General features: G+C 32.0%; 5 protein-coding genes across 12 annotated transcripts; 2 read left to right on the forward strand and 3 right to left on the reverse strand.

Annotated features, from left to right (window-relative positions):
* Positions 1-3327: 3327 nt before the first annotated feature.
* On the reverse strand, positions 3328-29790 carry LOC148619792 (xylosyltransferase 1-like). Its single transcript, XM_088580064.1, has 12 exons — positions 29629-29790; positions 28801-29038; positions 27880-28008; positions 26300-26467; positions 21951-22117; positions 20770-20972; positions 19848-19928; positions 18820-19033; positions 9633-9809; positions 7453-7558; positions 6247-6578; positions 3328-5058 (listed from the first exon to the last, which is right to left on the reverse strand). The coding sequence occupies exons 1-12, from the start codon at positions 29755-29757 to the stop codon at positions 4396-4398; spliced, it is 2607 nt and encodes an 868-aa protein (XP_088436190.1). The 5' UTR covers positions 29758-29790; the 3' UTR covers positions 3328-4395.
* Positions 12394-34746, forward strand: LOC148619793 (solute carrier family 68 member 1-like). Of its 4 annotated transcripts, none has more exons than XM_088580066.1 (5): positions 12394-12469; positions 31110-32059; positions 32590-32744; positions 33494-33577; positions 34477-34746. In XM_088580066.1, the coding sequence occupies exons 2-5, from the start codon at positions 31196-31198 to the stop codon at positions 34736-34738; spliced, it is 1365 nt and encodes a 454-aa protein (XP_088436192.1). In that variant the 5' UTR covers positions 12394-12469; positions 31110-31195; the 3' UTR covers positions 34739-34746. The 4 variants fall into 4 exon arrangements, with proteins under 4 accessions (XP_088436192.1, XP_088436194.1, XP_088436191.1 ...); XM_088580068.1 differs by lacking the exon at positions 12394-12469 and adding an exon at positions 29295-29496 and having other exon boundaries at positions 31963-32059; XM_088580065.1 differs by lacking the exon at positions 12394-12469 and adding an exon at positions 29356-29496.
* A 5235-nt stretch (positions 34747-39981) lies between these two features.
* Positions 39982-44287, forward strand: LOC148619794 (solute carrier family 68 member 1-like). Its single transcript, XM_088580070.1, has 4 exons — positions 39982-41125; positions 41645-41799; positions 42500-42583; positions 43180-44287. Exons 1-4 carry the CDS (start codon positions 40265-40267, stop codon positions 43445-43447), a joined length of 1368 nt encoding a protein of 455 aa, XP_088436196.1. The 5' UTR covers positions 39982-40264; the 3' UTR covers positions 43448-44287.
* Positions 44288-44932: 645 nt separating this feature from the next.
* LOC148619795 (F-box and WD repeat domain containing protein 10B-like) lies at positions 44933-69967 on the reverse strand. Of its 2 annotated transcripts, XM_088580071.1 has the most exons (11): positions 69708-69967; positions 65606-66247; positions 57216-57661; positions 56384-56398; positions 55042-55280; positions 54532-54735; positions 54012-54133; positions 50296-50444; positions 49524-49666; positions 48911-49069; positions 44933-48420 (listed from the first exon to the last, which is right to left on the reverse strand). In XM_088580071.1, exons 2-11 carry the CDS (start codon positions 66219-66221, stop codon positions 46791-46793), a joined length of 3723 nt encoding a protein of 1240 aa, XP_088436197.1. In that variant the 5' UTR covers positions 66222-66247; positions 69708-69967; the 3' UTR covers positions 44933-46790. The 2 variants fall into 2 exon arrangements, with proteins under 2 accessions (XP_088436197.1, XP_088436198.1); XM_088580072.1 differs by lacking the exon at positions 56384-56398.
* Positions 69968-73110: 3143 nt separating this feature from the next.
* LOC148619796 (Golgi-specific brefeldin A-resistance guanine nucleotide exchange factor 1-like) lies at positions 73111-120664 on the reverse strand. Of its 4 annotated transcripts, XM_088580073.1 has the most exons (40): positions 120486-120664; positions 117400-117514; positions 115810-115876; positions 115368-115499; positions 114065-114183; positions 113592-113700; positions 112697-112806; positions 111681-111980; positions 111101-111262; positions 110344-110524; positions 109882-110102; positions 108222-108320; positions 107196-107390; positions 104737-104866; positions 103800-103865; positions 103383-103504; positions 102316-102518; positions 101572-101695; positions 100677-100802; positions 99739-99821; positions 99443-99506; positions 97964-98136; positions 96821-96920; positions 95622-95798; positions 94698-94765; positions 94073-94262; positions 93481-93596; positions 92840-92884; positions 90372-90763; positions 89078-89241; positions 87593-87821; positions 86174-86512; positions 84836-84966; positions 83200-83301; positions 82265-82378; positions 81739-81907; positions 80978-81187; positions 80310-80515; positions 79355-79417; positions 76209-76400 (listed from the first exon to the last, which is right to left on the reverse strand). In XM_088580073.1, exons 2-40 carry the CDS (start codon positions 117511-117513, stop codon positions 76356-76358), a joined length of 5760 nt encoding a protein of 1919 aa, XP_088436199.1. In that variant the 5' UTR covers position 117514; positions 120486-120664; the 3' UTR covers positions 76209-76355. The 4 variants fall into 4 exon arrangements, with proteins under 4 accessions (XP_088436201.1, XP_088436202.1, XP_088436199.1 ...); XM_088580075.1 differs by lacking the exon at positions 79355-79417 and having other exon boundaries at positions 73111-76400; XM_088580074.1 differs by lacking the exon at positions 92840-92884 and having other exon boundaries at positions 120486-120627.
* Between the last annotated feature and the right edge of the window lie 23515 nt (positions 120665-144179).

Here is a 144179-nt window from a genome sequence, read left to right on the forward strand (position 1 = left end):
GGCCCAATTTCATTCAGAATCTCAGATTGAGATTTTCCTCGAGTCATTCCTCAACTTAAATTTCAACCAATCAAATCACTTGAAATTGAAGATTTGAGGAAAATCTCAATTTGAAATTCTTTTTGAAATCTTGCCCAGAACACTTATGGCCCCTTGCATAGTACATACATTGAAGTTCTATGGAAAATATTAACAAAAATAATACATGGACATTTATATTATAAATGGCACAGTAGTCAGTTTGAAGAAATGTAAAAGATTAAGGGCTGTTTCAGAGAAAAAGTTGTTTGGGAAGGCACCTAACAGATAAACATTTGAATAGATAAAGGAAAAAAATAATTATTAAAAAATAACTTTTGCTACAATACATACATTGTCTAGAAATCAATTGAATATTGAATTTTTGAAATTGGTACAGCGAGAGCAAATCATGCAACTGGAACATAATAATGTACATTAGTTTGTGCATATAGTTTTTAAATTTTTTTTTTAAGTTACAGATTGCACAATATTACCTCAAAAAGGATTTTTACAAGTTGGGCATTATTTCTACCATAAATGTTTGACCAAATACAAACCAGGAACCCCCTTATCTAAGTCAATGGCGAGTCATTTTTCTGCTAATGTGAACAATGATATTACCTGATAATTATTTTTTTTCAAGACTTCAAGTTCAATTGACATTCTAGGCTTAGGATAAGTTGCCAATAGGTACATGTCCTTTCTATCTCAGTCACAGTACATAAGATATGAAATTAATAAGTGTGACTTGTTTCCACTAAACCTACCAACCAATTTTTCGTGCTAATACAAACAATTCCAATTTTTTTTTTATAAATATACAAGAAGTTTTGCCTACCTACCAACCCTATTTTAAAGAGTATGTTAGCAGAAACACCGTCATATTTTTCTTTGTCTGAACAAAAGGATGAAATGATGGACAGACAGATAAACATTCTGATCATTATCTTAAGGAATACCTTATCAAACAACAATTACAATTTTTTTCTGGAACAGCCCATAACATATTTTCATTTAAAAGCTCCATTGCTTAAAACATCAAAACAAACCATGTAACTAGTGTACACCCTCCACATCATATATTAACCTTTATAATATCACATTATTGACAAAATGGCAATGCCCTGCTGAGCAATAATCAGAGTCTTATAAAACAATAAGTTCAAATTCTATGTATGGATGAGGCAGCAATTGGGAAATGAAATTTTATCACAAATTTAAGTTTTTTTTTTGTTTTAACTGCTTGTTTTTTTTAATAATCATAACCAAAAAAAGGACCAATGTTTCAATATTTAAAACCTGTTAAGACTCCTGATAAATTTCCTTACACATGTATTTTAACTTTTCTGTCATAAACAGTGTAATGTTTTAAGTCCTGATAACTACATTTTCAAAATTCAAGAATGACTAAATCTTTGGTTTTTCTCAGTTTAAATAATGAAATTCTTTGAATAAAATTTTTTAAAACCATGTGACACAACAGAAACTACATCTCCCTTATTCTCATACAAAACAGCACTTAAAATGTTATTCTGGTCATAATAAGATCAACATAAAGGTATGCCAAATTTTCTTGATATTTGACACTTATTACAGAAAAAAGACTGATCAAAAATCCCAACAGCAGTTCTATGCAGGATACCCCAAGGAACATTCATAACATGATTGGTTCCAATTGGTCAAGTAGTTTCAGAGGAGAAGAGTTTTGAAAAATTGATAATGATGACGACGGACAATGACAGAAGCCAAATGATGGCAATAACTCACATGACCTTCCGCCTGTTGACCTAAAAAATTCATCTTTCAAGAGCAATAACTCTTACAAGGAGTCGCTAGACAACTTTGATCCCTAAAAACCTTTGAAGGCCTTATACTAAGGATCATTTCAGCAATTGAAAGAGTTTGGCTAAACCTAACGGTTTTGAGATGTATGTGAAAAACTACTGTCTGACCCCTATGTTCTATTTTTAGTAATGGTGGCCATGTTTTTTGACGAATCAAAAATCCCCAAATCAGTTCTATGCAAGATATCCCTAGAAACATTCATACCAAATTTGGTTTCAATTGGTCCAGTAGTGTCAGAGGAGAAGATTTTTGAAAGAAATAACATTAAAAATAGCAAAAATCGTTGAAAAAGGGCAATAACTCCAACATGGCTTAACAGATTAAAACCAAAACTTGATCAGAGATAGATCTCATCATGCTGATCACTTATACCCCATGTCAGAATTTAGCTAAACCTAATGGTTTTGGAGATATATGTGAAAAACTAGTGTCTGACCCCTATGTTCTATTTTTAGTAATGGTGGCCATGTTTTTCAACGAATCAAAAATCCCCACACCAGTTCTATGCAGGATACCCCAAGAAACATCCACACCAAATTTGGTTTCAATTGGTCCAGTAGTGTCAGAGGAGAAGATTTTTGAAAGAAATAACATTAAAAATAGCAAAAATCGTTGAAAAAGGGCAATAACTCCAACATTGCTTAACGGTTTAACACCAAAACTTGATCAGAAATAGATCTCATCATGCTGAACAATTTTATCCAGTCAGAATTTAGCTAAACCTAATGGTTTTGGAGATATATGTGAAAAACTACTGTCTAACCCCTATATTCTTTTTTTAGTAACGGTGGCCATGTTTTTCGACAAATTAAAAATCCCCAAACCAGTTCTATGCAGGATACCCCAAGAAACATTCATACCAAGTTTGGTTCTAATCAGTCAAGTAGTTTCAGAGCAGAAGAGTTTTGTACAATTGTTAACGAGGATGATGACCACTACAGACGCCAAGTGATGGCAATAGCTCACATGGCCTTTGGCCAGGTGAGCTAAAAAATCAAATGGCAGGCCAAATGAAATTCATTTGTTGATTCTTATTCCCTCACGCCCCTAAAAGTTGACAAAATTACAAAAATTTGGGCAGGAATTTCAAAATCAGAATTTTTTTCACGTCAGATTCTAGTAATAAGATACTATAACACACACACACACAAGCATTTCATTTGTTTGTGACTAAAATGATGTTTCTTCTCTGAAACATATATGGCTATGGGTTTAGAGCACATCTGTACTTCAAACAGCTAAAATTAGGCTAGAAATATCAGGGAAGAAAAAAAAAATCCCCCCATCTACAGATATATTTTGTGAAGGTTGGATAGGAATCCACCATTCAAGTTTACTTGGTCTAAGTAAAGCAGTGGCATATCCAGAAATTCCAAAAGGAGAAAACTGATCCAGGGATTTCCAGTGTATTCTACATAATAGGCAAAAACTGAGCATAAAAAAGTGGTACTTTCTATGTAAACAAAAATAGTGTTTATTATGAAACAAAATAGCACTGTACATAAACAGAAAAGATTTGAGAAAGGATTTTTTTTTTTTTTTGTTTTATACTGTTGATTTTGCCATAAAATTTTGAAATGACGCCAGCAGTTAACAGCAATGACTATAGTCCAACAAAAAAAAAGGTTTTAGTAAGCCTTACATTAGATTGTACTTCTTTGGTTCATATTAAAAACTTCCTTAAGAGAATGAAGTCCAAATTAAAACTGTATCTGCAGGACAAATATTTATTTTAAATTTAAAATTCAAATTATTTTAAGAATCAAAAACTTGTTTTCAAAAATGTCTTCCCTACATTTCCTTCACTTACATTACATCAAGAGATGTAGAAGGCAATAAGTCATGAATTTACAGTTAATAGATAAAATTTGTCAATAAATACCATGAAAAAGAGTTGAATGAATAGATGTACACATACACGTAAAAATATAGCACCTAGAAATCTAATTGGCACAAATACTAAAATACACAGATTCTGTCTGAATAAATGTGCAGTTTCAAGAAATCATCACTAGTAATTGATATCAAGATGTTCCAGCCTGATTTTGTGGTAAATAATTAGCAGATTTCATTATGAGTTTTAACACATTTTGTTAATTAAATATTAATAATAATTTGTTTTAAAAAGTTAAAAAATATTAATCACTTAAAAATGTAATCATATTGCTTTGAAGAGAAAATGTTCAGTGGTACAAATATAACCAAAGTGATATAGAACTAGGAAACTGAAAAACAATAAATATATTTGCAGCAATTTTTCCAAGAAAAATATGCTAGAGACATCATGAGCAATGATACATACAACTTTTCCATGCTTTACTATATAATTTTAAGTATATATTTTCCATATATCTGATACCAGTATATCTTGATAACCAAATCTGAAAGATCTATGAGTCATTTAACAATCAATTTCAAGAACAAAATGTATACCACTATTTATACAAAAATCTAATCAAATTTCAATTGATTTAGTCAACTAAAATAGTTATTTTGTAATACAAGTTTGTTAATCAATTAAAGCCCTAATTAAACAAGAGTACCTGTTATTGGGTCAACACCATGTATCTCTGATTTAGGATCATTACATTTAGAACTCCATACAGTTTTCTCACAAATATCTAGATTTGAGCAACCTAAAGAGTTAGTAGATGATGTACAAATGTTTTTAAATTCCCAAAATTTATCAGTCAAGGTATCCACCCACCGATTAAGGCTTTGGCCAATCTTCTTGCTGTTCAGTTTGGATTCCTTCTGTATCAGAACTGATTGGTTGACTTGAAGAACCTTACTGAAATCTTTAAAGTCTTTATCAATGTAAAGTCCTTTTGGACCATTATTGGTTAATAAAGCTTGCTGTAGACTGATAGGCTTATTTTGGAATGTAGTCAATGGCACAACAAGAAATGAAGTTTCCGCCACCACTTTCCAATTTAACATCAACTTAACTTTCCACACTCCAGGTCTTAGTGGAACTTTAAGTTCGGGTTTGTGAGACCCAATATAGCTAGTTCCTGGTATTTCAATATCATATGAAGCTGCTATAACATTAACAGGGTCAATCCATGCTATAGCAATTGTAAAGCCAGCACCACTAGTCCAACTGTGTTGTAATGTTATATCACTATATGGACCAATCAGCTGACCAAAGTTTCTGAATATACTCTCCTTGAGATCATAATCTGTTCCAACCTGTAATGAGAGATAATACTGAGTTCCATTTACTGAGGGATATGTGTCTTCTGAGTTTTGCAAAAAATTTTCACTTGCCAGACTCAAGTGTTATTACTAGGCAGGTTTTATCTGTCAGAGGAAAAAGCTTTCAGCTAGAGTGGCCTTACAAATGACAACCCATGTTCAAGTAGATTTGGGACAACTTGTCTGTGGGCCAAATTATTCCATATGTTCAGATATGAAATTAGCTTATTCTACATTCAGTTTGTTTTTTCATATTCTGAAATATTAGGCAACTTTGCCTGCACTAAATCAATAATTCCAAGAAAGTTCTGTAGGATGTAACTTTGTCAAGACTGAAATTAGGCTTAAAATTGATACTGCTATGAGGACTTCTTCCTGTATAAACATGTATCTATCAATGTATGTAACAATAACATTTTTGTCATTGATAATTGTGTGCACTGCACAAGTCAGTCAAAAAACATAAAGATGTGGTATTCTTAAGTGTTACTTCAGTAGAATATTAAGATTCAACACTGCTGAAAGTCCAAGACAGAGAAATCACAGACACCCAAGGGTAAGATTTGAAGTTTTCTGAAAAGGTTCTGCCTTTTCAGAGAACACTGAAATCTTACCCCAGGATGTCTGATCTTTTTTTTCCTTGCATTTGTTTGGCAGTGCTTGATTATTTTTCTAACTTTTAAAACGAGTGTAAAGATAAGTACACTAATTCTGATTGCCCTGTATAATGCTTTTCCTTTGTAATTATAAGATGTCATAAACATGCTTTATTGTGATGTTACAAACGTTGTGCGATTAAACTTACCCATGATTGAGATAAGGAAATCTCACATGAGTAAAACATGAATATCATTGTCTCCACAGTGAGAAATAATAACCAGTACACTATCAACATTATGTACAAGTATACATGCAAACATTGCTCCTTGTAAATATTTCTTATTCTTCAGCATTAATGTTAATTTTATTTCAATGAAGTCTTGAATGATCTTCTTTGGCCCAAGCACCGCAATTTAAAAGACGGTATTATTTTCAATAAAATCATTTATGTTGCAAACTCTTGATTTTTGTGTCCACTTACTTCTTAAGGATGAGACAAAAAACACTCTTAAATGGTAATGTGTTTTATATCAAATAATGGACATACAGTATCTACAGTTCAGTATCAATCTTAGAGCTTACCTCTAAGCTGAGCAGTCTCCCAATTTGGTCCTGAGGATCAGTTACAATATATGGCAACTTTTTAGTGAAATGAGATTCTAAAATGACTGTCTTCCCCGAGTCCCTGTGTTGAGCCTCATACAACACAAGGACACCATTGAGATGATCCTCCAGGAAATAGGCACTAGATTCTAAAATCTGGAGCGGGATCAGGGAACAAAAAGAATTTTTCAGTTTTTCTAAACTTCTCCTTTGGAAGGAACCATAAAATGTAAGATATGTATCGGTTTTGTTCGATGTTTTGTCTAGGTAATGGTACTCATTCTCCCAGTATCTAGTGTAAGACTGCATATCTACAATTATAAGTTTGGGATCACATAATTATTAACGTCTATAAAATAGTAAAATTATTGTAGTTAAGAGTATAGGGTTACTGCATGAATACTGGGGAACATTATCCAAAGTAGAGTTTATGAGTGCAATATACATTCTACAAGGAATAATATACAGTTTTATTATATGGCAATAATAATTAAATCTTGTTTAAATGAACTTTTGTCATGGATAATGTCACAAATTTTAACTATGTCTGCACTAGTGCAATATAGAAATTTATTGCACATTGACGTTACATTGCTTTCTACAGTGAAATTATATTGCTGTACAATAAAAGTAATTAGAATTGGTTAAGTGAAAAAATAAGTGTTTTGAATTAAAAAGTAGTCTTTCAATATATTATACTGTACAAAAATATTATAACCATTAAAACAAAATATGTGAAGTACATATATAATACTGATATTGTAAAAAAATGTATGCATGTCACAATTGCTTAAGTAGATTATAGTCATCAATTATCAAATCCTGTCTAAACGAAACATTTTGGGGCCATCAAAATAGCTGGAATTTACAAAATCAGAAGCAAACATATAATCACAAAGGAACCAGAACAGTTAAATATGGATTTGAAAAAGTGGAACTCCACTGTAAAGCATCAAGTTTGCTTGCTTTTCTTCTGATTCTATTTATATGACTTCATACATATAGCCATGATTCAAGTCAGTTACTCCTGATATTAAGAGCAATTCACAGCTTTTTGGCCTTCAATAGACTATAACCTTTGGCCTTGCATTGGTAGTGTCTTTACACAGACCTTCAGCCTTTAATATAAAGAAAAATCTGGAGACAATCCTATGGCCTTACAAAGAAAAATTTAGTAAGACGAACCTTTGGCTCTATCTTTAAACAAGAACAAATCAAGACTGTTTATAATATCCTGATTAATAGCAGCTTCAAACTTTCTGGCAAAGAACCTTGGTCTCTTCTCAAACATCTGTAAAGAAAAAAGGGGGACATAGAAAAATGACATGTCAGCTTTAATGTAAAGATTATAAATGATTATTATATATGCCTTACTTAAATTTTGATAAATTACAGCTTTACATTAATATGGGATTGGTGTTTCAAATTTTGTATTGTTGTCCATTTTTAACCGTACCTTGAACTAACTGCAGTACCTATAGTAATTTTGTTTGCATGAACTTCCCCATTTTCTTAGTCTTACTATGCATACATTGTACAAGTGTATGTTAAAAGAACTTTACAATAACATATATTTTTTTACTGACATTATCTTGAAGACATTTTATAGGTGCTGAATTTATGTATAAAATAAAACTGCTTGAAAAGATAAAGAAGTATTGTACTATTTCATACAAACCATGTACACAGGGAAAAAATGATTGATTGATTAACTGTAGGGGTTTAATGCCAGAGCAGCAATATTTCAGCTATATTCAGGTGATGAACATGAAAGGGATGATAAAATTAACATGAAATGAAAAATGGGATGGGACACAAGGATAATAGTTTAGACAAATTTTGATTGCCACTGGAAATAGGGAGAGTTGGGTAGGGTTGGGCAATATAGCCTTCTGCGGTGGAGCCCTATGGTTCCTCCTCCAAGAGAATACTACAGAAGGGTTCTTTAACATGCAAAGAATGTGGTATCTTTCCGAACACGTTGCAACACTATGGTTTGCAGTCAGGTTTTCCATATTATGGCCTGATGACCCCAGCATGGAACATGCCAGGAGTATCCCATTCCACCACCTGGGGCACACAACCCAGTTGCTCTGTGGGCAGAGCGCCCTAGCTCAAAGCAAGGGTTTTGAGCACTATTTAATCACCTCTTACGACAAGCTTAGCGCTGCCACAGGCCTATTCTTTTGACACCTGAACCCGCATGGGCCGGGAAAAATTGCAACATACAGTATGTTAAACATGAGTTAAAATTTAGGGAACATGTTAAGGAAATGTATTAAAATATAATATTGTGTGCAGATAAAATGTAACATTTTGTGCATATAAAATGTAACATATGTTTAAATGTTTCTAATTTGGTCCTAAACATATGAAAAAACATGAAAACAATTCCTGCAATGTTTTCTGTTCCTGTACAAGCAAATATCAATTAAAACTAGAAAAAATGGTGATATCCCCTCTCCCCACCCTTAGAAAACATATAAAAACCCCATAAGTGATTAAAGTCATTCATACGGATAAACAAAATAGAAGATGCACAATGGCATCATGTGATAAAAATTTTTCCTCAAATTCCATTCAGCATTTGTAGAGGAGTTGCAGATTAGGAGATTAGTCCCTCTTTAGTCAACCATGAAAAAGACCATGTTTTTCAGAAGGAAACCCTAAGAGTATTCGGATGGAAAATCAAAATAGGAGGTTCAAAAAGACATCAAGTGATAAAGACATAGTGAAAGTTTCATCGAATTCAAGTCAGCGGTTTCAAAGTAGTTGCAGATTAGAAGATGGGGACAGATGAATGGACAGACACCATGATCACTATATACCTAAAGCTTTTCAAGTAGGGGGTATACTGATTCTGATTACAGGTTCTGTGAAAGAACTAAAATACATGTGGTACAAACTTCTGTGGTTCTCATGGTCAAACTGCCAATGTTAATATTCCATTGACTGCTCTGATTCCCTTGCCGTTATCAGGGATACTTTTACAAAACTATATAAACAGGAATTCAGCAAATTCGGAAGTAAATATAAGGTTACAAATAGAATATGAACAATAAAATCAGGTTTTTAAAAAGCAAATTTCTGCGAAAATATCATTCCCAGACCTGTTTACGCTACTTAAAGATCAACCATACTTTTCATTGTAATGTATGAAGATGAATCTTAAAATCTTAAAAACGTTTTGTGATTATGGAGAGTTGATAGAAACTATGAAGAAATGGTAATGATAAACACCTCTGCAACCCTGATGTATTCAAATCCACAAACTCAATAGTTCTAGACATACCAAGAAAATGGATATCTATGAATAAAAATTCCTCCATAGTAGGCAATTAATAACAATGTGTCTTTGACCTTACCATAAGTCTCTCCAGATCTATGGATTTGAAATCGTTGGGAGAACATCCACACCAATCTACAATATGTTTATTCTGACATTTACAACCTTTCTTTCTGTTCCAGTTAGTCAGATGGAGATTGTTGTCTATCCATTTATCACAGAATTTACTGTTATGGAGCACTGTATGAAAAAATGACTGAAAGAAAAAGGGAAGATCTTAATTCTCAATTATTTCTGAAAGTGCTTTGCATTACCGAAATTCATTTAAAAACAATTCATTTGTTTTACACAGCCTTACCAACAACTGGTATATTGATTTTTTCAGTATTATATTATATGCAATGTGTGCTTCATTTGTCAAGGCCATAATAATTAATGTCTGCAACTTTGTTGAAATGTGGTAAAACTAATCAAGGAAATTGTAAAAAATACTCATGTAAATGGTTGTGGTCATTGACTAGAATCACTTAAATTTACAACTATGATTTGTAGAATGTCAATTGGAACTTGCAATGTAAATATTTACCTTAGGAGCAGATCCAGAAATTCATAAAAGAGGGGAGGGGGTTTTCATGCTTATTTTTGCCAAAATTTCCAAAAACAAAAAAAGAAATAAAATAAAATAAACAGAATTTTACGACAAAAGGAAGGCTTCAACACTATCCAGTAGTACAACTTTGAGTTTTGTTTATACAAATTGCTGTATTTAAACAAATTAATTAAAATTTAAGAACTAGTTAAAAACATACTCATTTTGGGACTATAGAATCTAAGTTTTTATTAGTTACAGGTATACAATAGGCAGATTCTATAACAGGTTAATAGTGCATAATAACAAAGGTTAACATGGTAGTATACCAGAATTGGATCAGTTGTAAGTTACATGTAATTCTTACAAAAATTGTCAAAATCTAATAAAACATTTTAACTAAGCTAGACAGTCTGATCCAAGACCAGTGAGGCAATCAAGGAACCAATGTTTGAGATATGAACTGTTAAGGCTTTCTGTCCCTCAGAATCACTGTTAGAGGCTGGAATACCGTTTATTATATAGATAGCAGTGTTTTATTTTTGGTTCCCAGTGTAATAAATTTCGATTATTCACACTGTGAAATAAATTCGGTAATTTCACTCACGGACTTTCTCCCAGCAAAAAAGTCACAACTTAGATATCAATCTGCCAATCACAGAATTTAAAATTTATACTGAAAATATTGATAAATTATGAAATAAAAGGCTCCCAGGAGCCTGAATTGCTCACCTTGTGAAAGTTTGTCTTTCAAGGGCAATAAATTTAACAAGGAGTTGTCCAACAATTCTGACTCAAGAAGATTTTGGTAGGATTAACATAAAGATCATTTCAGCGATTGAAAGTTTCTTTCTATCTATTATACTTTTCAAGATATTGGCCGAAAACTGTAAAAAAAATGTCATTTTTCATCTTTCAACGCAATAACTCTTACAAGGAGTCACCTGCTAAATTCAATCCCTGAAGACTTTTGAAGGCCTTATAATAAGGGTCATTTGAGCTACAGAAATAATTTTGCTAAACCTAACGGTTTTGGAGATATATGTGAAAAACTACTGTCTGACTCCTTTGTTCTATTTTTAGTAACAGCAGCTATGTTTTTCAACGGATAAAAAATCCCCCCAACTGTTCTATGCAGGATAACCCAAGGAACATTCATACCAAGTTTAGTTCCAATTGGTCATGTAGTGTCAGAGGAGAAGAGTTTTGAAAAATTGTTAATGACAACGACAGATGCCAAGTGATGGCAATAGCTCACACGGCCTACAGCCAAGTAAGCTAAAAAATCTATATAATAAATAGGATAATATTGTGAACCAAAATATTATCACTTGTGCCAAGAATGCTTGAAGAATTAACTCGTGCGCGAAACAAGTTCCACAGCCTTGTTAAATCTAGGCGTTCTTCAGCACTTGAAGTAATATCCACTCTTTCCAATTAATTGTCCTATTATTATTCATATTCAAACATTAGAATACCACTCAGCAAGAAAAAAAACCAGTTTGGAAGTTAACCTCTAGCAGTGCTGGAGTACTTGTTAATGTCCTCTTCCCACATTTTTGTTCATCTTATGTTTGTTTCATACAAGCCTAAATACACTTGAATAACCTATAAAGCTGTAATTGTAAAATAAAGACAAAAAAATAATACTAGTATGCGTTTGTTGTACATTGTACTGACATGTACATGTACACAAAAATCTAGATAATTGGCTACTTCAGTACATGTAGACTTCATATATTTGTAACCTAACATACATCTATATGAACTTCAATCATATCAATACCTTCAGTGTAAACCCCCTCTCCCACTTTGTAGGAGATATATAGTGAACTTGATGTCTGTCTGTCTGTTCATCCTTCAATTTGTCAGTTCACAATTTTTTTGTTACAGTACTATCTTCAACTACCTGTTACAGCCACTAAATATTTTGACAGAGCTTTACATAGGTAAGCCATATTGTGGCACTCAGTTTCATACTGAGATCCTGTCCAATGTCTTTGTTGATATTTTGACTATATGGTCACTGGGTGGGTGTATCATTTAGTGAGCTTTGCTCACATTTTTTCTACTTTTCAGTCTGTGTTTTCCAACAATCTGGTATATATGACATAATACAGATTGAATTGAACAATGCAATTATATCTTTATATTAGACTTCCTGTTACACAAAGCAAATGTAGTGGAACAGATGTGTTACATGTCTTTGTGATCATTTATAAATGTTATTGATACTTTTCCTTTAAATCGCTGAACATAAGTGTAAACTGTTTTACATTATAAAATTGTCTTAAGTAAGGCAATACAGATATTAGTACATTTTACACGTAAGTACATTATGGGGGAAAACAGGGGGGGTGTGACTAAGTTAAAACTGTCTATCCTGCCTTTTTATTTTGAGAAATATAGGGTCTGCCTTTTATTCTTTGGCACAAAGCATCAATTTTTTTAAAAACATATATGAAAAAATATTACAACAATTATAGTTCCTGCCTTTTTATTTTTTTTCTAATGGACAGTCATGCCTGTTTATTTCTAATGGGCAGTCATGCCTGTTTATTTCTAATGGACAGTCATGCCTGTTTATCTCTAATGGGCAGTCATGCCTGTTTATTTCTAATGGACAGTCATGCCTGTTTATTTCTAATGGGCAGTCATGCCTGTTTATTTCTAATGGACAGTCATGCCTGTTTATCTCTAATGGGCAGTCATGCCTGTTTATTTCTAATGGGCAGTCATGCCTGTTTATCTCTAATGGGCAGTCATGCCTGTTTATTTCTAATGGGCAGTCATGCCTGTTTATTTCTAATGGGCAGTCATGCCTGTTTATTTCTAATAAATTACAACCCTGCCTCTTTATTTTAAATTTGATTGTAGCCCCCAATTCCCCCTAAAAAAAAATGGTAGTTCACTTGAAAGAGTTCATTTTGGTCCAATAGTGGAAAATATAAACATGTACTACTTCATATGTGGAGTAAACTAAACCTCCCTGGCAGGCTTTAAGGTCAAGTGTGGAGCAAACTAAACCTCCATGGCAGCCCTTAACTTCAAGTGTGGAGTAAACTAAACCTCCCTGGCAGCCTTTAACCTCAAGTGAGGAGTAAACTAAACCTCCCTGGTAGCCCTTAACTTCAAGTGTGGAGCAAACTAAACCTCCCTGGCAGCCCTTAACTTCAAGTGTGGAGTAAACTAAACCTCCCTGGCAGCCCTTAACTTCAAGTGTGGAGAAAACTAAACTTCAATTGCAGCCCTTAAAATCACTCTCCCAGTACAACAAAATGTATGTATCACTAAAGTGTCTTTACTTTATATACTAGGCCACAGCTCTAGATTTCCCATTTCCCATGGCACATAAAATTTAGCCCAGCAAATATTGCATATTATTAAACTCCAGTATTTATTTCCTGTAGTAAATTATTGTAACATTTTAACATATTACCCCAAAATGCATTGATACATGTAGTTCCATTAATCTAGTCATCAGTTGATTTTTTTTTACTATTAATGATTGAGACAATAGTGAATACAATGTAAAATTCTGAATGTACATTTTTGTACTCCCTTAACATTATTACAAACAATCCATTTACAGATAAATAGAAAAAGTTGTGAGTTGAGGATTAGATTTTGTACTTTTTGATGCCTAACAAAATAATTTACCAGTACCTGAGTAGTTGACTCATAGTTCTTTTCATCAAGGGCAAGTGAAAATTTGATAAGGGGAGTTTATTTGTTGTGTTCCACAACATCCCAAAGATCTGTTAATTTTGGAATGCAGACATTTATAAAGGGAAAAATCAATTTTCATTTGAAGCTGTCTGCTGACCTCCATTTTTCAAAAATCCTGGAGTATTTGGAAACAAGGCCACATTGATTGATAAACACCTAGATAAAGAGCTTTGCAGAGCATTGCATGATATGACTGCAGCATTACAAACTCTGTTCACTACGGGCAAGTGTGTACACAATATTAGTTTTTGACACAATTAAGCATAGGAATTTACAATTCATTATGGACACAACAACGGGTCTGGATACAATATTGCACAATATTTTGAAATTCAACTTAAGTACAAAGTTCTGATTCAAGGTGCATTCATGGATCACTTTGTATCTCATTATCTCAACAAGAGGTCCCAGGAGCCTGAATCGTTCACTTGGTTAAATTTTGTATTTCAGCCAGCACCCCACAGTTTAGTTTACTTTGGCACTTTTGACTAGGGATGAAAAATGACATTAATGGAAACTGGTGGTTGCTATAGTGATCAAAAAAGAAAAATCTTTTCAATAGATAATTGTTGATAAAACATTTTCTGAAAAAAGGGGACTTTAAAAAGTATTTTGCAATGTTTCGTATATTTTCAATGTTGCAGGGGCTCTTTTTCAATGACAATTTGACTTCATTGTGAAAGTGAAAGTAAGTCATTTTTTAACAACGCTAAATTTGATAAGTGCATTACAAAATGAAATGCCTAAAAATCTAACAGGTGATGCTCATATGCGGAACGGTTTTCCATGGAAAAAGTCTGGACAGTTTCAGGGCATGAAATAAAAATTTAAGATATTTTGCTATTTGATAATTTTATATTTCTAATCCAGATTTTATCAAAGTTTTTGCAAATTTTCACTTATTTTTGCATGGTTTCTATGGTAACCCTATTTGCTGTGGGTATTTTTTTCCAGAAATTTTTTACTGCATTCTGAAGGCCTTGGCTTATTAAACTAGTTCTAGATATATAGATTTACAGATACTAGCCAATTTTTAAAGTGATAAATGCTACAAAGCATCAGATTACAAAACCGAAATTATGCAGTTCAACAATACTGTGGAGTGCTGGCTCAAGGGTAATAAATTTAACAGTTGTCCAACAATTTTGACTCAAGAAGACATTTTTCACCTTTTAAGGGCAATAACTCTTACAAGGAGTTGTCTGACAACTTTGATCCATGGAGACTTTTGTAACGATCATTTATGCAACCTTACAGTTTTTGAGGTATAATTTGCGAAAAACTACTGTCTGACCCCTATGTTCTATTTCAGTAACAGCAGCCATGTTTTTTTTAAAGAAATAACATTAAAAATAGCAAAAAAACGTTGAAAAAGGGCAATAACTCCAACATGGCTTAACATAGTAAAATGAAAATTTGACCGCAGATAGATCTCATCATGCTGAACACTTACCCCAGTCAGAATTTGACTAAACCTAACGGTTTTGGAGAACAGAGATATATGTGAAAAACTACTGTCTGACCCCTATGTTCTATTTTTAGTAACAGTGGCCATGTTTTTCGACAGATCAAAAATCCTCACAAGAGTTCTATGCAGGATACCCCAAGAAACATTCATACCACGTTTGGTTCCAATTGGTCAAATAGTGTCAGAGGAGATGATATTTTTAAAATTGTAAGGACGACAATGACAGACGCCAAGTGATGGCAATAGCTCACATGGCCTACAGCCAGGTGAGCTAAAAAGAATTCGAAATAACACAAAAAAATAAATTACATAAAAAATAGTCAATTTATTTGGGCATGGTAAAAACACAAAAAAAATAAATTACATAAAAAATAGTCAATTTATTTGGGCATGGTCCCCTTTGGCTCTTGTAACTGCAAAAATGTAAGAGATATCAGAAATCTGATTAAAAAATGCAGGCAGGGATTGTCATGAGGAAGCTTAAAAAGAAAAATTTTCAAAATTAGACCAAAGATGAATAGAAGATAATTTTTGGGGTGTGGCCCCTTTAGCCCCTTGTAACTCCAAAATTGTAAGAGATATCTGAAATCTGAAAAATACAGGCAGGGACATTCATACATACTTTCACAAATATATGTATTTACATTTGCACTTTCACAATTAAATGCACATTCTTTCACAAATACATGCATATACTTTGACAAATGCATACATATATTTTCACAAATACATGCACATACTTTCACAAATATATACATACAGTTTCACAAATACATGTACATGTACATACTTTCACAAATACATGCACATACTTTCACAAATGCATGCATATACTTTCACAAATACATGTACATACTTTCACAAATACATGCACATACTTTCACAAATGCATATACTTTCACAAATACATGTACATACTTTCATTAATACATATACCTACAAGTATACTTTCACAAATGCATGTACATACTTTCATTAATACATATACCTACAAGTATACTTTCACAAATACATGTACATACTTTTAATAATACATATACCTACAAGTATACTTTCACAAATACATGCATATACTTTCATAAATACATGTATATGTTTTCACTAATACATGCACATACAAGTATACTTCACAAATACATGTACATACTTTCACTAATACATGCACATACAAGTATACTTTCACAAATACATACATACACTTTCACAAATACATGCATATACACATACTTTCAAAAATACACAGGGTACATATACCTTCACAATTAAATGCATGTACTTTTCACAAATACATGCATATTCTTTCACAAATACATGTACCGGTACATTCTTTCATAAATACATGTACACTCTTTCACAAATACATTCATTTTGATAAACAGGATAATTGGAGCGTGCATTAGACTTTTAAAGAACACTTGTCATGTTAAATGCTGTTTGGAATTATGTCTTCAAATTGTGATTAAAAATGAAGGTTGATAAATTGATTTAGAACATAGTAAACAGTATTGAAAATACTTTAAAAATGATTGATAGACCATAAATATGGGATATTTTGACAATTTTCTCTCAAAATATGACTGTTTTACTTTGGTGATTTCTCAATGATGAATGTTTTAATTAGTTTACTTTTTACAGAAATGAGCAATTGATACATGTTATTGTATAAAATACTGATTTTATTTTTGCGTCAATTACTTAACAATTAGGATGATAATCTCAATAACAATCTGTGTTTTTCTAATGCATAATGGAATTTGTGGTAAAATTTAAATGAGATCCATCAACTAATACTCAAGTTCATTTCCCAAAACCTAATTTCTAACCAACAAACACAGGTGACACCTGTGATTGGTGTATAAAGATATGAATAATAAGTGAAAATGGCTTCCTTTTCTTTATTTTATTATATTTAATTTGGATTTTATAATAACCCACTCAACAAGTAAGTGGTATATTGGAATCACCTTGTCCGTCTATTAGTCCATCCAAACGTCTATAATTCCGTCCATTCAAATTTATTCAAATATATTGATTTTTATTGATGATAGTTGTCTTACTTAATCTCTGTTAACTTTTAAGTAGCACTCCAGCTAAGAATCAAAAATGCTTTAGTAAACAGAAATTAGCATTTGGTTTTTCATATAACCTGTGCTCATAGGAGATAAAAATTATAGCGAGCGTCGTGAAGCGGTGTGAGTTCTACCATTCTTACGTGTACATTCTAAATTTCCCTTAAGGTTCCCCAATATACCAAAAAAAAAAGAAAAAAAGTCATGTCCCGGAAGTAACAAAAAGTGACTGTCATTCATCAAAATTCATCATTTCCTTCAGTCATACAAATAAAAAAATATAGGTTAAAATTACGTTTCAGAAAAAATAGATTCATCTTTTCTGATAGTTTTCAAGTCTTTTCTAATTTGTTTTACTCATTTAAAGAAGTGAATGTTATGTTTATAAAAACTTCGGGAAAAAAACATGTGGATGTAGGTATGTGTATCTCTGCTGTTCCACTGTTGCTGTTGTCGAGAACCTAACCCACCTCAGAAAAAAAAAATAACTCTGATTATTTTATCAAAATCGATCATTTTCTTGTTTGGAATTTGCAGCTGTCATCTGAAATTTGTTTACGTCACATGATATGTGTAAAATATTCCCACCATCCGTGGAGAACTGTAATATTTCCGATATCTGTACAGATTGATCTGACAGGCCAAAACTAAAATGGATGTTGCTAGAGATGCCCTTAAGGGATAAAAAATGTAAAGCATTGTGAAGTGCTATAAAGTTATTGACTGTTTTGAGAGCAAGGGGAAAGGGGTATGGGGTTGGAATTTTGGGGAAAAAAATTGTTCAAGTTAATAAAAAAAAACTCCCCCATTAATTAACAAGACATATTTTCAAATAGAAATATTGATTTTGCTTGCTGGTTAAATATAAATAAAAATATTGCAATTTTCATCTGGGTCGGCCACCCCTCCCCCTTCCTTCTTTGTAATGTCCATTCTTATTTTTACGAGACTCGCACAGATGGTACATATATAGTAACGCTCACAGTGCTCCCTGATTTAGGCAATGTCTATCCCATATTATAGAATGCACTGTAGATTTCAAAATTAAGGGAGATAATTCTGTAAATGACACTCGAATACAATAGAATCTATTGGATTTTCAATGTTGATTATCTCCTAAGAGCAGGCAGATTTGAATGAATAATTACACATTTCATAGTACAGACCCATAAAACAACTTAATTACAAAAATAAAAATTTGTAGCCTTTTTTGGGGTATATCACAATTTTCAGATTTTGCATGATTCTTACAAAGACAGCTACTTAATATGCTAATAAGAAGTCACTGTTAGATGAGAGTTTTACTTTTAAGCATTTAAAGGCAAGACAAAGCTTCCTGTCTATGTCAACTTGCATAGATGTATCATGGACATTTCCCCAATATCTCTCCTTCTAACTGAATTAAACTTACCTCTGAAGGTAACAATGAATATTTATAGAACTCCTTTAACCCATCTAGCAGGGGATCTGATGAAACAACATACTGACAGAAATCTCTGTGGAGGGCTAACCAGTCACTTCCCCCATCAAATCTTATATTCTTGGGAAGGTTTCGTGGGCCTAGCCTCCAAAGGTGGTTATCACATTCATAAAAGATCTGTTCCAAACCTTGTTTTTTAATAAACCTGAGAAAAAACGACAGATATTGAGAATGTATAAAGCACAGTTTATTCTGGCAATGTTAGTAAAGATACCCTAATATGTGATAAATATAATGTCTGAATAACATAATCTGCCTAAAAGTATATGAATATTCAATTTACAACTTTCCACTATAAAGTATAATGAAATAGAAGGTTTTTGTTGCAATTCTGAAAATTTTTGTTACCTCTCCTCTTAAATATGACACCAACCTAACAAACCATTATTTCACCAAATTAAATGCAGTCTTCAAAATTGGCTACTAGCCTCTAGTCCAACAGCCATGACTGGTAAAAAAAGTTAAGCGGGCTGGAAGAATTAAGTACTTCTCCGTCTAAGAATCAGGCAAAATGTGTATAAGGTGTGACACATGAAGAAAAAATACACAGATATTTCATTGCATAATCCAAGTATTTATACCTCACAACATCAATAAATTACTGTCAAAGTAACTGAAAAGTTTGCCTTTTTAAGATATTGATATGTCAAATTTAATTGAAATGAATTATGAAAAAATGGTGGGAAAATTCTCGCAAACTTTTTCCTTATATAAGCAGTCAAAAAATATCTACATTACCGATGTTTCAGGATAAATTCAAAAAGCTGTTGTTTTCTAGATGTATTGAATGTATTTGAGGCAAAAATGACCAAATTGAGAAATATGATGTGTCACCCATTACCTGATTCTTACAAAGAATGGTACTTAAGCTAACATGCCAATGATTACTTTATAAGTTCAATAAAATTAATATGGCAAAGACTGTAAAAAAATTACTTTTAACACTTTACAGAACTTACTTTGGTGTGTCTCTACCATGGGACTTTAGGAAGACATGCCCTTTATATTTTGTGAGAAAATTGACTAGACTGTCCACTTTCCTGAGAAAAAAAAATACATCAAAGTATATATTAATAACTGACACATTTTGTAAATTTTCTGGTCAATTTATAAAAGCACTTACAATGTTCAATATTAGCTTAACACCTAAAATATGTGAGGTCATACTCCATACTAAATGTGTCAATATGAAAAAGAATAAGGTGGTATGCATAAGATACTTGTTTTAGAGATATTCATGTTTCCCAGTAAAGATTTAAGAATATAAATTGTTAGTCTTTCAAGAAAATGTTTTATATATCCACTAGAAATAAATTTGATTTACAGTATCTGCTTACTGCTTGCAAGCACTAGGCCACACTTAAAATAATGTTCGTTACCCCTTACATGACCCTAGCTCCTGGCTAAGGATAGGTAGGTAGGGATAATATTTTTCCCAAAAGTTCAGCCCAAAATGTCATATGATTCTCTAAAAACCATTATCAAAGAAGTGAAAAATGTTGTTTGAAAATTATAAACAAAATCTTATCAGAGAATGGAAATAAATTTATTTGAATAGGGCTAATTTTTATGGGTAGGTACAGAAAGGGGAAACCAACTTTACTCAAATTTTGGCCGCATGCATACATTGTAAACTGAATCTGGTCCCCCCATTTTTTTAAAAATTGGTTCCATTTAAAACAGGTGTTTTGCTTATCAAAGTTTAAAAAGACATTTAAACTGACATAAATAGATTTTAAAATGTGACTGGTTTTGACAAGTTTTTGGGGTTTTCAGGGTCTTTGTTTAAACAGGTTTGGGGGGTTTTCGTGGTTTGGTTTGGATAAGTTTCACTGTAGTAAAATAAACAAGAAGATATGACTGATAGCTTAAAACACTTACTTCAAAGGATAATCACTTTCACTAAGGTTGATAAAATAATCCCACTTCCATTCAGTCATAGCTAATAACTCTTGTATAAAGGCAAGATGTGCCTGTAACAGACTGGCTCCACCCCATATTGTGGCAAGTCTGTTTCTCGTCAGTCTAACATTGGGCAGTAAGGATTCCAGAGGTAGAAGTTCATTGTACAGATACTGCTGCCTCTAAAAGGAAGTAAACAGATACACCTAATTACGTTTTAACATTTTGTTAATTGGTATTTGTGGTATATACAATGTAGATATAAGAAAGGGGCTACCTAAAATGCCAGAAAAGGATTTTTTTAAAAACCCCATGTCAGTAGTGTGGTTGTGTCAGGAGTAAACAAGTTTCTAAATTCATCTTCAAGAGTGGAAGTTACCATTCTCAGAGCCACAAAACTTGAAAATACTTAAGTCTGAGAATATTTTTAACTTCTATGGGAACTCCAATCGAAGTCTTTGAAATTAAAGGAATCACAAACCGTTAAGAATTGTTATGGTGCTGGGGCCTGGACTTACTCAAGTTTTAAATCAATGGTCCACTTGAGTAAAATCAAAAGTCCTCATAGAATTTCAATGAGTACACTATAGCTGAAGATCCTGCAAACTGATTAAATGAACTTCCAAAGGTCCTAGGCCAGAAATTAAGGATCCCAGACCTTGGACCACCCCTCATTTGAACCCCTAATGAGTCTTTAGACAGTCCTGTGGTTGTGTGGAGAGTAAAATGTGTCTAATTTACCAATACTGGTCAAGTGACAAATGACAATACCTGAGATTCTTTTCTTTTCAATTACAAGCAAAATTGTTTTCTACATCAAAGAGTATACACAACTTGATATCTCTACTATACCTACCAGCTTTGCTAGCAAATACATGCAATTGGCTACAGTGCTATAAACTGTAACAAAAAAGTTGTACAGTGATGAAAGGGGAACAGAAAAAAAAACAGATAGCACCATGATCATCATGTCATGATAAAGTGTAAGTTTAAATATGAACATTAGAATAGTTTATGTAAAGCTGTCATCAAATTCTTATACAGAAATTACATGCACTTTGAAAGGAACAAATGGGCAGATTTACCTATCACAATGTATGTATTATTCATTCTTATTAATAATAAGTTAATAACCTGATAACATATCCTTTGGTACTTACTTTATCTACATGAATATAATAGAAGTGATCTTGATGATAAATAGCTCTAAGCAACCTCCTGACCTGTCTAGTGGCACGGCCATTTAAAGTCAATACGAAAACAATTTTAATGGTAGGACTTCCATCAGGTAATGGCCCTGCTAGCTCTGCTGGATTTTTTATTTTTCCTGTAAAAGCAAGAAAGGAATATGTAGTAAAATACCACTGAATGTATAATTTTTCATGGGTTTCAACCATTATGGATGGTCAAAGGTTTGTTGTTTCTCTATATTTAAATACATGAGTAAGCAGTGCTTTCATTAGGAGCCGATACCCAGTACTTTTACCTGGCTATGGTAGCGTCTGGTACCAGCAGAATAAAATAAAAGCAAAAAAAATCATGAGGAAAAATCTAGTAAATAAATATCTAAGATCGTTCAGTCTGTACGCTACGGGTACAGTACCTGAACCGATCCGTGCAACAAAAATTGCGATCGGTCATCGATCTGTCAAACCGATCCATTATACCGGTGATCGTATCACGTGACCACAGAATGGTCACTGTATTTTACCTTTTTTATTGTTTTCTCTGTCAATTTTACACATATTTACACAATGTAATAGATTTAAACATCAATTTATACTTTTATTTTACATTTTTTTATTTCAAACAGATCTTACTTCGTTTTACATAACAAAAGTGCGATCAGATCGGTCACCGGTCAGTGGTCATTGATCAGTCAGCAATCAATCAGTCAACGGTCATTGATCCGTCAAATCGTTGCGCGGATCGGTTCAAGGACTGTATGTCTCCAAAATCATGATCTTTAGTGTTTATTATTGTTTATATTGGTGTCTTTGTCGAGGTCCACGTTGGAATTTAATCAGTAAAGCGCTTCAACCTACGACGATTTAACATAATGACCTAGAAAACATGTGGTGACTTAACAATGTCAAAGCAATCACCAAATATTTTGTGCTGAACTTAAAGCTAAACACAGGTGAAGATTCTGTGAAAACGTGTCAAAAAATGCCGCTTGTATTTGGAGTTGCCCCATACCTGTCATTTTTCCCGAGATTTGTTGTGATTTGTGCAGACAAGTGCAGGAATTTTTAGTGTTGACGACGACTCAACACGTGAAACAAACTTTTAAATATAGAATATGATTTAAAGGACGACCATTCAATTCGGTGGGGAAGGGGAGTTTTGGTAAAAATATTCTGGCAACCCTTAGTTTGAAAAGAACATGTCTGGTCTTTGTTCACTAGAATATAAAAAATATTGGATCCGAGATTCAACATGGCTATAGATAATAATAGAAAATAAATACATTGTAATGTTTAATTAATTATGTCCATCTAAAAGTCAACCAGACTAAAACTGCCAGCCTTTTTCTTTTTCAGAAGCAAAGAATTTCTTATCAGACTATGATTTTTAGACCAACATTTCACAATAAGACACATGATATTGCTCTACATATCACAGTAATAATTAGGCAATAAACAACAACAAAATTTTATTGAGAAAATAATCAGCACTAGGGACCACCACATATTATGGAATTTTATTTTATAAATGTTAAGTTTTGTTTCTATGCTTTTATTGGCATGTGTTAGTGTTCAAATTTTGTAACAAGTAAATAAAAGCCTAAGAACAAAATATGACATTTATCAAAATTTCATATAAAATGGCATAGTATTAAACAGTCAACAAAGTTTATCAGCATTAGTCTAGAAATGAATCATGGGGAGCTCCTGGATTTCAGGGCTTTGAGACTAAATCAGTTATGATTCATCATATATCTTGATTTCAAATTCATATATTTTATACAAAACTGAAGCAAATATTGCAGACTTAATCCCATATTTTCAAGTCAAAATTTAAATCTCAAAAGGCTAACATCTAGGAGCTTCCAGGGGGCTTTGCCCCCCTCACCCCCCCTCCAGACCCCCACCAAGGCATTGCCCTGGACCCACGTGGAGCCTTAAGCAGCCCCCCGACCCCTTGCCGAATTTATTTGGTACCTCCTACTTTCTGTAAAGTACCTCCTGCCTGAAAAATTAATGAAATCCCTGAGTAAGTTGATTTTTTTTTTAGCATCAAAGTTTTAAATTGAAATGAACATTTTGTGAAAATACAAGAGCACCCAGGTATCCTAAATCATTCACCTAGACAACTGATTAAACAAAACACATGTAAGACAAGCTAGAAAAGGATAAAGGCCCATTACAACAGAAACATATACATACTATGGTTTCATCATTATTGAGAGGCCAATTTTCTTTGTTTTGTGTTTAGTCCCACATCACAAAATTTTCAGAATCCAACAAACAATTAACATGGTCAAGTCAAAGGATGAGATAAAGTTCATTGGGAATATATATGGCATTGGATCACTGGAAATACAGATAAGTTTATACAGATGGAGCAATAAACTTTAATAGGTACTAGTCTATATAAATTTCAGACACTGCTAGGGGTGGATTTGATGCAAAATACAGAAAATCCATCAAAAAAGTTCTTTTTTTTTTTCCAGTCTACATATGCATAAATATATTCCTTTCTGTATACTGATGATTATTTTGGAGAAAACCATACATTCATCTCCCTCTTCAATCAACAGAATCAATCAAAGTGCTGATAGCACAGGTGTTTTTTTATTCTTGTGAAAATTGTTGCATGAACAAAATTTAAAAGATTATATGATGTTAAATAAAATTGTGATCATACATTGCATTTGAAATACTATTAAGAACTGTCTATTTTTAATATGTATAAATTGAAAGCCAATCCATACTACTGATCCAACTTCACACACACAAGGAATTAAATACAGATGCTATATATAAATCCTTGACACACATTCATAAATTTTTGTTCCATTTCACCCATTTGCCCAATTTTAAATCTATCCAAAAGTTCAAGTGCGTTTAAATTCAAAAGCTATATTAACAGAGTATTTATCCTACTTAACAATTACACTTAAATAAAACCAATATCAGCTTAAGAAAATAAATTCCTTAACACAAGATATTCAAAATCTAGACACTTTTATCAATTTGAACTGAATCACTGTTCTTCACTTCTTGCCTATAAATAGTAAAATGTTAATGATATGATGGATAATTTGACTTATAAGTGTGTTAAAATGAAAACATTTAAACACATTTTTTCCTTCCAGACACATTTCTGCAAGAAATAAATTCCCTAAATGTAAATTTATACACTCGAGACGTTCACGTTTCCCATTTTAGCGTTCGTGCATCATTTATCGTGCGTTTACACATCGTTTGAATGCACGATAAACCCACAATAGAAGCGTTTGTTTACATGCATGCTTGGAGCGTACGTTTAAATGCACAATGGAAGTGTTCGTTTAAACGCATGATGGGAGCATCTGTTTAAATGATATTGAGCAAATTGATAAACCCACAATAGAAGCGTTTGTTTACATGCATGCTTGGAGCCTACGTTTAAACGCACAATGGAAGTGTTCATTTAAACGCATGAGGGAGCATCTGTTTAAATGCACGATAGGAGCGTTCGTTTAAACGCACGATACGAGCGTTCGTTTATACGCACGAAAGAAGCGTTCGTTTAATTTTGTACTTAATTTTCTTGATTTAACTGTTATTTTTATATACTTTGCTATTTTTAATTTGTATAATTTCATTAATTTTATTTTCTATTTTTTCTGTCTTCATTATATGTCACTAATATCATGTTTCATTGTTCGTCTATCATTTGTTTAAATGCATGATATGAGCGTTCGTTAATCATGCGTTTAAACGCACGATAGGAGCATTTATTTAAACACATGATAGAAGCGTTCGTCTATCGTGCGTTTGATGAGCATTTAGCATGTGTTTGGGTATCGTGCATGCAAAAAACCTAAACATCTCAAGGAGTGTATTACTAAATATCTTTCAAGGCCAGAAAGGAGTCCCTCAAATCTTGAGTTGATATGATGACTAGATCTTAATTTTATTTGCATAAATAATGGAATATTATTGAGCAAATAAATTGCAAGAAACATATTTACTTGTTATAAAAGAGGTATCGAATGAAATAAAAGGAATTACATTTGGACTATATTGTTGTGTAGTGTTAAGAAATAGTAGGGAAGTTCCAGAGATAGACAGGTGACATAAGGTATTTTGACCCTGAAGGATCAAAAGCCCTCCCAAAAAAAGATTGTATTTAAAGTCCCAATTTCATATACAATCTATATAAAGGACAAACCAAGACTAGTTACATGGTCAAGAACTGTTACAGAATAAGAAATTAAAGCCACTTCCATGGGTTTTTGATGTACCCAAAACAACTCCTGTCTGATATTTATTTATAAAAACTGCTCATTAAATCCTACCTCCTAAACCTGTTGAAAATATACTATTAGTTAGGTAGCCTCCACATGGTTGTGAAGGGTCCCCTGGACACTGATGGTGACACTTAAAATCTGGTACTCTACCATGGGTACCAAATCTGTCCCCACACCAACATTCTTTCATATACTGCAAACCTGCATACAGGTAACCTGATAATGAAACAAAAGTATAGTTCAGATTGAAGCAGAACAGTAAGTGAAGTCCAAAAAGAATGCACATGTATATAAACTCAATTTAATTTCATGCACATGAAGATTAATAACAAAATTAAAGAACTGATAAAATCTAGGGAGTAGTCAAAAGCAATACATAGTCTAAAAGGAAATGTAACAGGAAAGCTCTTTTACAAATGCCTGGATCCGATACAATAAAAATATTTAAAATGTTAGTTATGTCTTTCTTTGTTTTTTTTTAAGTAAAATAAGACAAGATTTCAGATTTGCAGTTGAAATAAATTAGAATGTTCAAAAATAGAGAACTTTACCAGATGAAGGATTTTTTCTTCATAATACAAAATGTATATGTAGTAATTTATCTATCATAGTCCCACATAAATTTTGTATATACACGCATATACATGTACACGCATATACATGTACACAGCACCACAGTGATCTAACAGTGTATCATAAGCCTATTTGGAATATGTATACATGTAATAATGTTATGTTAATTTGGGTTGCACTTTATAGACAAATTCTTCTTCTTCTATAAAAGATCAAATACATGTATTCAGTTTTATTTTGACTTATGAGATACTTATATACGAACATTTCTAAAAATCTAAAATGGAAAAGAAATTAGTGATCAATTAATGTTAAGTCTATGTAAATGTATACAGAAATTCCATGAATAAAAAGAAATACATACATGTATGTACATATCTAAAAATTCACATAACTATATAGAGCATTAAAAAATGTTTTATGTGCCTTTAAAAGAAGTATTGTCTCATTTAAAAAAAAATCATAGGTTGTACCTTTATACATCAAGCATTGATGCTTAAAATGAACAAGTACAAACAAAGTAGGAATGGGTGAAGGGGTAATCGAGGGAACCAAAGTCATAGAAGTAATCAAAAGAATGTAATCAAGGGAACCAAGGTTATAGAGGTAATCAAAATAATGTAATCCAGGGACAAAGACATACACAATAAAGAAAATAAAGTAACTAAAATCATACACACAAAGTAACAAAAGCAAATGAGCAACTCGAACTCCACTCAAAAACTGGAAGCATGGACCAGGTGCACAGGTAGGGTAAGTGTCCTCTGCTTTTCTAGAAACACCCACAAAGTTGCTCATTAAAAGTCCAGTCTAGGGTAGTCGAAAGAGGAAAGGAAAACTATGACACGTTGAGCAAATCAGTTTTCATAGCGTAGATGGATACAAGAAACCAAAACATGTTTATTGGAGCTTCCTGCTTAAGTATGTGCCAATCATAATTATGATAACTGTCTTTGGTAACAATTAAGTCAACAGATGCAGGATTTATCACCACTCTTAAGAAAATAAGTATCAAATATTTAACTGAAACAATGGTAATTTTGTTGAAGTCTGACCTCCATTTGTGCAGTATTTAACACATTTTTCAGGTGAGTTCAAATCTGAAAAATCCTTGACATGGGTTAAATCTCTTTGGTCTCCCACGTCTTGGTAACATCCATAGTAAAATCCAGATGAATGGTTACCTGAAAATAAAAGAAGATCAAAATGTTTCTAATATCACAGCTTGAAACAACCCAGAGGTTGAACTCTGAAGAATTGGGACAAGTACACTTTTGCACAGACATTCAAACTTGATACAGCTCTAAATTTGGACTGTGTACAATTGTTAATGTTCGACATTTTATAATCTTCTAACAAAAACGAACTTGGTCAAAGAAATTCAAAAAATGAAATCAGACAAAAATGATATTTATACAAAATTCATGAAAATGTTAAATGCCGACTCCTTCTTTTTAAAAATTTATGGCCTAAACTATGATAATCCTTTAAATCTACAAAAACCTTCCTTTTGGGGTACAAGATCTTGAAATACAAGTTCATAGAAATCAGAACTCTTTACATATTATCTCAAGTTTTGCCCTGAAACCAGAAAAATGTTATTTTTTGTCCAATAATTGTGAAATTGATTTAAAAATCACAACTCCAAAAATTTCTTCCCTGCCTTCCCTTTCTGGTATTGCACCATATGGTACAATTTTATTGAGATTCAAACACTTACATGTACATGTTCATGACTGTATTTCTATAGTCTGAAAACCAAACTGCCAATGCACTGCACAATTAAGATGATACATGTAATAGCATCAGCCTGTTTTACCGTAACAATTTTTTGTGGTATAAAAATACATGTATATAGAAATTTTGGTCGCAAGAATGAACCACCAAAAATAATTGCAAGAAACAACTTGTTATGAATAATACAAATTAATTGAAAAATACATGAAGTTACATATTGATTAATGACTCTGTCATACCAACTAGTGGACAAAGGTATGGCAAGTCTGTAGAAAAAAGTTTCCCAGCACTGGACAGACAAGATACATCTGCAATTTCCTGTCTACAATGGACTGTTTGGGCACGACTGATCGCTGAAATTGCTTCCTTCACTTTAATTTGACACTTTGGTTCATACTTTTGTTTGATAATAGGAGGAACTGGCCCATTTGATTTGTTGCTGTTAGATGGTTTGTTGTTCTCAAGGGCCAACTGTCTCTGAAATTAGATAATTTATATTTAAATTTCTGTATATTTTTATCAATTGGGAAAAAAATAACTACATTTGGGGCATTTATTAAACTTGTAGAAATATAAAATCAGTAAATTTTAAAATAATTGTAGATCAATTCACTGATTTTTTTTTTAAATATACAATGTACATTGTACATGTATATATGTAGAAGGCTGAAACTTGCATCATTAAATTAGCCTTTCCTTTATAATGAAATTCAGTCAACACTCACTTGTTCTGACATAACTATCATGAAAGTCATCATTCAGTTACTGACACTTTACATAAAGCCATGATTTCATAAATGGTGTATTTTATCTGGTTGGGAAACCAGTTGATGAGTTACTACAACAGTACAAGCCAGCTGACGAAGATGAATTAACTTGAGGATGAAGGAAATTCGAATTTATTGTGAAAATGAGGGCACACACATAGAACAGTCGTAAGTGTCTTGACAAATTATGAATCATAAAAATATCAGGTCGGTTGGAAAAGAGAAATCTAGTTCTCTCTGCACGAATGTGTGATTTAATCATTTATCAACGAAGTTAGAAGGTAACGCATGAATACTCACGGTTGCCTCTGTTCGCGTTTGGTTGGTGAAGGAACTAAAAGACAACAAAGAAAACTGTAAACAAAGCATAATAAACACTCCAATTAAAATAAATTTGTATCTTTTGCATGTTTTTCTGGGTGAAAACATTTTTCTTCATTGTGGCAGTATTCGGAAGTGGTTGGGTTTATTCGTGAGTAATATGGGAAAACACCGAGACTTACTTGAAGTTGAACTAAATACCGAAACAGTTTTTTTAATTGGAAGTTTCCGCTTTGTGAATGGGGCTCTACGGGGAAATGAACAATTTTCGGTGTCTTAAAGGGAAATCAAGGTCGAGAAAGTCAAAATTTAAACATAAAAATACAAAGAACATCTGATTTTTTCCATTTGTCTGGAGTCTTATAAAGTTCATTAAATATCGTCTACTCCCCCATTAACACTGTCAGATATATGGGATATTTAAGAGTAAAAACACGTTTTGTTGTGTAAAAATCAATTTAATAGTATTTTTTACAGAAAATATAGTTAATCAAACCAAAAACCTGTCCCAAGTCTTATTTTTCTATGTGGGAAATTCTAAATTTTTCATTGATATTTTTGGACTCTCCCTCTAGTGTGGGCGAGTTGAATATATATATATATTGACATCCCCATTACAGTATAGGAGAGTTCGCCAATCTCATTAGTGATGTCATATTCACTAATTTGCATATCATTAAGTGTCAAATTGGTTGGCAAATAAACAATTAACAATTTCATGATTAGAATCCCAATTTTCAAAACTTTATAGCTTTGTTATTTTACATCCAACTTTGGTTCTGTAAAATGTTTCATTTACATAAAAGAATCCATATTTTATATGTGAATTTATAACTGTTTTACTTGAAGAATAAATTTGAAACGATATTTATATGTAAACCTATATTTTCATATAAAATTATCTTTAAAATTTTATGCTCATTTAGTCTAATTACTGAATATTTCTTTAAAAATTCCATGGATAAAAAGAGTTTTAATGACAGTTTAGGGAACCAAAAGAATTTTTCAATTATCTTAAAAAACGAAAAAGTTGTGATGATTTAAAGTTGATGCCCCATGCCACTCAATGGATTTTTTGCCAACCAAAACCAAATCACAGGTAAGTGATGACATCACGAAGAACTCTCCGATATCTGGATATGCCAAAATGACGAGAAAAAAATTGTTTTCGAATTATCTTCAAAGTGTAACATTCAGTTTAAGAACCAGTCAGAACGGTAAGTCAGAGTAACGAATCCTAGTTTTGGAAGCCCTTCCAATCTAACTGAGTTGAATAAGACTTAAGTGGAAAGTTTCATAACATAAAAGCTTATTTTGTTTTCTTCTGTTTGTATCCCAGTAGTATTGCATATACCATTTCTTATGCTCCAATTATCCGTCAATACGGCGATTAGCCCTACGAAATAACATGAATATACATGTATTAAGTCAACCCTTAGGAGACTCTGTTTGTTTTTCAGATGTATAACAGTCACAGGAAACTACATCGTATCGATAGATTGGTGCCTTATAAATGAATATTGTTTAGAATCAGTAAAGAGACGATATGACGCTTACTAAACAAGGCATTCTTTCTTATTGTGCAGCCGGCGCGGCTTTTCACATGATAGCATCTGCTTTTAACTTCTACTACGTGAAAGTATTTATGAATATTTACCATATTCAGGAGACATGGTTCCAAATGGCCCAGGTAGTACATATGGTGTGGACTGCCGCTAGCAATCCGCTGTTTGCATTTTTACAAGACAGTACCTCGTACAGATTTACGAGAAGTAGACGAGAGAGTATCTTGTATTGCGGACCATTGTTTTCGCTATCATTTCTGTTGCCATGGTTACCATGGGGTACCAGTCCCTTATTTGTTGGCTTACATCTGATCGTTTCTTTATTTATATGGGATACAATGTTCACTTTTGTTGGTTTAGCTCTGTCCTCGCTGTTCACTGAAATATCAGATGATACGCATGACAGATTGACTTTAACAAGATATGCTCAGATGGCTAGTATTCTTGGAGGTCCAAGTGTCATGCTTTTAGAATTTGTATCAGACAGTTTGCACGATTTTGCTTCCTTTCAAGTAACTACATCTGTGATTTCTGTATGTTCATGTGTGCTGTTTTTATACGCCGGACAAAACGCCTTTACGAAGTACGATGGATCCAACGTGATGAAAAAAGATGATTGTGATTCGTCGTCTAAACAAGAATACGAATCATATTATAATAAAGTTCACCAAATTGTGACTGACAAAAATTTTATGACTTTTGTCATTGTAAGTTTTTTACATGCTTTTCATAAATCTTTTCTGAATAGCTTCATCGCCATAGTATGCGACCACTTGATTGCTGAGGAGGCAGTTCCTAAAGCTGTTCTGAAAACCTTCTACGGAAGTATCTCTCTATTTTCCACAGTAAGTACGTCTAGAAATAATTAATATAATATATAATGTGGTTGCTACAATTTGTTTAAAATGCAATCATACTTCTTTGGTACACTATTTGAAATAAAGCATGAAACGACATAAAACAACGAGCATAATAGACTATTTATGAGTGTCATACTTTTTAATGTTGTTTTTAAAATCAGATATCGAATATACATTGAAGGTAATAAACAATAATACAAAGACATTAGACATAAATAATGCAACAATTATTTTTCATCTTTACTCTTTGACGATATGCGCGTTCGAAAGTGAGAGGTCAGAGACCAGGCAGAGAACGGAAACAGAAAATTTCAAGAGAATAAAAATTAGAAGAAAACAACAGGAACACCAAAACTTGGGAACATGGAACAGAGGCAGGGCTAAGGTTAGTGTCCTCTGCTTTCTAGAAAACTGTTTGCGGAGGAGAAAAATAAACCAAGATGAAAACCGAAATCAGTGACATTGGTTTCACTGTTCCAAGCTTTTACTTGATCATTGTTTTTTTTTATTTGTAGACAATGATAATTATTGGAACTCCATTTGTGTCCAGATACTCATACCACGGAGTCATCAAATCTATTTTCCTCTACATGTTATTTGCTGGCTTTGTGATGTTTCATATTGGTCCTAATCATCCATGGATTTTAATGGCATTTCTATTAATAGACAAGTAAGATTACATGTAATTGTGAAATTAGAATGCATATGATAATTTTGAAAATTGAAAATAGATTTGGTAGGTGATTAGATCATAAAAATTACATTTAATTGGCTAAATTTAAGTGCAATAAGAATTACTAATAGTTCCATCTTTTGTTACCAGTGACATGTCCAGAGATTAGTAAGTAAATTGGAACCAGAATTTTCTTCAAGAAATATATGAAAAAAATAAGCATCATATTCACTTGTGTTTATAACACGAGGCTAAATAGCGAATTACCTTGTTTAATTAAAATAGAACTACATTGCTTTCTGAGTATTTTTCAACTTTTCGATTTAACACATCGTTCTTGTTTTTCAACTGTAATTGACAGGTACTTTTTGCAACTCCTGACGCTGAGATTCATTAAGTAAAGTTCTAATGTGAACCTTTTCATTGCCTATTGAACTTCCAAAAATATATATAAATATCTCCAGCGTATTGTATGTGGTATGAATGGCAAGGGATGTGAGTGAGACTTATTTTAAATTTATATATTTTACGTACATGTACATTGGGTAAAAAAGAGCGGGGTTTTGTGCCGGTCCCAAGTCAGGAATGTCTGGCCTCTGTACATGTATTGCGACAGCCTGCCCTGTGGTTTGAGGGTTTTCAATTCATTCATTGAAGACCCATGGGTGGCCTTAAGCTGAAATTTATTATCCCGGTGTGGTTGTGTCTTTTTGAAATGTTCTCGTTATACTATCTTTTTCTTTCAGTTGCGCATCCGGTGCTACATTTTCTTTGTTCAACATGGCCTTAGCTGATATTTCAGATGATAATATGATAAAGTATAAAAGAAGGTACATTTATTACTTACATCTGATCTTTTATGTCTTAAAAATGATTAGCAGATTGTTTGCTACTTTTCATAGTTACTCAAATTGACAATTTAGCTGAGATCGATTCAGTAACGCCCGTTTCAGAAAAGTTGAAATATCATATTAATATCAAACTGCAACTCGTGTGCCTCACAGGTACTTGGGGTCGGGATTTTTTAAATTTTTTTTGTTAAAAATAAAATAAAATACGAAATTATGTGTTATAAACAGCAAATATTGCACTTACACTATCCATATGAAGTTTTCTGAAATATGGGGCTCGACTAGTATATAGGATCTAAAAAAAAAATCCCAACCCCAAGTACCTGTGGTGTGCCTCAGTCACAGTGCCCCGAGTTTCATGCCAAGTTCATGACTGTTACCCTCGACCAACTGTCCGAAAAGTACTGTCATCTGTACGAATCAGGAAAACTGAAAAATATTGGATCAGGCTCAGCACAAAAACAAAAACAGAAATACAAAAACCCCCAAAACACGAATTTGACAATGTGGGCACATGGTTTTTGGTCTAGTGAAGACGAATTGACAGAGTCAGAGGATGCAGAAAAGCGAGTTCAAAGTAACAATAGAATGATAGGTAAAAAATGAGTTATCTATGATCTCCCTTTGATGATAAAATTCCAATGTATTTTATTTAATTTAAACCTCGAATTACTTACTCGTAGATAGAAATGAATGCCATTTCTGCATTTCAGATAACATTTTGAGTAAGATTTCATAGCGAGACGTGTGTGTTTTCCTCTACCACTATCATCCACTGTCTGATTCTTACAGAGAAAAGCACTTTAACAAGCTCTGTATTTTGGGACATTCTGATTTTATTTTCTTTATTTTTCTTAACAATTTTCTTTTATATTCAGGTATCCCATATCGTCGACTGTTTTTGGATCCAGTGCTTTCCTTTCCAAGCCAGCTTTATCCCTGTCTCCAATGCTGACTGTTTCTATACTAAACAGTTTTGGTTATAACAAATTAACAGGGTCAAATTTGGAGGCGTCCCCGGAACTGAAGCACGTGATGTTTCTTTTAGTGTGTTCCTATCCATTTATTGTTGGATTTGTGCAATATATAGCATGGTCATTTTTTGATATAAAAACTAAAGTTCAAATAAATACTATTTAAAACTTTAACGTGTTTTTTTTCTCCTTTCGTTTTTTTTTATAATATTTCTAAATACAAAAATGTGTAGGTGTTCACCACCAGCTGCATTATAATTGGGCGTCTTTCTCTCTCTATATATATAGTTTATCCTGATAAACCGTTGTTGAAACAATGGTATACAGACATACATATCAGTCATTACATATGAAATTGTATTACAGACGTAAGCAGCATATAAACAAAAAAAAAAAAGCAGTCGAGAACAATAAAAGAAAACAGATAAAAATACAATTATACAATTAAGTAACTAGACAATACATTGAGAAGATATGTATGGCTATGTTAGTCCAGAGAATTCACCTTTTTGTGGATAATTCTGATGGAAGAGCAAAGTTTTTGAAGCTTTGATTTTTTTCTCACGTTCATTAATTCTTTAAACTTCAATGTATTACAGTTATTGAAAAATCTTCTGTCAATGTATTCCCTCCTTTTTGTTGCAAAATATTTACATTCCATTATATAATGATACTCATCCCCTATTGCATTTTCATTGCATAAAGTACAAATTCTGCTTTCTCTTGGTATATTTTTCCATCGACCGCATTCAATTGGGAGCTTATGATTTATCATTCTAAATTTACTAAAAACCAACAAGTCTTTTTCTTCCAGAGTATTAAAATAATTTTCAAAGGCGTGATCAGTTTTAAAGATGCGATAATTTATAGTTATCGGGCAATTATGAATGTTTGAATGCAAAGTCTGTTTATATTGATCTTGCAATATAGTTCTGACAGTCAGTTTTATCCGTTCTTCGGAAGGGAATACTTGATTTATCCAAATATACGTAAGGCCACATTCGTTGAGAATATTTTGCAATTGATTCATCCACTGGGATATTCCCCTATTTTCGAATTTCATATTAAGTAATAATTTATATACATTATAATATATTCTGTTTTCCCTTAAGTATTTTTGCCCAGTATGATATCATTCTAACTTTAATATCTATATTCAATGGATACAAACCTAGTTCGCCATATATAACTGAAGTAGGGGTTGTTTGTTTTAAACCTAGAAGTAATTTACAAAATTTTAACTGAACCCTTTCTAATAAATCATTATTTTCAAAACTCCAGACCTCACATTCGTACAGTAAAATTGGTTTTACTAATTTATTGAAAAGATCTAATTGACATTCAATTGACAAATTTTGTTTCCTTCCTTTTCTCAAGACGTTGTACTTGGCATTTGTTCTTCTTTGTACAATATAATTTTTGCCAGATTTAAAACTTCCTGTTCTCGACAGATATATTCCTAAGTAATTGAATTCTTTTACTATCTCAACCTCTGTATTGCCATATAAAAAAGAATGTACGTTACGTTGTAATCTTCCCTTAGAAAAAAATTACTATTTTCGTTTTCTGTACAATCACCTTAAGCTGCCATGTTTCACAATAGTCATAAAACTTGTTCAGCGCTAATTGCAAATCATGGGCTGATTCCGCCATAATGACTGTGTCATCTGCATATAGAATGATAAAAAAGGTTTAGATAAGTATTTAGCCTATTCTCAAACTCCGTATTTACACTACTAAGATCAGTAATATTTTCTTGACATAAAAAATCTTCTAAATCATTTAGAAACAATGAAAATAAAAAGGGTGACAAGTTCTCGCATTGTCTGAATCCATTTTCACAAGGAAAGAAGTCGGAAATAGCTCCATTATATGATATACATGATTTAATGTTTTGGTACATATTATATATTATATTATACATATAGTCGGTAACATTACTCAGTGTCACAAAGCATTTCGGCACACTGTGTCGAACGCTTTTTCTAAATCCTAAGTCAATGATCGTGGTGTGCTCTTTTCAAAAAGTTATTTTTAGCGTTTTTTTTTAAAGAAACAAAGTAACATCAAATGTTTTCATGAAGATGAAACGCATTTGAGAATCAGAAAATTGAAATAAGAGACATTTAAATAACTGAATGAGTAATCAAGGAAACCAAGGTTATAGCGGTAATCAAATTAATGTAATCCAGGGACAAAGACCAGACATGGAAAACAGACATACACAACAAAGAACATAAAGTAACTAAAATCATACATACAAAGTAACAAAAGCAAATGAGCAACTCGGAATCCACTAAAAACTGGGAGCATGGACCAGGTGCACCGGTAGGGTGAATAATAGTTTTCAGATCTACGTATATATTGAAAAAAAACCCAAAACTACCGGGGTTTAAAAAAAAGAAGTGTTAGATGCAACACAAAAGCTGCATATAGATCTTGTTTCTTTTTTGTTTCTTAAATTACCTAATGACAGCCTTTAAGTCTATTACTTGGGAAATGTACTACATTTGATTTGAACACAGAATTTCTCCTAACTTGATACAAACAGATATTGTATTTTGTCGTTTTACAATATTTTAACAAAGGAAGTGTACGCAGGAAGATGAGAGATTAACTAATATTGTAAAATTTTCATATGTCGGTAAATATAAGTAAAAAATAGGAAAAACAAAACAGAAGAAGAAGTAAAACTATTAAAAAACCAAACAAAAAAAAAAAAAAACAAAAAAAAAAACAAAAAAAAAACACTAATATACAGAAATGTGGAACAATGGCTCCAACAGAGACTGAATTGATATTTATCATCGTATACAAGTACATACACATGTACATAAGCCAGTCAGTGAGCCGATAAAGATGGGAAACTTATAACGTTGGTCATAATCCAACAACTGTACGCAACAGTATAAGTTACCTGGGTTTCACATGGTGGAACTATAGAAAACCACATAGATCACATTGCTATATCTCAAATGTGGAGATCTTCACTTCAAGATGTTCGAAACAAACGAGGTGCTAATATATCACCTGACCATCATCTACTAATTGCCAAGATAAAACGAAAACTTCTATCTACAAAATCAAATGGAAATACCAGAAGGAAATTTAATGTGCAACTTTTCAGACCCAAAAGTTTCTGCAATAATACCGCATAACTCTACAAATCAAGTTTAATGTCCTGGTAAACCTACAGGATGACGACACCAACATTGATTCAGCTTGGGAAATTACAAGAGACTCAATTCTACAATCATGTGAGGAAACAGTAGGCTATCTTCAACCAAAATCTAAAAAATGGATGTCTGAAGATACTTGGCAAAAAGTTGAAGACAGGCGAAAATTAAAAGAAAGAGTAGTTAGTGCAACAACAAGACAGCAAAAGAAACAAGTTGAAGACCAATGTAGAGCTAAAATGAAATTATGCAGAACAGCTAGTCCAGGAAGCTGAGTCAGCATGTGGTAAAGGGGATATTAAAACCCTTTATAACATCACGAGGCAATTAAGTGGAAAAACATCAACCACTAATATACCAGTTAGAGACATTCAGGGGAAAAAGCTAACAAAACTTGAAGATCAGCTAGACAGATGGAAAGAAGATTTTAACCAAGTTCTAAATCGTCCTCCACCTGTAGATCCACCAGAGCTAGAAGCTGGTCCTCCATTGAATATCAGAACCACCAACATCACAAAGACCGAGGTTCTAAAAGCCATAAAAAACATCTTAAGACTGGAAAGGCAGGCGGCATAGATAATATTCCACCAGAAGCTATAAAAGCACTCGATGGTGTGTCAGTGACTTACCTACACAAATTACTGAATAAAATTTGGAACAAAGAACAGATACCATATGAATGGCGTCAAGGACTACTAGTGAAGATTCCAAAGAAAGGGGACAAGTCTCAATGAAACAACTAGAGAGGCATAACACTACTATCGGTCCCAAGCAAACTACTCTGTAGTATCATTCTTCACAGAATGAAAACCAAATTAGATAAACAGCTAAGAGAAGAACAGTCAGGCTTCATACAGGAAAGATCTTATGTTGACCAAATAGCAACGTTACGCATAATCATCGAACAAAGTATTGAAAGGCAAACATCTTTATATTTAAACTTTGTCGACTTCCAAAATGCTTTTGATAGCATAGACTATCAAGTACTGTGGAACATCCTGAACACTATGGAATTTCCGACAAGATTATCAACATCATAAAACTGCTTTATGAAGATTTTACCTGCCAAGGTATTCATGGAGGAACAGTGACCGACTCATTCCCGGTAATAACTGGAGTAAGACAAGGCTTTCCCCTCTCACCCCCTCTTTTTCATCATAGTATTAGATTGGGTAGGTAAAACAGCTTATAACCACCTAAGGGGCATCCACTGGAGTTTATCATCTTTCATAGATCTTGAATTTGCAGATGACATTTGTACATTAGCACATCGATTCCAAGATTCGCAACAGCAAGTTAACAACATAGAAACTACAACTAAAAGGACAAGTCTCTATATTAATCCACAGAAGACCAACTCAATGAGAATAACTGCCAACCAGCCTGAACAGTTCACAATCAACAGTAAAACATTGAGGATGTAAACATCTTCACATACTTGGGCAATGTTGTAAGCACTACAGGTGGTACAGATGAGGACATTGTTGCCAGAAAACGTAAAGCACAGCAAGCCTTCCAAATGCTCTGGCCTGCTTGGAGAAGTCAAGCAATGAGAACCAGCACAAAAATTAAGATCTTCAACTCCAATGTTAAGTCGGTCCAACCTTATGGTTCAGAAACTTGGGGGAGACTGTAGCATCGATCAGAACAATCCAAACCTTTGTTAATCGTTGTCTCAGAAACATCCTTGGCATTCGGTTGTCAGAGAAAATATCCAATAAAGACCTTTGGAACAGGACAAACCAACAACCTATAGAACACCAAAGAAGTAGAAAATGGAAATGGATAGGTCACACTCTACGAATAAGTGACAAAAACGTTACCAAGGAGGCATTTGATTGGAACCCTCAAGGACATCGGAGAGGAAGACCCAAAAACACTTGGCGTAGGGGACTTACAGCAGATAAACAAGACACGGAAAGAGGCAAAAACAACAGTTATGGACAGAAGAAGGTGGAAAGACACTGTAGTCGCTCTATGTCCCCTAGTACTAGTAGTAGACGAAGTGGATTAAGTCATATAAGTCATATAGTACAAGAAATGATATGTTATCTAATATATAATTATGAGATATTTAATAAATGGAATAATTATGAAAACGGCTTGCCACAACATATAGATATCCGATATATTACATATATGATGGAATAAATCTGAAAATGAGTTGTTTCTAACAATGAATATTCATTAAGTTGCGAGAGTCAATATAAAGCATGTATTCTATTTTTAGCTTGTAAATGTTTATGTTTGATGTATTCCCTTGTCGCAGGTAAACAAGGATATGTAAAATGTTAATTGAATCAGAGACTGCACAATTTTCTATCTTTAAATGAAAAGGAACAGGATGTACTTGTATGTGGTGTGATCGTAAACAACGGACTAATATTATATATACTTGTGTCAGCGATGCAGTTGTAACGTGGCTTATGAAGCGTGCTTACACATTTTGAGATATGTAGTTTGAGCGGTCGATTTGAAACTTAGTACCTTCTGAATTATTGACGTAAATTTCTTCAATGGCGATTACACACCAAGGGATATTGGGATATTGCTCGGCGACCATAGCATTCCAGTTGCTTAGCTCAGCTTTTAATTTTTACTACGTGAAAGTATATCTAAACTTTTATTACATTGACGAAAAGTGGTTTCAACTAGCACAAGTTTTGTATCTCGTATGGAACGCCGTGAACGACCCACTGTTTGCATACGTACAAGATAATTGTACTCAATTCAGTTTCACCAAGAGCAGGCGCGAAAGCATATTATACAGTGGGCCCTTATTCGCCCTTTCTTTCCTCGTACCGTGGGTACAGTGGGGTGAAGGGTCCTGGATCGTAGGACTTCACCTTATTGTGGCGTTGTTCCTATGGGACACAATGTACACATTTGCCGGTCTGGCTCTCTGTGCTTTGTTCACCGAACTGTCTCACGAACAAGCAGATCGAATTGCTCTAGTCCGTTATGCACAAATTGCTAGCTTATTTGGGAGTCCAAGTGTCATGTTATTCGAGTTCTCGTCTGACAGTCTGCATAATTTTAGAGCGTTTCAATTCACAGCTGTTGCTGTGGCAATATGTGCGGCACTGTTGTTTAGATATACAGGACTCAATGCTCATACCAAGTACGATCTAGCCAAAAAGACGAATGGAGATAATGCCACTGAAACAAGCCCAGAGGAAGGTTACTGCAAACAAGCTTGCCAGTTATTGACTGATAGAAACTTTATATCATTTGTCTCAACTAACTTTTGCCAAATTTTCCACAAAGCATTCCTTGAGAGTTTTATGGTGATCATTTGCGATCAGCTTATTTCAGATGTTGTAATTTCAGTCACTACAAGAAAGATGTTCTATGGCAGCGTTGATATCGTGTCAAATGTGAGTAATGAAAGGCATCAGATTTAATTCAAACCAACTAAGCATTTGAAAAAAAAATATAAAAAAAACCGAGAGTTGTCAACTAACTTACTTTGATTCATTAATAATGTTTTGAATGCAAAAACTAGTAGTAAGGGTTCTTACCACCATCTTATATTACCATAAATCTAGAGAATAGAAATGGATGTCTTAACTTTAGTGCAGACTGTCTCACTGAAACTGTGTGAACCATACATTTTAATTCGCTTAAAACCTTATTAGGCTGATGCAGAATTTCTCTGAAGAATTGCTATACGCTTGTAATGAAATTTTCGTACTGCGTCTGCTCGATGCTGCAAACACATTTTTTTCTTTTAAAAAATGCAGGAAATTACACTAATTTTCAAACAGTGGGGGTAGCGGTTTCAACCGCCCGATTCCTTATTTATGGTAATCTTGTGCATTCTGCATTTTTTAATATCTTGTTTGTCATAGCTTTACATAGTTAATGAGACCATTAATATCTGGATTGTTTTGTAGATCGTAGTGATCCTGTTGACTCCATTTCTCCACAAATACTCCTACGCCATGGTGATACGTTGTAGCTATGTGTTTGTTGTGTTTACAGGACTGGCAATGCTCTACATAGGACCGGATCATCCTTGGTGTCTCATGCTGTTTCTGCTGACTGACAAGTATAAACCGATTGATGCAATAAACCTGTTAAAAGCATTTAATCAGTTTAAGTCACAGAAGCTACACGAGAATTTATAGACCCTTTATATGTCAAATAATTCTCGTCTGGTACCTATGGTTAAATGTGTGTAACAAACCGACCTATGATGCAATAAACTATGAGGCGATGAATCAAAGTTATAATTATTTAAGGAGGTCTCAATTATTGCAGGACCTCCGCAATTTAATTTTTGGAGGTCAAGTATTTTTTTTTGCATTAAGCCAATTTCAGGAGCTCATAAAATGTTTCTGGACCTCCGCAATTTGATTTTAGGAGCTCAGAAATGATTTGTTTCATTAATAAAACAGTAAGCAAAACAAAAATTAATGGAGGTCCTAAAATATAATTGTGACGGTAAAAAAAAAAAGGTTATTTTGCATACCCGTAATAGGCGCCTCACATAAAACGTATTTGGATTCGTAAGATGAATCATTATGGAGTTATTAATAAGTGTGATTATGTAAAATACAGAAGGAAATATTAACGACGTAAAACCCCAATTATTTGGGGGGGGGGGGATGTTATAAGACAAAATCAATACAACTTCAACTAAAAGTACAAATACAATACACAACTTGATGCAAAACAAATTATCCAGCACTAATCATACAGTCAAACAATTATTTTAAGAAACCTTGTAGTCATGTGTTTAATTTCAGATGTGCAACAAGCTCAATTTTTGGACTGTTCAACATGCCTTTAGCAGACATAGCTGACGATAACAAAACCAAATACAACAGAAAGTAAGACCGGTCTTATTACCAATTTTCTTGCATTACCTGTGTTGTTTTTTGTTGAAAAAAAAATGCAATAGGGGCTAACGTTTATTTACAAAGAGGCGTGGAAGTTGGAGTTTGATTTACTTGGGATGAAAAACTACTATTTGATTTAGGTACTGACAATTTTTATACGAAGGAGGGTTGGGGGGGGGAATTACTTTGAAAAAAAAGAAATTATTCTATTATTGAGCAAAAACATGTTTTTTTTTTACTCAGCCACAGACAGAAAAAAATAACGATTTGATATTTACCTGTTTGCCCTTAAAATATTTATAACTCAACATAACATTGTTTAATTGGTCTCTTGTAACATTCTATATGATAAATATGTTACAGATTTTAAATAGCATTTAGCCTTTTCAGTCTATAGGGGGCCAAAGTTGGGCTGCACCCTAAAAATCATCATTTTTAAAATTTTGGTCCAGTTTGAAAATATTGGATTCTTAATGAAAAATCCCTGTTTGTATTTTTCAATCATATTCAGATTTCTCTTATAGTTTTTGAATTATAAAGGCCAAAGGAGTCTTAAATTATCAACATAATTTTGGTTTGAATTTCAGGCAGCCAATTTCTTCGATGGTATTTGGAACAAATGCCCTTATCACCAAGCCTGCCTTATCATTGTCTCCAATGTTAGCCGTGGCCATCCTGAACAGCTATGGATACAGTCAACTCAAAGACAAATCAATGATAGCCTCGGCAGATCTCCGAGGGTCCATGTTTAATATGGCATGTTATTATCCTGTTATTATAGGCACTGTGCAGTTTATTGTGTGGTCATTCTTTAGAATAAACCACAGTGTTATAGAAGAAAAGAATGTAAAATAATATAACCAAGAAATTCTAGAACCAATTTTTATAGGTTTTGAATAATTTTGACCAGTTTCATCATCGTATTCATTGCTCAATTATTGTTTGTTGCTTAGATAAGTTAAACCTCTGAAAATGTGGGAAAAATGTTGTTATGCAAATTTTCTTTTGATGTAAACAAAAGTTGTTAAACTAATAATCTTGGTTCCATGTGTGAAGTTTTTTACTATTGTTGTTAGGCCTCCCATAGCATCGTATTAAAGGTTTATCCTCTCCAAAAATGGTTCATTTTCACCATCCTGTGTTAATTTTTTTACTATTGTTTTTTGGTCACTCGTAGGATCACATTAAAGGCTTACCCTCTCCAAAAATGGTTCATTTTTTACCATTTTGAGAACAACTCGTCCTTACAAATATTTCATTTCACTGTTTTAGATTTTTTTAACTGTCACAAATAGTTCAACATTTCATTTTTTGTGTGGTATTCCTGCAAATTGTATAGGTGGAGAATTGATGTATCTTGGTGATCATAACCATTATACATCATCATATTGGCAATATTTTAATCGTTTTTTTTATCGATTAAATAGCTATCCACCAAAGAATGATTCAATGAATTTTGAACGTAAGACACTGTTTCGGAACTTGCCAAAGAGGTCCAGTTTTAACAGGTTTCACTGAAGCTTAGTGTGTTTATTTATTTAATGAATGATTTCTCACATTCTTAGGTAGACAGCTATTTTTTAAAAAAAGATGTGATAAGTCGTGACAAGATGTGATAAGATGTGACAAAGTTGTTGTATGTTTGTTTTTGTTTGTTGTGTTAATGTCTTTATGAGGGAATAAAATTAAAAGGTTTGTTTTCATTTTTCAAAATGGGACAAAATAATGTCCTAGCATTAAATAAGCACATTACCTTCAAACTTGTGCAAAATTTGTTGCCTTACAAAAATACATCTGTACTTTAACACTCATCCCATATTTCTTATCATGCACCATGTACAAATTAAACAGTTAATCCAATATAGGCCAACAACAATGGAACATTGCACTGACTAAATGCTTACTTCATTGTATCTTTAAACACATCCACTGAAAGGTATTTTGTTCAACCAGGTAAGGTAGAACTGCAATATACCGTTCTGTTCTTCGGAAGGTAGAAGTATGAAAAATCTGACACAGCTGGTCTTTAAAAACTAATTTAACACACAGCAGATTTAAAGCGCCCGTCCAGAGTCATGAGATGATGGTTGTTAATGTGTTTTTGTGTCGTTTTATTACTTTTTAGGTTAATTTTGAAGAAGTGCCATTGTTCTGTTACCATGGATTTTATTACTTTTGTTGTCGGGCCTTTCAGAGCTTATTTAAGGGTGTGTTTACACTTGTTGAAGACCTTTCTCTGAAAATATTTTATATTTTCAATTTAGGATATATGCTATTATATTTTTTGTGTTTCACCACATCCATTTTTTTTTCAATTGCATCATTATCAACAAGAAAATATGAATGTTTCAAGAGTATAATTATTTGAAAAAAATACTGCCATAGAACAAATTTGAAAATCATAAACAATTCTCTCAAAGCAGCAAAAACTTATAACAAGTCATGAAGGCACAATATCCATATATCACAGCTAGGCAAAATTTGTAAACAAAGCACTCTCCTGTATATCATACAACTTGAGATAAAAAGTTGTTAAAAACCAATTGTGCATTGTATGATTTGTATCACATATTCTGACCCTAAAATTGATGAGAAAAAAAACCTCAAATAATTAAAAACTACAATAAAACAAAATACCTTATCACACTATCTAGTACAATTGCACAACTACTGTAGAATACAAGGCCATGATAAAATAATTATTGGTTCTCATAAACTCGTGATAAATTTTGACCTATGGTATGACCTTGAATACTCCCTTATTCTATATTTTTTTTAAATAGAAACAAAAATCAAAAATTTATGGCAAAGGGAGATAACTCTATTGTAGTAATAGGAAAAAAATCCAGGAAATCAACTCATATTTTTTTACGTAGTCTAAGGCCATAGGTCCTATTTTCAACAGTATGGAATTAATTGTAGGAATGTGAAAAGTTTTTTCTAAGTAATTATTTGTATTGTTAAAATGAAAAAAATGCAAACTATGTAGGTCATACTTGAAACCCTAAAGTAACACCATATGACAGTTTCTTAAATATAATAAATCCATAAATATTTCTTAAAAGTTGATAACTCTAAAATGTTAAACTTTCAACAGAGTTTATAAGCTTACATTTCAAAGCAGGAAAAGGGATTTGATAAAACTTCCATTCATCAGAGGCTTTAAATGAGCAAGTACATTAACAGCAGTAGTTCGACCACTGAAAGAGGCACATAATGATTTGACACAAACATAATACTTTCAAGAGAACATTCTAGCACAACAGAATGTGATTGGATGTTGTAACTGGAAAAGAAAAAGAATGATTTACTTGAGTAAGCACTAAAGACTTGCAAATCTAATTGTACATTCTATATTAAACTACTATGTGCATTTTTGAAAACAAAAATTATTTCACAAATTTTGATTACTTTCTTTGTGTTCCTTTGTTAATATCACAACTGTAAGTATATTGCTTTTAAACTATTCTTTTTCTTAAAATTTAAAGCAATGCAAAAATTAAAAAAAAAAAAAAATCTTGGAGAGAAGAGAAACAATGCAAGCATCAAAACTATAGTCAGGCCAGAACTGATGAAGTTAGCTTGCATTTTGAGTAAAACCACAAAGAATTGAATTACCACCCCTTTGTGCATTTTTGTGGTAGGAGTATTTTGTGTAAATAGATAAGAGATGATTTTTCCACTTTTTAGGAAAATTCCGCTATTTCAAATCTGGATTTTCAGGTTACAATTTCCACTTCGTCTGTTGACCTTGTAAAATCATCCCTGATAGATTAAAATATCTTTATATAGAATTAATACAATTAAATTTAAAGTACAATTTTTCCTTCAGCATGATCAGCAAACTTTGTGCATTAAAAAAATCAAACATATACACTGTATACCACCTGAAAGCAATTTCACCCTGAACACAAACAATATAGATACTAATACTGTAAGAAATACATCAGATTTTCATTTTGATAGGATACACTACATTTTAAAGGAAAATAGAATCTATTAAATATGTTCAGCAGTAAAATAGCCATAAAAATGCTTCATAGAAATAAATTCATGAATTAGAATTGGTTAACCCCCCCCCCCCCAAAAAAAAACAAAAAAAAAACATGTCTTAATTAAGATACGAAAATATTTTTTATAACCTATGGCAAAAGTAATTAACACAGATGGTGAACTACATTAAAAATATCTTTAAAACCTAGGACACAGTTTTTGGCCTTTCTCTGGTACTTGATTTAGCCCTATTTAACCATGCTACTCTTCTTTTTCTTTCTTGTTCTTCCTCCTCTCGCTGACGCTTCTCAGAATTATTTTTTTCTATTGAATCTACAAATTCTTTCTCTTGTTCATAAGTCCTAAGTTCAAATTTTACATGGCTCCTTAAAGGATCACTAAACTGACCTACTTTCCCACCCAAACAAGACTCACTACGTGTTCTCTGTATGTCATGGCCTAAGGCCTCACGTTTCTCTTTCAACAAGCGAGCAAGTTTCTCCTTCATGTTAGGTGGGTACATACACATGGGAACAATGTTAGTTTCATGAGCTGTAGAAGATATTCCATCAGGTCTTTTAGGAGGGGCAACTCCAGGCATAGCAGGACTAATGGTTGAAGGGACAGAAAATACAGTGCCTGGGCGTCTGAGGGTAGGTGCTGTAATTGGTCTACAATTGTCCTCTTCGGGAGGAGGGTGTCTTCTAGAGGCAGATGCTGATACAGGCCTGATAACTCTCCCATTTGGTACAGTCTTTTTAGTACCTTTTGGATGAAGACTTGATCGCATCTTAACTTTAGTTGGAATAATATCACATTGTGTAGAATACACTTCTTTATCAGGTCCATGTAAAGTTACACCCTCTTTTGTACTCTTTTTAGATTTCAGTGACTTAGTTTCTGAAAATTCTGACACACTTCTAGTGTCTGTTTCCTCAGCTTTAGGCACCAACTTCTCAAGTCCTAATTCATCAAAGGGAACTTTAGTTCTAGGATCAATTTTTCCTGGAGATGAAGATGGCCTCTTCTGAATTTCTTTCAACCTCAAACTCATATCTCTGATATTTTTTGCAGTATTTGCTGATAAATCTGAAGGTTGCATTGAGTTCTGAATTGCATTAACAGTCAAGTAAATAAAGTCAGGAGGAACAACACTTTCAGCTTTCATCCTAATTTGTGACCTGAGAATTGCTTTAGTTTCTGACAATGAAATGTCTTTAGATTTTGGAATGAGTGGTTTATCAAAAGCCCAAGATACACGACGCTTAATCAAAGATGGATGTAATTCTATCTCATCTTCCTCCTCTTCATCATCATGTTTATCTGTTGCTATGACAACACTATATTCTGATTTAAGAGTCTGAGGTCTTTTAGGAAAAGGTGGGTGAATTGGCATGGAGACTGCTGATTTTTTAGATGAGATGACAGAACTAGCCATTCGAGATTCCATTCTAGTCTGGGTTCCACCACTTTCATATCCAGACTCCGCATAAGGATGAGCCTGAATCATTTTAGCACTTTGCATGCTACGCTTACTAAGACTCTTGGCACTGTGTGGCAGTTGAGCAGCTCGGAATCGGTTCTGAGGAAATCCTTCATACATACGATCAGCTGAAGCTACAGTATGGCTACGATTGAGAATTTTTGTATTAGATGCACCAGCCTTCTGCATCCTGCAGGCGCGAATGTATGAATATTCTCTCTGGCGTATTGGAGCATCAGAATATGAGCTATATGGTACTAAAGAAGGTACTTTGTCAGTCTCTAATGTATAATCCCAGTTTGGAGGGTCAAAACTGAGCACCAACAGATTCTTGTCTGTATTTAAAGTTATTCTGGAAAATAGAATGCATGAAGTCTTATTCTTTAGCTTGTTAATTGAAATCTTTGAACACCAAGTAATAGTAAAACTAAGGTACATAATAAAAACAGTTAAAAAAAATTGGAAGCTTTTTCTATATATTAAGTTTGTAAGTAAATCTTTCCAATTCAATATAAATTACATTTTTTCTGATGCAGTACATATATGTGCATGTATCTGTATTCATGAGTCTTTTAAGAAACTTTTTCATACTTTATTGCTTCTCATTAATACAATTTACAGCACAGGGTTCTAAAGAAATTGAGCTTGAATGTAATTTTTTTAAAAGCAATGCTTTCTCCATGCTAGTATGTTTAAAGGTCTCCTCATCCTTAAGCACACTGAATCATGCCAATTTAAACATAATTAGGGGGATAAAAATAAATAACCTACTGACTAAATTATGTATTAGATTAAAAATGTTCCTTGATATTTTAGATTTGCATAAAATAATACACATGTACCTGTCACCAATAGCAACAATACTCCTAATTGGGTCACTCTGGCTGTTTCCTCTCATGATACGACAACACTGTCCTGTGACCATGTTCCAGATTCTTAATCTCCCATCTTTACATCCTGTTATTACACGGAGGTACATAAATGCCAAACATAAAACTGCCCTGAAAAAATAAGGTAAAAAATGATGACTAAAAGAAAGCTGAATTAAAGATTGTTTTCAAAATGAATCAGTTGGTAAAGTGCACTTTTTACCCTTTGACCTCAAAAACGCTTTTCAATGGAAACATTAGTCACATAGGTGTAATTCTTTTTCTCGATTGGCTAAATGCTGATAACTAAGTAGCCAAAACTGAAATAGTGTATCGTGTGTTATTACATTGTATTTTTAATGAAATGTAGAAAATTTGAAGTGAAAAAAAAAAAACAAAATTTTACTATCGGCTATCTTTTTTTAAAGATAGCACTTGTTTGTATTACTATGGCTGATTTTTTTTCTCCTGAAAACATTATGCTTATGCAGCAAACACTCCCTGTGGATGTTTTAAAGCATAAAGAATAAGATCTTGGTATCCCAGAGTACTGTATACATTGGAATAGAATACAGTTAACACTTACTGTGGGTGTTTCAAAGCATTAAGAATACGATCATGGTATCCCTGAGCACTGTATACATTGGAATAGCTGTCCTTGCTGCCTGTTATTATGTGCCATTTGTCAAACTGTATAGCTGTAATCTGGTCATCATGACCTTTCAATGTCTGGAAATAAAAGTTTAAAAAATGAAAGAGCAACTGTTATAATATGTCATATTAAAAAAAATTAAAATTTTGTTACCATTTAAATCTGAATACTGTGAATAATTTTAACATTTCATGAAACTGGTGCACTCAAATAACAGACCAGTAGTGCTTTTTTTCTATAATGTTGTCCAAGTTAAAGTTCAAATAATAGTAACTCATGAAGTTCCAATTGGAAATTCCACAGTGACTGAAAACCTGATGATACAACCTACTGACTTATTCTCAGTTTAATATTACAGTGAAAGTACTTTAATTCGTGAGTACCAATTTTCATGGATCGGGAAAGAAACACAAGTTTGTGGATTATTGAATTTATGGTTTTGAAGTTTTCAGTATACACATCAATGGGAATCTACTATTCGTTGGGAACCCAAATTTTGTGGTTTGGCCTACCTACAAAAACCGTGAAAATTGGTACTCCCTGAACAATAGTACTTTCACATTATTGAAATATAACTCTAGTTTTTACCATTGCAATTTTTATCATTTCTATATATTATGTCCTGTTTGCCATTTCTATACTCCAGTTACCCTTAACAAAAAGGTTTATGCTTAAGATCTGAGACTACAAAGATGTTCTTATTAACCTTTACAAGTTCAGCAGACTTGAGATCCCAGACTTTAACTGTACCATCTTCACATCCTGTAATGACCATTTCTGTAGACATGGCACAAGCTGACACAGGACTTCTGTGACGCAGGTTGGAGATACATTTACCAGTCTGCATACTCCATACTGTAAAACAAAAAATCAATTTGTTATTCTAAAATATTTGCCGAATTAAATAGGATATCATACCCCTGATAATTACCCTACCATCCATAGTTCTTTGCTGGAGGTTAATAATACCTAGGTCAATAGATTTGCTAATTTTCTCACAGGTGTTTGAAGAAAATAGTTTTGAATTAGTACTTTAAAAACAATGGTCACCAAATCTGATGTTGAGATAATCAAGTCTTAATGTGAAACGTTTATCTAACAAAATTTTATACATTTCATATGGGGGGTTATTCCCCTTTTTCATGACAAATGAAAAGAACACAACTTGATAGAATTTCTTGAAACCTTAAAAGAATACTTACCAGGTACTCTTTCATATTTAAATAAAAAATATTAGGGGTTATTCAACTTTTTTCTTTTCATTTAAAAGAAAACTAAAATTTCCAATTGTGGTAAATTTTTATGCCAATTATCTCCCCCATATTAGTGGCTTTTAAGAATATATACCATATATATTTCTATGTAAAATAAAAAGTAAACAAATTATAAGATGATTTTTTCAAAGCATATTAATAGCTTCTCATTAAAAATACATATTACTGTATGAATTTGCAAGATGAACGAAAAAAAAAACTCTGTGAAATAAACATAGGTATTGTGGACTTTATTGAATAAAGGTAACTGTGGGGAAAACTTTGAGCTATTAGAACTGAGTCAAAACCACTGAGACTAATTGAAAAAGGGTCCATAAGTACCAACAACCACAGCAGGAAACAGGACCATGTAAGACCAAAGAGGATAGTCCAACAAACAGAACAACCCATCATACATGTACAATTACACTGAAGCTGCATAATATATCAATTCCATAATAGAACAGACATAAGAAAGTGTGTAAATATTTATCAACAATCACTGAATGTTAAACTTGCTTATAGATATCATGCCTAAAGAAAAAATACATTAAGAAATGTTTAAAGAAAACAAATGCAAAGTTAAATTTAAGCTAAACAATTTAGTCTGACCAATTTCATTGAGGTCATTGGTCATCTTTCGGCATACTAATAACATTCATTCCTCTCATAATGTTTGTTTTGCTTTTAAAAAAGAACTTGAATAAAACTATAACAAACATTTACACCAGGAAAAATTTGTCTTAAGACCAATGCTTAGACTATAATAGCAGACTTAAACATTAATGTTTGTGTCAAGAAAATGATATATATAAGTTGGTAACCTTCAAGTACGAGTTGAACAGTTAAATAACATAGTAAAACAATTCTAAGTTTGAGTCAACATTAAAGTGATCAGTCATCCCCCGTATATTATATATTATGTCCACACTAAATGGTACCTTTTCTAAAGTAAACACAATTTGAATGAAATCAATCTAACTCAGCATTGACAGTTTCAAAAACTTCTCAAATACAAAGCATACTTTGTAGAATTATTCTTTTACAACAAATGCTATACTTTATAGCCTTTTAATTGCATCGCTACTATATATGACAATAGTTTAAATGTATCTTAGAAACTCTTCTTGAGTTGTTAAGTGTCAGTCTCTGTAAGAATCAGGCAGTGGGTGAAACATGGTATGAATAAACACACCATTTTGATAGTGTAATTTGACTCTTTGCACCATCCAAATTAAGGAAAAAAGACAATATGTTCCATATCATGTTGGTGCATTGAGTTACAATTTCATTGAAATGTACTGAAAATGAACATTTCAAGGGCAGGTAACTCTGCCAAAACCCTCATTTTTCTAACATTCAATTGTAAAATTTCTGAGCAAAGCTAGTGATGCAGAGATCAAATTACTGCCTTTTGAAATAGACAAAGCATCCTTGAGTGATATCAAATTGTCAGATTCTCTTTTTAAATAGAAAAAGCAACATTAAGTGAAATTATATTGTTACATCGGTGGGATTTTGACATGCATGTTTCTGATTTTTCCCATTTTTCCTGATTCTTAACAAACACTTACACTTAATTCAGATAATGTAATACAGTGAAACCACTCAGCTTTTGGACTTTGGTTTGGTTTAGATAAGTGTTTAGTTTACCAAGGTTCAGAATACATTCAAATTGATTTAAGGGTCGGGTCTTTAAACTGAATCTGGTTTAAATAGGTTTTCAGATTATTCAGGGTTTGCTTCAGACAGGTTTCTCTATTTTGATAGAAAATGGCTAAGATAGTTATAGATGCCTCAGGTGGAAACCCACGGACAGTCAATTTTGTTACCAATTATCAAGTAAGTGGTAGAGAGAGTGAGATTGTATGGGTTTCAGATAGTTACTAGCTTTCAATTAAATTTCCTATGTCATTTCTTTCAAACACTACTTCAGAGGAAACGAAAATTCCTACTGACCATGGTTACTATGGTAAATCGATGTACAAAATGTACACATGTAAATGTAATATTTTTTCTTGGTGCTAAAATTTCTATTTCCACAGTAGACAAAAAGGAAAGGTAGTATTCAGAAAATAATTTCTATAAAAATATACATATCATTACTGATTAGGCATGAAAAAAAATTCATTCAAAAGAATTAGTGACTATGATTTTCAAGTAAAATATTGTTCATAATGATTTTTAACTCATTTTCCTTAGAAGGTTTTCTTTATATCTGAATATGAGATATGATAGATGTAAAAAAAGGCTGAAAATCTACATTTCTCAACATTGTTGGTGTAGATTATAAAGATTTTCTTCATGTGAAATACCATTTCATATCTAAATTGCCACTGAACCAACCACTTATTACAAAAGACCACAAATCAATACATATCTATGCAATGACAGCTTTTCTCAATTCTCTCTAAACCCTCCAAATCCATAAACAATGAAAACTGCACTTAAGAAATGTCCTTGTTGAAGGTGTTAGAACCCTCTAAGACATGAACACAATGTCTACATTATATGTAAGTTAGTCTAGTCCTCTAGGCTGATTTCTAATTAGATTTAAACCATATTTATTGCATGATTAACTTAATAACACTTCATAATCCACTGCATTGATTAGTTTTGATTGAATGGGAATTGTTCCTTAATCAACATGTCAAACTTTGATGCAAGTTAAAAGAACACAATAAAGAAATACAATAAGGCAAAAGAGAAAATTACTGGTCCACAGTATTTGCAAAGAAACCATAAGCCTTAAAATTGTAGAAAGTTTTTAACTGTTCCAGTATGTTTTGTTAAAATTTAGCTAAATAGTCTGATCCTGTTTTACTTGGTATTTTTTTGCATAATGCACTAAATAAATTCTGGACTTTATTTAGCATTTTGTGAATTTCCACCTCACTTTTCGACAGGTTTGTATTTTATTGATGAAATTACTTGTATTCATAATAACAAACCAACCCCATTTTCTAAGTAACATCGCCTGTCTGTCTAACTGTCTGTCAGAATAGAAAGTCATAACCTTATGATATACATGACACCAGTCCGCACTTTATTTTTTTACTTTAAAAAAGTTATTCTTATTTATTTCTTCACTTCTTATAACATACCTGAATGGCTCTGTAACATTAGTTTGAAAGCTATCTGTCAGCCTGTTTCTAATGTTTATACTTACTTTTACAAGCACCATCTTTAGAGCCTGAACACAGCAGGTTTTCTACAACTTCTATACACAACACTGTATCTCTGTGACCTCTGAATATCTTCTGGCATTTCCCATCCTTAGTACTCCATTTTCTTTAAAAATTATTAATGTACAAGAATGATACTTAAATATTAACATTTAATAGACAACAAGATGTTCATTTGTTGATACTCATAATTCATGAAAAAACTTACCAACATCTATTTTTCTGTTGTTTGTCATTGAAGTGAGGTATAACTATTAGTGTTTCCTTTATCGAAGAAATATTCTTTAAAACCAACATCAACAATCCTGATTGACATTAACTTGACATTGAAAATGAGAACAGCAAAAAAGTTGATGAAATACTTTTTAATTTTACATCTGTCAACAAACCAGCCAAAATATTTGTTTGGAAAAAACTTCATAGGACATAGAATAAAAGAAACAGATAGAAATACTTAAGTTATTTTCTGAAATGCTACTCCAAGTTTAGAGCTTAAAAATATACCTAATACTGGTGTCATAGCTGCCACTGAGAACATAATTCTCCTCTGTATTGAGATGTAGACATTTTATACTTCCTGCATGTCCTGATATCTTCAGATCTAATTCTTGTCTGTTCTCCATTTCTATAAACCTGATTTTCCTGTCTTTAGAACCTATTACTATTACTTCACCTCCATCTGTATGGAACACTCGGTGAGGATCATCTCTGAAAAATAGAGGGGTTTAAATATGTTTTAAGATAAAAATTTGAATACCTTTTTTTGGTAATGATCATCAATATAGATGGCAATATTAAAATTTTGTTGCTTGTTCTGATTTCAGGTGGGAAAACAGTGGTCTCGATTGAGTACAGTCTAAAATACCATTGCTGTGCTGATATGTGACAGAATTTAATAATCATCTAGAATGGTCTGATATATTCTAGCCAGACTAGGAAATTATACTAAATGACAACTGACGTAACAAATTGGTATCAAGGATTTATATTGCCAGGTTTCCATGAGCTACTTACAGCTTCAACATAATTTGTACATAGTAAGACCCACAAAAGACGTTCCTCTCTTCAATGATAGCGTGCCTGGTGGATATACCACTGTAACCAGTCTCAAAGTTCATCATTGTCTTGTAGTCAGGATTGTAAGTCACTTCTTGGTTGTTAGTAATCACGTCTCGCGTGCCTGGGATTAGGTTCGGGACTGGAACATCTATATCCTTGGCATACTCGTGGTTTACACCCTGAGCTGAGGCTCCCTAACAAAAAAATAATGACTGAATGATAAAAGCAGTCAACCTTATAAAAGCTACATGAAATATCATGAGTGATGATTTGGTAGCCTTATACATTACTGAAAGATGTAAGTAATCATGTATTAAGTATTGGCAAAAGTATCAAGTGAAATCAAATAGTGCTTTAAAAGAACAGGAAGCTGGGATTCTTTGTAACCATTTTTGTTTATCATTCAATTAAAGAAGTGAATTAAAATTCAAATGAACATGTACAATAAAGGAAGTAGCTAGTTATGTGGTAAATTTCAACTCAATGAAAAGACTCATCCCTCCATATTTTGCTACATCAAAGACCCATCCCTCCATATCTTGCTACATCAAAGACCCATCCCTCCATTTCTTGCTACATCAAAGACCCATCCCTCCATATCTTGCTACATAAGTAATCCTGAATTGCAAGCTCTGATAGCAGAATCATATACAATGTAGTTAAAATAGTTCTGATCAAGGTCAGTCTTTTAAGCTATTTTTGCTGCAAGCTGCACTCACATTATTCAGTCCTCATTGAATTAAAATTTATCAAAGTTTTTCAAAGAGTCATCCATTTGTAAAGGCAATTTTATCTTCAAAAGTATCATTAATCACCAACTAATATGAACTACAAAAGACCATTTTAAATCTAAAGTCTCTGAGAAGCTAGGAGAAGTGGGTACCATGCAAAAAATACTTTTTTTAACTGTCTCTTCAATGTATTTTGTTTTACAACTTATACTTCATATAATCTCAATTTAAAAGTTGCAATGTAAGCTTATTAAGTTTTACGAGATCCTCAATGCTGGTCCATCCCCACAAAAATAAAACCTTCATTACATGTAATTGGACAACTAAGCCAGTGGCACAGTTTTAAAAACAAAATTGTGGATAATCTTAACTGTTAAATGGAAAAAATGACATATAATGCATTGGTACCAAGCCCCTGAACAAGCATAAACAAATTCTTTTCTAAAAACCAATTTTAAAGAAGGAGAAATTTCAAATGCCTGATTCCAAAGCTTGCATCATTGACCATTGATCTATATCTAACACAAGTTGAAAGAAGCTAATAATAATTCTAAGTATCCCTTTACCACTGACTCTACTGCCTGAAATAAATACCAAACTAACTGGAAATAAAATATATTAATGCTCAATTGAATGTATGACCAATAATTTATTATATAGATAGCAGTGATTTACCGAATGTTCCCCGTGTAAAAATTTTCGATAACTCACACTGAAATAAAATCAGTAATTTCACTGTCGCACTTTCTCCCGCCAAAATGTCACAACACGAATATCAATCCACCGTTCACAAAATTTAAAATTTATGTTGAAAATAGCAATAAATAATGGAAGTAATCTACATAATAAATAGGATAATCAATTGGTTATCGTGAATAACCAAAATATGATCACTCATACCAAGAACGCATTCAGATTTAACTTGTGCACAGAACAAGTTCCACAAACTCATTAAATCATTGGTGTTCTTCACCACTATTGATCGAATTTATTCACTCTTCCCAATTAATTATCCTTTTAATAGTTAACCCCTAAACCAAATCTCTGCTGAGGCCAACTACATACAAACAGAAATAATGTTAAAAACTAAAAAATTATCTATATGCTATAAATTCCATAAAAATTCATTTAACATTTTTTCCCACCTCTATCCCATTTCCTTATAATCAAATGATTTAATACTGATACCTTCCATGATTCACTATCAACAATGGCTCCCACAGCAATACTGCCCTAAAATTCCATTAGAAATATTGTGAACAGACTCACAAAATGGGTACTACCTCAATTATGACTTTGAAAAAGAAAATTTTGTTAATTTTTTTTACACAAAAGCTTACTTATACTTTATAGTCAAAGACAATAACAACAACCAACATATGGTACCGATGAACTTACCTGCATCAACATGACCTCTTCCATTAGTTTCTTATTCAGCTCCAATTCCACTTTGACCTCTGAGACCAAAACCTGCCACTTAGGGGATACATCCTTAGCTGCATGTAGTGATGCCTCATCAAGCAATCGCAAAATGTACTTAGCCAGGTGAACAGGGAGGTATCTAATAAAGTCTTTGAACTGAGCAACACCTGAGTGGGCCTTGGCTGAGGAGGGTATAACCATGAGAGCAGGATCGAGGGAGTACAGGCTTGATTCATCAGGAAAGTCATACTGTTCAGCAATTTGGGTTCTTGGTTGTCGTATTCGCTTGCCTGTGATTGGGTGTCGCTTAGGTGCACCATAATCTGGAGAAAGACTTATGAGTAGATCCAGTTCTGGGTGATCATCTGTTCTGTAGGAATATTCTGTTTCACAGATTGAAGAAGACTCTAGGTGGTCATCATCTGTCATAGAAAAACGGGTAAGAATACATAATATTGAATTGTAAACTTACATGTTATACATTAACATTGCATATGCTAATCAAGATTAATGAAAACATACATCAAACAAGATTTTACAAAGCCTCCAAAAAAAGGGGAAATTGGCAAAATCAGTGCTAAAACATACAATAAAAAAAATTTGGAGCTACAAAGTCAAGCTTTTAAAAAGTTGAATTCCATTTTAAAGTGGAAGAAAATCATATCTGAATCATACCCAGTCAGTGCCTTTAGCTACTTAATTACCTCATGTCCAAGTTAAATTTAATCAAGTCATTCCTGTAAATTCATTCATTCATTCATTAAATTCATTTGCACAAGCTGCTAATGAATTTGCTGAAGACTGTATGCATGTGATATCAGAATCATTTATCACAGTCTTTCTTCTATTACATGACACATGTACTTCCAAAATATGGAGACAATTACAAATATGCTTTCTACTTTGTTTTGCTAAATCTACAGTGTTGAAATAATGGACAAAACCTCAGAACAAACAAGCAAAATTTATCAAAACAATGAAATAAAAAAATGAATACTGATTCACAAAAATAACAAAATTTAAAATACAGAAAATAAACTTGATTGAAAAAATTTATGTGAGAGTGCAATTTTTTTACAAGCACCATCTTTACGTTTTTTACAAGCTTGCCACTTGACTCAATTCATTTGAAGAATTTTCAATAAGTTCTTGGCACAGATTTTATTAGTTTTAGTTGGCTTATCAATTAAATTCAGAACTAGGGATTAAGATTTCGAGATTATGAGTATAATATGACCTGCTGGAGAAAATTTAAGAAAAACATGATCACCTGCACAAAAGAAATATTTTTGATGACTTTTTAAAATACTCATTAAATTTTCAATATCAATTTAAGCTCATACTTTGATGCATTTAAAGCCGCCAATCACCAAAACAAATACTTATTTCCAATATTTAATACCAAGCATTATGTGTCAAACTAAATTGACATCCAATCGCCTCTATCTCACCTCAAAATTAATGCATTCTAATTAAATATGGTTAAACTGAGTACAATGTAGATAAACATACAGAGTATAACACATAATTGGTGAAAATTTAAGTATTTAAGTAGCACTCCAGCTAAGTATCATGCAAAATGTGATTCATGGGTAAAAAGCCTACATATTTTTTTTTGGATATTTTGTTTGAATTGCCATAGTAAACAGAAACTAACATTCAGTTTTTCATACAACCCGTGTTCTTAGGAGATAAAAATTGTATAGAATGCACTGTAGATTTAAAAATTAAGGGATATAACTCTGTAAATGACACTCAAATACAATAGAATCTGTTGGACTTTCAATGTTGATTATCTCCTAAGAGCAGGCAGATTTGAATGAATAATTACACATTTCATAGTACAGACCCATAAAACAACTTAATTACAAAAATAAAAATATGTAGCCTTTTTTGGGGTGTATCACATTTTTCAGATTCTGCATGATCCTTACAAAGACAGTTACTTAAAATGAAATATAAGGACCTGCTTATTTTGATCAAAATGTAATGTAAATTTTTGCAATTACTTTTTTTTATTTTAAATCTACCACACGCTACATGTTCATGTAGTTTATTTAATTGTGTTTTCCTCCAGGGAGACCATTATTTAACTGCAAATTGATATCAAGAACAAATTCAAGATTTAAGAGGTGACATAATCTTAAAGAGAGGTTGCATGCAATGTCGTGCGGAGATTATACCCCATACTAAGAGTTCAAGTCTCAATAAATCAACATTCCATCAAACAGAAGAAAAATGAGTCTATCAAAAGTCGCATCTGAAATTATGAAACACAATGCAACTGGTCATGACAAAGCTTCCTTACAAGTCTTCAGAATATCATGGTACAAATTGAGTCCAATTTTATATCATTAAATGCTTGCATTCATCTACAAAAACTGCTTATTTTCTGTTCTTTAAAGTTCGAATGCACATGTATGTGTTAAGAAAAAGTCATTTCATGAAACGTTTTCTACCTTTTTTTTCATTAGATTTCTTAAGTAAAATAGCACATTGCCTAAACTGTGAAGAGGGTAATTTTTGTACCATACTTAAATCGTTAGAAAGATATATGTACAGAATAAAATTTCTGTACATTTCATGGTACTAAGCATGGCATACTGCAAGAGGATATTTTATATCATTGCAAATTAAATGTAAATGCTTTTGGGTATAACACAATTAACTACATAGATCCTAGGGACCTGCATGGGGGAGTGGGGAGAGGGGGTAAGGGCAGGACCCCTGCTTTATGATTGAAAAGGTTGGTTGACTGAAAATCAAAGAAGTGGGTCCCCTCTTTGGAATTTCTGGATTTGCCACTTTAACTACTTACTTAACTAGTTACATGTGCAATTATCCCTTTCTTTCTGTTCAAGGCAAAGGATGCACTGTTACACACTCAAACCTGATGACCAGATAATACTTACATTAGTCAAACTTGTATTACAAACAAATATAATAATACAAAATGGCCTTCTTAATACTCAATGAAAAAATATCATGTTGGTGCTCAGTGTTAATATAAATATCACAGACCAGGCAGTAGACTGATGACCTAGATTGATTTAAGTTTTGTCATACTATACAAAAGTCTTATAATTTGCTTTTTTTTATGAGTCAATGAAAATTTTTTTTGTTGCAGATTGTTGATTATGCAATGAATTTCAAAATATCAGCAAAAAATGACAAGAAGATGACCAGATCTTCTTATTTTGAATTATGTAACTAAAGTACAATCAATGTTCATTGTGATTTTATTCTATATCTTTTCTTTACCAGTCTTGTATCAAACCAGACAGAGTGACGAAGCAATTGGACACAGAGCAACAATGGAATTGTTTTTTAACAATATGGTTGCGAGGTTGATTCGTGTGCCTTTAACAATCTTAAACAAAACTGTGCTGATGCGTTGATAAAGAGCAATATTATCAGGACAAAGGTTTCCGATAACTTTGACCGCCCGCCATATTTAAAAGAAGAAATCTTTTTAATCTTGGCTTATATATAAGGAAGATAGGAATCTTATTGGATTATGTTGAGTCTATATTTTTATACAATGAACGTCAGGATTACACCTGCTTTATTAAACCATTGTGTTAATATTAAAAAAATCATAATTAATATTTGAATGAGAGAAAACTTCAATAAAGGGGTAGACATGTAACAATGAATAACCTGAAGGACCTTAAATCACCAGAACAGAAATATTTATTAGCTTTCAAACATGGTATGTAAATGTTTCAATGGGGTAATCATCAAAGAATGTATTAATTAAATTTGATATCATCAAAAATAATTTATTGTGAATTACTTAATTAAACTGTTATGTATGGAAAAGGGTTATCTTAAATTTTTTTCTCACAGAAGTTATTAATAGGTCAAATTCTTAAAGGTTTCTGTTACACAAAACTTCACAAACTGTAGATGTTTCAGGATAATAATTCAATTCAGCTGCTTTTTTTTTTACATATATATACATGTATATATACATTTATATAACAAGTTTCATCACAGTCAAAAGTAAATTTATATTAACCTGAGACGTGTGAAGATTGATGGTTTTAGTGACCTAGTATTTAAGAAGCTAGTGAAAATAAACAACCAATTTTTCAGCTATCAAACTTGTGCTTTTTGAATTTGAAAACAGTTTAACTGAAATATGAAAGGCAAAGTGACCTTAAAAGTAAGGGTAAAATATAAATGGAAAACCAAATCATCTGACAATCTACAAGGTATTTTCTTAAAGGAGTATGGTAATTTTAGGGATGACATTGCATTTACACTATAAAGGGAATGAGTATATATAAATCAGTCTGAATTCAAACACCTTTTCACATTCACCTACAATACAATCATTTACAAATCAAATACTAAAGCTATAAAATTACAATGGGTTGAATCAAGTCGAAAGATTGAAAGTTCAATTTTGAACAATTGAAATTTCCAGTCTGAATTTGACATGGTACCAAATTACTATTCTTAAGCTAGATTTATAAGCATGAGAACTGTGTCAATTCCTACTACTCAAAGGATTAATTCAAGATTATTGCAACATGATTTTATCAGACATTGGTCCTACTATAAGATAATTTAATTTCAGTAATGTAAAATTCACATCTTATTCTAGGTTCAATATGTTGTTGACAGTATGAGCTATCTCTATCATATAAAAATTTCTGATTGATAGAAAGTTTAATTGAAATCAATGAAGTATAGAGATTCTATCAAAATTAGAAAATGACCATAAATAATTACAATGTACATTTATCATTAATGAATAATGAATATATACATGTACAGACATTACCATGCTGATTTTACAATTTCATGAAGAACAAATGTTCTAAGATTTTTTTTTAAACCATAGGTATCCAAAGTTTAACTCCATATAAGAAATAACTTTCCCACCATCAAAGTCTGCTTTCTAAATTCAATGAATCGACACTAACAGTAGTCTGGTAGTCCTGTGTCACTCTAATTTTGGAGAGGACTACTTAAAAAAATTTTCATAGTAGTCCTATGAGCTACCTAAATTTTGCCTTATTTTTCATAAGATCTAAGAACATAACTGTTATTATAGTCTGTGGACTACCTGTTTTATCTCTGAAGTAGTCCTGTTGACCACCAAACAAATGAAATGGCTTTCAAAAAGGGCTGCATATTACCAGCAAATTTATTACTGTAAGCAAAGTATTTATAGTGGTGTACAATTTTTTTTTCTTATTTTCAGACTGGACAAAAAATATATACCGTAATGAAAATAATTTCTCACATTTTTCCTTGAACATGAAAGTAAAAACAGGATACCCATTAACATATTCATTTGACAGAAAATGTGAAAAATTAGGAATTTCTATATTTTGGAGTTAACCAACATTATATATATTGTTCTGCAGTTACATACATGACATATGCTACCATTTTTTACAGCTCTAAAAAACAAATATTGATTTAAAAGTGAAAAGAGAAAATCTTCTGGCAATTGATTTACAATTAATTTATTTTAAAGCTGACTAGCTAACCAAGCTCAAAACTGAACTACATGTACGCAAATGATAAAACTGTTCAATACAAATTAGAACTTTTTAACTGCATTCAATTAAAGTGACAGATCAATATTACTCATATAAACTATCCCATCAAAATAACACCAAATTATCTCAAATAAGTCTGTTTTGTTTTTTTTATTTGATAAAAGCTATGACAACACTGATACAAACTTTCAACATGAAATGATTCAATGATATCAACTGTAAAGTCATAAATCTAAAGCATAAAACTTTTGAAGAGGTTTGTGTTATAGACTTAACATGGTTTAAAAACTTACTTTAATAATATATAAGAAGAATCTGCAATCACTTGCTGATCAAAAGTTTTAAGAAAAAAAATTTAAAACTGAATAGTACCTACATGTACATCTTCAAACTGAGAGCCAAGAAAAGAGTAATGGAGATGTGAAAGATGTACATGTATAATTCAGTAAATATTGTGGTTATTGTAAAAAAAAATTACAATTTTAAAATTGGAAAAGAAAAAAACCAAAAAAAACTTTCAACATTACTGATGAGATACTTCTCAAAATTGCATGTTGAAACTTTCAAATAAATGGACAAAATCATAATAATAAATGCACACAATAATTCCTGAATTCCAGTTTTTATTTTTATTGCGTATGTCAAAAGTTACTATGGCCAAAACAATTCATTTTTTTTGCTTAAGAAAGAAAAAGAATCCTACATTTAATACTAGTGCTAGCATGAAATCATTGAGTCCAGTACAATACATGACTGTACATGTACATTTGTTGTTTTTTTTTCAAGCATGGATTCACTTGATGAAAACTGTTGGCCAAAATGATAAAAATTGCAGTTAGTTTCGCATTTATATGAAATAAGCTCGTACTGAAATGAAGAGATCATGAAACATTGGACAAAGGATATTCAACAATCTGACTAACCACAGATACAATCTATACCTAGTATTAGTAAAATATTTCCCACTTATGGTAAAACTTCAAACATTCGCCTGCATTTGTCAATAAATTCCAAAAAATATTGTGCGGTAGAAATAATTCACAGCAGTAGTATATGACTAACATGAACCCACTATTAAACTGAAATGTTTCCGCTGAGTGGTAAGGCTGTCACTAAAAATATGAGTGATTTTTTTTTTTATTTTGTCGTTATGAAGTTACTAGAAAAGATATTAACAATGTCACCTAGAAATGATATATGTACCTTAACTGACAGAAAAGTCAAAACAAATACGTACACATACCATGCATGCACACAATTATTTTCAATCATATTAAAGAAAGATTCATCATTACTTAAATGTCGAATAGCCAAGACTGACTTCCTGTAGCATACATGTATGAACTGAAAAACTTCAGGGACTTTTTGTTCTGTTTTCGGTGAACCTATACATCAATCCCTATGTCAATTTTCTACTAAAAACATTGAAATCTGATTTTTATTGACCAAGAAGAATATTGATGTGATTGTGTCTAAATTCTACTTGAAAACTTTTAGTTTTACGTCTTCATCATTTTTAATATTTTAAATCCACAAGTACATGTATTTATTATATTCAAAATTTTGAAATTCTTTGTTTATTTTATCGGTAACATAACCAACTCATCTAGAAGTATAATAGTATAATAAATTTTACAAACACAAAATTTAATATCGTTTTAAGTGCAATTATGAGTGGGATTTTTCAAAGTACTACTAAAGCGATTTAAAGCTTTGAAATTCATACATGTATGTTCAGCTAATGTGAAGAAATATTAAAATAACCTCTTTATCATCGGATAACCCCTTCGTTATCTTTACATTTTAACAACCAAACAAATGTAAACACGTTGGAGACCTTAATAATGTCATCGGCAGTTTTTAAAAGGCTGGATTAATATCTCTATACCTTAGTGTCGTGTTTTAAAGTACATACATGCACGGTTATACTGGAAGCAGTTTTATTTTACATGAAGAACCATATATACAACTTACTATTTTGGTGATTAAAACCTGTTCAAATACTTAATTTTCTTCATTTTCATCTCAGTTTTCATTCTCTCAGAGTTTTGATTTCAATGTGATTAAACATGTTACAAATAATTTTTGTTTTGTTTCTACCATACAATGGGTACATATTTCATAAAAGAGACTTCTTCATACATTTACACTACAGTTACACTCAAATTATTCTTATTTCATCTATAAGCCTCTAAACCAGCTTTTAATTATAATGTTGTTTTTTTCACCTGAAAAAAATGCACATGGCAGTGTTTCAGCTAGTTGCTAACAGTAACAGTGAAGCATACATGTACATGTAGCTCCTAACCCTAATTTTTGGTGTGCATTGCAGAAGAAACTGGGAAAATTCAAGTCATTTTGCCTGAATCAAAATGTGCTAAAATACATCCTTTTCATTGATTGTGTCCCTATCCCCACATTTGTTCTAGCTTGATCAGTACATTTTCATTGCATCATCAAAGAAACATCTCTTCTTTTCAAATTCCAAAAGTTACAGATTACAAATACTTCTCAACAAGTCTTGTTATTTAGCACAATGGTTATGTGTAGTGTACCAGTACAAAGAATATCACTCAGTACTTCTAATCTACCAAGCTTTATTCTCATAAAATTATGTAACAGGTACTACACTCTAAATCACAAGTAATAAAGTACTCAATGACTACTGAAAATTACACTAAACAGATCCAAGAAATAATGAATTGTGTACCAGTATACAGCATGGTAGACAATGTCAGGGTAAAGAAAGGAGCTTCAAATTGTGAGAATTCAAAATTTTGAAATTTAAATATCCAACAGGTATTAAAAAAATTTTGGATGGACCTCATTCTTATGATCATTGCTTACCTTCTGCACCAGAAGCTGCCTTTTCTTCTGTGATAAGTAAAGTTCTGGCTTGAGCGGCTAGAGTATGTAACAAGTGACTATCACACATCTGAAGAACTGCAAAAGCAAAGTTCGACTTTGTCCAGTAATTTCCCCCTTCAAACCAGTTCCAATAGTGAGCAATGTTTTCTTCAACTGTGCTGGTTGGAAGTGCACGATCAGAACTCAATGTTGAAGAATCTGCATGAAGACTTGGACATGTTCTACTTCTAGCATATGTATAATCTTTACACATCATTGGATGCAGTAATGTTACCATCTGATGAAGCAGGTCCGTACTATGAAATCGTCTCAGAAGTCCAAGCATGAGACGTTTCTTTGAATGATCACCAAGTTTAGGGAACCATTCTCTAATATCTATTAACTTCCCATTTAGAACACAGGCCTCACATTCCCCACAGACTGTAGCCTTGGTGCTGTTGACACAGCGAAGCTGTTGGGCCTGTCCCAAGTTATACTCATACACTTCAACATTTGCACGAGAGTGCTTCATGTCATCGTTTAATATAACCATATCCTCATTGCCAGGTTCTGGAAGTACTGAAACACTACCAGGATACTGACAAACCTCCAACATACTGGCTTATTGATTACCCATTGTTTCTAAAAGTAGACATTTTAAAAGACAATTATACAAATGGTCTCATTTCCTTTCACTCACTTCTATTGTTCAAATGGTTGCCATTAAAATCAATGGTAACTTCACATGTAAACAATGCATTATTTCACTATTAACCAGCAGAGTGAATTAAACTATTCATTATAAAACATTGTATTTATGAATAAATCAATGTAAAATTCCATGTCATTTGTAACATTGCAGTACTGCCTACAGAAAATTTAAAATGAATGCATACATTTGCACCAGTTTTAAATAATTCAAATTCAATGTTACATCTACATTACATAACACTTTTCAGTTTGGACAATTTATGATGGTGATGGGAAAATTTTTATCATTCTTGCCAAACTTAATTGAGGAAAATTAATTTTTACAAAAAAATAAGGCTTACATGTAAATATGAACAATTAATATATGATGCATTGTATTTGTTAAAACTTGCTTCACAGGAAAATACTTAAGTGTGATATTTGTGTTGCACCAATGTTTTTGGGGGTGTTCTAAAATTAAATTTCCATTAATTTTTCATTATTACATGTACTTCAATAAAATCCCTACTAAAGTATTTGTTCAAAGACATTACAAAAATTATAATGTTGCTCCTAAGCCCATGACATGGCACATGTACATGTATGTTTCAAACATTGTGGTCTTGGTGGTTAGGCCAAAAAAATAAGTCCTGTTTCCTGCTACTACATGTAGCAAAAAAAAATATGGCAAGTCCAGCATAAGAAGGGAATTCATTTTATTTTTCAAAAGCATTTTATATTAAGTTAATGGGGAAACAGTCTAGACTTTAACATTGCTTAAGTCAAAATGGCCATAAAATGTAGGGTAGGCACAAAAAAAAAAAAAAGAGTAGGTAAGGTACATGTAGCAGGAAACAGACATATCATTTTTTGGGGGGCTTAACATGTATATTTAGTCATAACCAGATGTAATTTCTCTCAATTTTACATATTGAATCAAAGCTCCATAAATTAATGGACCACAATTAAAACCTACAAATGTATCATGGGAATGGAACATCTGTCAGCTTTGATAGGGCAGGGGTTTTACAAATACAAAAACAAACACATTATATCTGTACTGAAAAAGGACTTGAATTAAGAGGAACTGAAAATACATGTACATGTAATACATTTTGTATCAACATAAAGGAAGTCTAAAGCTTGCATTTGCAGGCATTATTAAGCCCTGCATTGGAACATGCAAGATAAAAAAAACCTGAAACACCCTGATTCTATAATAAAAATGTTCCAAGAGGCACAATCTAGAAAAAATGATTGAGCTATTGATGTCAGCTCAAAATGGTCATTTTGGCAAATGTAACAACCTGGGGCAACAAGTCTTAAGTAATCAAGTTGACGTTCAAAATGTATAAAGCAAATTATATATATATATACATAGAAAAATCAATTTTAAATGTATATGTATCTTGAATGAAAGCGCAAATTTTAATTTCATACTTTGTAATAAATTTTTTTTAGCATACTTCCTGGGATGGTAAACATTCCAATTGCAATTTATATGAATTGTTGGATCCCTTCAACAAAAGCAACTGAAAATTGTACATGTACATATAAATGTACATGATAAATAGGTTATAATTGTCCCATCAAACTGAAATTTGAGCTTGATTTATACAAAGTTTGAAAAAAATATTCTTTAATATCTTCTAAAGTTATCATCTGGAATTTGACTAGAAACCATTACAGGATGGACAGATGGACATGCACTTTTCAACTTTTCAAAGGGTATTACATAATACCAAGCACTTTGTGAGGCAGGGTATGCACATATATGTACATGTATGAAAACCCTTATAAATGGCAAGATAGAAGAGTTTATGTAATGTATTACTGTACCAGTCCAACCTATGTTGTATTACAGAAATAGAGATTTTTGGAACTGTTCAAATAGTTCCAAATATTTTATTATTACTTAATATTGATATTAACTAGATTAAAATAAACATAAAGTTCATGTACATGTATACAAATGTAGATAATGTTTTTTTGCATTTTATTTACCCAACATTCTTAGTAATTTTGTTACACTGCAAAAAAGAACAACACAGTGTGGGAAACCACCGCTCGCCAGCTCGCCAAATATGAGTAGATGTGTCATTTGGCGAGTTCTCATGAGCTTACATGTGTCAATCTGGCGACCGTCATTTGATTGGCAAGTTCCAAGGCCAACAACTTATTTAGTTAAATATCCCATAACATCATATATTAAAAATATGTTCCCTACATATTAAGAAGTTTAGCTTGAATATGTCAAGTGAATTTTGCACAATTTTCTTGACTTGTCAAGCATTGTTTACGATCTGCCATTTTAATCTCCAGTAAACGGGATGTGCCAAACCTATGCAACAGTCCCGATCTCGTATTAGTGGTCAAACGAAAATATCTGGGTAATTTATGAAATGTTACCTTGCAAATTAGTTGTTTATTGTCAAAATAAAAATGAACAAGAAGCAAATGATAAACACTTTCTTGTTTCATAATGATGAATCTGTTGAAATATAGTTTTATTTTTAAAATATGAGTTCAGAAATGGAGTACTTTAAGTACTTGAAAAACTTCAACAGGAGGGAATATTCGAAAATAGAAAAGTTTTTGATAAATTTAGAAACAAATGAAAAGATAGTTGAAGAAAGAAAAAGAAAGGTAGAAGACAGACAAATCAAAGAGAAAACAGATGATAGTACATGTACAGACAAAAAAAGCCAAAAAAAAATGGGCTAGTTGAATTTCTATTTGGCTAGCAAGATCAATATTCCACTAGCCAGTATGGCAAGTTGGGGGGAAAATGGTTTCCCACACTGCAACACCAACAAAAAAAAACAGATTACATTTTTGTTATTACTTTAAGCTTTGCATGAAAAGGCTAATGTAGAAATTACAATGTATATAAACATCCCACAAGTTATTTGTCTACAAAAAGTAAAGACCATATACAAATTAGAATATGGTAGAATTTTTTTCCCAATAAAGCAATTTAATTACATATAAAACTTAAAATAATTAGACAAAACTTTGTATCAAATTAAGGGTAGTAATCCCAGTCTGTTCTAGATATGTGCAATATACATGTACAATATATATGTAGCTAGATATTTTGCACAAAATCATGATTAACATTTTGATTTTTTTTTCAGAAAAAAATGCATGTACATGTAACAATCATAAAAAAAATCAATGTGAAACAAAAACTTAACTATTTTCCATACATAGTTTGATAAACTTTTAGAGTTTACATTCACAAAGCCTAAGCTTTTCAATTGCCATGTATATAGGCTTACTGTCCATTTTGAAAGGCCAAGTTGTTATTGTTAAAAATATCTTTATTTCGAGAGCCTAAGCTAAGTTTACCTATACTGTACTTAACATCAATGCAAATATGGTCAGAATACTAATGATAAACGATCCACACCTTTAAAGTCCCAAACTACTCCAAACTGTGAAAAATAATCCTTGCACATGTAAAGTGAAACACAACTTCGCTATGGACATTCAGAACAAATATGCATTTGCCGTTTGTTCGATCAGAAAATAAATAAGGCTATTTTAACAGAAATATCAAGTAGTCATTGGATATTGATGGACTATGAATAGCGTAATCATGATCTATAATAGAACGTTAACACCTCTTCCATTTATAATAGTAAACGTCCCCAAGGAGACGTCCGCATGTTTACCTTCGGAGCAAAGACAGGTGCGTTGAGTTTCGAACTTCAAATATTTCGCAAAAAAGTTTTGAAAATTGTATTTAAATGCTGATAAAATATAAACATGTGATTTTATTTAATTTTATGATTAAAGTTGAATATGATGTAAAAACAAACCGAAAAATAACAGAAATTTAACTAAGGGGAGGTAAGTCTATTTCGCGCAATTTTTTTCTTATCAACTAATGACTGCAAACCAATTACTTAAAAGTAAGAAACGAAAGGGCTCAATAAAACACACTCAAATAGAAGGATATATTCTTTGGGTTTTGTTCTATGTTGTTTCACGATTTTGATAGAAATTAACCATCAAATTGCCCCCCAGTATATCATCAGATGATTGAAAGTCAATACAAACATGGCAGGGACTATATAATACAAGTACTATAAAGTCTCTGAAATAAAGTTAACAATAAGAAATAACATAAAAATACATAAATGAGAAGTCTAAGTTAGTGGCAGATCCAGAAATTTGGAAATAGGGGTGGGGACCACAGTGATTTCCATTTTTTCCCCTATATAACTAATCAAATACTGCAAACATATATCTTAATCGCAAAGCTGGTAACAGCAACATTATTATGAAGTACTGCACCTCATTATTGAACAATTAATCAGACAGGTTGTAATACTACAATTGATCTTTGATGTTTTCAGTACAATTCTGAAGGTGTTACTTAGGCACCAACCATTTTTGTACTGTGTTGAGGAGGGGGGGGAGGGGGCTAACATTATTTTGAAACAAAAAAAAATTATTCTAAATTTGAGGAAAAAGATTCATTTAATTCAGGCATGGACAGAAAATAATATAATGATTCAATATTTCCTCCATTACTTAGTAATGTACATTTTCAAATCAAATTTTTTTAAAATCAGGCTGCCACTGAAAAAAAATTTGTGTTTGGGCGAAAAAAAAATTCTAAACTCAATCTAAAATCCCAGCCCCTCAAGAAGAAAATGGTCTGTGCATTAAAAGCAAGAATTTTCTGGAATCTGTAGAATAACTGTTATTGTTACAAGAAATGTTTATTTGTAGATAATTAGATAGGGCAATTTTTACAAGTGGGGTTCATTCATATACCAGTAGCAATGTGGAACGATATGGACCATATTTGGTCCCATGTTTTATGAAAAAATAAGTTTGAAGTAAATGACAAAAATGTGGAATGCATTGTTAAATGGATGATTGATTTTTTTAATGTGGTTTTATTAAATTTTCACCATTTCATCAATTTTCAATTTTATGGAAGCAAAAAAATTACATGACCAAGGAATTTCATAACTGAATTGGACTCCGAACAAAGTTGCATTTAGAAATCATTCCCATTGTCAAAAATTTGGGGACACTGAAAAATTGAAAAAAATATTCAAAAATGTGTGAAATTTTAGCAATTGGAAATCTGCTTATTAAGGACACCATTTTTTCAATCATTGAAAGAAAATATGCTTATGAAAAAGGTAGAACATGCTCCTTATCATTCCAAGTCCTTTATTTTACTATACTTAGAATAATAATGTAGTAATGTGACATCACAAGCACAAACCAGAAGTACTGACATCTTAAATTCAATAAATGTGTTTTACAATGTCGGACAAATAGAATCTGTAATATCATTGCACACACTTTAAAATTTACAAACCACCTTATAGTTATGTTTTAACCGACCAAAATTATTACTTCGAGTTAATGAGTTAAAGCTCCATTTCATATTGAAGTGTAATAAAAAACAAAACTATATTTTCAATATTTTTGCTTTGAATTGGACAATTTTGAATGGGAATTTAGAAAAAGCACCTCTTTAACCATTGCACTGAACAGTATTTGGCAATTAGTGTCCCCTGTGAAGAAAAGGTTTTTTGTTTGAGCTGGACTTGTTTCTTTCGTGTGTGTATGTTTTGTTAACTGTGTTTGAAGAGAATTGACGAAATCTCACATCTATGTTTTAATAACCCTCTTGTATTATTTTTTAACATTGTTTGTCCTTGAGTTCCCCTACTGGCCAGATATATAATCAATGAACATGTAAGTACAGCATTACCTTAGAAGTACTTTTCTATGAACTTTATAATTTGAAAGAGGGCCAAAGTCCTTTGTAAAAAAAGAGGACTAGTATTTGTCATTTTGGCCTAGACACTGGTGTGCACTGTCTTTCTGTCAAAATTTCTGGTTTTTAGGGCATAATTCTGGAAGAAATGTCACCAACCTGAAAGTTTCTGAAAAATTTCTTGAGGTCCCTTTCAACTTTAAAGTGTCAATATTTTATTCACAAAAGAAGTAAATGATTTTTTACAGTGACATAATGACTTCTACCAAAGTTTACACTTAAGAGGGTGTCAATGAAAACACTAGGCAGTGGTTTGAAGATGACAAATTTTGAATGAACATCGTATCACAAATGCATCCTTTTTTGATATTGAATATATTTTCATTAACTGCAACAGTTAAGAGAAATAAAATACATACAAAGCATTGAAATGCACTGAAAAAGGGAGATGACTCTTTATTTTGTGCATAATTTAGTTGCTTTGTTATATAACTTTAAAATCATTTTGTGAGCCATCAATAGATGATTTAAAAAATTGTTGTATTATTTGACATACATATGGTAGAGACATTGGAACAAAAAATGAAATTTACCATGTGCAACCCATATAGGAATTTCCTGGTTTCTACATGTACAGTCAAAGACGTTTTGTAAATAAGAAAGATAGGCCTTTTACCACTCATTTCTCATCTGTTCATTCAACTGAATATGGTTTCTTTTTTTTAAAAGTTAAAACAATGTCTTTACAAGTGTCCTCCGAATTATTTCTTGTATCAACTGGAAAAAAGTTTTAGAAAATCATAAGCATATGAAAGTCAATAAGAATCATCTCATGTTCACTGTAAAATAAGCAATGGCAACTGAGTGAATTGAAAACTGGACTTTAAATCATTCGGTCTCACATCAGCTTGGGTTTGGTTTCCAGTAATATATGGATATGTATCCACAAGGATGAAGGGTTACTTTTTTCAAGAATGCTTTCAAAAATGGAAATTTCAAGACCTAAACCCCCTCTCACTAATCACACTTAATATCATGCACACAAGGTCATCAATAACAGAAATCAATATTTGACATGTGTTTATTGGACAGATAATTTCTGTTATAACATTGATGAATCACAGATAAAACACAAAATATACAAAATAAATATGGTTGGTTATATACAGACAATAGTAGTACAATTTGTAAAGATAAGTATTTTTTTATATGTTCCACGTACTTTCTGAATAAACACAAGAAGAAATATTTCATAAAACACTATATCTATATGGCTTTAATTAACCCTCAAATAAAATTCATTGCATTAATTAATCATCATACTAGACCAATAGACCTTTTTTTTAACTCCTGACTTTGACTTCGTTTTTTTTTCTAATTGTAAGCAAAGGGAAGGAACTCTTCAACCCAGCAGACTGGCTTACTATCAGATTGAGGCAATGGACAGCAGTAGACTTCAAATTCAAATATTTGATTTAATGGAGCTGTGGTAAGTACTTGGATACTTTTATCTAGTTTATTTAAAACCATTTAGAACATAATGAAGTGAAAAAAGTTCAAGCTTAAAAAAAAAGTTTACTCATTTTCCTTTCCCCACTCAGACCGCCAACATGGGCCTCACTCAAATGGCCACCCCCCTATATAGTACCAAAAACACACTGAACCTATACATATGTACTGTAAGTGCATTATTAGTGTGTACTATGATTAAAAGTAGTCAAAATAAAGCCGAGAATGTGTACTTTAAAATCATAAATGTAATTAACTACAAAAGTGTATGAATATTGTTTACATGTATGAGTAATTTGTCTCCATGCTGTCAGTTAGCAGAAAAGGTTAAAATGTGGATTTTCAGTATTATTTATTCAAGTAAATTTTGAGAAGTATTTCTACAATCGTCATACCATTAGCATAATGATTTTGGAAGCCTTATTTTCTAAGCTTAGGAACGGTATGCAATGTCATTTGTCCTGGGAATTCACAGTGAAACTTTGAAAATTACTTTTTAACATGTTAAGAAATGGAAACATTAGAAGTGGTTAGTGAGACTTTGGTTGTCGAGCATTGGTGGGTTATGTCCCTTTGAGAAAACTTGCTTAAATTGCTTGCATTCTGAAAATATGAAAAAAGACTATTTAAGGCTTATGAAAATGTGATCTGAAAAAAAAAAACTTTCCTATATAACCAAGAAATCCTGTGCAATAATTGAGAAAATGAAGAAATTAAATTTTCTGACCATTTAAACAAGTACAAAATATTTCTAGGACTAACCCCTACTGTAACAGGTAAAAAACGATACCACTTTGAATATGAAATCATAATCAATTGCAGAATGCATTCAATCTGACATAAATGCATACAGCAGTAAGAGTGCAAGGCAGGGATGTCTCCGACACTTGAGGGTAAACATTAAAGTTCTAGATAAAACTTAATTCCAATAGTAGATGTAAACATTTTACTTAAAGATGGATAATTTAAAAAAAAATTCCTTTAGATTTCAAAACTCTCCAAGAAACACAAGGAAACGAATATGATGGTGGGAAAAAAATTAAATGATATTAAGCTTTGAGTGTTTAAAATTGCTCTAGTTATCTCCCTTTTCAGTAATAATTAAGAAAAGTGAAAAGAAGTGTAACTTTGTGCATATACAGTTCAAAATTTTAAAATGCTATTTAAAAAAAACAAATAAAATTCTCTCTTTTTTTCTTACATTACACTATGAAGAAAACATTTTGCTGATTTTACTTACCTTGAATAATGAGGGATTCATCTGATTTTCCCACAATATCCTTATACATGTAAATATTTCTTATATTTCATGGAATTGTTACATTTCCATCACATGCTTTTGTAATAGTGCTAAGATATCTACTTCCACAATCTTTTACTCTAACATTTGTATTAAGTTCCGTGTCAACCTATTTCCATAAATGTAAGTATACTTTGTCTGTTAAAATACCCAATAGCAGAAACAGCTTATGTTAAAAACGTCACAGTTTTCTGTGTACATTTTGTTTTTAGTAGAAAGCAAACAAAAAAAATATTAACAAAATCATTTTCTCGTACAATAAAACAACATAACTGTTCAATAACAAAAAAACTGAAATTTATTCATTTGACAGAATCCAGAAAAATTAGCATTTTTACTGTAAAGATTAATATGTTTACAAACTACCTGACCCAAGGTATGAAGTCATGGATAATCTTTAAAAGTTAGACTTAAAATAGTGTATAACTAACAAATGACATTACTACATTGTCATGAAGTATAGCGTAGAATAAATTAATACATTCATTTTACAATATCCAATAACTACCTGTACATCTACATGTATCTATCATGTATCTATCTATTCACAAGATATGAAAGAAACTAAAAAACCTGAATTCAAATGTACAGACTGTAAAGTAAACAAAAACACCATTTGAGAGTAATTTTTTGTAAGAACCAGGCAAAATGGGAAAATCAGAAACATGCATTTCAAAAATGTGAAATTTGAACTCAATTTACCACAGTGATATGAAAAATTTTGTCTTTTCTCAATTCTGATGGTGCAAACAGTCAAATTAAAGTTCTACAAAGTAATCAATGGACACACACATCAATCTGTTGGGATATTCCACAAAATTTGTATACAATATTTCTGAATTCAAATGTATTGACATTCTGGCAAAGAAATATAGCCAAGCACTGGAATGGCATCAAATGCAATGTAAACAAAAGCTCTTGGTTTTTCTAAAGCCGAGTTATGATTTCACACTACTCTTTTGTAACGTATTGACTAAAACCCTTGGTGAGTAAAAACAAACAGCTCATAAAATGTACATGAACACAACAATAACATGTATCAGAAAATACATTAAAAATAGCAAACATTTAAATTAACAATTCAATGTATTTTAGCATAATAAACTGGAGCCTGTTTCAAAAAACGAAACACAAAAGATAACATCATCTAATTAAAATGCTTTGTCTAACATGCTTAACTAAGCTTATTTATGTACATGTAAGTTAATCACATGCACATATTATATTTGTATTTACAATATTACCACTTAAATGAAATTTTTTGAGAAAAAAAAAAATTAAAATTTAACAATCTTTTCTTGTCCATTTTGACCCCAAATCACGAAAATTTCACTTATATGGTAACCAGTTTTCATCACAGAATGTCTTTTGTGACTGTCATAATAAATCACAAAGTTAAAACCACTGCCGATAAATATATAGCTGAATATTGAATGTCAGTTTCAATCTTCACACAGTTTTAACAGGATAAACTAACTTGGGTGACGTGTGTGACAAAATCACGGGTTTTCTGTCACTATCTGGGTCAGCTGATCGTTCATCCCCTACAAGTAAATAGGAATGATTAAATGTAGAATTTTACATTTACTACAATTGGCAAAGATTTCTTTATTCTATGTCTAAGATAGGGAAATGTTTAATAAATCATGCAGTACCTGCTATGTACCAGTATGACATTGTAATTTTAGAGTCTTAATAGAGCTAGCTCTCTGTACTGCTGCAACAGTTCATGAGAGTATGTAACACAAGCAGGGATACATCATTTTGTCTCCCAACCAACCAACTATCATTCATTAATCTTTATACCACCCAAATAGTAGAGGATCAGCAACTGCTTTAAATAAGTCTTCGGTATAACTGTCAGTATAGACTTTATACCACCCACATAGCAAAGAAATGGCAGCTATCAATTAAAAAGTGTAACTCTGCCTGAGAAACCAGTGGCTAATTTCACAAAAAAAACCCCAAAAAAACCAAAAAAACCTAAGTTTAAAACTACATCATAACTTACAATAATTTCTGCACTAACAACTACACATGTATTTTTTTTTAAATGAACACGAAAACCTGACATCCTACACTATAAATCATAATCAATACAATATCTTGAAAATAAATTTAGTTTCTCTTTTTAAAAAAAAAGTAAATAGGCAGTTCCATATTAGTTCTATGATCCAGTTCTTGTGATTTCAAATTATGCACCTTTATTTAGTCGCTACCTTTATTTAGCCTCTAATATACTTTGAGTTTGTTCTAAATCTAGTTTAATTATAACCTGCACTGGTTTATACCCATGGTGAGTAGAATAACATATTAGGAGCACTGGAAATTGACAGTGGCATAGATAAAAATTTTTTTTTTATCCTCTAGCACCATATTAGACATTTAAGCTGTAGAGTTAACCTGTTTATGAAATACAAACACCCCAGAGTTACTCAAGTAATACTAAAGATCATGACTTTTGGCTTTGTGTAATCAGGGTAAGAAGAAATATGATTTATAACCTATTATGCTATAGTATTGTGAACCGGTCTAAACAGAACCACTTCTAGACTTTAAAATATGTTTGATTTGACATGTGTTCACGTTATCTAAGCCAAAAGTACATTTAAATTGATGTAAGGAGACTTGAAAAAAAGTCTCGTTAAGACAGGTTTTCTGATTTTCAGGATTTTGTTTGGACAGGTTTCACTGTGTTATCACTAGAAAAATATATGCCAAGATTCATATAGCAGATGACACATGTGACAGTATGGTTTGTTTGTAATTAACTTAGCTAAAAGTATAGTATACAGCATGTGTGATGTTGGATTTTTAAATACAATACATTTATGACACATTAATTCTCACAAAATATCACCTGAAGTACTTCTAGTAAAAATATTTCACGAACCATTTGGATCATTGTTTTCATAAACTTTATGTTTGTGCTATTTTCAACCAGTTGAAAAAGAAAACATTTTATTTTCTCGTAAGTTTTGAGTTGTTCGTCCATATTGACTAACAAAATTTCTTTATTACTGTAATTAATGAAAATCTAAGATAGACATGTTTAAGACAAAATGTCCTGTATAAGTTTAACACAATATAAATATCCTTGTGACTTGATTTTTAGTTCAATGCTTACAAATACAATTCTGAATTTCATTATAATGTAGAAAATTACTAAAATCAAAGGAAAACTCTTGATTTACAAAAGCCATCAGGCAGTATTAAATAAACTGCCCCTATCTCAATCTTAGTAGATGAGAGTCTGTTGATGACAACGAAGTCAACAACTATACCCATGATTCCTTTCCAAAAGAGAAAACATGTAAATTTGCTAATTAAAGGAGAATAACTGGGGGGGGGGGAAACACCAATTGACCACAACCAAAGAAAGGAGACCAAACCAATGTATCAAGTACCATGTACACAATATATACATATATACAATCTTTGGGAATATGATCTTTAAGTCATTCCCCTTGAGGTCATGTCAAGGTTCAATGGGAATACATTTTATAATATTCTTTAGAACCTATTTATAGAAATAACTAGACTAGTGACTAAGTCTGAAAGGTCCAAGTCCCATATGGGGTGTTTACAAATGTCCCTTAACTTGAGTAGCAGTCTTTATAAAAATCAGACAGTTGGTGATTCATGCATGCAAAAAACCCACTGAATTTAGTTTGATTTCTTACTCAGAAACAGCTATAGACCACATAACCAGTCTTAGTTTTTCATTTAGGTGTTGTACTTCTGAGTTAAAATTTATTGATTGTACATGAAATTAGAACTCTGCAAGAGTTATCATTCTTGATTTGGTTTGATTTTATTGATTTTAGTGGAAAATATATAGAGACCGAAAAGCCATCATCTGTTTCGTGGGTTTTTCTACAGCATGAATCACCTTACCATAGGCAGTGTCTTATATAGACTAGTATTTCATACATCTGTGATGTTCTCCTTTAAACTGTAATGAACTACAGTTACAAAAAATTTAACATTGCAATCCAATCTTCCTATAACATTTCATATGTACATATAAGTAAATAATATCAGTGCTCATTTTGTTAAAGATTTTAGATCTTCTTTTGACCAACATTTACAATGCATATCTTTGATTAATAATTAAAACCAAATTTCAGCACTATGGACAGCTTTTTTTAAAATTCAAATATGTCAAAAGTCTTCAATATCAAGAAGACTGTCATGACAAATTTACAACACATTCAGACTAACCCTTTTGATTTCAACATGACCTCAAATAGAATGATGGTAAATTTTCAATGTGATAAACAAATTCAAAAGGGAAGCAACATTACAAAGACTTATTTTTATTAGCTTAACAACTCAATAACCCTGGAAGTCTTAAAACCTTTTTAATAAGATCAAAGCTAGAACATTATAGTTTCTCAAGCATAATTTTCAATAAATAATCCTTTGACCAAGCTTTTTGTTGGGAGGGTGATATTATGATAAATATTGAAACATATCAAGGCAAAGAGGGAATTACTTCTCTACTTTTCAGAAGTCTTGACCCAGGGAAAGGAATATGACTCCATATTGATTTTTGAACCTGAAAGAATTGATAAAATAACTTCTTCATTAAACACTTAGTTAGATATGCATGCAACATGAACAATAATAGTGAAACAACTATATTCACAAGATCACTGCTTATTTACCATTTTCGGGTTCATCAAAAATATGGATTCACAACCTAAAAACACTAGCCTTCATTTGATCACATTAAAGACATCCATCCTCAAATGTTGTTTTCTTAAATACTTTTGTTGACCAAATAAAAAATCCTTTAAATTCAAATATTATAATGCAGTGACCATTTACAACAAAATGCATAATACTACCAAAGCATAACTGTAGTAATTACAGAATAGATAAATGGTGTGTAGCTTTTTCAATTAGCAAAGCAGGTTCATTTATTGGCAAATAGAAGCTTCTGATCTGACTATAATTTATTTGTGACACAAGAAAAATTAAAACACACACACACACACAAAAAATAACAGACTGTTTACTTATTTTAAAAAATGGGACTATCAGCCATTCATTTACCAAAACTAAGCAAACTAAGTGAAAAAAAGATATTCAGAAATTTGAAGCATGCTTTTCAACCTCTTTGTTTATCTTTATTACTAAAGGAATCAAGATTTAACATATTTTTATGCAGTACATAAGCAGTGCATTAGCTTACCTAAAGCACAAAGCAATCTAAAAAAGGTCTTTTACAAACATGAGGGTAACTCTAAAATATTAAACATTCTTTTTCCCACTGACAGATATTCATCTAAAGACAAAACAATGGACACAGAAACAGACATCAGTTCTTTGATGTAGGCTTTGTAGCATTCTGCCTTATTAATATTTAGGAAAAACAGCAAGGAACCTAATACCCTCAGAAATCATGCCTCATCCCGCGATTGCAATCGTTTTCATGCTAAACTTACTTGAGGAGATATATATGGTACAGTTGTAGTATCAATCACATCTGGATTTAGCAGTAAAGGTGCACAATTTGTATTCATTGGAACTCCAGAATCAGATTCCATGGTGAACATATTTGAGGGAGGGTCTTGTAATAGATAAGAGGGAAGGGACTGATGGTGTGTGGGAGAGTGAACCTTTGGGTGACCTGAATAATTTCTCAGATATTCTGAAATTCAAGAAATAAAATGGTTTCTTAAAAAATTTTTAGTTGTTGAATATTATTGTAGTTTTAAATAAATAAATAATTGAATAAAATAATAAGTATCAAAGTAATTTTCTTCTTATACAAGAACGATTGCATGCAAATATATTTTTGAAATTATAACTAGATATCTAACTCAAGATGTGAAAATTATAACCATATCAAAATTAAACGTGTATAAAATATGAAATGTTAACTTAAGGTGAACTTAATTGATCAAAGCTATTTGTATGATGTATTTGATTACACCTATCAAATATCACTTATCTTTTGAACTACGACAGTGTAATACAATAGCTTCAAAGTTAGTATCTTTTAGGTACCAAAAGTGAAAAGCTGAAAATTCTAAATTATTTGATCCTTTGAAATAGTTTTGATCAATGTAGTCTTGCTAATTGAAAGCATACGTTAGTAACTTAAATTTACCATTGACATCTTTAACAACAGTGACCCCTTCTAGCTGTTCCTCCTCCTCTTGAACTTCGTGGGGAGAGTTCATTTCTGGAGGTGGTGCTATTTCAGAGGGCACCTGTTGTGTGGGAACTGCTTGGGGGACTTGAGGCTTTGGTGCCACAGGGTTAACTTGTGGCAACTCTGGTGATGGAGGTACCAAAGTAGGCTGTGTATGTTTAACTTCTGAATAAAAAAAGACAGCAGTTTAAGCATGACAAGATTTCAATCAAAATAAATAAGACATTTCTAAATTTTTTGGTACATAGCATAACTAAAAGTCCACAACCTTCAATTTTTATAACTCTAGGAGCAACCAGTCATATTTACTAATAAATAATATATGTTGAAGAGGAAAACATTTTCAAGCTCAATTTTGTATTACAGCTTGCACTGACTAACTGTTGATTTTTTTTGGAAATTTTTCAAAATTATTGATGATTTTTGTTCATAAAAAGTGAGATAACTACTACATGTGTTCAGTTTAGGGACCCTCTCTGTGTTTTTGAAAAGACACTTACTGTCTGGTTTTCATACCTGATTTTACAAAGTCAACATACATAGGGCCAATTGGCAAAATTGAAAGTAAATAAACAGATAAGTAACAATCCAAATGGAAAAATCTTAATCTGAAAAAGAGTTTCATTTTTGTTTCAAAGTGGAGGAAAATCAAATCTGGGGTTTATTTTTTTCTCATATTAACATTCTCTTAATGTTTAACCTGCTACTCAAACTACCTTTAACACTGGGTTTGAATAAATCCTGTCTAAGATTTGGCAGGAATGTATCAATTCTGTCCCAGCTGAGCTTCCATAGTTGTGATTCAGCACCATCTGTAGTTTGAAAGATACCAGCTGTATCCATCACCAGTAACATGTTCTTTAAAGACTCAGGTATGGCCTCAGCCTACAAATATTACAATTATCATTAAGATGGCAAGGAAGACTTAGGTTTGGCCTCAGCCTACAAACATTACACTTATAAGTAAGATGGCAAGAAAGTATTTCAATTTTGTTTCACTGTAGTAATACCTTAAATGCAAATTGAAAATGTATCCATCTGTTTCAGTGGTAAATACAAGTTAACAAGAAAAGTGCGAAAGTCCATATTTTGGAGGCTGGATCAATACCACTATAATAAATTTCTTATTGAATATTACCGAAAGCTTACAACCAATCTGCTAGTTAAACGGGAACTGAACTCAAGAAACTGAAAGGTTTCCTATTTTATATTTCATGTACAAGAAATCCAAATAAGACTCACCAGCAAGTCACTTTTATCAGCATGCATATATTTATCCATAAAATCCAGAATGGTCAACCACAAGGCTGTGAATGTACTGAGAGATAACAGTGGGGTAAGATGCTGTAAAAATACCTACAAACAAAATATACAGAAATTTCATAAAACAAATTGATTGACTGATTGAATGTGGTTTAGTATCCATAGGTAGACTAGTACTTTTTACGGAGAAAACAAAAAATAGCAATATTGTTTTGTAACAGTTCAACAATGTAGGACTGATTTTTCATGTGTTTTGGGCTGATATTTTTCATCCTGGTGGGATTGTTGTCTCTTCATAGTAATATTCACCATATCCATACTTGTTATATGTATTGGAATTGACATCACCATATTAATGTAACTACATAGCTCGTGGAAACAGAAAGTATAAGATTGTCAATCAAAATATCCCAGTGATATCTCTCCACCATCAGACTCTTTTATCAACAAAAGGAATAATATTATAATACCTTACAGAGCAGAGTAGATCCATACCTTACAGAGCACAGTAGATCCATACCTTACAGAGCACAGTAGATCCATACCTTACAGAGCAGAGCTGAGTAGATTCATATCTTACAGAGCAGAGCAGAGTAGATCCATACCTTACAGAGTAGAGCAGATCCATACCTTACAGAGCATCATAGATCCATACCTTACAGAGCACAGTAGATCCATACCTTACAGAGCAGAGCAGAGTAGATCCATACCTTACAGAGCAGAGCTGAGTAGATCCATAAATTACAGAGCAGAGCAGATCCATACCTTACAAAGTAGAGTAGATCCATACCTTACAGAGCAGCGTAGATCCATACCTTACAGAGCAGAGCAGAGTAGATCCATACCTACCTGACAGATCTACACCTTACAGAGCAGCATAGATCTATACCTTACAGAGCAGAGTAGATCCATACCTTACAGAGCAGCGTAGATGCCCTCATTCTTGTTTCTTCCATACCACTGGGGTCTTGTAAGTTGATATTCTCTAACAGTTTGGTCAACAGTGGAAACAAAACCTGCAATGTTGATCAAACAGTAAGTCATTGCACTTATGTGATTGTTATGTATGAAATTAACCTATAGGTTAAGCTGAAATACAGATAATAGTATAATTACCATGATAATTATATGGTCTAAGTTACATTTTGTAAACAGAAATTTTGTCAGAATTGATCGATATGGTCACTAAAGCTTGTCAGCAAGCATGGTATCTAAGTACATGTATAATACATGTTCTGTGCAAGTAGCACTGTATGTGAGGTACCAATTTTCGTGGTTTTCATTTATAGGCCAAACCACAGAATACTGAAAACCTCAAAACCAGGAATTCAAGAATCCACAAACTTGTGTTTCTTCCTTTTACCACAAAAATTGGTATCCATGAATTAAAGAACTTTCACAGTAACTCTTAAACAAGAAAATGACCTAATACCAAAAGGACCACTCTTTCATCAAGCCACAACATTCTGCCCCAAAACTTAAGTAACTGTCTTTGTAAGAAACACCCGCCGAGTTGCTTATAAAATGTTTATTCTTGGATAGACGACAGAGGAAACGATAGCAATAACAAATCGGTTCTCATTGTGTCTTTGTAAGAATCATGCAAAATCTGAAAACACCCCAAAAAAGGCTACATATTTTTATTTTTGTAATTAAGTTGTTTTATGGGTCTATACTCTGAAATGTGTAATTATTCATTCAAATCTGCCTGCTCTTAGGAGATAATCAATATTGAAAATCCAATAGATTCTATTGTATTTGAGTGTCATTTACAGAGTTATCTCCCTTAATTTTGAATTCTACAGTGTATTCTATACAATTTTTATCTCCTATGAGCATGGGTTATATGAAAAACCAAATGTTAATTTCTGTTTACTAAAGCATTTTAAACAAAATATCAAAAATAAAAATATGTAGGCTTTCCAACCATGTATTACATTTTGCATGATTCTTAGCTGGAATGCTACTTAAAATGTTTTTTCAAAGAATTTCTGAGTTATCTTATAACACATGAACATAAAACAGATGTACATATACACCACAATCTTTTATAAAAGGAGTGGCAAATACATGTAATTGTTATGTATTTTTATTCTTATTAAATTGAAACAAATGAATTGAAAAGATGTTAAGATGTTTCTAGTGTGTGATCTGTAAAACCAATATTTTCTTGTGTTATCCTTTACATTATAATGAATTTATAGTAGTGATGACAGGGAATAAACAACAAAATTGGATTCATTACTTGAAAACAGAACAAGTAATGGAATTGTTTTCTTTAATATGAAGGGGCAATAACAAAATTACAGAACTGATATACACAAGGCAATAGTCAAAAGGAGTTGACATGGCAAAATCTAGAAAAATCTCAATTACAAGTTTGGTCTTAAAAAACATAAAAAAAATTGCTGGAATTGTATTTGGAAATTTAAAAAGTAATAATTGGTAATGTAATAATACCTGGAAAAAACCTTAAAAAATAAATGCTTTAAATGCTTGGTGTATTACTAAATCATACAATACTGTACTAAGCTGTACCAGCACCAATACCTTATTAAAACAGGACTCCCACTCTGCTGCAGATAATGTTTGTAGGTCATGAACCAGTAATGCCCTCTGTAGGTAAGTCAAAGCCTGACTTCTAACTTGCCTTCTTATATCACAACAGAGTCTTGCAATACCTGGACATATCAATAGATTGTTTTCAGTACTACATTAACTTCACTTGAAAACATTGATTACCGGTACATTGTATTTTGAAATACTTACATGTTTTTATAAATAATTTTTTTTTAACATGAAGTTTCTCAATTTACAGTGCCAGATTAAATTGTAGAGAGAAACCATAGGTAATACTGATTTTACTGTACCACAGAAACCACTATAAATAGATAAAAATACAGTAGAATCTGTGTAAAATCCTCTACCTCCATTTTAAATCAGCAAAAATGATCAACACTTAGGCTGTGGTAAGATGGAGGTTTAAAAGTAAATCTACGCCATACCAGGTTTTTTTTTTGCAGGCCAGAGATTTTTGCCTTGAATTTGAAACTTCATCAGTTTTTCATCCTTTCAATGAACTAGTCTATTTGTTAGGACAGGTAGGGCAAATTACATACTGCATTTATTTTTTTGGGATAGGGACGAAATAATATGGGATAAATTTAATGCTAGAAATTTCAAATGTCAGATGATAAATACGGTATACTTTTTACTTTAATTCAATAAATCCCAGATCTACCATGTGGTTTGTTTGTTTGTTTGTTGAGATTTAATGTCCGAGCAGCAACATTTCAGCTATATTCAGACGATGAACATGAAATTGATGATAAAATGAACATGAAATGATGATGAAATGAAAAAGGGATGGGACACAAGGATAATGGGAACGACAAATTTTGATTGCCACTAGAAATAGGGAGAGGTGGGTAGGGTCGGCAATTTAGCCTCCTGTGGCGGAGCCCTATGGTTCCTACTCCGGGAGAATACCACAGTAGGGTTCTTTAACGTGCGAGGAACGTGGCATCTTTCCCAACACGGTGCACCACTATGGTTTGCGGTCAGGTTTTCCGTATTATAGCCTGACAACCCCAGCATGTAACACGCCAGGGGTACCCCATTCCACCACCTGGGGCACACATCCCAGTTGCTCTGTGGGCAGAGCGCCCAAGCCCCTGGCTAGGGTTCTGAGCACTATTTAGTCGCCTCTTACGACAAGCTTAGCGCTACTGCAGGCCTATTCTTTTAACACCCGGACCTGCATGGGGATCTACCATATGGTAATTTGATACATAACAGCAAATACTATAGTAAATAATGGGTTTCAGAAGAAAATACTGCAGACTAATAAACAATCCCCTCAAACAGAATTAATGCTCATGCTCATACCTTGTAATAAAGGACACCAGCATTTTACCCACAATGCATTAGTTCCAGCATCTATGGGTTCACTTGGATCCTGATGTTTTTGTTCCTCCTCTGCCCAAGATTTATAAATAGAAGCGGCACGAGTGTGTAAAGTGTGCATCAAGTCCAACAGTTGTATTGACAGAGAATGTATTCCTGCAGCTGTGCTTTCTTGGTCACCTTCATCATCAGACAAACTCAAATTTTGCTGATGTAACCGACTTGGAGAAGAATTGGATTTTTTCATTTTATTTTTTGATTTTTTATACTGAGTCTTTGAACCTTTTGGCTTTCTCTCTGGCATAACAGTCCTTTGTCGACCTGTCAAGAGAAAATCAACCATAGTTTTTTGGGGCAGACCTGTCAAGAAAAAAATCAACCATAGTTTTTTTTTTGGTTTTTTTTTTTGGGGGGGGGGTACCAGTAATCACAATTCTTAAATATTGAACTAATAAAATTCATATAAATGAAGACAGTTGATAATTATTGTCTTACTTGAAATAAATTTCTTTGCATTCCTTTTGTTCTTGAACTTATATAATTCTTGGTACAGAGAAGATATCTTTTTCAAAAGAGTAGTAAAACAAAGATATGGAGAAAATCAGGTCGACGAGACAGCAACTATAATAGAGCAACACCCTAAAGAAATAAGAAGTAGGGTACACATTTTAAAGAAAACTCCTATTGCCGCATAAGTGAATAAATAAAGAGTGAAAATGTGGGGAAATCCTTGGACAAAATAATGCCAGGAACACAAAACGGACAACATACTAAGATCAAGTCGCATACCAAAAGAGAACTAATAGGTACACATGAGATATCAAATGCTTTGGTGGGTCTAACTTGATACTACCACAAAGGTCAAACCCTGGATAGTTGAGGCAAGAATGGACACACCATCTAAGCTTGATACAGCTCTGAATTTTGATTTCCATTAAATATTATACACAGGATAAGAATTTAACCAGAGTCAAACTGGCCAAATTTTAGCCTCTTGACTTGAACCATTTATGAATAAGACACCAACGAAAAACAATGCGAGCCTTCATTAACAGGTGGCACTTTGTGGTAAAATTTCACAGAGATCCATTGACTTTTAGTCAAATTATTGTCCAGATGTCATGAAATTGCTTGTTGGCCTCTAATTCCTAAACGGTTTAAGTGACAGCCCTAAAATCAATCCCACCCTTCTTTTTGTGGTATGGCACCTTGTGGCATTAATTCATAAAAATAGATACCCCTATACTCAAATAATTGTCCAGACACTAAATTGTCTATGGGTGCTGGACAATAACAATGACGACACCAGCATGATACCATAATCCACCGCATTGTATAATTGTGATTGTATAAAAATAAACAGCATGTTGTGTTGTCTATGTGTTAAAGACTAACACTTACCTCCATTTAAACTTGTTTCCACAAAAGCTCGTATTGCATGAACACAACTTTCAAAGTTTAGCGGTGTAATATGGGCAGCATCCCGTACGAGGAATGATAATGTCTCTGATGATTTCAGTAACGATTTACTGTCACAATAAAATAATTCCTCATTTAGTTCTATTGTGTACTGATTTGCTAAAGATGATTTCCTAGGAGGAGCATTCAGATCCTTTTCTTTGCTGTTAACCTTAAAACCAAATTTAAAAATAATGTGTAGAAAATGAAGATGAAAAAGACATTTTCAGTTCACTTTGAGCACAGTATTGCTGTTGGGGACACAATACTAATAAAGAGTCTTCTAAACTAGACCTTACAGGCCTGCTAAGGATTAAGTGAAAAAAAAATTAGAGAGTTACATACAATTTAAGAGGGACCACAGCTAATACTGAGTTAACTGTACCACAGAAACCACTGTAAATAGACAGAAATACAGTAGAATCTGTGTAAAATCCTCTACCTCCATTTTAAATCAGCAAAAATGATTAAAACTTAGACTGTGGTAAGATGGAGGAACAAATAATTATACAATTTACAGTCAATGATACCTAGAAACTGCTGTAGGCAAAGCCATTATAATTTTTTTTTGCCAAAGGTTGCCAAACAGATAAGTTCAAAAGATACGATTATTAAACCATTGTCTATTCTTTGAACCTTGTTTTGACAAAACAGATATTATGCCTCTAATAGCAACCCTTCTTAAAGACTAAGTCATTATTAAGTATTGCACTACATCAAATCTGACCTATTTAATACTGGACGTTCAGTTCACTGGAATTATAGTGATTGATAATTTCTAATGCTGGTAATTTTGTTGGTATTGTCAGTGTTTTATATGTTCTGAGCAAGCTTTCAGAAACTACATGTATGAGCATTCTTTATTTATCTATATGGTGTATGTTGAAGTATTCAATGGAGAGATTTTGATGTGAAATTTATGGCATGTTCTTTGTTTCAGTTCATTTTTAACCTTACATTAAAGGGGAATAGTTTAATACTGGTTTGACCGCGTCACAGAATTAATTCACCTATCCACAGTTAGGAGATGTTGGTCATTAATATGTCTTCGTGTTGTTATTTGACTTTTATTTGAAATTTCTTTTGAAGAAGTGCCATTGTTCTGTTACTGTGGATAATACTACTTTTGTTGTGTAGGCTTTTCAGAAATGTGTGTTTACCCTTACTGAAGACCTTGCGGTGATCTCCGTAAGTATTTACAATTTATATAAAGGTTATACAATGGTGCATGTGTTAAGTTTCACCATATCTTATCCTTTTTCTATTATTTCCAACCAGCCCCAAAAATGACAAAACCTGAATCAATGTTTGCTTACATACTCAAACTTGTCCAAATGGCATGATTAGCTAGAGAATTTATTTTGCTCTGTCATTTTCATTTTAGGAGGGGAAAGTGGGCAAGTCCTAATTCTAACACAGCAAACTTACAAGTAACCAGCTGCCATTTTCAGGCACAGGTCTGACCTCTAGTGGAGACGGACATCTATTTACTTTAGATTGTGCATCGTACAGTTCTCCATCAGATACATAGCCTCTGTCTGTATAACCTTCAGATGGACTAACACTGTTAACTTCACTGTCACTCTGGGCTCCTAAAATCAAAGTTATTGAGTTAGTATTGAATAGCATAAAAAAAAGTATGTGATATACACAGTACTGCAATCCATTATAACATAACATAATGTTGTATTTCACAGCCACTTCATGAACAGTATCTATCTGAACATGGAAAAGCAATCGTAGCTAAATACAAAATTTGAAATAATGATTTCAAATATTATTGCGATTATGTCATTTTGTCTGTAATACAATTCTATTTTTGTGACAATAAAAAAAACCCTAATTCCATTCAATTTTAGTTATATTGAGAAAAAACTCAATTCCTCCAAACAAAAAAATTGAAATTCATGTGATGACAACCATACCACATCTCTCAATTATACAAAAATCAGAATAATTACAGTAATCTACTTATTAGAAGCTGAGAAAATGTTATTGAACATTTTGGAAAGAATTACCAAAAAATAATCAGAGTTTCATCATTATATAACAATATGAACACCATTGACAACACAACAACAGAAGGATATAGCTAACACAGAATGAACTGTACCACAGAAACCACTATAAATATATAAAAATACAGTAGAATCTGTGTAAAATCCTCTACCTCCATTTTAAATCAGCAAAAATGATCAACATTTAGGCTGTGGTAAGAGGGGGGATTTACAGTACTAATTACTAAATCACAATTATTTTTTTCCCTAAAAGTTACAAGTACATGAATCTGAATAAACAATAAATTTGACAAAGAAAAGTAATATTTAGGGATATTTATAGCAGTGAGTTAATCTTGCAATTGAATGCTACATGTACATACTATTGTTGAAAAATGTTCACATCACGAACATGAGTTTTTCAGATTCATGTCATCGAACACTATTGTCATTTATGAGGTCCTAATATATGATGCATCATAGCCTGAAGCCTAGGGTTATTTCTTCAAAAATGAAAAAGTGAACAGCAAATAACACATCATGCATTAAATCTGCTTCAATTATATATGTTTTAACAGTTTAATAGTACATTTTGAATCTCCATAAACTGACCATTTGTTTAAACAAAACGAAGCATATAGTCCTTACAGGGGTTTGGTGAACACAATTTTACTCCAAAGGCATATAAAATGTAAAGATATAAAATTTAAATTATTCTAATTTACCTGCATCAGTTAAGGCTTCTGGCATCTCAACACCTGAGCACACCTGTAAAAGAGGGGGAGGGTCTGCCCCTGCCCCCACAACCTCTAGGAGTGTGAACAGTGTGTACCAGTCCTGTCCTGTGTGAATATTAGCAGCATTAGTCCGCAACAAGTCATGTAATCCATATGCTATGTGTCTAGATATACTATGCACGACAGAAGGTTTAATCATTAACAAAATCCGTAATGAGGTCAAGACAGTTGGTGCTACTTCGTCTCTTCGTAACAATCGAATAGCCAGTCTTAATATTCCAACCACTGCACGTTCTACTAAGAATGTATGTTCACTTGAATTTGCCACTAAGTTGTAGATGTGGTCTCTTACATTTTCCCACACTAAATTGACTCTGTCCCTGCGATAAAAAAGAAATTAACTTGACAAATTTTACTTAATATGAATTACATGTTATCATATATTATTTGTAGGTCATTTAAAACAGTTTTTTCCTATTCTATAAATATCAAACACAAAAATAAATAAGAACTAACAATTTAAGTAGCACTCCAGCTAAGAATCATGCAAAATGTAATTCATGGGTGAAAAGCCTACATATTTTTATTTTTGATATTTTGTTTGAAATGTCATAGTAAACAGAAATTAACATTCGGTTTTTCATATATCCCATGTTCTTAGGAGATAAAAATTATATAGAATGCATTGTTGATTTAAAAATTAAGGGAGATAACTACGTAAATGACATTCAAATAAAACAGAATCTATTGGATTTTCAATATTGATTATCTCCTAAGAACAGACGGATGAATAATTACACATTTCATAATATATACCCATAAAACAACTTAATTTCAAAAATAAAAACATGAAGCCTTTTTTGGGGTGTATCATACTTTTCAGATTTTGCATGATTCTTACAACGACAGCTACTTAAGAAAAAAGAAAGTGTGTAAAGTAAAATTAAAGAAATATATCATATGGATCATCAAATTTATAGTAAAAGGAATCTAACACAACTTGTCACCATATTGACTAAAACACAAACTCTAACTTGGGATGGATACACAAAAACAATCAATCCCATGATATGCAAATATTAGATTAAACATGCAGGTTTACATGCACGATGTATATTACATGAACTTACAGAGAACTTGCCTACAAGAGGCAGAGCTATTTATATTCAAATAACAACTTTGTTGTTGATTATTGATATAGGTGAAATCTTGAATAACAGGAAATGCCAGTACACCCACTCTGCACCTGTGTCTACAGTTTAAACGATGACTTCCAAATTATGAACGTCATTTTCAACAGAATGAGTAATTCATGTTTTAGACTCCCTATATATTAAGGTCCTCCCAGACCATCCCTCCCTTTTAACCTGGAAGCCCGGTAATATTTTCGTTCCACAAGTTTCTCTCAAATATAACCCCGGGTCACCAGTGATGTCTTCTGCCTTTTGATTGGCTGAGCGAATATTATATTATTTCATTTACTTTTATACATTCTAATATTCAAATTAAAAGAAAGATAGGTTTAAATATATTTTTTTCATATTACTTATATCATCTTTTGATATAAATGCACAATTATCAATTGTTTTACTTTATTTCATAAGTGGCAATTTAACTCATATATTGTGTATATCCATTGCTGGTGACCTGAGTCTATATTTTTAGCGATCCTAGGGTTGCTTATGATATTGACCAGGGAACCAGATTACCATCCCTGTTATCATTAACATGGTTACTAGTGGGTATTGATTCTTATCCTTTTCTAAGAAATTCGAGCTGTTTCATCATAAAAGAAGATAATTTTATTTGAACTATAAACTCTTTTTCTACAGCATGTATATTGCCATATTAGTACAGACTAAAAAATGTCAGTAAGAAGAAAGAACTGAAAAGCAGGGACTAAACATAACATATGTTATTTCCAGAAAAAAAATGGGTTGGCTTAAATATGTGGAAATAGGACTATTGCTTGATATGAAATACATTGAAAGTGCTGTAAATGTACTAATTTGAAGGTTGCAAATTTTTGCAGATACTGTCAAGAGAATGTATCTTTGTGGTTTCAAAAAATAGCATTATATAGTATTAAAAATTAATTCCACATGTACTATGTTCATGATATTCTGTTAAGAGCAAAAATTGATACATTTACAGTACCTAATTCATGAAAATCTGTTTTTTCTAGTTTGTCAAAGATGGTAGTAAGCTGACTGACTGGGTTAAAAATTGATACCCACAAAAAATATTTCTTCCACCTTATAAAATTTCATGTAAATAAATGTGACAATGAGTTCAATGATATTTCTTTTTTAAACTATGTTCGTAAACTACCACTTTTTTTTCAGGAATAGCCCTTTACCTAGAAAATTTAAGCAACATAACTAAGGTGTACTGATCAGTTAGACCCTAAACTCATTAGTTGAACATAAAGCCAATAATGGAGAATCTAAACATACGTTATAACCTGTCCTATCAAATGTTCATCACTTTTAACTAATTCACTACAAATCATAAAAACAAAATATAATGACAAAATTTTCTACACACTAACAGGCTTTAATTAACTAAACAAAACAATAGTGTTTGGTTTAAAGACAAACAACGTTAAATATTTAGACATGAAAAATGAAATTGTTCATTGTAGCCTTAACTTCTTGATGAACTGAACGCCTAGCAAAAAACAATGTAATTTTATTTTTGAAGTGTACTATAACATGTACAGAAGAAAAAAAGCCTTGTCAGTATTTTATGATTCACACATCACCAAACTAAAATTAGACAAGAAATACTTTGAGCAAGCTCTCAAAGAGAATACCCCAACTTTAAATGGACTATAAATGTAAAGAGTAAAACCTCTCAGTTCGATTATCTCCCTATGAAGTTCTCAGTTAATATTTTTTTCAAACACATATAGACATAATACTGAATCATCTTATAAAATTTCATCAAAATCCATTGAGCAGTTTATGAGGAGCTCTGCTCACAAGAAATGTGAATGGGCAGACAGACTAACAGGGTGATTCCTATGTACCCCTAAAACTTTGTTTGCACAGGGTATAAAAATGTAAATGAGAAAAATCATAGTCTGGTTACATACCTGTTCTGCAGAACAACCTTGATAAGGAACTCCAAAAAGAAGACAGCAGCATCTTCATCAAAGGCAGTCTCTGTAGATAAATGAGCCTCAGGTCCTTGGGAGGCTACTACTAAAGCCTATTATAATGCATAAACAAAATCAAGGTCACAAGTTCTAGGTCAAACATTTGTTATTGAATTCTGCATTGATATAAGATGTTCTAACTTGGACATTAATCTAATATGAATGGATGAATTCAGAATAGATTAATGTTGAACTCCCAATGGGAGGTATTTTAAGCATTTTAAGGACATTTATAATTCAAAGTCATACTGCATTCTATAAATAGGACAACCTGTCTTTGATCTTACATAAGATCTTGTGGAAGCAGAAGTCTACAGAAATGGATACCACCCAATGCTAAAGGAAATACCTGCTTTTAATCAGACATATTAAAAATTGTCTTGGGTCTATGGTTATTGAACTATGCTAACCAATGTATGAATTTAAATGAACAAGTAAGTGAAGTAGATAGATCAAGCATTTTTAAAAAGTAATTTCTGAATAGATCCTGAAAATTTAGAAGTTTTCACAAATAATTCTTGTGAGATACCTTTATAAGTTCCTGTAATGAAACCTCTCTAAGGAATCGACTATCAGTTATTAGGTTTTCTAGATTACAGTCTTCTATACAATCCTGAGCAGATCTCATGGCTTCTTGTTCTTCAGGTGTAGGACCTTTGGTAGTGGTGTTGTCAGAGGTGAAGTAAAAGTTAAACAAGCCCATCAAACTGCTCTCTGACCTGAAGAATTAATTGATCAATATCCATACCTGATTTTACAAAGTCAACTATGTCAAAATTTGAAAATCCAAAATAAATATACAATAAATAAGGAACCACAAAACTGGATGTGTAAAAGCAGAATTCCACATTAAAGTGTAATGAAATCAGGTCTGTGAATCATTTCATGGTAAAATTTGAACTTTTAAGAATTCCTCTTATAAACAATGTAAATAAATATTTAAAAAGTCAACAACAATTAACATACACAAAGGTTGGATCTAAAGCTTTTTATACATTCACATGCATTTTTGTATTATGAGTACAGAAATCCTTTTCAAAACTGAAAATTAATACCTTCAAATATGATTGTTTGACAGAATACATCAGAAATAGAATCTACAAAATAGTTAGAGAAATTGCTTTGTATGACATCTATAACCAAACTTGACCTACTTTTGAGCAGTTGTATTGTCCTCCTTTATTATTGATATCTTTCCTAACTCCTCTATAAAGTCCTCAGCCTGTGAAAGATATAAAGGTGATATATAAAAATTATACTCAATCCTTTATCTAAATATGATTTAGGAAAACTTAGGAAATCGGGAATGGGTTAAACAGTAACCTTACCTAGCAGTGAAAAAAAAAAAAACAGTTAAGGATTCGAGCATATTAAAGTTAACACTGGAAGGGAATAGGTTCAAGTGACATATTTTGGCTTATGTAGTAAAGAAGTGATACTTTGAGGCACAGTGTGTGTCAGTGGAGGTCTAATATAAATTCCCACCTGTCAAAACATCCCCCATAATGAGTTCTAATAGCTCTTTCCCTCTTATGAAAAACCAAAATTATATTATTATAAAAAATAATCAATACCCTGATTTAACAAGGTTTAGAAGTTTTAAATCATATTTGTGTTTGAGTTTATATCAATGTGAAAACAACACAGTCATTTTATTCACATAAAAAATAATCATAAAAATATCTGAAATTTATCTCATTTTCATATTTATTAAGTTGCATTATGCTTGAAAAATATTGAAATTAATTTTCTTGATTAACATGCAAAACTGACCGCTTAAAAGGAATTATACTTCATCTAAAGGACTTCACAGAATAGATATTGTCAAATTAATTAGGTCGACTGTGACACTGATATTTCTCTCAATCCCAAAATAATACACAATACAGTGTTACTTGTATAAACTTAACCCTGAATAAACTGAAAACCTGTCCAAACAGATTCCCTGTGATATCCCTTCATATTAATTTCAATACATTTTGCATCTCTATAAACTAAACACCCTCCTTAAACAAACTAAGTGTAGAATCCCAAAGGAGTATAGACAGGTTTTATTGTATTTCCCTTGTTGAGATTACCTCTATCAAAGGTTTAGGCAGCAGTTTTGCCCTGAATAACTGCATCATACAGTCCAGAATATTCTTCCATCCTTCTCTCAGTATATCACCATGTCTGTGTGTTAGGGAGAACACATTCTGTGCTGCTAACTTTGCCTTCATATTACTGCCAAAGGAGATTGATATACTCTCTGGATTCTGAAAAGATTAGCATTTTATTCATTATGAAACCAATTTTATGAACCCAGTATTCTCCATGTGACTAAAAATATAACATATTTATCATTTAAATATGCTTTTTTCATTTGTATACTGCATTACTAAAAATTAGTAAAAAAAGTAACAACTGAATAAGGTTCTCCTTCAATAAAAAGAGTGAATTTTTAATTGAGGTGAGAATTTGAGACTAAAAGACTAAAAACTATTTACATGCATATGTATATTCCCGGGATCAAGGTTAACTTTTTGAGGCCAGTAGCCACCTGGGCTACTAAACTATAAAATCAATAAGTCCAGAAAAAAAGTTGGTAGCACAGACTTTTTCAGACAAAATGTTTGTATGTAAAAATACTTGTTTGAGGGTATGAACCATTTGTTCATTGTTGAAGACCCTCATGCAACATCAAGATGCAAAACAAGAATAAAAGCCCTGTTCATTGATAATTTTTTTTCACTGTATCGTGTGATTTGTTGTCACACACAAATTCACTCATTCACTCCATAGCCCTCCTATTCATATGCATCATGGAAAACCCTAAAATGTGCAGTTGAAGTTAAAAATGTGCTTTGGATAATATATCTCATTAAATGAATTAAAATTACACAACCAATTCATATAACTTCAAAACATTAATACCTGAAACAGTAGACTGTTTGAATATTCTAGAGATTTTGTTCTGATACTGGATACGGAAATTAGTAAGCAATGGTAAATAAAAAACTGACATTGGTTATGAATGATTTCCGTATTATTAGAACTGGTTACCGATAAAATTTAACTAGTGATGCTACGTTTCTGATCGAATGGTAACCAGTTAAATCTCTGACCGCAACTTTTGTTGACAAGAATTTTTTTTTGCAATTCGCCAGCTGGGCTACTAAAATAGAAAAAATGGTCACCCAGGCACATTTCTGGCCACCACTAACGAGTGGGTGAACATTAATCTTTTCCCCTGTATTCAAAAGCTGATACAGACTTGAATCATAACAAAATATTTTACCTCATGAGCACTTAGTAGGGTGGTAAATTTACACAGAGAAATGACTAGATTGTCAAACACATCACTCATCTCATAATGGGCTGCTATCATGGCACATTTTCTGTATAAGAAAATATAATAGATTAGTTTGTGAGTATATGACATTTTTTTACGTTCCTTGTTAGTATTTAAACAAGTTCTTTAATAAGATTTTTTAACACATCTTGAACATGTTAAGTTAGACATTACCTTTTTTCACACAATTCCTTGGGGCTTTGTCTATTCAGGTCCTCAACAAACCTTCAGGGCAACAGGGTCAAATGGAATTATTTTGTAACTGTTATTCATAGGTATTTTTAAATTTTAATCAAAATGACATAATGAGTATTTACAGGGTTCATGCACATTTTTTACCACAAAATTCAAGGACTTTTTAAGGACTTTTAAGGACAATTTTTAAGATTTTCAAGGACCGATTCCCCCATCGATGAAATATCGAACTCTTTTTTGCCAACTTTGAATTTAGCTTTATTGCTTGAGACCGCCCTTTCAAGCCAGTCACCGTATGCATGCATTTCATGCCATCTATTTGAGATATGATGAAAACTTCTTCCCCAAAGTTTGAACTACATTTTTCTCAGACCAGCAAAAATAAATAATCAACATCGTCAATTTATTTTATTAATAAAGCACATGATTGGATTGCTTTTGTTTACAAACTTCTTATTCAAACCATGAATTATTCCTTGAGCACGACCACATAACCAAAACCTTTATCAAAAAAATAAAAATAAATTACTATGTGCCAGTTTCATCGAAATGGTACTATTTTTAGAATAGGGAAAATACGTGGAATGCCGATATCATAATCTTTGTACGTAATCAAAACGTCTGATGTCCAATTTTCATATTTTATACACTTTTGTATTGGTTTGAAAGGAAATTAGATTCTCAAAGAGTTTTAAGGACATCTTTTGAAATTAAGTACTTTCAAGTCCCTAATTTTCTTAAAATTAAAAAAATATATAATTTCATAATAATTGTCACATAACAAAATACAAGAAAATCAATACAAGGTTTGCTGGATTTTTATGTATATTTCAGATTTTAAAATGTTGCCAGATGTTTCTGAATACTTATACCTTGAGGTATTGTAATACATACCTAAATCCAGTTATAGCTTTCTGTATTATTGCTTCTTCATTGCTCTTGTCAAATACAAATGACAAAGCAGCAACTGTTGACCCCCAGGTCAAGGAGAAAAGTTCATGGTCAAAGGAACCTGGAGGGGCATGGATGAAATGACCATCTTTGGTCCCTCCTCTTCTTAACAAAACCTGGAAAAGATTTTGATTATCATCAATACTTAAGGGATGGAAAAAAATTGAAAAAAAATCATTAGGAGAGAAAGTTGGTTGAAAGTTCAAGTTTCTACTTGTAAGATATATTTCATGCATTTCAGGACAAAAAAGTTGAATTCCACCTGCTTTGTATAAGGCTGCTAGACAAAGTCAGATTTATATATGATATATCACAGAAGGAAAGCCTGCAAGAACATCTGTCGTCATTTCATTCTTCTGACTTCAAAATATTTTCAGTGTGTGAATGTTCTTGTATACTTTGCAAATACCAGTATCTTTTTTCGTGATTTGTTTTCCTCCCATAAATGACAGAATGTAGTAGAATACTACATACAGTCAAACCTGTATTAAGCAGTCACCTCTGGGGAATACTCAAAGTGACCTATATAGAGAGGTGACCATTGGAATAAGGTTACAAATTGTAATGTAATGTAGAAAGACTTTAATGTCAGCATATAATCCCATTCCATTAGATTGTACTACCTCTGATTGTCATAATATTACATGTATTTATCTTTCATTTTCAGAAGTAGATTCATGTATTTAAAAATATCTTCATTCAAAATATCATTCAGATAAAAATATATGACAATAAAAAACAAAGTATTTCCTCATTTCCCGTTTTATGTTGTTTTTACCATCTATGTTATTTTTAATGTCCTCTATAATTTCTGCTTTTCTTTTGGCAATTTTAGTAATTTGTTTTTCCAACATTAATTTCCTTTACAACAGCACGGGCACCTTTTCCACTATTTAGTTTTTTAATTGCCTCATTTCTTTCCATTTTCCGTTTCTGAGACTTTTCTTCACACCTCAAACTTTCATAACTAAACTGAAGACTGAAGTTTTTACAACCAGTGAGCAAATTTCACATCTTCACTATCGAATCTTTAATTTTGTTTTCATTGCAATACTGATTTAATCCCTTCAGCAACTTAATTATCTATATTTACATGTTCTAAATACAATTAAATCAGGTGACACGTTACTGTTATCTGGTCAAGTGATAAACCGAAAGTTTACAAAATGGCCGGTATAAGAAGTCAGAAAGACGATTTTGACCAGAAAATAGGTGACCGTTGGCTGTGTTAGGGAGGTGACCGCTGATATGAGTTAAAATAGAGGAAACAGCTGGGCGGGTATTGAAATGACAGTTAAGTGAAGGTGACCACTGATTTGAGGTGACCAGCAGAGCAGCTTTGACTGTATCTAATTCACTAAATAAATACCTAATATTAGTCATGTATGAAACCTTGATGTGTTAAACAAAATATTAGAATACCTTCCAAAGATAATTTTCTCTGACCAAACCAGTATGTTCAGATGGCATCACTATCTCCTCATTTCTATAACAAATACAGACAGCATTAAGTAAAATGTCATCTGTAACACCAAAATTGATTTCTTTTGAACAACATGAAAACTAATTCCTATAATGTGTTAAAAGTTTAAATTATTTTTAATAATATCAATAAACTCTAAGTTACCAACAATTATCAACTTATATATCAAAACCAGCAAACAGGAGAACATTGAATATTAGCATAATGCATACACATTGTACAATTAGTGCAATACCTTATGGCATTGTAAATCTCTTCCAACATATCCTGGTCAAAGTCTTCGCCTCCATTACATTTAGTCAAATTCTTTTTGAATTCCTGAAAACACAGAAATAAATTCTGTATCTGTATGAGTACTTCAGATTCCCTACTGGGCTACTAAGTGACAGAGAATGGTCTGCGCAGTTTAGTCGCGCTAACTGAGGAGTGATGTTCTAAACTCCTCAGGTTATTGATGCACACTATTGAGTCCTCTAGGTGGTTCCACTATATGGCGGTGCATACAAACAATGAATTGTTGAATTGTCTGGTTTTGTTTAGTAGTACAATCATGTGTTGTTTCGGATTTGATTCTTGATAATGTTGGTTGACATGACATCTGTGTACTTTGTTTTTCTGATTTGCCTTGTGGGTTTTTGAAATTTAATTAGTTGCTCAGGTAGGAGTGCTGGTATCAGGCATTATTGCAATTTTTGTCATTTTCATTTTTGAGAAGCTACATTTACTTCATACCTAAACAATTTCCTGACAGGGCAAAGTATAAGTTAGTTCAATGACAACACTATTACACCATTTAAGGACAAAACTATCAAAGGGAGACAATGTCAGAGTTATCTTTCATTATCATATTCTTACATGTAGTTAAATATTGAGATTTAAATGTGAAAAAAAATAACTTCAAAATGAAAATATAAAATTGAGTCTTAGAATACTGGCAGGAGTCATGGGTATATTACTAACAGCAAGAGTCATCCGTATATTACAGCAGAATTAAAAGGGTTTCTTACTTTCAGCAGGAGTCAGGGATATATTAATTACAGCAGGAGTCATGGGTATATTACTTACAGCAGGAGTCATAAGTATATTATTTACAACAGGAGTCATGGGTGTATTACTTACAGCAGGAGTCATAAGTATATTATTTACAACAGGAGTCATGGGTGTATTACTTACGGCAGGAGTCATGGGTATATTTTGTTTCTTGGCATTATGGTTGTGTTGATCTACATTCAACATGATAATGGCATATGTCAGAGTAAACGCTGCATCATAATTATGGAATGGTTCTCCATTACTTTTCTACAATGGTAAAACATAAACATGATACTATAAATATGCAAAATTTCATTTTTAAGATGAAAACATGTTGTCAAATTGATGGACAACATTTAGACATGTGGGATCTGAACTGCCTTCTATTTAAAGAAAAGAAACAGCAAGTATGTACACATGTCACCTCATTTAGACACAACATAGTGACTCTGCAACAACTAGTGGTCATTGTATCTCAAATAGAATGTTTGGAATACTGAAGAAGCATTATTGTTTGTGGGTTACCAATTTTCAGAGTTTACATGGTTTGGACAAACCACCAATTTAAGCTTCTATGCGATGAAATGAAAAGTTTCTGTTATGCGTAACACCTTACAAGTTCTTATCAAATCAATCAATGCAAAATTCTTTGATTTAACAAAATTACAACACAAGACAATAAAATGGTTACCATGAATAACTTCCCAGTAATTCAGTCAGATGACCAAACTTACATTATAATAGATACAACTTCCTTTGTAACATAGAATTTAATTGTACTGTAAATTTCAGGGCATCAAAAAGCTGCCAATTCCACAAATAATTTTTTTACACATAAGCAAATTTATTTTTAGATTTTTTAGATGCTATTTTCATAGACATATCTGACAGTGATATTAGAGTGGAGATAACAGTATTGTATTTGAAGATATAGAGCCATTAATCTTTGATTTTACAGGCCGTCAGCAGAGTTATCTCCTGATTAATGTACCTAAAAACATCTTTAAAATGGTTGTCATAACTCTTGCATACTTACAGACCAGTGTTCAGAGAAATGTTCTATCAGATATGAAATGACTGGAGCTTCACCCGGGAGTCGGAATGTCTCCAAGTACAACCTTAATGCCTCATCTACTCTTAATTCTTCAAAATGGAATGACCTAAAAAAGGATTGTATGTATGTTAATTGCAATGCACGTTATGTATGTTTGTTAAATCGACATAACGTAGATGTGCATGTCTACAGTGAGCAATTCAATAGTATGATGATGTTAAGAAACTATCTCTTCTGTTTTGGTGAAAATTTCAAACTGTAATTAATACTGATGTGATTGATACACAGTATTGTTACTTTGTATTTAACATGAAACTACACCCACTCATACAAGTCCCTGAAAAATGGAGAGCGACCAAATGTATGTTCCATATATATAAAGCCAGAAACCACATTTGAGATCATATCTATTCATTGGTAACAAGAAAATTGCAATGAAATTCAGGTTCGCCTACTGACAAGGTTATTCCAACATACCATCCACTCACTGAGTCTCAAGGATTCAAATTAGCTTGAAGAGTGATAGGTTTATTACTTTTTCAAATTTTAAATCAAAGGTTCACTTGAGGAAAGTAAAAGGTCCTCAAAAAGATATTAATGTATAAGATTTAAGGTCCAGGACTTAAGTATAAAGAAATTCAAAGGTCCTTTTAATTAGAACCCCTGTGAGTTTAGATATAAAGAATATCCTATTAATTTCAAAATATGCAGTAATAAATGACTCACTTGACAAATGCTTTGAGAACTTCACCATTGGTCTTCCTGCTGACATACTCTCCAATCTGTGCCTTATCTAACCTTGGATTCTCTTTCAAGAATAGAATGACCTCCTCAGGATCTAATGGTGTCTTCAGATATCCTTGTTCTTGTAGATACTGAATACCTTTGGAGGGTTTAACATTGAACTGTTTGGTACCTTCATAGTAAATCTGTTAAAAATAAATATCAAAATATTTTCACTAGAAACTAAACACATTTTTCAACTTTTTTTGTTCATGAGAACTTTGATTTTTTTTGTCCATGATGACTTTCAATTTTAATCTACAACATGACAAACGGACGGACAAGGTGATTCCAATATACCACCCCACTCTTGAGTGGGGGTGTAATAATAAATAACTCATACAAATATAACCAAGAGAAAACGGACAGCCGGACCCCGTTGGATGTTTTTAGTGGAAACAGAATTTTATTGAACTTTAAGTGCTGGACATTGTTTATTTTATCGTTTTAAGATTTTTTTTTGTATCTATAGTATCTATATTAATTGATTGACATTTATTTATTTGTAATTGCCTTTGGTCGCCTAATTGTTCTTTAATACCCTGTTAATCTTTATGTTAGTCATTGAGCTGAAAAACCGCCCCAAGCAAATTTGTCAATATAGCAATTATCGCTAAATGATGTAACACCTAAAAAATTCGGAATGTTGTGTAAGTGTTTTATGATCCTCTGTAAAAATATAGAATAGGTTTTTGTCTAGTTGAATCGAGGAGTCTGTCCCTGACTTCTAAACTGTACACATGTATTTTCACCAGATTTAAATAAAGTTGTATATAGTGAACTGGCACTTTGCAATTATTGCATTTCATGCCGTAAACCGTCAATTATAGACCATATGAATAAAGACTGTGTAATCCGCCAATTTAAAGGGTTATACATATCCTATGAGTAAACTAGACTCCAAACTGAAGGAATACAGATCATCCACCCAAGTAGAGTGTATATAACACAAACTTTGTGGTGTTTAAAAAGAAAATGTTATCAAAAATATACTGTAGGAATCTTCAAACCTTTTTCTTGTGTTTTATGGCTGATATTTCTTGCTGAGTTGGAACTTTGTCTGAGACTTTCATTCTGTTTTGTCTAACACTTTGTCCTTTCTTCAGTGAGGAATCCTTGGATATTCTTACATCTACAAAATAACAAGGATAAAATGATTGACATACATAAAAATAAATCAGGTTTGATATGGTACAAACATTTTCTAGGAAATGCATGGAAAATGAATGTGTTCAAATATGTTATACAGGATTCTGGAGTATTTAGTGTTGGGTTAAAGTTTCAGCTCTAAACTATTTTCTGATCCTAATCTAAATATAAGAAGTGAATGAGTTCATAGGTTAAAAGGGTCTCTGAGTACTTTTATTAGAGAAGTTCCACAAAAAAATATATGTATAATTTGACTTAGATCATTATTATACACTCACCCTGTTTCTGAACAGTTATGACATCAGTGCTTAGTTCTGGTTCAGGACTTTGACTCTCTTTAGTGACTAAAATTGTAAAAAAAAATTATTTATTTACATAAAAAATAATGTGTCAACACTGAATACAAAACAAAAATAGTGAGAGTAGAAGTGAAACAATATGTTGTTCTATTTATGTGATATGCATATAAGTAGCACTCCAGCTAAGGATCATGCAAAATGTGATTCATGGGTAAAAAGCCTACATATTTTTATTTTTGATATTTTGTTTGAAATGTCATAGTAAACAGAAATTAACATCAGGTTTTTCATATAATCTGTGCTCTTAGGAGATAAAAATTTTATGAAATGCACTGTAGAATTCAAAATTAAGGCAGATAACTCTGTAAATGACACTGAAATAAAATAGAATTTACTGGATTTTATATGTTCATTATCTCCTAAAAGCAGGCAGATTTGAATGAATAATTACACATTTCATAGTATAGACCAATAAAACAACTTAATTACAAAAATAAAAATAAGTAGCCTTTTTAGGGGTGTATCACATTTTTCAGATTTTGCATGATTCTTACAAAGACAGCTATATAAGTTTCAACTGTAAGTACTTTAACATAGGAGTCATATCTAGTTTGGATTTCATTTCGCAAATCTAAAAAAAAAGTTATCTAACAATTGACTTTTTCTTTTCATTAAGTTTTCTATTGTATCTTTTTTAGAGGAAATCAATGAACAGACAGTCAAAATTTTCAGTTACACTCATGAAACATAAAAACAGGCTCTCACATTACAATATGTTGATTACAGTATAACTTCAATCATAACCAACCACTTGTAAAAATTAAGAATTTCTTAATCATTAGCAATAGATGAGTAAATGTTTGGCATAAAAATGAGAAAAAAAAACACACCATTAGAACACTCTACATGAATCTACCTGAACTATCAATTTTCTGTTTAGCCAATATCCTATTATAACAGTGTGGCTCTATACAATCTATAACAGTCAACAATGCATCTAGTGACAGCAAGTGTGTGGAGAATAGACCCTGAACTGGAAAGGCATTCTGAAAATATGAGGTTTGTTATTAACATGAGCTGAGCCCTAAAAGTCATGTTAGTAAAAGTTATAAAACACAACTTTATCAATCTTCGGTCTTGGACAAAATCTGTTTTCAGTTATGAGCCTTTTAAAGTTAACTTATAAAGTACTCCATAAAAATTCATAAATTATCACTAGCATGAATACATTTTTACCTCCATCTGTGCGAGACCCAATAGACTAGTCAAGGATGTTAAAAAATCTTTTTTACCTGCTTGTTTGAATACCAAGCTAATTGCGTTTAGCATGGAATCAAACTTATGTCAGTTCAGATTCTGCAATTTTAATATTTTTACCCTGTATTAGTCAAGATTCTGTGGTCATGGGTGGTCTCTGAACTTTGCAATATGCATAGGCATTCATATGACCTTATCAATTAGAATTTTAATTTTTTATATATATCTATTAGGTATTATTTCTATAAATTAGGTTTGAATTCATATTCTTGATTAAAGTATCTCCATCTAATCAGTGAATTACATCTGTACTGATCCTTGTTATTAATCAATAATAGAGTTCAATCAATCAATGATTCAATCTTTGATATTAATCAGAATGAAGAACATCTTTTATAATTACTCCAATCTAAACCACTACACACAAGCTCTGAAAATCTTTGAGTAACTTGAAACAAATATATAAAGTCCTCATTTTATCTGTTATCTAATACCCTAACCAAACTACCCATACTGAAGTTATAATGGATTATTTCAGCATTGTTTCTTTTGCACAAGAACTAAAGTCACTTCTAGCAGCCCATGAAATTGCAGTCTGCCAGCTCAAGATGTTAGGTAATGACTTTAGTGAAGCAAGGAACTAGAACATTCTGTCTATTTTTATTGACCCTTTATGAACACTGTCTATTCTAAAAAGAAAAGTAGGCCTACAAAATGTGGAATTAGACAAGTTCAACTGTAAAATTGTAGAACTTGGCAAGTTATACAAAGAACCTTATATGCAACAATTAAAATAAATGATTCTTTCTTATGCATTTAAATAGAAAATACATTTATGTATGAAATTCAATTTTACAAAATGAAAACCACAATAAATGTCAAATGTTGAGGGAGAACAAGCACATGAAGTTATTGTAGGTTTTAAGTCATTTTTTTCCAATTAAAAGTTTTTCAACAAATCACTAGTACTTGACCAAAAGTAAGAAAACTAAGAATATCAAAAATCAATGAAATGAGTAAATAATTAGACTATTACCTTATCAGTATTTAAAAAAAAAAATTCAAAATATGGTTTAGAAATTCTTTCATATCAATTCTAATAAGTTGCATGTAGTTTAAACAACTTTGCAATTTGGTATTTTCAGAATGTAAACTTGAGCATCTTGACCAACAATTATTTGCAACAGAATTATTTGGAAACCACAGATACAGAGCACAGCTACAGATAAGAAAATCCATAACAGAAGGAATAGCTATGATGTATAACCACTTTAAAGATTGGAAATTGTACCAAGTCAAAAAACTTTCCACCCATATCACAGCAGCATCAGACAGACATGCAAATCAAAATGTTATACAAGGTAGACAAATTGAGGGGAGATCACTCATGTCAGGATCAACTGAAGAAGAAAGGCTACAGAACAACTTAAACCCAGAGACTCAGACAGAAGGACAAAGGCTTTTCAATGACACTAGTGTAAAGGCAATAACAGTAGATTTCTGTATTTTCTCCAGACATTCATAGTTGGAATTTTAATATTTATTTAGTGCTTATTTGTAAATTGTGCTTAACAACTTCATATGCTGAATGTTGTATAGTTTCAGATGAAAACAGAGTTAAAAAGAATACAAAAAATTAGAGTAACATGTTTTTTTTTAATTTTACTTAGAAATTTCTGATATGACAGTAGAAAAGTAATAATGTACCTACTGAAAAGGTAATTAAAAAAAATCACAAGGATCCCAAATGGAATATAGCAACCCAGTATAGACAAAAATAAACAATATGGTTCATGTAATGCACATTTACATGTACCTATATCTACCCCTTTGGAAATGTTTTTCAAAGATACTGACAGTAAAACAAATCCATAAGAAGTTATGTTATACATCACCTATTTTCAGGATATAAATAGAAGAAACATGTTAGTCTACTGCATTTTGATACAGGAACAAAATCTGGATTAATTTGTAGAATAATTTAAATACTACTTCAACTGAGTATATACTAACTCAGGAAATATTTTCGATAAAATTTCTATAGGTTATGGTCCCAAGTTACATTGTTGGCCAGAATGACGTGGTTCCACTGCAGTATTTATACCTTACATATCTTACCTTAGATAATAACTTTGTGGTATCTTCAAACAGATTAGAACAATATAAATCACAGTCATAGTTTATAAACAGTTCTGTCACCATGCCTGGAATCTTAAACAGCTGGACAATGGCATCCAAAGCAATCTCTCTGGTCTCATACATAATCCTGGGTGACTCAGATACAATAATATCAGCTAATTTTGTGAGGTACATCTGTCAATACATTAAAGGAGTTGAACTAAAGTAGTAAATATCTCTTGCATTGCACATTCTTACTACTACAAGAGATTCCGGCCACATGGATTGATCAAGAATGAGCCAAATATAAACATAAAGATTTCACTGACTGATTGGTTATGGTTTAACGTCCTATGACAGAAATGTCATGCATTTTACAGAGATGATTGTACAAGGTCTTCAAACCAAGCGGAAATTGGCAAAATCAGAAGTAAATATAAAGTAAAAAAAAAATCGTAACAGTAAAATCCAGATTTGAAAAAAACCCTGCTTTGTACTTATCTGATACACTGAGTTGGATTTTTATTATGCTAGCTCACAAAAGCAAAAGCCTGCAGGTTGGCATGCCATCCTACTTGGACAGGTCATTTGGACTCCATGCCAAACAGTTTTCACTTAATTCTCTTAACTACTGCATGCTTGACAGATAATCAATAACTACCAATTTCAAAGCCTTATATGTAACTTGGTAGGAGATACAAAAGAATAATATGTCATGTTACCCATAATTTTATGTCTATTATTTGAAAGAGAACTTAATTTTGTAAGGAAATTCCATCTTAATTTCATAATAGCATTGTCAATCTCAATATATTTTTTTATGGACTTTATAAAAAGATGACATTCCATTGAATCCCTACTTGCAGCTTACAGGGTTGTCTTCCTGTAAACAATCATCTTCATCATTTTCTCAAGTATCATAGAAAATTCAGTAGGAATGTTTTCATTTTAAAAAAGAATAAAATCTTGCATCTCCCTTAAAATTCAAGACTCCAAATTTAAACCATGATATAGTCATGAACAAACCTCTAGCTGGAACTTTAGGTGACTCCTGATTGACTCGAAAACCAAAAAACAAACTCTAACAGAAGCAGAAAACAGGGACAACCTCTCTGATTGCAGCAACTGAAAAAAAAACTAGTCATGAAAGGAAGGATTTCAAAACATTGTAAGCTGAAAAACTTAATCTTATGATGCACATGAATGGTGTAGGGCATTAGGCTATAAATATTGCCTAATAATACGAACTTTGATGTAATAACATCAAAACTGTTCATAACATTTAAGAATTGGCAATAATAAAAATTTTGTCCATTGAAAAATAACATAAATTTTCCATGTGGATATTGTTTATTGCATGAAGTGCAATAAGAAAAATATGCACATGAAAAAATTACGTTATTTTTCAATAGACAAAATTTTTATCATAGCCAATTCTTATAAATTAATATTAAAACATATTTTTATCTTTAAACATGAGAAAAGTAGCTCTGAATTTAACTGAATAGGGGCGTGCCAATATTTTATTTTATCCAGTGAGATATAACAAAATTATTTTAACCAATCAGATTACAGTATTTATTTCAAATTAATTTATAGTAAAATATGTAAATATTACGGAAAACTTTGCCAATGGAACTTATTCATAAAGTGTGAATTCCTTTTTTTAATATTTTTATTAACGTATTTAAATAAACAAACAAAAAACATTTATTATTCAATTGAAATATTCAGATTAAGAGCCTTACACTTAATTATTTTGAGTTGATAAGCATGGACCCAGAAACGGTAAAAAATGCTGGTCATAAACCGACAAATTTTGCAAATGACCGACGACAATTTTCCAATATCAGACATAAAAAAATTGTCAACCCTTATAAATTACAGTCTGCGTGGTTTTATTAGTGTATAAACATCCTGTCTACCAGTCTCCTAATTGTTTATTGGAAATTAATTGACAGATGTGTGTCAAATTTAGCCGATGTACAGCCACACACACGGTACACATGCAGCCCCATTGCCTATACGAATTAATGAAGTAACTTGGAGAATCTTCATACATTTATTAATTAAGAAAAATGATTGACAAGTCCACCATTTTCCCGCCGATCTTTCAGAGGTAACGAAAGCACATGGAACTTAAACTTCAAATCAGTCGTACATGTAGTTTGTAATTATCAATTTCATGGATTGAATCGTTTTAACACAGAAGTCAACAGACCATTTAAATCAATAGGCAAAATGTGTTTATGATTTTCTTTTATAAATAATCAACATTTTTTTCATCACTCGAAAGTTTTTTGGCTGTTTGCCTATGTGATGAAAAAGTCCGAGAGATACAATGTTTTGTTTACATGTTGGAACGTCCACGTGTGGTCGAAACCAAACTCGTTCACTCGCTCTGATATTTTGTAAGAGACAGAGTATGTGATGAAATAACACACTTTTCAATATTTATCTTTTAAAATAACTACATATAAAGTTTATTTTCGATCTGAGCATGTAAGAAGACTGACAAAAACGTCAGCTAAGTTTGATGAAATGTCTGGCACGGGCTGTCAAAATTTCCGGATTCTTGCTGATAAGATATCACAGTCCAGTAAACACTTCATGAACAGAAAAATGAACACAACAAATAAGAAATTATGTTTCAACCTATAAACAAATCATCAACCTTTGAACTTACCAGGAAAAGATGTCTACACATCTCATCTTTGACTAGAAATAGGAGTGATTCATACTGTCCTATATGGTCGGCACCTGATTCAAATGCAACAGCCAATAAACTGAGGCCCATGTGTATCATCACATCAGTATTGTGACGGTCTAAAGGATTTGTCAAAGATATAAGGAACCTAAACAGCTCTCGTACACAAGGTAAACCGTAGGGTATAAGTGGTCCTGATCCTAGAAAAAAAATGTTATAAAAATCATAAAAATTCTATCACTGTTTGACAGTTTGATCTTTTGAGGCTACCAATTTTCTTCATGATTTTGTACAGTTAGTTTTGAATGATGCCTAGTTTACCCAAGTTCAAATTAAATTTCATTTTATATGAAGGGTCTAAGAAAAGTGTCTGGTTTAGACAGGTTTTCTGTTTATTTAGGTTTGGTTTAGACAGGTTTCAATGTTATACACTGAACTAACCTTCCTTGCTATGAGAGTGAGGCATAAATCTTACACCTTGTGAATTGATAAAGTCATCTTGTGAAGCTGTTTCTGACAGATCTGTTGTAGAATGTATGGACTCTGAATCATCACAAAATTCTGATGGTAACACACCAAGTCGCTCATTCTCCTGGTATAAATCTGTCTCACTGGATGATTTCTGTCAGGTATAAGAAGTATAGAAACAAAGTGTAAGCACACAATATTCATTCTCTTTTTCATTTATAGTTTTATAAATAAAAGACAATTTTTCAGATTATGGTAATCTTTTGTACATTTTAAACTTTAAGGTGTAAAAGAAATTTGTGGCATGGTGACTTGCTGAGTAAATTTGCAGCCACTTTACTTTGAAATGATTATAAAAAAACATTTAATATCATTAATTCTCAGTTGAATGAAGCACATGCACTGTATATTCACACAGCAATCAGTGAATTGAGATGGCATACCATCATAGATTAATGAAGTAACATCGGTCAATCATTTGAGTGGTTAAGTAGGCTAAATTTTCACGACAACATACATAAAATGCAGCATTTGTGTTACAGATTAACTGTCCTTTTTTCCAAAGAGGATACAAAAGGTTTTTATATGTCTGTAAAGAGTAAAAACTCTTTTCTTTCAATTTCATTAAATGCTCATGCACGCTTTGTCCACATGTATTTTTACCATAAAATCATTTTTATAATCAAATTTGTAAGGAAATAAGGACCAACATTACTGCACTAGTGCTTACTCTCAGTTCCTCATCCTCAGGTAAGGACAACACAACAGGAACAGACTGATCAGTGCTGTCACTCATTTCTGTCCCTTGTAATGAACTCTCCTGTGAGGAGGCTTCAATGGCCTCTGCATGAACTGATTGCTGCATTTGCTCAATTTCTTTCTCTGCTGCCTCCTGCAATAGGAAAAGTCATATTAATAACAATATCATTAAATACTGAATTGTGCCTGTATTTATAATTATCATTATTACAATCTTGTAAGACATTATCAAGAAGCATCAAACTGACAATGATCACAAATTTTGACAGGAATTTATCAAAACACAGTTTTTGAAAAAAAAATCAGAATCTGAACATTTAAAGTGTAAAAATGTAATTTGGGCCAAAAATTGTAAAAAGTACATTAAAATTATAATAATTGGTAGATATGTTGCTACTTACAAGAATATACATGTATCATAACAAATACTGACTTTTTATGTTTAATACATAAGAGTACATACACAATATTGATCTAGTTTGAAGTCCAACCTTCATTAAAATCTTTCTAACACATCCATCATTCAAAACTTTTTGTCTATATCATCCTACCTGAAACTTTTTACAAATATCAATGACACCATCATCACCAGGAGAAGCTGGGGTGGTGGCAAGCCTTTCTCTAGGGGCATCCACATAAGCCACCCCTTCCAATTGTCTACCCTCCATGTTCTCTCCTCCCTCTTCCGTATTCTGTGTAGATTGACTGTCTGATCCGGTAACTTGACTATCTGATGGTGTGACAGATGCACTGCTGTCTTGTACAGTTTTAGGACGTTTTGGTCTGGGTTTTGGGGATCTCTTCTTTCGCCCCATTCTTGATGGGTCAACACCTCCTGCTCTCATCTTCAACTAAAAAAAAACAGACACCATTTAAAAAGGCATATCATGCAAAAATTGAAAACGACAAAATGAGTACATGTAAAAAAAATAAAACTGTAAAACATGACAAAAAAAGTAAACAACTGGGAAAGAGGTGCATGGCATGCTCATCAACAGATTTAAAATTCACTTGTATGCGCACAGGCCATCACATTAAAACAGTGCAAAGTATAAAAAAAATTGTATTTGTTCTCATGATATCATGGGATTTTTAGAAATACCTAAACTGATGCTAAAGTAGCAGTTTTTATAAGAATCATGCAAATTCTGTGTATGTGATATACCCCCAAAAAAAGCTACAAATTTTTAATGCTTAATAGGTTTATATGATGAAATGTATAATTATTTATTCCAATCTGTCTGCTCTTAGGAGATAATCAACATGGAAAATCCAATAGTTTCTATTGTATTTTAGTGTCATTTACAGTTATCTCCCTTTAAATTTAAAATTCTATATGCATTCTATATAACTTTTATCTCCTATAAACAAGAATTATATGAACAGCCACATGTTACTTTCTGTTTACTATGACATTTTAAACAAAATATCAAAAATCAAAATATTTGGGCTTTCCAACCGGGAATCACATTTTGCATGATTTTTATGTACAGTGCTACATAAAAAGTCATTTGCATATCAAAGTAAAAGTTCAAATGATATCAGCATATAAGTAAAACTTGAATACCTTTTTCATATTAGCCACCCATTTAGGATCCTCCTTGAACTGTGGCAGTCTAGTAAACAACAACTGAACCATGTCCATCAATGTATGCTCTGCTGACTTCCTCAACAGTTCTAAAAATAAATTGAATACATATGAATTAGGACTTACAAGTCAAATTTGACAATTTTTTGTTATCTTTAACATTTTTAGACAGTTTATGGCTTCCTTAATTCCTGATCCTTATTTCTAGCATAATACATAAACCTATGCCAACTAGGCATTTTTGTAAAAAAAAAATCATTAAGTTTTATATTGTATTTTCATATTTTTCAGGACAAAGAATTAGTCTGCTGAACTTAACAGTCATGACTTTTTAAAGACATACCTGAAACCTTTTTTTTTTTTTACAAAACCTTTGATTCCCAGGTTTATCTTTTTAAAAATAATGAATTGTACATGTATATACATGTTTAATTTCCAGTTATAAGGTATCACAATACTTAAAAACAGGTAATTTTCACAAGGTGCTTGCCCAAAATTATGTGTAATATTTGTAGAGACTTTCGCAACTTTATGTAATGTCACTGTACATTGACGTCTTACTATGGCCTATCGAATACAGACATTGAAATGAAACAATGCTTTATCTATAAGTGTAAGCCCAAAAACATCACTATACAAGAGTGCTAATTTGACATATCTTTTAGCAGTCTGTCTAAAAACTACAAAATAAATTCTGAGAATATTAACTCTGAGCTTAACTACTTAGTGCATCACTCAACATCCACCCAAATTGGAATTGGAAAAAATTTTAACATACCTTTTTGCCTCAAAATTGCCAAATTTAACGCATTCAAAAATAATCCTCAATATCTTATGATATAACCTTTTCCTTTTCATTCCATAATCTACTTACCACTTAACCTCATTTCAAAGCAGATTCTAAAACAGGACTGCATGATCTCACAAACAGACTCATTGGTAAGTAAAACACCTGCTGGAGATAGCAATAATGCTCCCAGCACCTATAGTGCAACACAAACAAATTGGAGTAAGTTAACTTTACTTATCTTCAACTAACAGGTGATTGTTTTAATTTGATGCAAAATTGATACATTTTTATTTTTATGGAGGTTTAATATGTGAAAACCCTACTGAAGATCCCCTTGAAAATAAATCATTTAACTTAAATCCCAGGGTTTCTTCTAACTTTATAAAAAAAAAATTGCAAGGTCAAACATCATTTTCTAGTTCTATGCATTTGGCTAAATAATTTGTCCACCCCTAGTGAGAGATAATAAATAATTCACATGCAAACATGTATTACAAAAATGAAGTAAATAGTTGATATACCACTGACTGCTTAAACAAATGAGGCAAAACTCTTACATATAGAATTTTCATGAGTACAACTTCATCAGAGCCTGGATCTGTCCCCACAAATCTGGCATGTGTGACAGCATCAGCAATATTCTCTATAGCAGCAGCAGCTGTGTCTGTTGATGGATCTACATAACAAATTGTCTCAGTTTATTAACATTACATAACATCCATTGAAATCAAATGAAGTGCTTCTCACCCTTATACTTAATTACAGGAAAAAGAAAAAAATAATCCTTACAATTTAATTGCTAATCAAGATTAAGGTTTGTCCCTTCATAAAGCCTTTCTTAGTTGTAAAATAATGTGAATGATGTTACATTACCAAGTTAGTTTATGGAAAACTAATGGTCTTTCCCAGATGGGAAATAAACAATCGAATTAAATTATTGAGCGTAACATGTGTTGTAGAGCCCCTTAATTAAGATTGTATAAAAGGGTTTTAATAGTGTGCATTCTTAGTGTTAGTGGTCAATTCCTTAATTCAATTATTTAATTTTAGTATAAAAACTTAAGGAGTAAATCAGTAAAAAGGTTGATGACATCACAGTCACGTTAGAAATTTGGTTTATGATATGATGGACAATTCTTTTTCAATCAAATCAGAAAGCATGATACATCTGAAAGTAAATTAATTACAAGTGATATGAAATTAAATTATTAATTATTATTTTGCTCAGTTAAATACTTTATTTGATTCACTTCAAAATTTTGATAAACAACATTATCTACATACATGTACATGTATTTTAACAAAAAAATTGGCAATGATTAGATTTGATGAAACAGCTGTTTATTGATCAGTTTATAAAGATAAAAGGAAACCAAAACCATTCAATTGATTAAAACATAATCAAGAGTCATTACAAAGGTATCAAAATAAAATATATATACAAAAAACAATATGATTGAGAAATTTGACATAAGTATACTGCTTCACCTAACATTATAATAACCAGATAGCTCATTAGTTAATCTGACAATGTTTAAACTTATCAATGGGAATAAAAACTACTACCTTACATGTACCTACCATATTTTTTGGGCTGTCCCTGCATTAAGGGACAATAGTTATAGATTTACTTGATTTTTTTCTTCTAAAAATTATTTTTTTGTCCTTATTACAAATACTATAGATCATGAGATATCATGCAAAATACAATTTGATTTAATATGGAAACTAAAAAAATGCAAACATAGCTCTGTCTAGATAAAAACAATGTGGAGCAAGAGGTGAATAATTTTACAAGGTCTTGGAAAGCTAAAAAAATTCTACATATATGTATAGTGAATAACCAGTTGTCAGTCTTACCTAAAAGTCCATAGGAGATCAACTTTTTCACTGATGTCAAGGCTAGCCCAGTGATAGGTCCGGTAGTATCCTCTGACCTAATCACTTCCAAAAATGGGCTTAAGAATACATTTGGTTCTATCTCTTCCAAATCTGTAAAAAATAATGTTTTTGTTTTAAATGTTGAACTATTTTTCTTTATTTTAATCATATGCAAAAATCTGAAGATCAAACAAAACATGATGTAGGCCATGTTGCTGTTGAAATCATTTGAGAATGCAGGAAATGGCCGATTTTCCCCCTGACATATCTGTTGATACAACAATTTAACATATTAAGTAGAAGATGACCTTATATTCTATTTCAAGCTATGTGTATTTAAAAAGAAAATAATGGAAATTATGAAAAATTTACCCCACTTTTGTCAATCTGTATGAGATTTTAAATATAAAAATTTAAATACCTGATACACTGTTTAACAGATCTTTTAACTTAGAGAAACTCTTCAGCAATGGATCACCTTCTTCATCCTAAGTTTAAAAATAAAGACTCCTGTTGGTAACTTTTACATAATATTACATTCAAGTACTCAGCATGCATTTATCATATATCTATATGTGATATACTGTTACCAACCATGATGACTGTTTACAATGCAGAACTTTTTATTTGGACTCAATAAACGTAAATTGTGTTTTTTTTGTTGATGCCAGAATATCACCAGCTTTTGATCAAACTATTTTTTAAGTTAAAGTGTAAAGTGTAACTCTGCACCTTAAATGCACTAACTTGGCTTGAACCAGGGAAAGTACTATGGTTCAGCTAGGGACTTTACATTGTATATTATATTAGTTTAGTATAAAGTCCCTAGCCCAGCCTTGCATATTGCCAGTATTCTACATGCAAGCCTAACACAAACATAGCTTTTTTACATGTACACTCTATACATATTTTTCTAACTTAACTAATTTAACCATCCCTCAACCAATTATGAAAATACTGCTAATCTCTAATTTGAGTTTTGCGTTCTTTATAGGTCATTGGTTTAAATTTGTTTGTAACATTGTTTTGTTTTATGATAGTCTGCACAAAACCTTAATTTTAAACTCTGTTGTTTGAAGAAATTAGAGAAATAGTGTCTTACATTTGAACTTCTGGATTATCAGATTTCTCCAAACTGGATAATTAAGGCAATCACAAACAAATTCCTAGGTTCTCGTCCAAGATTTTTCAAAATCAAGGGCAGATGGGCAAATTTTATTTTTATCAATGTAAGTGAAAAATGCAGTCAATTTGAAATAACATTAAGTTGGGAAAAAACGAAAATAAATTTCTTTGGGTAGGGTGAAAAATTGGGTCAGGAGGGGGTGAGAATCTAGGATAATTTTTTTTATTTTTGTGATAGTATTATGAGAACTTGAGAGCTTTTGCTGAACAAAATGTTATTTAAATATCTAGACCAAACAAAATTGATTATTCATTTTTACAAAGAACTTTACATTGTGATATCTGTCTAAATGGACCCATGAAAAAAACAAAAATAAGTCTAAACCGAACCCTGGAAAAAAACCAAAAACCTGTCTAACCAAACCCTAAAAAAAACAAAAACCTGTCTAAACCCCTAGAAAAAGAAAAAGCCTGTCTTAAACAAACTCCCCCCCCAAAAAAAAAAATATCAAAAACCTGTCTAAACCAAACCCCCAAAAATATATCAAAAACCTGTTTCAACCGAAACACTGGAAAAAAGACAAAAAACCTGCCTAAACCAAACCCTGAAAGACCTGTCTAAACCAAACCTTAGAAAAACAAAACCTGACTAACACAAACCCTGCAAAAAAAACCTGTCAAAACAAACCTGAAAAAAAACAATAACCTATCAACAACACACTTTTTTATCACTTAGTGCATATAGTGTCAGTTTTGTATTTATTTTGAACCTGAGCAAACTGAATACCTGTCTAAATCAAACAAATACTATAGTCCTAAAGGGGTTCAGTTAAGACAGATTCATTTAACATTATACATGTACATGTAAGTAACAAACCACTCCTACTTGATGATTATGTTGTCCCCATCTTGCACTCCTTCTCATAGCTGTAACCACCAAAGAAATTTCTCCTTGAATGATGTATATTCCATTTTTAGGTCTTTTCATTATGGAGACCATTCTGTAAAATTTGAAAAATATATATACATAAATACATGTTATCCTATCAAAACTAAAATAATGGATACCCTGATAGATAGTACATTGTAGCAAAACAATATCTCTAACAATATTATGTTTCCGTAAATATGGTGGGAATTTAATCAAATACGCCACCACTACAAGAACAATGTATTCCTGAGTCTTTCACCCTCCCTGTTTCCTAAAGAGAGTTTGCCATGAAAGAAATGTTTCTAACAACACAAATCAACTTTAAAAGCGTACTAATATCATTTTCTCAGGGTTGAAATTCACAAGCCATATTTAGAAGAAATAGGTACAAACGTATTCTCAAAGACTGCAGTTAAAGAGATGCACAACTGTTGTAATAATTAACCAATTTTGAAATCTCATGGCTGAGTACAAAACTGCCAATATCATTTAATACATGCATGGTGTACGTTATTGCCAATTTAAGCTGCATGATAATAAACAATATTCTTTGAAACTATTGATTTATGTTTAAATTATAAACAAATTTTAGTTTAATAAATGATAAATTAAGTATTTATGGATAGTTTTTGTTTATTGCAATTTATCAAAAAGGCATTCATTCCCAAGAAAATGTGTCTCATGTCCATTCATTAACTTGTGTATCATAAAACATTTACACCTTTTTCAAGGAAGCATTCATAATATGAATATGTTTTAAAATTTTGTAAACAAGCTTGAAAATAGGAGATCATGGGTTTAAAGGTCACATTTAATCTCAAACAGTACAATAATACATGTATGTATTATTGTTTTAAGTGGTCTATGAAATGGTATCATTCTTAAATTTGTGTAAATGAAGTTTAATACCACAAAGAAATTCTTACATTCAAACTTGCTGTCAGAAGGAAAGAAAACAGGAATTTAAGTATTTCCTATCAACAGAAATAATATTTTTATTCCCTGGTCTGTGACCCTTAACCCTTGTCGTGCTGTGCCTGGACCTGTGCAGGATTGTTCCTGTTTCCATTTGTTTCTGGCAGTGTAAATCTTAGTTTAGGAAAGCTCAGTTTGTTTCCATCTGCAAGCAATGTGATTGTGCTTTTAAAATGAGACTATCTGATATAGAGTTTTAAAAAAAATAATGACTAGAAAGCTGAAAAAAGAGGTCATGAGTTTCCGCTGCCCAAAAAAGTGAGATTTTCTAGCGAGTAGGGTTCATTTCTGGACCCCTCTCCATACCAGAATTAATCTATAGTGCTTTACTCTGTATGGAATCTAAATAAGAATGATGTCTCTGACCACCATTTCTATGTGGACCCCGTGTATTAACTACTTTCAGTTTTAGGCCAAACTGAGGCCAAAAATTGGAAAAAAAATCCTCACAAGAGTGTCTCTTCTGGGAACTCCTGCTCTCCCACTCGTGACTGTCATGATCCTTAATATTTGGCCTCAGTGGCCTTCACGGTGTATAAGCTGAGGGATGATTGTGCTTTTGGTTTCTGTTTTGCTTCTGTTGAACTCCACATGTAGTAAAAAATGGCCAGAAATGGACAAAAATTACCATTTTCCAGTGACAAGACCTACTTTACCATGTTGGCCCATCCACCCACCCATAAACTATCCCTCCCTCCCTCTACCTCCTCATCCCATCAACCCCACCCTGTGATCACCCATCTTAACTAATATATAACAATCAGCATCAGTACCATTGTGCAATTAATTTGCATTTAATTTGCGTAAGTTCGCAAAATATCGAAATCTAGTCATTTTTTCAGAATGATTCAGCATGACAAGGGTTAAAATTAGGATATTTTAATAAATATTTTTTCTAGTAACTTAACAGGACATTACATCTAGAACTTGTGTTCAATAAATCTCTTTCAACTATAAATGAAACTTCAAAAAGTTTGAAAATTGGAAACTGACAGTTTACATGTATGTCAATGTCACAAGTGGTCCTTGACTGCAGGTATATATTGAAGTCCTTGTTAAAATTTATTATTTTTTTACAAATCTTGTTAGTAATCAAGTCTCATCTCTAACCGTGTGATAAAGTGTGAATTCAATGTTTAGCTATTCTCTATAATTATAGGTCAACTGGATGTTATTCTATAGACCCAATTTGGAACTAGAAAGCAAAATTAATCCAAATGCTTGCGAGACAAATCAACTAGGGACTAATCAACCTGACACTCAAACTTCCAGTATTATAGGGAAGGTGAAACCTTAAATGCTCACAAATAAACATGAATTCAAACACCACAGTCATAATTTTCATAATTTTTGTCAACCCTGTTATTATTAACTTCCAAAATGGTAAAATTTATTATGAGATACAGCTTTTTTGTCCTCTATGCAGTTTCCTATTGTCATGGTCTGAAAAATGTATGGGCAGAAATATCCAGCTTTAGTAAGGAACTGTGGGTTGTCCAGTACTGATAAGCCGACCACATCATGAGTGCCATGTTTGACCATCCCTATCTTGGAAAAAACCGAAGATATGATTTGTATTAAATCATCAAAGCTTGCTAATGTTTCTTAGACTGATGTGGTTCTCAATTGCATTTACCAATTATACGAGAATGAAGCTGCCATGATGCTACATGTACATGTATTTTGAAGCTCCCGATTCACATGCACAAATTAGATATTGAAGTTTTTTTCTAGCCATAAGTATACTGAACCCAGTTGATTATATAACCTTTAATGCTCCCTTATTACTCTGTTGTCATATTCAACTCCTTGGGAATCACTATGAGAAATAATCCATACAGCTACTCTGATTTTAAAGCCAATATGTTCAGTTCTTACATCTATCTAACAATCTACTATAAATACATATCAATCAGGCCTAGGAACGTGTAATAATAGTGCAACAGAAACTGTGTAATGAATGAAAAAGACGTGTAAAGATTATAAAGCAAATATGGTCCAACTAGTACTGGCAAGATTTTCAGTAATTTCACACATATCATTGTCCATAACAATTCCCTACTTACTTCGTAATTAATATGCTACCCTCGTTTGGCTATCTCTTTCGTGAATCTAAAGAGACGTAAAAGAAATGTCTGTAGTTTCAGAAACAGTCATGCTGTCTACATTTTCGTAAAAAAAATAAACGATATTAGAAAGCTGTCATCCCAAATGACGTGGTGAGGTTGTTTTGTTTCTTATAACCGAAGAATTCTTTTAAAGGGGGACAACTCTAATTTTCTTCTTCACTAGTTGGTGGTGAAATTTTGCAAAGTTTAAGCGATATTATTTGTAATAATTATCTTTTCCATCTGCACACACCTACTTCATGTATATATATTAATTTATGCATTTCTTTGCTATATTGTTTGTACTATAATATAGGGACGATGGCATTTGATTCCGAGGTGGGGCTTGGCAGATTTTGGAAATAAATATTCTGATCCTGAAAAAGTTGAAAATAAATATTTGGACTGCATATCACTCCAGATACTTCATACATTGAAAAAAAGTACCAAATTTACCTGACCCCCTCATATAATCAAACGGCCGTCCCTTAGTTAAATACAGAGTTTCAAAACTCCCTGGTTTCCAATACAATTTAAAACAGATTAGCTGGACCCAATTTGCTTTTCTAAACAGTAAGTTTGACAGCAATCTTTTTGATACCGTTGAAGAGCTGAGAAACTGTGTTACATGAGTATACCATTATACATTTAGTTTTTTTTTTCATTTGTGGTGTCATAGGATGACTTAAACACTCGAAAAAATGGAGTAAAAAATCTTTGATTCCTAAATGGAAGGTATAAAGTTACTTGAAAATCTTCATGAAGTTGATGAATGGGAGGGGTACACGATGGACCCTTCCAGTCCGTGAACTAATATTGAATACAATTTAGCATCAAGTTGACATATTTTTATCGTCGGAAAGAAATATAGGGAGAGGAGATTATATATTTTAGAATACGGAATAGCAATTAAGAAAAGAATGGTAATTCAAACTTTCCCTCTATACTATCAAAACACGTTAGATACGTGTTGTCGGTTGCTTAAGACTTTTATATTTTTCTGAAATTATATTCAATATAAAAAATACCAACATTTCGGAGACTTGATTTTCTAAAAAAAACAACAACAACAAAATAAAAATAAAAATAAAATAAAATAAAACAAAAACAAAAATTGGAAACTCACTTAAAGTGTATTTTTTTTTTATCTAATAAGGCCACATCAACTCGGTCTCCATCTGTAATAACTATCTCTTCCATCTGCATACACCTACTTAATGTATATTTGTTAATTTATGCATTTCTTTGCTAAATTATTTGTACTATAATATAGGGACGATGACATTTGATTCTGAGGTGGGGCCTGGCAGATTTTGGAAATAAATATTCTGGCCCTGAAAAAGTTGAAAATAAATATTTGGACTGCATATCACTCCAGATACTTCATACATTGAAATGGAAAAAAGTACCAAATTTACCTGACCCCCTCATATAATCAAACGGCTGTCCCTTAGTTAAATACAGAGTTTCAAAACTCCCTGGTTTCCAATACAATTTAAAACAGATTAGCTGGACCCAATTTGCTTTTCTAAACAGTAAGTTTGACAGCAATTTTTTTGATACCGTTGAAGAGCTGAGAAACTGTGCTACATGAGTATACCATTATATATTTAGTTTTTTTCATTTGTGATGTCATAGGATGACTTAAACACTCGAAAAATGGAGTAAAAAATCTTTGATTCCTAAATGGAAGGTATAAAGTTACTTGAAAATCTTCATGAAGTTGATGAATGGGAGGGGTACACGATGGACCCTTCCAGTCCGTGAACTAATATTGAATACAATTTAGCATCAAGTTGACATATATTTTTATCGTCGGAAAGAAATATAGGGAGAGGAGATGATACATTTTAGAATACGGAATAGCAATTAAGAAAAGAATGGTAATTCAAACTTTCCCTCTATACTATCAAAACACGTTAGATACGTGTTGTCGGTTGCTTAAGACTTTTATATTTTTTCTGAAATCATATTCGAAATAAAAAATACAAACATTTCGAAGACTTGATTTTCTGAAAAAAAAAAATAAATAAATAAAACAAAAACAAAAATTGGAGACTCACTTAAAGTGTATTTTTTATCTAATAAGGCCACATCAACTCGGTCTCGATCTCGGTCAATTCTATCGAGCGTGTGACTTTCCAACAAAATTACAGTTCAGGGGCGGATCCAGGATTTGAGTTTAGGGGCGATTCATTTAAATGCTGTGCAAAGCAAGGCAAAAAATATGGGGTGAAACTTGTGAAAAAATTTTTTCTTACCGATTTAGGAGGGGGCGTACGCCCGGTCGGCCAGTCCTTAGATCCCCGCCTGCTGTTTTTAGAGGCTCAACAGAGCGATAACTTTATTAAGAAAAGAATTTTATTTTCCACAATTGATTATAAAGTGAGAACTTTTTTTCTAATTTTGAATTGCTTCGACGCGAAGCATGTTTCAAAAAATATTTTGGTGTAAACAATAAAATCTTCTAAAACTTAAAAATAGTTGAACAAGCAACAAAAAGTATATGGGATATTTTTTTGTGTCTTTCGTTCATTACCTGTTTACTCTCTCTCTCTCCTGTCCCCTTTCTGTTACAATAAACAACAGTATTCCTTACATTTTTCTCTCCTTGGAATAAAGGAATTGCTCATTTTCTTTAGTTGAAAGAAGAGCCTTCAGAAATGCATATAATATATTGTCATGATTCAAACACATATCAATATTTTTCATTCGCGGTTTACTTGTACACTTCTACGGGACATTTACCTTACCGCTGCACGTGGTTCATACGGCTTTGAATTGTTTCTTTATTGCAATAAATGTTAAAAGTACAGTAACATTAAAGGTTGTTCACTAAGCACTTCAAGAGCGGCTAAGTCGATACTAACCTAGAAATTCAAAGCATCATAAACGTTGATTAACCATTGGGTTTGATACTTACTACTGTACATACATGTATTCTGTTTTACCAATAAGACACTGTATGTGAAAGTGTCAAATTGAAGTTAAACGTATTTTGTTGAAATGACGATATGTCTAAGTCTTATCAAATAAAAATTTGTTGATTACTACAAAGAAAAAAGATGAAAAATAATACTTGTTTTCAATACAACATCTCTAATAACTTAAAAATATTACTGAATAGACTAGAATCAGTATATGACGAGGAAAAGGATATTTAATTCAATGTACTGCAGGAATAGAAAATAAACATATGTATAATTGTAACGAAAACCGAGAAAATCTTCATCGTCTGATAAGATCTCAAATGAAATGTTAAATATGCTACTTCTGTAAAACACTCCTATTTCTTTAATCTTGACCTAAAAAGCGGGTCACTTACAAAGATATGGAATGAAATAATTTTGGTGCTAATCCGTATACAAAGTTAATATTGATTTTCCTTGTAATTATAAGGGAATTTCTATAATCTATTTCTACAGCTAATATAGGTAAACTATTTGATAAAATTATGTTAAATAGTATTTCAAAATTCATCAACAACAAAAGTCTCCTTCGTAAATACAGATTGTCTTTAAAGAAAAAAAGTCGTACTTCTGACACTAAAAAAAGCATACAAGCAAGTATTTGCACAATTTATTGATCTACGGGAAGCGTTTGATGCAGTCTAGATATCAGGGTTATTATATAAAAAGTCTTTAAAGATACGACCCATTTTCTAAAAAAAAAAACATTTTTAATACATACAAGTATTTCTGAAAGGTAACATTTGAAAATGGTCTTAGCCCTATCTCGTATTCAGAATGTGGGGTAAAACAGAGAGATGATCTAAGACCCGTGATATTTATTTTATTTATTGATGACTTAGTACAACATCTAAAAAACCTCAATATGGATCCAGTAGTAATAGAACATATCTCGTACAATTAACTGCTTTATGTGGATGACATACTTTAATGTCTGAAAGTGTCATTTAGGATTACAAAATTGTCTGAATGGTTTATGTTCAATCATGCTATGAACCATGGAAACCTGAAATGAACACTGATAAATGTAAAGTTTTAATTTTATTGGAATAAAATTATAAGAATGCATTCCAAATCAATGATACAGCAATTTGAACTGTAACAAAATACAACAATGCTGGCGTTGTTGTGAAATTTAATGGTAATTTAGCTAATATCATATGCACATAAAGATAAGTTAATCATTTATCTTAAAATTTTGTATGAGTAACCCTTGTGAACTCCGAGTAAAATTGTTGTATTGTTACGTTTCTATTATTCTACTTTACTATAGTGAAGCTTGGGATATAAGTGTGGTATCCAAGAATACTAATAATCATTCAACTTATTCCAACATTTTGATAATAAAGTATTAAAAAGGAAGAAATTATGTCGGCATTCATTGAACATTGTATAAATAGTCTCTATCTAAAAGGACTATTGATACCAATAAAAAACCAATTAAATTTGACCTGTACTTATGATCTCAAAACTAAAGTGCGAACAAATGTTTTTTCCTTGTCAACCTACATAATAAATATATTTGAAATGTTTGAAGGACAAAATAATTTTTGTTGTAGACTCGTGCGTATTTTTACCGTGGTGTTTTACTATTTGTATAATTTTATAAAACCATGTACGTGTAGTACTGAATAAAAAAAAAGAAAAAAAAAGAAAAAAAAAAGGTATTAAATAAATATATTTAAAGTATTTCAGCACAGGATACAAATTAATTCCATCTATGAGATACATATCAACTATATATAGATTACAGAGATCATAAAGTAATCAAAATTATTGTCATTAAAGCACTAAATACAGTTATTTGTGTCCTATCCGAGAATTAACAGGTGTGAGGCTGTGCCAAAAAGGCTTCTGGAGTCAATTCATCATTCTGTAGTCTGATTTTGAATGTCAATAGTTTCTTGTCACTTTCGATATATCACAGTTTCCTCTGTGTTCTTTTGCAACAAGTTGAGTTCTGTAATAGTCAGATTTCAGTTGCTGCTTGTTTTTTCTCTTTATTATCTTTATTAAGTTGAAGATATTTGCATGGGACGGGTTAACATGGTTCTTGAACTTTTGATGCCACCACTTAAAGCGGTTGGTGGCCCTAGGACCTTAAGTCTGGTAAGGATTCTATAGATATCTGTTGGATTATACACAGTTGACTGTTACATGTGTACATAGTCAGGAAACTTTAGGGTGTTGCTGTTGCTATCGCTGCTGTCGACATTACTGATTATGTAGACATCCTCAAATGTGCTTTAGTGAACCCGAGAGAGTACTGTCTGTCTAAACATTTTGTCATAGTTGTCTTTGTATTCTTTCTGTAAACCACTTTCTTTAGCATTTCTCTAAATGCATTGAGAATAGAGGAAAAATATCCATACATAGGTATGTCTGGAAAAACTCTGAGAGCGGCATTGCTAACTACCAGCTCATAGTCGATTAAGATTGTAGTGGGTTGAAGTTGCAAGTTATATTGTTGACTAATCTGCTTGAGTATTCTAAATTACCCTGTGTGGATAATTACACTTTAGTGAGGAAACTAGTGGGTAGATGGCGCCATCAACAAAGGCATACAGGGTATACAGCTAAGTAGAAAAATACTGGACATGTGTAGAGTAATCAAGGGAACCAAGGTTATAACGGTAATCAAAATAATGTAATCCTGGGACAAAGACCAGACATGGAAAACAGACACATACAACAAAGAACATAGAGTAACTAAAATCATACATACATACAAAGTAACAAAAGCAAATGAGCAACTCGGACTCCACTAAAAACTGGGAGCATGGATCAGGTGCACCAGTTGGGTAAGCGTCCTCTGCTTTTCTAGAAACATCCGCCGAGTTGCTCATAAAAAGTCAAGTTCGGGGTAGACGAAAGAGGAAAGGAAAACTATGACACGTTAAACAAATCAGTTTTCATGGCGCAGATGGATACACCCGTAACGAGTTCATGATGACGGCCATGAAACTTTTGTAGTGATGACTTCAAACTTTTAGCATCTTTTAACCCTGCTCCAGAAGCCTATTTGTTAGCATTCTAGCGAGATACAAAAGTCTGCGTAGTCCCGGCAAGCTCTGGCATAACATATGAGTTGTGATATGAACACTCCATACGCAGATGCTGAAGGGATGTTGTCACAGATGAAAGGAAACTTGACAATTTTGAATGAAAAGTCATCACGTTTGTCGTAAAGTTTGGTCAATAGTTTTCCTTTATCACCGATTTCTAAGTGTAGGAATGCCGATCGTTTGTTGAAAAACGTGTCCACTACACTGGATAAATATGTTGTGGATTACGCTGATTTTACGCTGATGGAACAAATAGTCAGTTAATATCCCGACTTAAAAACATTATACATCGTTGTTTTTCCAAAAAAGATGGTACGCCTAGATACAAATATATAGTTCTTGGTAGAGATTCCTCATACTTTGTAAGAAATAATTCCAAATCATCTTCCAAATATACAGAGGAAGATGTTTACAAAATGCTGGAATTTTTAATCGACAATATATTTGTCCAGTGTGGTGGACGTGTTTTTCAACAAACGGTCGACATTCCAATGGGAACAAATTGTGCTCCTTTACTGGCTGACCTATTCCTTTACCCTTATGAGGCTGACTTTATAGCTGATCTGATCAGAAAGAAAGAATATCGTTTGGCTATATCCTTCAATCTCAGTTTCCGCTATATAGATAAGGGAAAACTATTGACCAAACTTTACGACAAACGTGATGACTTTTCATTCAGAATTGTCAACTTTCCTTTCATCTGTGGCAACATCTCTTCGGCTCCTGCGTATGGAGTGTTCATATCACAACTCATACGTTATACCAGAGCTTGCCGAAACTACGCAGACCTTTTGTATCGCGCTAGAACTCTAACAAATAGGCTTCTGGAACAGGGTTATGTTGCTACAAGATTGAAGTCATCACTACAGAAGTTTTATGGTCGTCATCATGAACTCGTGGATCGTTATGGTGTATCCATCAGCACCCTGAAAACTGATTTATTCAACGGGTCATAGTTTTCCTTTCCTCGTTTGTCTACCCCGGACTTGACTTTTTATGAGCAACTCGGCGGGTGTTTCTAAAAAAAGCAGAGGACGCTTACCCTACCGGGGCACCTGGTCCATGCTCCCAGTTTTTAGTGGAGTCCGAGTTGCTCATTTACTTTTGTTACTTTGTATGTATGATTTTAGTTACTTTATGTTCTTTGTTGTGTATGTCTGTTTTCCATGTCTGGTCTTTGTCCCAGGATTACATTCTATTGATTACCGCTATAACCTTGGTTCCCTTGATTACTCTTTCAATGAATAAGATGCTCATTTTTTAAAATTCAAAAATTCAACGAATTAACAGAAATTAGACTGAGGTGCTTGTATCTTTTTTTACCAGTTCTCTCAAATTCAAAACCTTTAAAGGACGTTAAAAAAATCGCTAAGCAAAATACAGAGAAAAACCAACCTTCGAAATCTTGAGATAATAGCTACGACAAATAGGAAGGAAAACCTTCACGATATGGCACTCGATCAAAATAGGAGTTCGGAAGATTAAGGGTTTGGCCGGCAAAATGAATTCAAACGTTTTTTTTTTGTTAAATTTAACGGAACAATACAATAAGAATAGAAGTAATGGCGAAAAAATCAATCGTTGATACTGATAACTAATATTTCAACAGTTAATTTATTTTGATGGCAATATACAGGGTAGTTGCATGTTTTCACAGTAAATCATGGTAATCAGTTGAATATTAAACCATTTTACGGATTATCAATACTATTTTCGTTCAAGGGAAAAATGTAGAATCAACAGACCAACTGTGTGAAGAAAGGAATCTAGATGTAAATTGAAAGTATTGTCGATTCCTGTTATACTTAAAATGTGCATTGCTAAAAATTGCTAAATGTTCTCGGAAGAATGTTAACTGTCAAAATAGTTTTTTTAATATTTTATCGAAATATGTAAGTAATATGAAAGAAAAATTTAAACATATGTTTAAAATTCGAATAATAGATCATTTGAAAATAAAAAAAGGAGGTCATATGAACTCAGTCAATCAAAAGACTTAATACGTTTCTGGTGACCTGCAGTTACACAAAGTGAGCTCAAAATCAATGTATGTATATATATACGTAAAATAACATTCTTGAGCAGGTGCCCAGTGATAGTTATCAGCCAAACTGGTCAGGGTTCGGTAGTCCGCAAAACTGTCCTAACAGAGAAGTTCCGCAGCAAGAAAATTATAAATTGACACGTATCAGGATCAATAAACGGAAGTAGATTAGCGATGTTTTTTTCTTGAAAATAAACACTCGTTTTCAACTATTTATTTATTTTCTTATTCATAAGATATTCATGGGTTTCTGGAAAAAAATTGCAAGGTTATTATATACTCATCTTTCTCTGTTGTTTAATTTGTTTTAAAAAAAACTTACCTGCCTTGAAAACAAATCTTAATCTAGTTTCCATATTTGAAATTCATTCTTTTACTCGCTTTCTTCACAAATGTGAAGTTGGGATTCTTCACAGCTATTTGCAAACTCTGAAAACTCTTAGTTTATTCAATACTTCTCTTGTGAAACACACAAAAAGAATACAAAAATGTTTTGGAGTACATCTGTGCCAGATTGTTTGCTATTTTATTATTGAAAATAATAATCATCGAAAAGTTCGGGAAAAGTCGAATGTTCTTACCTTTCTTTTTCCATTGTTTCATTTGATGTTCAAGAACCGTACCTGCCTTGGAAAAACAAATATATATCTCCGAATGCATTATTCAAATCAAAGCATTGCTTTTGCGAGGAAGGGAAAGTAAGACTCTTTGGAATTAATGCAATGCTGTCAGTGATGTCGCAGGTTATATATAAAAAAATCCCGTTACCGTGGAAAACTGTTTTATTTTCGGATCGAATCTTGCTGCTAAAACTTATTGTAGTTGGAGCTGCTCGTAATGTTTGAAAGTAAAATTCCAGAATGTTTTACCTCATAGTGCAAGCTGCTAAAGGCCATGTCTACATCAAATTATTTAAAAGAAGGTGTGGAATGAAAATACTAGTCTGGCTTCCAGGTTTTTTTTAATTCTCTGACGCCGGTGATGAAGCTAAGCGCAATAAACGCTTTACGTAGGTTTTAGGTGTCGTTTTAATTGTCACGTAAACAACGACATATTAAATATTAGATTTCTACAAACTGTTCATTTGTTGTACATGAAAGCATCTGTATTCAAAGAGATTTTAGTTACGTGATGTGTTATGTATACGTCGGTCTTCTTTTTTTTAACGTTTGTTTTCTTTATTTTATTTTAGACGATAACAAAATGTGATAATCATCCACTATACACCTTACAAACTAGAGTAAAACATGAAACTACCAGAAAAAACTCAGGAAAGTCCGCCATCTTAACTCACTTGTTAAAGATGTAAGTAATTTCACCGCATTCAACCAACCAGTTACACTGCATGTCAACAACAACGACCAATAATAAAAGTCAAAACCAATGGTATGATAATGACAACATGTGATTACAAAACTCGATGAATGGAACAAACATTGAATGAACATAAACACCATTGCGAACAATGAAAAAAATCTATCGAAAGTTTGATATTTTGAACAGGCAAATTATGACGACGGAGAACTTCTCAGATTTGTTTACGACGTAGCCCATAGGACTATATGACATGCAAAGCTATCTTAGAATTTTCAAAACAATTATATCAATGGTATATAAAACAGCTGTTCCGTAGTTTCATTAAAATGTCTGTCATATGAATGATGAATAAAACTCTTGTTAATTCTTTCAGCGGCGAAGAATCGCAATCGCACAAAAAGACAAGAATGGTTCGTCTTTTGTTATTCTTACTGACATATCCTGTAGCTTTTCGTCTATTGTTGCACCAGTCCATGCTCCAAGAAAACATCTCAGTTGTTCTGATTTTGTTCTATATCATTTCAGGATAGAAGCTGGACCAATAAAAAGCAAAGAAAATATTTTGCTTTGTGAAATGCTGTGAGTGTTATTATGCACTACTTGTGACTGGTTGTATTTTCTTTTGTTAGTTTAGCAATTTTTAAATTAGAAAATATTTTAAAATCAAGTTTTAGGAACATTTTTCTAAATCTTTAAAAGCCTCAAGTTGTAGAGGTTATTTGAGAAAAAATAGAAAAAACACAATTTGATGTTTATTTAAAAACAATTGTACCAGTTTGACTGATATGGAGTAATTAACTCGAGAGACATGAAACATCACAAACTACCTTCTTTTGTTGAGTATTTGATGAAGGTCTTTAGTGATAGCGGTCGAAAGCGAAAAAATAATACTCATTACACAGAACTTAAAACCGAGGATCAGTCTTAAATATATATATATATATATATATATATATATATATATATATATATATATATATATATAGTCCATGAATAACCCGTCTTTTAGGGTTTTTTTGTGCAACGTATTTTTCCCTTATTCTCGGTGTTAGTTCGGTCGTCTACATTCTGTTTTTAGATCGCCTTTGTTTCCTGTTTTCACTTCGCTTTAATATATTATTGACGCTTCCCTTATATATACTACAAAACAAAATTTTAGGAAGATACCTTGTCTTGAATAGTTTTTTTTTTCACAATGATATAAATAGTAACTTCTAATAGTGTCGGACCTATATATTATATATGAATTGCATTTTGTTCCCCTACCAGTTATTAGTTGAGTTTGCATTGCTCATTTACCTTTGTTTTTTATGCGTTAATTTACTTTTTCACATCCATTGTTGTACATTTTTTGTTTCGTTGCAACTGTTTCAATCCTGATGCCCCAGATTTTTCTTTAAGTAATACACACTTTCGTTAAAAAAACAACAAAAACAAAAAAAAAAAAAAAAAAAAAAAAAAAAACAGATAAACTGGATGTGGGCAGTAGTTTACCATTTCTACTTCTTTGAATGTGAAGTGATGGCTACGGCTTTATTCTATATGATAACTATAACACGTTGAACAAATCGGTTCTCATAGTGCAGATGGATACACCTTTACGACCCATGAGTTTATGATCATGAAAATAAAACCTCTGTAGTAATGACTTCAATCTTGTAGCAGCATAACACTGTTCCAGAAACCTAATTGCAATAAGTCAAACACGGTACAAAAAAGTGCGCGTAGTAACGGCCAGCTATTTAAGGTGAAACGCAGGTGTTTCTTATATTATCTTCTTCCTGGATATTGGAAAATATGCACAACAAAAGTCAGGTCAGTTTTGATTCAATTGTACTAAAAATAATGATCTTTTGTACATGCCTTAAATTGCTTAGATACACAGACATTCATGTAGTCAGAAGGAAATATATGGTAAAATTGTGTCAATGTTTGACAAAATGTAATGATAAATCCTGAAACGTCATCTATATAAAACATATTAATTTTACCTTTGCCAAATGCATATTTTCCTCTTATCTGCTTCAAAGAAAAAAAATCGTAAAAGTTGAAAAGTGAAGTTTGGTGTGATGAAAAACATTTACATAGGATAGAATCCTCAATAATAGATTATATACGTAGTTTTTTGATATGATATCTTTGTGTTATTTTGAGAGTGATTTTGTACGCAGCACTTGGGTTTTTGTGACTAACTGTATATCTGTACCGTTGTGAATCTTTTTTTTTTATTTGGAAACAAACATTGAATGAACATAATGAGTATGTTTTTGCTGTGAGTGAGTCATTGTGTTTTAGAATTTTCTTTGAATAAGTCTTTTAAAACCATTCTTCATATAGATCAAAATAAGGAAACTCCAATATTCAATGTCTTTGTTTTTACTGTAATAAGTATGAAAAGTTAAAAATCGCAATCTTTAAAGACCTACGCAATATTTTGTAAAAAACTCATATTGGAGTAAAGAAAGCCATTCATACAAATGTCATTTCGATTTTCAAAGAATTTTTATTAATCGGCTTGTATTAAATATCCAGAAAAGTATGTATGCATCGATCCTGCTGCTATTGATACATTTCCACTAGCGGATGTTACTTCTACCCAAACTTCATCTCCTGCTGAAAGATGGACTAGAACTGATTCTGCCTCTTTTATCCAAGGATATCCGGTTTCAAGCCAGTCAAAAAACAAATATCCAATTGGTGAACCGGAGCGCATTATATTAATGTGTGTTGTAGTGTGTTTGCCAAGTTGAGCAGTACAACCAGTACTAAATTCGTAAAGCCCACCAACTGGAGCAATAAAGGTCCCTGGGCATTGTGGTAACCATTCCCGTCATTTAAGTGTACGGAGTTATAAACGATATGACGCCCAACGGTCGGATGTAAATAGGATGAAGTTAGTTCTGCCATAAAAGCGACTGAAACAAATCATATATGTTCTACTGAAGATAATTACTGGGCTAGTAAAACTAAAACATCTACGTAAACCATATTTTTGCAGCTATTTTTTAATTTAATAAATAACAGTTGTAACCTTGACATAGAGCATTACATGTTCATACGTTTGCATTTACTAACCAATTGCTAAACTGTTCTTTTATCGTGATTCAAATTTTTGAATATCTTCAAATGAAAAATGGTAAATAACAATTGAGATAGATCTTATTTTATATTTCTAATAGCTAACTTTTTCAAGTATTTCTAAAAGATGACCCTGAATGTACATACTTTCGAATACATTTTTATGTAAGAGTAATCAAGGGAACCAAGGTTATAGCGGTAATCAAAAGAATGTAATCCAGGAACAAAGACCATACATGGAAAACAGACATACTCAACAAAGAACATAAAGTAACTAAAATCATACATACAAAGTAACAAAAATAAATGAGCAACTCGGACTCCACTAAAAACTGGGAGCATGGACCAGGTGCACCGGTAGGGTAAGCGTCATCAGCTTTTTTAGAAACACCCGCCGAGTTGCTCACAAAAAGTTGTCCGGGGTAGACAAACGAGGAAAGGAAAACTATGACCCGTTGAATAAATGTAAAAAGCATAGTTCACCGAACTTGATTTTGCGATAGTTCAGCTCTATCAGGGCCAATGTTTTTTCTACATTTTATATGGATTTTGTAGGAATTTTTTAGTACTTCGAATACTTCTAAAAACTGGTAGATAACATTTCTTATAACTTTATATAAAGAACACTTGCTGACGTTCTTTTCATAATTCAAAACGAAAATCGTCGAAAACCTTTCTTTGCGATATTAAAATAGCTAGAATTTCCTTTACATTTTAATAGAAGATTGGCCTGCCAACTATCTCCCTTTGAAAGGATGTTTTTTAATGTTTATAATTTTAGCATTCTAATTTTTATGTAAGAATCATTGGAAATATATAACTTAAATATACTATTTTTTAAATAATTTCAAACACTATTTGTTTATAGAAAATATATTTATGTCTGTATGATTTTGCAAGATGACATAAAATAATGCACCGTGTAACAGGTATGACATACCTTAAGATGTCTTAATTGAAAGAAAATCATTTATATTACAACTGGTTTTCCTGCCAAATTAAAAATTAACACTTTTTTTTATCCGTATTGAAAAAAATATTACACCATCCAGCGTTAACTAAAATGGCTTTTTTTATAATTTGGACTTGATTTTGAATTAACGATGCTTTCGTGGCAATAAAAAGTGCAATTTATATGATTTACTAATTCTAAGAAACCTTATTTTGAATAAAGAAATAATAAAGTGCAATTCATTATCTTTAACGTGACTTTAACTTAAATGAGAAAAAAAGTGCATTTTACTTGAAAAATGAATTTGTCTTAAAGAACATATTACATTGAACAATGTGAAATTCAAATGGAAGAGGTTTTCAGTAAGTTTGAGGTGAACAAAATTTGCTCATGCACCATTACACATGTACCTCTCTTCTTCAATTTGTTCAGTTCTTTACTCAATGTCATCACCTAAAAATGCGAAAATTTCATTAAGGTTTATCAAGTTACGAAATAAGTTGCTTTATTTTCATGCAGTAGATTATTGCTTGTAAGAGCAATGTAAATAATTTTTAAAGCTAATGTTATGGTTTAATGTATCCCTATTATATGTAAATGTTAATATTGATTCGAGGAGAGAGAAAAAACACACTAAATGAGTCAGAATTATTTTTGTGATTCTGTGATTTCTCTCTTTTTTTGTATTTTTGGTTGTTGTCGTTCATAAACATATCGAAAAGCTGAGACAGTTTGCATTATAACAAAAGCATACACATCATGCTCATAATAATATCAATCCTCTGCTTTTCTTGAAACACCCTACTAGTTACTCATAAAAGGTAAAGTCCGGATTAGACGAAAGAGGAAAAGAAAACTATGACAATTGAACAAATCAGATTATGGTGCTGATGAATACGTCGTAATGATCAACAAGTAACATAATCCTGTTCTAGAATCCTTATAGTAAGAAGCCTAGCGCGATGCAAAAAGTCTGCGAGGTTACGACAAGATCTGGCATGAGTTTTCATAAGAAAACTTCATACGCAGGTGCTGAAGGAATGTTGCCACAGATGAAAGAAAAATTGACAATTCTGAATGAAAAATCATCACGTTTGTCGTAAAGTTTGGTCAATAGTTTTTCTTTACCATCGATCCATAAGTGTAGGTCAAGATATGAGGCTGACTTTACAGTGTATGTAGTATCCTGTATCTTAAGTATTTGGCGTAGATTTGTTGTATCAAATCTCCAAAACTAGGATTGGTCAACGATAATACATAATTTATATAACCGAAACTGAGATTAAAGCATTTAGCTCAACTATATTCTTTCTTTCAGTTCAGATCAGCTATAAAGTCAGCAAAGAGTGAATGAATATGTTAGCAAGTAGAGGAGCACAATTTGTTCCCATTGGAATGCCGACCGTTTGTTGAAGAACGCGGGATTTTAATAAGTATGAGGAATAGAAGTGTACAGTGTTTTAATAGTATTATATTCTAATACTATTCTATATATTCTATATTTTAATCGATTTTGGTTGTTTTAAGACGTTTTAGTATCAAACTCTACTTTGAATGAATGGCATTTAATGGAGAGGAGATAAGTTTTTATAGGCAAGACATATCAGTATGTCCTGGTTAAATATTAGAACTGAGGTCGTTACTGTGAACTTGATCCATGATATGCAATTCAGATAAAAGCATGTTATGTTAAGTAGTGAAGTCACGAAAATCGCGAAAGCAAGATCGGTTGCAATAAGGAATATGAAGAGATATAATATTTGAAACTATTATACTTTAATATTTTAATTAGGAAAAACGGCTCCATTCCTATTATGTTTAATGAGTCTGTACTTTTTTTATGCACAATCATGTTTCCATAACCCAACCTTTACAAATTAAGTTTAACACCATAATTAAGCAAATGAAAACATATAAAACTGCAAGGAATATGGAAAAGAAAGATATCAAATATATAAGTATTTCATACTGTAAAGGAAGGTCTTGCTTAAAACGAGGTAACGCATGGCGGGTTACTTTGGCGGGTATAAATGTTTTAGATTTTGAAGTAAATATATAAATACTTTGCGTTTTTAATTTAGGCGGACGAAATTAGGTACACTAAGTACTTAAGCACTGAGTAAATGTTTTGCGGAATTTATATTGGCTATTTTAGACAGACCGCTAAAATGCGCCAAAACCAGCAACCCGCGAAAGTACCCGCTATACGTTAGTATAAAACATGAGAGTAAACTTTAAACAATACAGTCACATAATTACAATTAGTCGTACATGGAAATAACAACAATCGAAGAAGATGTGTAGAAAATAAAATTGGAAGTGGAATATGAATTTTAATAAAATGGTACTTTAATGAGATCAAAGGAGCAATGGTGCATCGAAAAAGTAAAACAAACCCAACTCATTTTAGTAGGTAAGTAGGCAAAATACAACACATTATATAAAAGATAAACTTGATAATATTGAAACATTTCAAACTACTAATAATAGAAAAAAGAAACTTTATCAAAACCAATATCAGAAACAAGAAATTGATAGTGACATATCAAAGGAAAAAAATCACTAATACTAAACCAAACTACAAACTAAATAAGGAAGAAACCACAAAAAGTGATTGATGAATCTCAATAAAGAAATTAACCACACTGATGAATAGTTTATATTTGAAAAAAGTCCAGGCTTCGACAGATTGATATCGACCTTTTTCTGGGCTGCATTGCACAAGCTGCTTTAAAATAATAAAGCAAGAGTTTTGTATATTAATAATAGTAAAGCGTCTTACATTTTTTTCACAACAAGAATATTTGAATAACTTAATCTATGTACATATTTGTCTTTTAAATTAAGACTAAATGTTTCATATGCATTAGCTTCTACAGTTAAAATATTAAAATGAAAAATAATAAATGTAGACCATAAAAAAGTTTGATTTAACTACGAGAAAATACAAATACGATTATGGAGATAAGTTTAATGCAGAAGATGAAATCTTATTGTTAGATTTCTCAAAAGCCTTTTTTACACTTTAAACTGGAAATTCTTATTCGAAACCATATATATGGATCAAAACACTGTAAAATAATACGAGAAAACTTATTATAAATAGTAGCGGTGTTACAATAATACATCAAGCAGATGTTCGACATGGTTGTCTTTGCTCTTCTCTACATTGTATAATTGCAGCATAAAAATGTTAATTAAAACCAACAGAAACTTAAACAGTAAAAAGCTTAACCTTTACAGTTAAATAGACATTCTGAAGATTTCGCAACTGACATTATCTTTCACCAAAAGCCAAAATAAACAATCTCTGGACAAAAAAAGCGTTAGTTATTTTTGACTTCAACTGAAAAGGAATATAACAGAAAATATTTGAATAGAAAAATGAAACACTGTAAAATAATAAAAAAACACCATATGTTTCAGTATGAACCATTTTAAATATTGGGGTTATGTATTGGACAAAAAGGAAAAATGCTAAAGTTTAGACTGGTATAAGTAATTAAATAAAAAGAGATGCATCTATTAAGTATTGAGAAAAAACAGACAATTTTTTGGACAAAATATTCGTTGCTAAAATTTCCATAGACCAGTTTTTTACTTACAAAAATTATGTTTATATTTTGCGCAAAAGCAAATTAAAGAACAGAGGAAGGTGATAAAAACACAACATAAAAAACTTAAATATCTACATGTCATCAATTGCTTTACTATTTTGGGTCATTATAGCATTAAGGAGCGACAAAGTGACCCAAACACATATGGAAATATTCGAAATCAAATCATATAGGTTATCAGAATAGTTCAATTTAACAACAGACAATTATTTTGATTTCAGAAACTGGACACATTGTAGTACATGTATATGCACATGTAAGAATCAAATGGATCCTTCAAATAGGATCTTTAGTTTTACGTCAAAATTTTAGTTTATTTAGCTGGTTAATGTTTAATATCAATACATTATAAGTTATGATTAAACAATCTCTGTATTATTGTTCCACCTGAACTAATATAATTTATACATTTTTGCTGCCATGCCATACTTGCCATGATAGTACTTACATTTATGGATACGATATAAATAAATTTTGCGTCTTTTAAAGACAGATTTCCATTTTTAATACGAAACAATCCATTTTTATGGAAACCATTTGTAACTTGACGATGTGAGTTTATGTAATTATACAAAAATGCACTTAACACTATGTACTTTATATCAGGACAAATTTTCATATTCTCCTTGTGTTCAATTCACCTCCATCTGAAATGGAATATGAAATAATTCAAAACGTTCACCGCATTTTCATCACTAATAATCTATGATCATGAAATGCAATTTACACTATTCTCTAATCTGAAGAGTATGTCATGGTAACTGTTCAAAAATGGATGAGAGGTAAATAGGATGCGTTTGACGGACAAACGGATGGATGGATGATCGAACAATAATATCTTTGTGTAAGTGGATATAACAAAATCGATACAACATTTTTTTTTACTACGAACCAAAACATAACGCATGGAGAGATATTGCGTTGGATATAAAACAATTATTTTACTTTATAATTTCCTTTATAATTTGGCACCAGATCAAAATTATACAGATACTAAAAAAATCAGAAAACACTGATTTTAACAAGATAATTGATGATATTCAAAATTTAACGTCACTCAAAAGCAAAATAATATCCTATGAATACTGCAATTGGCAAGTATAAAACAACTGAATTTTTTATTATATCAAATCCCGAAAAAGAAATAATTCTTAAACGCAGAATCAACCACTTGATATTTAAAGTTAAGACATCAACATGTTACGTCTATTAGTTTTCTGTATCTGTTCGATAGTAACTTAACACTTGTAAAATTCTTGTGTTTTAATCCATAAGTTTATGTCTGAAATCACATAAATACATTAACAAAACAGAAATAAAACGAAAAATACTTTTCAGTCGTCGTTAGTATTTTAAGGGTCATGACTTCCTACGCCAAAGATGATTGTTGCTCCCAATTTCTGGAATTTTTGCTGTATGGTTTTTGTTTTCTTTTCGTCCAATTTCCATTCTTGATACAAATGTTTAATATATGACGTCGTTTGACCTAACTAAAACACAGACACAATTTTATATTAAGAACAAAAACAGTTTTTAATCTGTCCATTTCAACCTCCAACACAAAAAGGGAAAATTGAAAATTTAAACAGATAAACAATTAAAAATTCCAAGTGTAAAAATACAAGCGGACAAATCATGCGCTTTTTTCTTTTTTTAATATACGAGCAAGACAAATATTTCCCGTTTATTTGCGTAAATTTTGAGTTTTGCATTATATACGAAAATGAGCTCAGTTGGCTTTCCTACTACGACACCGCTGAAATATAGCTAAAAGGGTATTTTTAATCCAATGTTTTATTATTTATTCATCACCCCAAACATTATAATAGGGATAGTAAGACAATAATGAACTTTGAAAAGTGAATAATACTTATAATATTAAGATAAAATATTAGACTAAATTAAACACAGACAAATGCATTCTTTTTAAATTAGAAAAAAATGGTTAAAAATTTTGTCTTTGGGATATTATGTTGCCCACAACACGTAGCCTTAGAAAGAGTCTTTCTTAGCTAGTCGGGTTTTACATAAAACATTTAGTTCTTGGTTTTTGACCGGTTGTCAATTTCCGAGAATATTTTTCCCTATGTTTCAAAACCACAAGAAAAACACAATTTGATGTTTATTTTGTACAAAAAAACATTTCTACTGATATGAAGACTGATATAGAAAGAGTAAACACACACATACAACAAAGAATATGCATGGAATAACCAAAAATAACACGTACAAAGAGACAGAAGTAAATGAGCAACTTATACTCCACTAAAAACTGGAAGCATGGACCAGATGCATCCTCTGTTTTTCTAGAAACACCCGCCGAGTCGCTTATAAAATGTCTATTCTTTGATAGACGACAGAGGAAACGATAGCAATAACAAATCGGTTCTCATTGTGCAGATGGATACACCTATACGATCCATGAGTTTATGATGACGACCATAAAATCTCTATAGCAGCACAACATTGTTCCAGAAACCTAATTGTTAGAAGTCAAGAACGGTACAAAAAGTACGCGTAGAAACGGAAGCTATTTAAAGTGAAACGCAGGTGTTTGTTTATTTCATCTTCTTCCTGGAAACGATGCACAACAAATGTTAGGAGAGTTTTGATTCCATTGCAAATAAGATTATTGATCTTTTGCACACGCCTTAAATTGCTTTAGATACACAGACATTCATGTAGTCAGATATAAATCTGTAGTGAAATTGGGCCGAAAGATAATCATGAACCGTAATACTTCATCTATACAAAACAGATTAAATTTACCACCCAAATGAATATTTTCCTCTTATCTACTTCAAAGAAAAAATTGTTAAAGTTGAAATGTGGAGTTTGGTGTGATGAAAAACATTTACATAGGATAGAATCCTCAATAATAGATTATGTACCTTATATTTGGATATGATTTCTTTGTGTTATTTTGAAAGTGTTTTTGTATGCAGCAGTTGAGTTTTTGTGACTAACTGCACATCTGTACCACCGTTTTGGAAACTATGAGTATGTTTTGGCGTGAGTGAGTCATTGTGCATTGTGTTTTAAATAAGTTTTTTAAAACCCATTTTCCATATGGATCAAAATAAAGAACTCCAAATATTCAATTTCTTTGTTTTTTACTGTAATAAGTATGATAAATTAAAAATTGCAATCTGTGAAGACCTAAACAATTTTTTTGGTGAAAAACTTATATTGGAATAAAAAATGCCATTCGCTTCATGAAAAAGTCATTTCCATTTTCAAAGAATAAATTTATTAATCGGCTTGTATTACATATCCAGAAAAGTATGTATGCATCGATCCTGCTGCTATTGATACATTTCCAATAGCGGATGTTACCTCTAACCAAACTCATTCTTCTGCCAAAAGATTGACTAGAACTACCGGTTTCAAGCCAGTCTAAAAACAAATATTCAGTTGGTGAACCAGAGTGCGTTACATTAATGTTTGTTCTAGTGTGTTTGCCAAGGTGAGCAGTATAACCAGTACTGAATTCATAAAGCCCTCCAGCTAGGGCAATAAAGGTCCCTTGGGAATTGTGGTACGCATTCCCGTCATTCAAGTGTACGAAATTATAAACTATATGACCCCCATCTGTCGGACGCATATAGGATGTAGCTAGTTCTGCCATAAACGCGACCGAAACAAATCATATATGTTCTACAAACCGGAAAAACTAAAACTATATGTAAACCTTATTTTTGCAGCTTTTTTATTTACTAAATGACAACTGTAACCTTGATAAGGGACATTACTTGTTTATACGTTTGCATTCTCTAACCAATTGCCAAAATGTTTTTTCATCATGCTTGAAATTTCTGACTATCTTCAAATGAAAAATGGTTAATAACATTTGAGGTAGATCATACTTAATATTTTTAGTTTTTCACAAAGATCATCCTGAATGTACATACTTTAGAATACATTGTACAATTTTTATGTAAAAAGCATAGTTGACCAAACTTGATTTTGAGATAATTAAGCCTTATCGAAACCATTATTTTACTAAAGAACTGGAAGACTACATTTCTTATAATTAAGACATTAATTTCCTATTTAAAAAACGAAAATTGGGGATCAACGACTTCTTTTTCTTGTAAAATTAAAAAGGCCTAAATTTCCTAAACATTTCAATAGGACATTTAGAACATTTGCTCGTCAATTAACTCCCCTTTGAAAAAAAAAAAAAAACAACCGCCGCCAATTATCTCCCAATGAAAGGAAATTTTAAATTACTGTTTTTAATTTAAGAATTTTAATTTTTATGTAAAAATCATTTGAAATATATAATTCAAATATATCAATTTTACATTATTTCAAACACTATTTGTATATAGAAAAACATATATACATATATGTCTGAATGATTTTGCAAGATGATAAGAAAATAATGTTCCGTGTAACAGGTAAAATCTACCTTAAAATATTAAAAAGTGTTCATAACTAAAATGCTCTTTATAAATTGGACTTCATCTTGAATTATATTGAGTTGCTTTGTTTTCATGCAGTAGATAAGTGCTTGAAAGAGTAATGTATATCATTTGAAAGCTAATGTTATGGCTTAATGTATCCCTATTATATGTAGATGATATTATTGATTTGGAGAGAAAAAAAAAAACAAATTGAATGAATCAGAACTTTTCATATGATTCTGTGATTTCTATTTTTTGTTTTTTTTTGGTTGTCATTTAAAAAACTATCGAGAAGCTAAGACAGTTTACATTATAACAAAAGCATACACATCATGCTCAACCTGTAATATCAATCCTCTCCTTTTCTATAAATACCCATCGGGGTAGACGAAAGAGGAAAGGGAAATAATGACACGTCGAACGAATCAGATTCAAGGTGCAGATGGATACACCGTAACGGTCCACGAGTTTATGATGACGATAATAAAAATTCTGTTGTGATGGCATCAATCTTGTAGCAACATTATTCTGTTCCAGTAGCCTAACTGTAAGAAGCCCATAAGGTAGCGCGACACAAAATGTCGGTGTAGTTATGACGCTTACCCTACCGGTGCACCTGGTCCATGCTCCCAGTGGAGTCCGAGTTGCTCATTTGCTTTTGTTACTTTGTATGTATAATTTTAGTTACTCTATGTTCTTTGTTGTGTGTGTCTGTTTTCTATGTCTGGTCTTCGTCCCTGGATTACATTCTTTTGATTACCGATATAACCTTGGTTCCCTTGATTACTCTTGCATATAAAATGTCCATATAACATCAGGTTTTTTTTTCACGAAAATAGGATTATGAAATTGTTTTGCAAAACAGACTTTTTTTAATATGAACAAATATTGGTGAAAATTGCACCCTCTTTTATTATTTTGGTAAAACTAAATTATGTTCGATTTTATATATATATGTCAATCCTTAAATAGAAATTTGAAATAATATTCATGTAGTTGTTTATCTAAATAATTTGTCAAAATTATCCTAAGATACCATATAAGATTCAGTTTGGCCAAAGGTTCAGATTTCTTAATTTTTTTTAGTCCTTTTTGTTCCAAATCTGAACGGTGAATTTCCTAAAAATAAATATTGACAGAAGATGTACAACAGTTAGTGTAATATCATGTACAAATAAAAAAAATGAATAATAGAAAAATTTTGGAGGTACCACAGGTCTACTACCCCAGTGCAGAAGCGAGGACGGAGAAACAATATAAGAAATATTTTAAGTCCATATCCGACAGCAATCAAAATGACGAAACTTTTTATTTGTTTCCAGGTGATTTTGTTTACATAGTCCACTCTGTTATAAAACAATCATGAGACAAGCTGTAAACCAGCTTTTAGACCAAAACCAGTCCCGCAATTGAAACACCATGTGTTTGGTTCGACCACCTTTAAATTTCTTTTCAATGTATAAAAAGTTAACAAACAGAGACCGTAATCTGCTGGTTCTGCAGTGTTATAATTAACCTATCATGCTTTGCAGTGATATCAAAATAAAATCATGCTGCTGCAACTTTAAATCCAACTGGTTTTTAGTAGTCAAATTATTAATTAAAAATCCCTCATTACCAACAGTAATAATTATATAGGTCACAAGGAATCAAATCTTTAAATCGATTGTAGTTGTTTTAAGACGTTTTAAGTTTCTAACGCTACTTTGAATGAGTGGCATTGAATAGTTTGGACCTCATCTGGAAAAAAAGAATACAGTAGAAAGTATTTGGATAGGAAAAATTAACACGGTAAAGTATTTAAAAAACCCAACATATGTTTCAGTATAAACCATTTTAAGTATTGGGGATATACCTTGGATCTACCTGTAGTACACACACACACACACACACATATATATATATATATATATATATATATATATGTGTGCATTTTAAAATCAAATGGATCCTTCAAATACGATTTAAAGTTTTACATCAAAATTTTACAGTTTATTTAGCTGGTTAATGTTTAATATCAATACATTATAAGTTATGATTAAACAATCTCTGTATTATTGTTCCACCTGAACTGTTATACTTTTTGCTGGCGTGCTATCTTTGCCATGATAGCACTAACATTTATGGATACTTTATAAAGGTAAAGTGATTTCAAACGAAACAATTCATTTTTATGAAAACCATGTATAACTTGGCAATGT

Source organism: Perna viridis, chromosome 4 (genome assembly GCF_037379345.1).
Source record: "Perna viridis isolate PV_CMFRI_1.1 ecotype Kerala chromosome 4, ASM3737934v1, whole genome shotgun sequence".
Lineage (NCBI taxonomy): Eukaryota > Metazoa > Mollusca > Bivalvia > Mytilida > Mytilidae > Perna > Perna viridis.

Bases quoted from the DNA above. Each gene is read 5' to 3' on its own strand.
- LOC148619792 (XM_088580064.1), bottom strand. From the start codon at position 29,757: ATGTTTTCACCCAGAAAAACATGCAAAAGATACAAATTTATTTTAATT. The intron at 19,929-20,769 runs GTAAGTGTTTTA...TTTTTTTCTCAG, and splicing joins GAAAGTGATTATCCTTTGAA to GAAAGTGGACAGTCTAGTCA. The intron at 7,559-9,632 runs GTAAGGTCAAAG...TTTTCTTTACAG, and splicing joins TAGATCTGGAGAGACTTATG to ATGTTTGAGAAGAGACCAAG.
- LOC148619793 (XM_088580066.1), top strand. From the start codon at position 31,196: ATGACGCTTACTAAACAAGGCATTCTTTCTTATTGTGCAGCCGGCGCG. The intron at 32,060-32,589 runs GTAAGTACGTCT...TTTTATTTGTAG, and splicing joins GTATCTCTCTATTTTCCACA to ACAATGATAATTATTGGAAC. The intron at 33,578-34,476 runs GTACATTTATTA...TTTTATATTCAG, and splicing joins ATGATAAAGTATAAAAGAAG to GTATCCCATATCGTCGACTG.
- LOC148619794 (XM_088580070.1), top strand. From the start codon at position 40,265: ATGGCGATTACACACCAAGGGATATTGGGATATTGCTCGGCGACCATA. The intron at 41,800-42,499 runs GTATAAACCGAT...GTTTAATTTCAG, and splicing joins CTGTTTCTGCTGACTGACAA to ATGTGCAACAAGCTCAATTT. The intron at 42,584-43,179 runs GTAAGACCGGTC...TTTGAATTTCAG, and splicing joins AAAACCAAATACAACAGAAA to GCAGCCAATTTCTTCGATGG.
- LOC148619795 (XM_088580071.1), bottom strand. From the start codon at position 66,221: ATGTTGGAGGTTTGTCAGTATCCTGGTAGTGTTTCAGTACTTCCAGAA. The intron at 54,736-55,041 runs GTAAGTAGCTCA...TCTATTTTTCAG, and splicing joins GTACAAATTATGTTGAAGCT to AGATGATCCTCACCGAGTGT. The intron at 48,421-48,910 runs GTACATGTGTAT...TCTATTTTCCAG, and splicing joins ATTGTTGCTATTGGTGACAG to AATAACTTTAAATACAGACA.
- LOC148619796 (XM_088580073.1), bottom strand. From the start codon at position 117,513: ATGGTCTCCATAATGAAAAGACCTAAAAATGGAATATACATCATTCAA. The intron at 100,803-101,571 runs GTAAGTATGCAA...TTACCATTGTAG, and splicing joins ATTTCTCTGAACACTGGTCT to AAAAGTAATGGAGAACCATT. The intron at 92,885-93,480 runs GTATGTAACCAG...TATGATTTGTAG, and splicing joins AAGGTTGTTCTGCAGAACAG to TGAATTAGTTAAAAGTGATG.